Source organism: Nerophis ophidion, linkage group LG21, assembly GCF_033978795.1.
Source record: "Nerophis ophidion isolate RoL-2023_Sa linkage group LG21, RoL_Noph_v1.0, whole genome shotgun sequence".
Classification (NCBI taxonomy): Eukaryota; Metazoa; Chordata; class Actinopteri; order Syngnathiformes; family Syngnathidae; genus Nerophis; species Nerophis ophidion.
The window spans coordinates 1814651-1958829 of record NC_084631.1 but is presented as its reverse complement, the minus strand read 5'-3'; positions in this window follow the sequence as shown (position 1 = coordinate 1958829).

Here is a 144179-nt window from a genome sequence, read left to right as displayed (position 1 = left end):
TCCTGGTACGAAAGTCATTACCGGAATCCATGATCCAGGAACCAAATTACTTACTGTAAAATTGTCAACTTGCTTAAGTGTGGCTCCAGATTAGAGGACGGTTGTACAGAATCTTACAACATCCTAGGTGTCGTGGACCGACTGTGACAACTGGTATATCATCCTCTCTCTAACTCTAATCTTCTTGTTATGTTCCTGTTAATATCAGCTATGTTAGATCCACCATGGACTGGACTCTCACACTATTATGTTAGATCCACCATGGACTGGACTATCACACTATTATGTTAGATCCACTATGGACTGGACTCTCACACTATTAGCTAGATCCACTATGGACTGGACTATCACACTATTATGTTAGATCCACCATGGACTGGACTATCACACTATTATGTTAGATCCACTATGGACTGGACTCTCACACTTAACTAGATCCACTACGGACTGGACTCTCACACTATTAACTATATCTACTACAGACTGGACTTTCACACTATTAACTAGATCCACTAAGGACTGGACTCTCACACTATTAACTAGATCCACTATGGACTGGACTCTCACACTATTAGCTAGATCCACTACGGACTGGACTCTCACACTATTAACTAGATCCACTACGGACTGGACTCTCACACTATTATGTTAGATCCACTATGGACTGGGCTCTCACTGTTATGTTAGATCCACTATGGACTGGACTCTCACACTATTAGCTAGATCCACTATGGACTGGAATATCACACTATTATGTTAGATCCACCATGGACTGGACTATCACACTATTAGCTAGATCCACTACGGACTGGACTCTCACACTATTAACTAGATCTACTACAGACTGGACTTTCACACTATTAACCAGATCCACTATGGACTGGACTCTCACACTATTAACTAGATCCACTACGGACTGGACTCTCACACTATTATGTTAGATCCACTATGGACTGGACTCTCACACTATTAGCTAGATCCACTATGGACTGGAATATCACACTATTATGTTAGATCCACCATGGACTGGACTATCACACTATTAGCTAGATCCACTATGGACTGGACTCTCACACTTAACTAGATCCACTACGGACTGGACTCTCACACTATTAACTAGATCTACTACAGACTGGACTTTCACACTATTAACCAGATCCACTATGGACTGGACTCTCACACTATTAACTAGATCCACTATGGACTGGACTCTCACACTATTAACTAGATCCACTAAGGACTGGACTCTCACACTATTAACTAGATCTACTACAGACTGGACTTTCACACTATTAACTAGATCCACTATGGACTGGACTCTCACACTATTAACTAGATCCACTAAGGACTGGACCCTCACACTATTAACTAGATCCACTATGGACTGGACTCTCACACTATTAGCTAGATCCACTACGGACTGGACTCTCACACTATTACCTAGATCCACTACGGACTGGACTCCCACACTTTTAACTAGATCCACTACGGACTGGACTCTCACACTATTACCTAGATCCACTACGGACTCGACTCTCACACTATTAACTAGATCCACTACGGACTGGACTCTCACACTATTACCTAGATCCACTACGGACTGGACTCCCACACTTTTAACTAGATCCACTACGGACTGGACTTTCACACTATTACCTAGATCCACTACGGACTGGACTCTCACACTATTAACTAGATCCACTACGGACTGGACTCTCACACTATTAGCTAGATCCACTATGGACTGGACTCTCACACTATTAGCTAGATCCACTACGGACTGGACTCCCACACTTTTAACTAGATCCACTACGGACTGGACTCTCACACTATTACCTAGATCCACTACGGACTCGACTCTCACACTATTAACTAGATCCACTACGGACTGGACTCTCACACTATTACCTAGATCCACTACGGACTGGACTCCCACACTTTTAACTAGATCCACTACGGACTGGACTTTCACACTATTACCTAGATCCACTACGGACTGGACTCTCACACTATTAACTAGATCCACTACGGACTGGACTCTCACACTATTAGCTAGATCCACTATGGACTGGACTCTCACACTATTAGCTAGATCCACTATGGACTGGACTCCCACACTTTTAACTAGATCAGGGGTCGGCAACTTGCGGCTCTTTGATCATTGATGTGGGTCAGCAGCTTAATTGCCGACCCCAACGACTATTCCGTGAGGTTCCCGGATTTTAGTGCCTCTCTCAGAAATCACCTGGGGATAACATTCTCCAATTTTCACCTGGACTACAATACTGAGGGTGTGCAGCGATGACAATGTCTTCAACCTCCTCTACAACATGTCTTCAACCTCCTCTACAACATGTCTTCAACCTCCTCTACAACATGTCGCGCCCGCGTTTTACATCACGCGATCTGCGTGTCGAAATGTCATTTTATGTTCAGCCTGTGTCAACACACGAAAGTGACTGCAACACATACTTAGTCAAAAGCCATACAGGTCACACTGAGGGTTGTAAAATAAACAACTTTAACACACTTATTATGATGCGCCACACTGCAAACCCACACCAAACATGGACAAACACATTTTGGAAGAACATGGGTACTGTAACACAACATAAACACAAAAGAACAAATACCCAGAATTCCATGCATCCCTACTCTTCCGGGCTACATCAGCACCAAACCCCGCCCCCTCCAACCCTGCCCACCTCAACCGACGCACAGAGGGTGTGGCGGGATTTGGTGCTAGCGGGGTGTATAATGGAGCCTGGAGGAGTCTCCTGCCCAAAGACAAAACCTAGTAACTCACGTCTAGCTGATTTTGAGAAAACAAAGGAAAACCAATCTATCTTGATGCTGTCTTACAAAGATCTACAAAGTCATCAAACGTAAAGATGTTTTCTTCAGCTTTCATTTTCTTGCCGATTGAGCCATGGATTGAATCTGCTCTCATGTACGTGTGCCCTTTCTCCAGATATTTGATCACAATCCCGAGTGGGCCCCATTCTGCGTTGGCACATTGGGCAAGAGCCGTGTGCAACGTCCAGTTTTTATTTGGACCTCCACAGTTATCTGCCCAAAAGAGTATGCAAGGGGAAGAATGAAGAACGATACATTTAATGAAGGTGCTTGCCGATCTTCCAAATATCCCCTCCTGCCATAATATCACATAATCGAGCTTGACCGTCGGCCCCCATTCCTGCAAATGTCTCATTAAAGACAACAACATTCCTGCAAATGTCTCATTAAAGACAACAACATTCCTGCAAATGTCTCATTAAAGACAACAACATTCCTGCAAATGTCTCATTAAAGACAACAACATTCCTGCAAATGTCTCATTAAAGACAACAACATTCCTGCAAATGTCTCATTAAAGACAACAACATTCCTGCAAATGTCTCATTAAAGACAACAACATTCCTGCAAATGTCTCATTAAAGACAACAACATTCCTGCAAATGTCTCATTAAAGACAACAACATTCCTGCAAATGTCTCATTAAAGACAACAACATTCCTGCAAATGTCTCATTAAAGACAACAACATTCCTGCAATTCAAGTCTCATTAAAGACAACAACATTCCTGCAAATGTCTCATTAAAGACAACAACATTCCTGCAAATGTCTCATTAAAGACAACAACATTCCTGCAAATGTCTCATTAAAGACAACAACATTCCTGCAAATGTCTCATTAAAGACAACAACATTCCTGCAAATGTCTCATTAAAGACAACAACATTCCTGCAAATGTCTCATTAAAGACAACAACATTCCTGCAAATGTCTCATTAAAGACAACAACATTCCTGCAAATGTCTCATTAAAGACAACAACATTCCTGCAAATGTCTCATTAAAGACAACAACATTCCTGCAAATGTCTCATTAAAGACAACAACATTCCTGCAAATGTCTCATTAAAGACAACAACATTCCTGCAAATGTCTCATTAAAGACAACAACATTCCTGCAAATGTCTCATTAAAGACAACAACATTCCTGCAAATGTCTCATTAAAGACAACAACATTCCTGCAAATGTCTCATTAAAGACAACAACATTCCTGCAAATGTCTCATTAAAGACAACAACATTCCTGCAAATGTCTCATTAAAGACAACAACATTCCTGCAAATGTCTCATTAAAGACAAGAACATTCCTGCAAATGTCTCATTAAAGACAACATTCCTGCAAATGTCTCATTAAAGACAACAACATTCCTGCAAATGTCTCATTAAAGACAACAACATTCTTGCAAATGTCTCATTAAAGACAACAACATTCCTGCAAATGTCTCATTAAAGACAACAACATTCCTGCAAATGTCTCATTAAAGACAACAACATTCCTGCAAATGTCTCATTAAAGACAACAACATTCCTGCAAATGTCTCATTAAAGACAACAACATTCCTGCAAATGTCTCATTAAAGACAACAACATTCCTGCAAATGTCTCATTAAAGACAACAACATTCCTGCAAATGTCTCATTAAAGACAACAACATTCCTGCAAATGTCTCATTAAAGACAACAACATTCCTGCAAATGTCTCATTAAAGACAACAACATTCCTGCAAATGTCTCATTAGACAACAACATTCCTGCAAATGTCTCATTAAAGACAACAACATTCCTGCAAATGTCTCATTAAAGACAACAACATTCCTGCAAATGTCTCATTAAAGACAACAACATTCCTGCAAATGTCTCATTAAAGACAACAACATTCCTGCAAATGTCTCATTAAAGACAACAACATTCCTGCAAATGTCTCATTAAAGACAACAACATTCCTGCAAATGTCTCATTAAAGACAACAACATTCCTGCAAATGTCTCATTAAAGACAACAACATTCCTGCAAATGTCTCATTAAAGACAACAACATTCTTGCAAATGTCTCATTAAAGACAACAACATTCCTGCAAATGTCTCATTAAAGACAACAACATTCCTGCAAATGTCTCATTAAAGACAACAACATTCCTGCAAATGTCTCATTAAAGACAACAACATTCCTGCAAATGTCTCATTAAAGACAACAACATTCCTGCAAATGTCTCATTAAAGACAACAACATTCCTGCAAATGTCTCATTAAAGACAACAACATTCCTGCAAATGTCTCATTAAAGACAACAACATTCCTGCAAATGTCTCATTAAAGACAACAACATTCCTGCAAATGTCTCATTAAAGACAACAACATTCCTGCAAATGTCTCATTAAAGACAACAACATTCCTGCAAATGTCTCATTAAAGACAACAACATTCCTGCAAATGTCTCATTAAAGACAACAATATTCCTGCAAATGTCTCATTAGACAACAACATTCCTGCAAATGTCTCATTAAAGACAACAACATTCCTGCAAATGTCTCATTAAAGACAACAACATTCCTGCAAATGTCTCATTAGACAACAACATTCCTGCAAATGTCTCATTAAAGACAACAACATTCTTGCAAATGTCTCATTAAAGACAACAACATTCCTGCAAATGTCTCATTAAAGACAACAACATTCCTGCAAATGTCTCATTAAAGACAACAACATTCCTGCAAATGTCTCATTAAAGACAACAACATTCCTGCAAATGTCTCATTAAAGACAACAACATTCCTGCAAATGTCTCATTAAAGACAACAACATTCCTGCAAATGTCTCATTAAAGACAACAACATTCCTGCAAATGTCTCATTAAAGACAACAACATTCCTGCAAATGTCTCATTAAAGACAACAACATTCCTGCAAATGTCTCATTAAAGACAACAACATTCCTGCAAATGTCTCATTAAAGACAACAACATTCCTGCAAATGTCTCATTAAAGACAACAACATTCCTGCAAATGTCTCATTAAAGACAATAAGGCGACTGACAAAGAAGCTTCGATTAGTCCCTTGAGATACTAGGTTTTTCTGTTGTATCCACGCGGTTATGTGGTAGTTGCTAGGTCCTGCCATGCGCGTAACAGCTTACTTACGGAACAAATTACAATATCGCATACACTAATGTAAAGGATATCACCTAGGACAGGGGTCGGGAACCTTTTTGGCGGAGAGAGCCAAAAAGCCAAATATTTTGAAATATATTTCCGTAAGAGCCATATAATATTTTTTTTAACTGAACACAACTAAACACGTGCATTTTAAAGTAAAACCAACATTTCTAGAGTATAATAAGTATCTTATTCTTTGTAATAACATTGTTATTCTGAAGCTAACTGTGGAGGGGGCGTGGCATGCGGGCCTGCAGCAACAGGTGCGTAGATGGCCCAGCTGGGCCTTGTTATCTAATCACCTGTTGCTCTGTTATAAGCAGCAGCCAGGAGGAGAGACTGGGTTGGGGCTGGAAATACAATTGCTGGAAAACAGATATTTTTTGAAAAATAAAACAATATTTTAACCCTGAAACAGGCTCTCATGTCGGTTCTTGGTGGTCTGAAGAACCCCCAGGAGAGCAAGCCCCACACTAACCAATAATAAATAAATAACTTCTTACCATTGACGCAACTTCTTGAACAGGTGTGGTAGCAAAAAGGATGGACGGATTAAAAATGCAGGAGAATAATTTATATATTGAACATTATTTTTAACACTGTGATTACAAGTGGAATTATTCATTACTTATCGTGTTAAGCAATGTCAGCTCAGATTTATCAGAGAGCCAGATGCAGTCATCAAAAGAGCAACATCTGGCTCTAGAGCCATAGGTTCCCTACCCCTGACCTAGGAACTCCAAAATTATAATCAGCTCAGTTTTGACCAACATTGAGTTACTGGGTTTTGCCTTTGGGCAAGACGAGTGGGATGCATGGGATTCTGGGTATTTGTCATTTTGAGTTGATGTGTTACAGTGCCGATGTTCTTCCAAAATGTGTGCCGATGTTCTTCCAAAATGTGTTTGTCGTTCTTGTTTGGTGTGGGTTCACAGTGTGGTGCATATTAGCAAGAGTGTTAAAGTTGTTTATATCACAACCCTCAGTGTGACCTGTATGGCTGTAGAACAAGTATGCCTTGCAATCGTAGGTGTGTGTGTCAGCAGAAGCCTCATACAACATGTGACTAGGCTGGCAATCTGATTGGACGTGTTGTAGAGGGTGGCAAAGGCAGCACCTTCATAGGTCGCCCTTTTTTTATTGTTAATCGAGGGAAACTTAGCAAACATCCACGAGAATGGTTCGGTAGTCTCTCAGAATATTTGGGAGGGTTAGTACGTGTGATGCTGCATTCATAATAAACTTGAGGGCCCCACTATCATTCAATCTTCATATCAAGGTGTGTCGTGTGTCTGAGACCCCTGGTTTATACATAGTACAAAGTTAAAAAAAAAAGCTCTGAATGCAGTGTTATTTCATTTTAAATTTCCCAAGAGTTTTGTGGCTCCCGTTGTTTTCTTTATTTTGTGAAAACGGGTCAAGATGGCTTTTTGAGTGGTAAAGGTTGCGGGCCCCTGAACTAGATCCACTATGGACAATACCAGAATATTTGGACATCGGCAAAAAAGCCATTATCGGACATTTGTGGGCGGTTTAGCTCGGTTGGTATAGTGGCCGTGCCAGCAATTTGAGGGTTGCAGGTTCGATTCCCGCTTCTGCCAACATAGTCACTGCCGTTGTGTCCTTGGGCAAGACACTTTACCCACCTGCTCCCAGTGCCACCCACACTGGTTTAAATGTAACTTAGATATTGGGTTTCACTATGTAAAGCGCTTTGAGTCACTAGAGAAAAAGCGCTATATAAATATAATTCACTTCACTTCACATTTCTAAAGTGAATACCATCAATAGCATCCAGCAGAAGATTAAAATGGACACAAACAGGTAGATGACACACAGATTATATTCACACAATATAATATCATGCATCAGAGACAAAAGGTGTGTTCCTTCTCTCGCTTTGTGCAGTTTTGCCATAAAGTCCTTTGAGGCGAGGGTGGAACATTATATCAAACTCCAAAATAACCCCAGCGCACACAAGCACAAACCGGCAGGCAGGAAGTAAAGCCCACCGTAATGTAATTTTGTCTCGATTAAAATGGGGGGGAATTGGATCCGAGGTAAAAGGCCATGTCAAGTGAGAACAAATGGGAGCGGCGGCGTGTGGCGGAAGATGAACGACTGTCCGGGAGATTGAGAGCTGGGACGGAGAGGGAGCCAAATGATAGCAGGAGGGATATGGTTCTATATTAATCTGTTATGGAGCCTCTCGACGCAGGATGACCTCCTTGTGGGGAGGGGATGTCATTAGCCTTCCACGGCATCATTTACCAGCATTATATGTTGCTGCGACACTGCAGTCCACAACACATTTACACCTGTGCCCGCTTCAAACATTAAAGTTTTGTTGGGGTTATTGGCAAATACACTAAATCAGCCACCTGCCTCGACTCACATATGAACTTGAAGTGTCATCCCATTCCTAACCCACAGGGTTCAATATGATGTGGGTCCACCTTTTGCAGCTATTACAGCTTCAACTCCTCTGGGAAGGCTGTCCACAAGGTTGCAGAGTGTGTTTATAGGAATTGTCCACCATTCTTCCAAAAGTGCATTGGTGAGGTCACACACTGATGTTGGTCGAGAAAGCTTGGCTGTCAGTCTCCATTTTAATTCATCCCAAAGGTGTTCTATAGGGTTCAGGTCAGGACTCTGTGCAGGCCAGTCAAGTTCATCCACACCAGACTCTGTCATCCATGTCTTTGTGGACCTTGCTTTGTGCACTGGTGCACAGTCATGTTGGAAAAGGAAGGGGCCTGCTCCAAAATGTTCCCACAAGGTTGGGAGCATGGAATTGTCCAAAATGTTTTGGTATCCTGGAGCGTTCAAAGTTCCTTTCACTGAAACTAAGGGGCCAAGCCCAACTCCTGAAAAACAACCTCACACCATAATTTCTCCTCTACCAAATTTCACACAGTCTGAAATGTAGAGTTCTCCTGGCAACCTCCAAACCCAGACTGGTCCATCAGATTGCCAGGTGGAAAGGCGTGACTCATCAGTCCAAAGATGGCGTCTCCACTGCTCTATCAATCAATCAATCAATGTTTATTTATAAAGTCCTGTGGAGAGGCGGAGCGGCATGGCACGCTGGAGATGGCAGCAAGGAGGCGGAGAATGCGAGCGAGCGGCGAGGCGTGCCGGAAGCGACGCCACAGTCAAGTGCAGGTGCGTGGATCGCACACCTGTACACAATTAACATTTCTCCTCACGCTGTATAAAAGGGCAGGAGGAGGAGAGCCTGTAGCAGCGACCAAGGAGCGAAACAACAAAGAGCAGATGGCGACGATGGCGGCTAAAAAGCAACCGAGGAGCGAGCAGTGGAGAAGGAGCTGAAAAGTGACCCGACTGCAGACAAGCTGGTGATTGAAAATTAAACAAGAGTCAAACCTGCTCGAAAGCAATGTCCTTCCTTGATGGTCCGTGGAACCCGCACGACGACGGCAAGAGTCGTTCACAAGCCCTAAATCACAAGTGTCTCAAAGGGCTGCACATCCTCGGTTAAAGCCCACATAAGGGCAAGGAAAAACTCACCCCCAGTCCCTCCAGGGGACTGAAAGCAATGGATGTTGAGCGGGTCTCACATCATATTGTGAAAGTCTAATCCATAGTGGATCTAACATAAAGGTGAGAGTCCAGTCCAAAGTGGATCCAATATAGTAGCGAGAGTCCTGTCCATAGTGGAGCCAGCAGGAAACCATCCCAAGCGGAAGCGGATCAGCAGCGCAAAGATGTCCCCAACTGATACACAGGCGAGCGGTCCATCCTGGGTCCCTGGGTCCCGACTCTGGACGAGGGGTCCATCCTGGGTCCCGACTCTGGACGAGGGGTCCATCCTGGGTCCCGACTCTGGACGAGGGGTCCATCCTGGGTCCCGACTCTGGACGAGGGGTCCATCCTGGGTCCCGGCTCTGGACGAGGGGTCCATCCTGGGTCCCGGCTCTGGACGAGCGGTCCATCCTGGGTCCCGGCTCTGGACGAGCGGTCCATCCTGGGTCCCGGCTCTGGACGAGCGGTCCATCCTGGGTCCCGGCTCTGGGCGAGGGGTCCATCCTGGGTCCCGGCTCTGGGCGAGGGGTCCATCCTGGGTCCCGACTCTGGGCGAGGGGTCCATCCTGGGTCCCGACTCTGGGCGAGGGGTCCATCCTGGGTCCCGACTCTGGGCGAGGGGTCCATCCTGGGTCCCGACTCTGGGCGAGCGGTCCATCCTGGGTCCCGACTCTGGGCGAGCGGTCCATCCTGGGTCCCGACTCTGGGCGAGGGGTCCATCCTGGGTCCCGACTCTGGACGAGGGGTCCATCCTGGGTCCCGACTCTGGACGAGGGGTCCATCCTGGGTCCCGACTCTGGACGAGGGGTCCATCCTGGGTCCCGACTCTGGACGAGCGGTCCATCCTGGGTCCCGACTCTGGACGAGCGGTCCATCCTGGGTCCCGACTCTGGACAAGCGGTCCATCCTGGGTCCCGACTCTGGACGAGCGGTCCATCCTGGGTCCCGACTCTGGACGAGCGGTCCATCCTGGGTCCCGACTCTGGACGAGCGGTCCATCCTGGGTCCCGACTCTGGACGAGCGGTCCATCCTGGGTCCCGACTCTGGACGAGCGGTCCATCCTGGGTCCCGACTCTGGACGAGGGGTCCATCCTGGGTCCCGACTCTGGACGAGCGGTCCATCCTGGGTCCCGACTCTGGACGAGGGGTCCATCCTGGGTCCCGACTCTGGACGAGCGGTCCATCCTGGGTCCCGACTCTGGACGAGCGGTCCATCCTGGGTCCCGACTCTGGACGAGCGGTCCATCCTGGGTCCCGACTCTGGACGAGCGGTCCATCCTGGGTCCCGACTCTGGACGAGGGGTCCATCCTGGGTCCCGACTCTGGACGAGGGGTCCATCCTGGGTCCCGACTCTGGACGAGGGGTCCATCCTGGGTCCCGACTCTGGACGAGCGGTCCATCCTGGGTCCCGACTCTGGACGAGCGGTCCATCCTGGGTCCCGACTCTGGACGAGCGGTCCATCCTGGGTCCCGACTCTGGACGAGGGGTCCATCCTGGGTCCCGACTCTGGACGAGCGGTCCATCCTGGGTCCCGACTCTGGACGAGGGGTCCATCCTGTGTCCCGATTCTGGACGGCCAATACTTCATCCATGGGCCCCGCACCCCTACCTGTGGAGGGGGGCGGGGGTCTAGAGTCCAGTGGTGACCTCCTTTACACCACTGCATCCAACACTTTGCATTGGACTTGGTGATGCATGGCTTAGATGCAGCAGCTCGGCCATGGAAACCCATTCCATGAAGCTCTCTGCGTACTGTACGTGGGCTAAATGGAAGGTCACATGAAGTTTGGAGCTCTGTAGCAACTGAGCGTGCAGAAAGTCGGCGACTTCTTTGAACTATGCTGACTCCTCTCTGTCAGTTTACGTTGCCTACCACTTGGTGGCTGAGTTGCTGTTGTTCCCAAACTCTTCCATTTTCTTATAATAAAGCCCACAGTTGAATATGGAATATTTAGGAGCGATAAAATTTTACAACTGGATTTGTTGCACATTTGGCATCCTATGACAGTTCCATGCTGGAAATCACTGAGAGCGGCCTATTCTTTCACAAATGTTTGTAGAAACAGTCTCCATGCCTAAGTGCTGGATTTGATACACCTGGTCAAGTGATGGACACCTGATTCTCATCATTTGGATGGGTGGCCAAATACTTTTGGAAATATAGTGTACATCTGCTGTATTGTTCCTGTGTGTGTACATCATACAAACCCCGTTTCCATATGAGTTGGGAAATTGTGTTAGATGTAAATATAAACAGAATACAATGATTTGCAAATCATTTTCAAGCCATATTCAGTTGAATATGCTACAAAGACAACATATTTCATGTTCAAACTGACAAGACTATTTTTTTTTCTTTTTTTTTGCAAATAACTTTACAATTTGATGCTAGCAACACATGACAAAGAAGTTGGGAAAGGTAGCAATAAATACTGATAAAGTCGAGGAATGCTCATCAAACACTTATTAAAACATCCCACAGGTGTGCAGGCTAATTGGGAACAGGTGGGTGCCATGATTGGCTATAAAAACAGCTTCCCAAAAAATGCTCAGTCTTTCACAAGAAAGGATGGGGCGAGGTACACCCCTTTGTCCACAACTGCGTGAGCAAATAGTCAAACAGTTTAAGAACAACCTTTCTCAAAGTGACATTGCAAGAAATTTAGGGATTTCAACATCTACGCTCCATAATATCATCAAAAGGTTCAGAGAATCTGGAGAAATCACTCCACGTAAGCGGCATGGCCGGAAACCAACATTGAATGACTGTGACCTTCCATCCCTCAGACGGCACCGTTTAAAAAACGACATCTCTAAAGGATATCACAACATGGGCTCTGGAACACTTCAGAAAACCACTGTCACTAAATACAGTTGGTCGCTACATCTGTAAGTGCAAGTTAAAGCTTTGCTATGCAAAGCGAAAGCCATTTATCAACAACATCCAGAAACGCCGCCAGCTTCTCTGGGCCTGAGATCATCTAAGATGGACTGATGCAAAGTGGAAAACTGTTCTGTGGTCTGACGAGTCCACATTTCAAATTGCTTTTGGAAATATTCAACATTGTGTCATCCAGACCAAAGGGGAAGCGAACCATCCAGACTGTTATCGACGCAAAGTTCAAAAGCCAGCATGTGTGGTGGTATGGGGGTGCATTAGTGCCCAAGGCATGGGTAACTTACACATCTGTGAAGGCACCATTAATGCTGAAAGGTACATACAGGTTTTGGAACAACATATGCTGTCATCTTTTTCATGGACGCCCCTGCTTATTTCAGCAAGACAATGCCAAGCCACATTCAGCACGTGTTACAACAGCGTGGCTTCGTAAAAAAAAGCGTGCGGGTACTTTCCTGGCCCGCCTGCAGTCCAGACCTGTCTCTCATGGAAAATGTGTGGCGCATTATGAAGCGTAAAATACGACAGCGGAGACCCCGGACTGTTGAAGGACTGAAGCTCTACATAAAACAAGAATGGGAAAGAATTCAACTTTCAAAGCTTCAACAATTAGTTTCCTCAGTTCCCAAACGTTTATTGAGTGTTGTTAAAAGAAAAGGTGATGTAACACAGTGGTGAACATGCCCTTTCCCAACTACTTTGGCACGTGTTGCAGCCAATTCTAAGTTAATTAATATTTGCATCCATCCATCCATTTTCTACAGCTAATTCCCTTTTGGGATCGCGGGGGGCGCTGGCATCTATCAATTAATATTGAAAAAAAAAAAGAAAAAAGTTTATCAGTTTGAACATGAAATATGTTGTCTTTGTAGCATATTCAACTGAATATGGCTTGAAAAGGATTTGCAAATCATTGTATTCTGTTTATATTTACATCTAACACAATTTCCCAACTCATATGGAAACAGGGTTTGTATAACTAATGTGTGAACATGAACACTGCAGGCGAGAGAAAGTGTGAGGACTTTAAAGAGAAGTTTGTGTCTAAGGCAACTCAGCTCCTGCACCACAGGATTCATGAGCAGCTGCAGGCGTTCTGCTCACTGGCGGCTGTCTGGCATGTGGGGGCGGACGCTCACGCAGCGATACAGACATCATGTTGGCTTTGACCCGGTTTTAAGTTAGTGTGTGTCACCTTCTTGGCAGGGCATGCATGACTTGAAGTACACTGCTGGTCAAAAGTTGACATACACTTGTAAAGAACATAATGTCATGGCTGTCTTGACTTTCCAAACATTTCTACAACTTGTTTTTTTCCTGATAGAGTGATTGGAGCACATACTTGTTGGTCACAAAAAAACATTCATGAAGTTTGGTTCTTTTATGAATTTATTATTGGTCTACTGCAGGGGTGTCCAAACTTTTTCCACTGAGGGCCGCACACTGAAAAATCAAAGCAAGCGGGGGCCATTCAACCATTCATCCTAAAGGCCTACTGAAAGCCACTACTAGCGACCACGCAGTCTGATAGTTTATATATCAATGATGAAATATTAACATTGCAACACATGCCAATACGGCCGCTTTAGTTTACTAAATTGCAATTTTAAATTTCCTGCGAAATTTCTTGTTGAAAACATCGCGGAATGACGACGCGTGCGCGTGATGTCTCGGGTTGGAGCGGACATATTAGCTCAGCACCATCACACAGCTAAAAATCGTCTCTTTTCATCGCGTAATTACACATTAATTTGGACATCTGTGTTGCTGAATCTTTTGCAATTTGTTCAATTAATAATGGAGACGTCAAAGAAGAATGCTGTTGCTGGAGCCTATCTCAGCTGCATTCGGGCGGAAGGCGGGGTACACCCTGGACAAGTTGCCACCTCAGACAGACAGATATCTATCCACACACACATTCACACACTATGTAAGCAAATAGTAACATTGTTGTATGTATACTTCTGAACCAGCAACTTTGGTCCCTTGTCACACAGTCCAAAAGGGTCCCAAACCAAAAGGCGGAGAAAAAAAAACAAGCTCAAACTCTTGTTGACGAAGGCTCTTCTTTAGTAAATAGTATGACAAAAAGCCAAAAGAAAAGCGGAACAAATCCCCGTTGGACTGAGGTTTTCTGCAATATGCTGAGATTCATGACGAAATTCAACATTTTGCCCGACTTTAACTGCAGAATGTTTGTCTTTGGAAGCTCTACTACCGTATTTCCTAGAATTACTGCCGGGTATATAATATGCACCTGGCTAAAATTACTGCTGGGTCAAACTCGTTCTGCAAAATAATTAGCGCATGCTTAGCATTACCACCGGCTCAGGATTAACACCGGGTCAAACTCGTTTCGCAAAATAATTAGCATATGCCTAGAATTTCCGCCGGGTCAAACTCGTCACGTCACGAGTGACACTTCACCCGTCATCATTCTCAAAATGGAGGAGGCTGATTTCAATCATTTGAAATCGCATAAAGGGAAGAAGATTAAGAGCTATTCATTAGGATTTAAGGTCCAAGCTATTGAATATGCTAAAAAGAACAGTAAGCAGCTATGTTTTATTAATATACCGTAGCTGCGTGTGTCAAATATGAGTCATTAAATGACTCCCGCCTCCTGGTGGTAGAGGGCGCTAGTGATCCTTCTTGCGACTACTCGGCTGCAGAAGAAGTGACAACTAGCAGCGATCCTTTATTTTTTCCTCTCGCTTGCACTTTTAACATGGAGGATTACATATCTAAAATAAAACAGTTTTCTAAACTGGACTTTCAATCAAAGCAGGAGGTAATAAAGGAAGATCTCCATCGAGACAGAGAGACTTTTAAAACTGAAGAAAGATAAGGAAGACTTCTATAAACAAGTTATCGATGCTTTTGATCAGAAGGAGCTGGCATGGACTTCATTTATAAGTAAAGGTAAGACCATAATAATGTTTTTTTTAATTAAATGTGCTTTTCATGATAGTATCCTTACATCACACTCAAATTTATAAGCGCAGGCCTAAATTTACCGCATGCCTTTGGTAAGTGCCGGAGTGAGAAGAGGTTTTAAATTAATTCGCGCCCCGGCGGCAATTCCAGGAAATACAGTACGTTCAATTCGAAGTCGTTAGAAACTATTGTTTGAACATTGCTGCCAATGTAGTTTTTTCTCCTCCCTTCGCCAAGACAACATCAGACCCGTCCAGAACATTCAGTCTCCAAATGTCCTCCTGCTAAAAACACAAGCATACGAGCTCCTCAAAGGCTCCACCTGGAGTCAGAGCATACAGAATTCATTAGGAGCTAAATCTAACAATGCTCATGCAGTTCATGTTTTAGGACCTCCTTCTCATTGGAATCTATTACTGTGGAACATTTCACACAACATTTCCCTGGCAGCCATTGCTCAGATCTCTTTGTGTTCCTACCAAGAAGATAAACAACAGTATCGGCTTGGGGGATTCATCTAGTCTGCAACAACAACAATTGTTCAGAGTGTATCTCCAAGCAAGCCAGGACAGAACACGACAACATTGATTAGACCATCTTCAGTGTGTGTAACATTTACATATTGTGTGACCACTCTTTATGACAGTGTGTGTAACATTTACATACTGTGTGACCACTCTTTATGACAGTGTGTGTAACATTTACATATTGTGTGACCACTCTTTATGACAGTGTGTGTAACATTTACATATTGTGTGACCACTCTTTATGACAGTGTGTGTAACATTTACATATTGTGTTACCACTCTTTATGACAGTGTGTGTAACATTTACATACTGTGTGACCACTCTTTATGACAGTGTGTGTAACATTTACATATTGTGTGACCACTCTTTATGACAGTGTGTGTAACATTTACATATTGTGTGACCACTCTTTATGACAGTGTGTGTAACATTTACATACTGTGTGACCACTCTTTATGACAGTGTGTGTAACATTTACATATTGTGTTACCACTCTTTATGACAGTGTGTAACATTTACATACTGTGTGACCACTCTTTATGACAGTGTGTGTAACATTTACATATTGTGTGACCACTCTTTGCGACAGTGTGTGTAACATTTACATATTGTGTGACCACTCTTTATGACAGTGTGTGTAACATTTACATACTGTGTGACCACTCTTTATGACAGTGTGTGTAACATTTACATATTGTGTGACCACTCTTTATGACAGTGTGTGTAACATTTACATATTGTGTTACCACTCTTTATGACAGTGTGTAACATTTACATACTGTGTGACCACTCTTTATGACAGTGTGTGTAACATTTACATATTGTGTGACCACTCTTTATGACAGTGTGTGTAACATTTACATACTGTGTGACCACTCTTTATGACAGTGTGTGTAACATTTACATATTGTGTGACCACTCTTTATGACAGTGTGTGTAACATTTACATATTGTGTGACCACTCTTTATGACAGTGTGTGTAACATTTACATATTGTGTGACCACTCTTTATGACAGTGTGTGTAACATTTACATACTGTGTGACCACTCTTTATGACAGTGTGTGTAACATTTACATACTGTGTGACCACTCTTTATGACAGTGTGTGTAACATTTACATATTGTGTGACCACTCTTTATGACAGTGTGTGTAACATTTACATATTGTGTGACCACTCTTTATGACAGTGTGTGTAACATTTACATATTGTGTGACCACTCTTTATGACAGTGTGTGTAACATTTACATACTGTGTGACCACTCTTTATGACAGTGTGTGTAACATTTACATACTGTGTGACCACTCTTTATGACAGTGTGTGTAACATTTACATACTGTGTGACCACTCTTTATGACAGTGTGTAACATTTACATATTGTGTGACCACTCTTTATGACAGTGTGTGTAACATTTACATACTGTGTGACCACTCTTTATGACAGTGTGTGTAACATTTACATATTGTGTGACCACTCTTTATGACAGTGTGTGTAACATTTACATATTGTGTGACCACTCTTTATGACAGTGTGTGTAACATTTACATATTGTGTGACCACTCTTTATGACAGTGTGTGTAACATTTACATATTGTGTTACCACTCTTTATGACAGTGTGTAACATTTACATACTGTGTGACCACTCTTTATGACAGTGTGTGTAACATTTACATATTGTGTGACCACTCTTTATGACAGTGTGTGTAACATTTACATACTGTGTGACCACTCTTTATGACAGTGTGTGTAACATTTACATATTGTGTGACCACTCTTTATGACAGTGTGTGTAACATTTACATATTGTGTGACCACTCTTTATGACAGTGTGTGTAACATTTACATATTGTGTGACCACTCTTTATGACAGTGTGTGTAACATTTACATACTGTGTGACCACTCTTTATGACAGTGTGTGTAACATTTACATACTGTGTGACCACTCTTTATGACAGTGTGTGTAACATTTACATATTGTGTGACCACTCTTTATGACAGTGTGTGTAACATTTACATATTGTGTGACCACTCTTTATGACAGTGTGTGTAACATTTACATATTGTGTGACCACTCTTTATGACAGTGTGTGTAACATTTACATACTGTGTGACCACTCTTTATGACAGTGTGTGTAACATTTACATACTGTGTGACCACTCTTTATGACAGTGTGTGTAACATTTACATACTGTGTGACCACTCTTTATGACAGTGTGTAACATTTACATATTGTGTGACCACTCTTTATGACAGTGTGTGTAACATTTACATACTGTGTGACCACTCTTTATGACAGTGTGTGTAACATTTACATATTGTGTGACCACTCTTTATGACAGTGTGTGTAACATTTACATATTGTGTGACCACTCTTTATGACAGTGTGTGTAACATTTACATATTGTGTGACCACTCTTTATGACAGTGTGTGTAACATTTACATATTGTGTGACCACTCTTTATGACAGTGTGTGTAACATTTACATATTGTGTGACCACTCTTTATGACAGTGTGTGTAACATTTACATATTGTGTGACCACTCTTTATGACAGTGTTGTTGTCAGGGACAACCGCAGCTACTGCATGTGTTTCTGACACATTATAATATATGGAGATATATTAAGGAAACAAGTCCTCGTTCATCCATGTGGACTGGACACTGGCTGAGAGTTAGTGGGCGGCTGTGGGAAGAGTCTGGTTGCTTTGGTGGGTCTGCTCTGTCTCTGGCCATGGTGATTGAGCTGCCAGTTAAGGGTTTTTTTTGTCATAAAAAATATAGTTGCTGTTTTCACAATGTATTACTGTAAATGTAAAAAAAAAGTACTACAGATTTTTTTTTCTTACGGTAAGATTCTGAAGACCGATCTGTTTTAAAAAAATATACAATAAATTGCCAAAAGTATTTGGCCACCTTTACTCAAATATGAACTTGAAGAGCCATTCCATGGAATTGTCCAAAACGTTTTGGTATCCAGGAGCATTCAAAGTTACTTTCACTGGAACTAAGGGGCCAAGCCCAACTCCTGAAAACATGACAAAGAAATTGGGAAAGTTGGCCATAAATACTGATAAAGTTGAGGAATGCTCATCAAACACTTATTTGGAACATCCCACAGCTTTGCAGGCTAATTGGGAACAGGTGGGTGCCATGATTGGCTATAAAAACAGCTTCCATGAAATGCTAACTAATTCACAAACAAAGATGGGGTGAGGGTCACCACTTCGTCCACAACTGTGTGAGCAAATAGTCAAACAGTTTAAGAACAACCTTTCTCAAAGTGCAATTGCAAGAAATTTAGGGATTTCAACATCTACGCTCCATAATATCATCAAAAGCTTCAGAGAATCTGGAGAAATCACTCCACGTAAGCAGCATGGCCGGAAACCAACATTGAATTACCGTGACCTTCGATCCCTCAGACGGCACTGGATCAAAAACCAACATCAATCTCTAAAGGATATCACCACATGGGCTCAGGAACACTTCAGAAAACCACTGCCACCAAATACAGTTCGTCGCTACATCTGTAAGTGCAAGTTAAAGCTCTACTATGCAAAGCGAAAGCCATTTATCAACAACATCCAGAAACGCTGCCAGCTTCTCTGGGCCCGAGATCATCTAATATGGACTGATGCAAAGTGGAAAAGTGTTCTGTGGTCTGACGAGTCCACATTTCAAATTGTTTTTGGAATTATTAGACATTGTGTCATCCGGACCAAAGGGGAAGCGAACAATCCAGACTGTTATGGACGCAAAGTTCAAAAGCCAGCATGTGTGATGGTATGGGGGTGCATTAGTGCCCAAGGCATGGGTAACTTACACATGTGTGATGGTATGGGGGTGCATTAGTGCCCAAGGCATGGGTAACTTACACATCTGTGAAGGCACCATTAATGCTGGAAGGTACATACAGGTTTTGGAACAACATATGCTGCCATCTAAGCGCCGTCTTTTTTCATGGACGCCCCTGCTTATTTCATCAAGACAATGCCAAGCCACATTCAGCACGTGTTACAACAGCGTGGCTTCGTTAAAAAAGAGTTTAGGTACTTTCCCAGCCCGCCTGCAGTCCAGACCTGTCTACCATCGAAAATGTGTGGCGTATTATGAAGCGTAAAATAGGACAGCGGAGACCCCGGACTGTTGAAGGACTGAAGCTCTACATAAAACAAGAATGGGAAAGAATTCCACTTTCAACGCTTCAACAATTAGTTTCCTCAGTTCCCAAACGTTTATTGAGTGTTGTTAAAAGAAAAGATGATGTAACACAGTGGTGAACATGCCCTTTCCCAACTACTTTGGCACGTGTTGCAGCCATGAAATTCTAAGTTATTTATTATTTTAAAAAAAAACTAAGTTTATGAGTTTGAACATCAAATATGTTGTCTTTGTAGCATATTCAACTGAATATGGCTTGAAAAGGATTTGCAAATCATTGTATTCTGTTTATATTTACATCTAACAAAATATCCCAACTCATATAGAAACGGGGTTTGTGTAAGTCAACTTTTGACCACGACTGTCTCCAACACTGTCCTGTGTCACAAACAAAAATCCCATTTCAGAAATGCATCTCAGACAGAAGTGGTGGCTGAGATCAGATGTCCGGACAGTAGGCGCATGTTACTTGTAGCACTCAATCGATCTTTGATAGACTTTCAAGGATTATTTTCCCATTAATTCCTTTATGCCAGACAGGAGGAGCCTTATTGATTTCAAAGGACATCCAACTCAAAAAGGACAACGATAGCCAAGTCCAAATCTGTCCACAGTATATTCTTTTACAGCTCAATATGTCAGCCGGAGAATATTTAATGCTCAGGATACTGGAGCTGAGGTCAAACCTCTTTTCTTACATATTTCACATTTTCTCAGCGCTCTTCAGTTCAACTTTTCTTACTTTCCTCATGATCTTGTCTTTAGGGTTTTTTTGCAACGTACAATAAAACCTGCATCAATATTAACTGATTTATGCGTCAAGAATTTTTTTACGAAAACGGTATAACACAAAGTATTCATGATAACAGTACAAATAGTGGTACCTAAGCAAACAAGTTCATTTGAAATACTTGCTGTGGAGAGGCAGAGGTCTGACAGAGCGGCAGGACACGCTGGCGGCAAGGAGGCGGGGAATGCGAGCGAGCGGCGAGGCGGGGCGTGCCAGGAGCAACGCCACAAGCGAGATCAGGTGCGTGGATCGTGCACCTGGACACAATTTATGAATCCTTTTGCAGTGTTAAAAGGGGCGGCAGCTGTGAACGTGAGGAGGAGTGGTGGAGAAAGAAGGGAGAGAGAGACAGCGAGAGGCAGAGGCAAAAGACGTGGACGGCTGAAAAGCGACACGGAGGAGCGAGCAGTGAGAGCGCGGATGGCTGAAAAGCAACCCGCAAAAGACTTTTCTTGATTGAAAAATAAAGAAGTCTACACCTGCTCGCAAAGATGTCCCTGTTTGGAACCCACATGACAGCTTGAGTCCGTTACATTTGGCACCCAACGTGGGGCAAATGTTGTGCGGGTTCACTGGACCACTATGAATGAACACATTAAAATTTATGTACTTAAAAAAAAAAAAGTGAAATAACTGAAAACATGTTTTTAAAATAGCCACTCTTTGCTCTGATTACTGCTTTGCACACTCTTGGCATTCACTTGATAAGCTTCAAGCACACCTCCATCCATTTTCTACCGCTTATTCCCTTTGGGGTCGCGGGGGGCGCTGGCGCCTATCTCAGCTACAATCGGGCGGAAGGCGGGGTACACCCTGGACAAGTCGCCAACACAGATAGACAGACAACATTCACACTCACATTTAGTGTTGCCAATCAACCTATCCCCAGGTGCATGTCTTTGGAAGTGGGAGGAAGCCGGAGTACCCGGTGGGAACCCACGCAGTCACGGGGAGAACATGCAAACTCCACACAGAAAGATCCCGAGCCTGGATTTGAACCCAGGACTGCAGGAACTTCGTATTGTGAGGCAGACACACTAACCCCTCTGCCACCGTGAAGCCTCAAGCACACCTGTGAAGTGAAAACCATGTCAGGTGACTAAGTCTTGGAGCTACCACATACGGTCCGTAATATCATCAAAAGTTTTAAAGAATCTGGAGAAATCACTGCACGTAAGCGGTGATATCACGGACCTTCGATCCCTCAAGCGGTACCGCTTCAAAAAGTGACATCAATGTGTAAAGGATATCACCATATGGGTTCAGGAACACTTTGGGAAATCACTGTCAGTAACTACAGCTCATCGCTACAACTGTAAGTGCAAACTAAAACTTTATTATGCAAAACAACAGCCATTTATCAACAACACCCAGAAACACTGCCGGCTTTGCTGGGCCCGAGCTCATCTAAGATGGACTGATGCAAAGCGGAAAAGTGTTCTGTGGTCTGACGAGTACCTATTTCAAATTGTTTTTGGAAACTGTGGACGTCACATCCTCCGGACCAAATAGAAATAAACTATCCGGATTTTTATAGGCACAAAGTTCAAAAGCCAACATCTGTGATGGTATGGGGGTCTATTAGTTCCCAAAGCATTGGTAACTTGTGCAGGCACCAGTATTGCTGAAAGGTGCATACAGATTTTGGAGCTACATATGTTGCCATCCAAGCAAAGTTATCATTGACGCCCCTGCTTATTTCTGCAAGACAATGCCAAGCCATTTGTTACAACAGCGTGGCTTCGTAGTAAAAGACTGCAGGTAGTAGACTGGACTGCAGATTGAAAATGTGTGGCGAATTATGAAGCCTAAAATACCACAACGGAGACCCCGGACTGTTGAACAACTTAAGCTGTACATCAAGCAAGAATGAGAAAAAATTCCACCTGAAAAGCTTCAAAAATGGGTCTCCTCAGTTCCCAGTACTGAATGTTGTTAAAGGAGAACATTATCAGCAGACCTATGTAAGCGTCAATATATACCTTGATGGTGCAGAAAAAAGACCATCTATTTTTTTAACCGATTTCCGAACTCTAAATGGGTGAATTTTGGCGAATCAAACGCCTTTCTGTTTATCGCCCTGGAGGCGATGACGTCAGAATGTGACGTCGCCGAGGTAACACACCCACCATTTTCATTTTCAACACATTACAAACACCGGGTCTCAGCTCTGTTATTTTCCATTTTTTTGACTATTTTTTGGAACTTTGGAGACATCATGCCTGGTGGGTGTGTTGTCGGAGGGTGTAACAACACTAACAGGGAGGGATTCAAGTTGCACCACTGGCAAGAAATCTGCCGCCAGACCCCCATTGAATGTGCCAGAGTGTCTTCACATTTGACCGGCGATGCTAAGACAGACATGGCACAGAGATGTATGGATAACCTGCAGATGCATTTGCAACGAGTCAACAAAATCACAAAGGTGAGTTTTGTTGATGTTGACTGCCAGCTAATCGATGCTAACATGCTACGCTAATCGATGCCAACATGCTATTTACCGGCGGTGCTAAAGCAGACATGGCACAGAGATGTATGGATAACCTGCAGATGCATTTGCAACTATATTACGTTTCCTTCCACCCACATTTAATGCGAAACAAACACTTACTAATCGAAGGATTTAAGTTGCTCCAGTGTCAAATGATGCGAAAGTCCTGATCGTTTGGTCCGCACATTTTACCGGTGATGCTAACGCAGCTATTCGGCCATGCTATGGCTATGAATAGCGTCAATAGCTATTCGCTCATTAGCTTCAGTTTCTTTTTCAATACTCTCATACTCCAACCATCTGTTTCAATACATGCGTAATCTGTTGAATCGCTTAAGTCGCTGAAATCCGAGTTTGAATCCGAGCTAATGTCGCTATATCTTGCTGTGGTATTCCCATTGTTTGTTTACATTGGCAGCACTGTGTGACGTCACAGGGAAACGGATAGTGGTTTCGAAGATAGCGAAAATAAGGCACTTTAAAGCTTTATTTAGGGATATTCCGAGACGGTAACATTTTGAATAAAAACTTCAAAAAGTACAACAAGCCACTGGGAACTGATTTTTATTGTTTTTAAACCTTTTGAAATTGTGATAATGTTCCCCTTTAAGTCATATACCTCTAAAGTAGTGGTACTGCTCCTAAGTATTATTTTTTTTTACCAACAAACGCCCCCAAGAAAAGCCCAAGGATCTGGTGTAAGGCTGTGACACTGCTATTGTGATGTTTCATCATCCATATTGAACAATATGCTATTTTTCCAGACCCCGCAGTCTATTTCTAAGAAGAAGAAAAAAAAACCCTAAAGTGAAGCCTATGGCGACAGAGTCTAGCCAGGTTACCTGCAGGGTTAGTGAACTCAGCGGAAGGGGCATTAGGAGAACATTACAGAGACAATGGACACTGTGACAAGGAATCATTATTGTGTGTTTTGATGATAACACCATGAACAATGAAGCATCTCCTCCCCCGAGGGCTCTGCGGTGAGATAATAGGAGAAACTGCAGGACATGTTCTGATAACGTCCCTCGAGGTCGTGAGCGCCATGTCGGTCTGCTGCTGAAGACATTTCCACACACATTGTCTCCGGCCTCCTCACACATACACACTACGCATTTGGGAATTGAATCGATTCCTTAAAAGATGAAGATCAGGACTTGTTTGTGTCTAAAAGACACCCCAAACATCAAAACACTAAATCTACAGTGGGGCAAAAGTATTTAGTCAGCCAGCGATTGTGCAAGTTCTCCCACTTCAAATGTTGACAAAGGTCTGTCATTTTCATCATAGGTACACTTCAACTGGGAGAGACAGAATGTGGAAAAAAAATCACATTGTAGGAATTTTAAAGAATTTATTTGTAAATGATGGTGGAAAATAAGTATTTGGTCAAGCATTCAAAGCTCTCACTGATGGAAGGAGGTTTTGGCTCCAAATCTCAGGATACATGGCCCCATTCATTCTTTCCTTAACACGGATCAATCGTCCTGTCCCCTTAGCAGAAAAACAGCCCCAAAGCATGATGTTTCCACCCCCATGCTTCACAGTAGGTATGGTGTTCTTGGGATGCAACTCAGTATTCTTCTTCCTCCAAACACGACCAGTTGAGTTTATACCAAAATGGATACATGGATGATACAGCAGAGGATTGGGAGAATGTCATGTGGTCAGATGAAACCAAAATAGAACTTTTTGGTATAAACTCAACTCCTCGTGTTTGGAGGAAGAAGAATACTGAGTTGCATCCCAAGAACACCACACCTACTGTGAAGCATGGGGGTGGAAACATCATGCTTTGGGGCTGTTTTTCTGCTAAGGGGACAGGACGATTGATCCGTGTTAAGGAAAGAATGAATGGGGCCATGTATCCTGAGATTTGGAGCCAAAACCTCCTTCCATCAGTGAGAGCTTTGAATGCTTGACCAAATACTTATTTTCCACCATCATTTACAAATAAATTCTTTAAAATTCCTACAATGTGATTTTTGTTTCCGCATTCTGTCTCTCACAGTTGAAGTGTACCTATGATGAAAATGACAGACCTCTGTCATCATTTGAAGTGGGAGAACTTGCACAATCGCTGGCTGACTAAGTACTTTTTTGCCCCTCTGTATCTAGTTTCTATACTGACAAGCTGGAGGCAATCCCACCTGACTTTGGGTGAGACGCATGTAACACAATTAAAATTCACATTGTCCAATTGGCGCAACATGCGTCTTTAGGCTTTGTCTACAACATGGGTGTCAAACTCTGGCCGTAATTACACTTGGCCCTTGAGGCAATATCAAGTGAACATTAGAGTTGGCCCGCCGCTGTAACACCGCATTCACCGCTAATACTCTTACTTACCAACCCTCCTGATTTTCCCGGGAGACTCCCGAAGTTCAGTGCCCCTCCCGAATTTCATCCGGGACCACAATATTTGGGGTGGGCTTTAAAGGCACTGCCTTTGGCGTTCTCTACAACCTGTCGCCACGTTCGCTTTTCCTCAATACAAACAGCGTGCCGGCCCACTCACATAATATATGCTGCTTATACACACACGTGAATGCAATGCATACTTGGTCAACAGCCATACAGGTCACACTGAGGGTGGCCGTATAAACAACTAACACTGTTACAAATATGCGCCATATCCAAATATCCAAAACTTACATGGCGTGGTCAAAAAACGAACAGCAAGGCGTGAAGGTCGGTACATGAAACTGTGGTAAAAGGTCTCAGAAGGTAAGGTAGCTGGGTAAAGTCCAAAGTTGCCAGGACGAGGACAGAAACAGAATGGCTTAAATAGTGACTATGATGATGATGATGAGTAACAGGTGTGAGGGCTGAGGACAGGGGCGTGACTTGGAGACCAGGTGGAAACTAATGGGTTGGGATGGAGACGAAAACAAACCAGGAAGTGCAAAAACAGAACTGAATGTCCAAAAAACTTAACATAACATGACCAAACATGGCAAAAACAAAACATAATCCACAGGCGTGACAAATGCACTACAAAGACAAGATATTTGATGTTCAAACTCATAAACTTGTTTTTTTTTTGCAAATAATAATTAACTTAGAATTTCATGATTGCAACATGTGGCAAAGTAGTTGGGAAAGGGCATGTTCACCACTCTGTTACATCACCTTTTCTTTTAACAACACTCAATAAACGTTTGGGAACTGAGGAAACTAATTGTTGAAGCTTTGAAAGTGGAATTCTTTCCCATTCTTGTTTCATGTTGAGCTTCAGTCCTTCAACAGTCCGGGGTCTCCGCTGTCGTATTTTACACTTCATAATGCTCCACACATTTCCGATGGGAGACAGGTCTGGACTGCAGGCGGGCCAGGAAAGTACCTGCACTCTTTATTTTACGAAGCCACGCTGTTGTAACACTTGCTGAATGTGGCTTGGCATTGTCTTGCAAACATTTTTTATGAGTTTGAACATCAAATATGTTGTCTTTGTAGCATATTCAACTGAATATGGCTTGAAAAGGATTTACAAATCATTGTATTCTGTTTATATTTACATCTAACACCATTTCCCAACTCATATGGAAACGGGGTTTGTATGTACGGACCACTTAATTTTGAAACTTCAGGTTCCTCTGCACTTCTCGAATATGAGATACAGCAGGGGTAGGGAACCTATGGCTCTAGAGCCAGATGTGGCTCTTTTGATGACTGCATCTGGCTCTCAGATAAATCTTAGCTGACATTGCTTAACACGATAAGTAATTAATGATTCCGCTGGTAATAACGTTCAAAATTAAAAACATTCTCATGCATTTTATTCCATCAATCCAAGAAGTCGCATTAATGGTAAGAAGTATTTCATTTATTATTTGTTAGCTTCAGAATAACAATGTTATTAAAAAGAATAAGAGACTTATTAAATGTTGGTCTAACTTAAAAATGTGCACATTTAGTTGTATTCAGTGTTAAAAAATATTGGTAACACTTTAGAAACGGGAACATATTCTAAGTAACAAAGACTTAATTAAGAGTTATTTGGACACTAGGGAACCATATAAGGGTTAGGTGTACTAATAAGCAATAATTCTGAGGTTATTGAGGGAAGACTCTTAGTTAATGACTTACTGCTTGTAAAATGAGGCCATGCAGAAAAAAGCATTAATAACTACTTAAAAATGACTAATTAAGAGCCAATATGTTACAAATTTGCATGTTAATAAGCAACTAATTAATGGTGAGTATGTTCCCCACATCAAAGTGTTACCAAAATATAATATGACTCTCATGGAAATACGTTTTTAAAATATTTGGCTTTCATGGCTCAGTCAGCCAAAAAGGTTCCCGAGGCCTGAGATACAGTATCTCTGTATCTGTGTCTTTATTCATTAATAAATAACTTAGCAGCTTCTTGATTGCATTTCAATTCAGGAGTGCTGTGAAAAAATGTCTGTCCCCTGGAGGCGTCACAGAAAATAATTAAAAGCCACTGATCCATCTGTGATGATCTGAAGTATGATAGTTCTGCACTGTACTGACTGGAATGATATTTCTAAATGGACTCCTTTAAAGACCAAAGAAAGTATGAACTGTGACTTGCAGAGCGATGAGGACTCACGATGCTAAACTTTATAATAACGGGAACCTTCTTTCTCTCCTGTGTTTCATGCCAGTAGTTAATAAAGCTGACCCGTCTGTGAGCTAGAATGATATTTATGTGGCAGACAGACATCATTTACTAGAAGAAAAAAAATGTCATTTTACTAGCCATGAATAATAACCTGATTCATTCTCTCCTTTTTCAGCCGTAAAATAACCTGGCATTGACTCTCGCTTTTCTCTTGTACTTACAAAATCTATAAATTTCCCCCCTACAGAGCAGTCACCGACTCCATCTCCTTCTCTCCTGCTCAGGGCTGATTAACTCCGGGGACAAATTACAGCTTTGTATCTATTAGCGTCGTCCAGGTGCTTGGGACTATCAAGCAATCCCAACTGGGGAAAAAAAAAAAAAAAGGTCAACGCTGCTGATGAAGAGCTCGGATCGTACAAAGCACAAAATGATGGTTTATACAGCAGTGTTTTTCAACCACTGTGCCGCGGCACACTAGAGATATGATCTGGTGTGCCGTGGGAGATGATCTAATTTCACCTATTTGGGGTAAAAGATGTTTTTTGCAAACCAGTAATTGTAGTCTGCAAATGATGTGTTGTTGTGGAGTGTTGGTGCTGTCTAGTACGGTGGGTCTCAAGTGGGGGTACTTGAAGGGAGGCCAAGGGGTACGTGAGACTTTTAAAAAATATTCTAAAAATAGCAACAATTCAAAAATTCCTTTATAAATATATTTATGGAATAATAATTCAACAAAATATGAATGTAAGTTCATAAACTGTGAAAAGAAATGCAACAATGCAATATTCAGTGTTGACAGCTAGATTTTTTGTGGACATGTTCCATAAATATTGATGTTAAAAATGTCTTTTTTTGTGAAGAAATGTTTAGAAGTAAGTTGATGAATCCAGATGGATCTCTATTACAATCCCCAAAGAGGGCACTTTAAGTTGATGATTACTTCTATGTGGAGAAATCTGCATTTATAATTGAATCACTTGTTTATTTTTCAACAAGTCTTTTAGTATTTTTATATCTTTTTTTCCAAATAGTTCAAGAGAGACCACTACAAATGAGCAATACTTTGCACCGTTATACAATTTAATAAATCATAAACTGATGACATAGTGCTGTATTTTACTTCTTTATCTCTTTTTTTTAACCAAAAAGTTTTTGCTCTGATTAGGGGGTACTTGAATTCAAAAAATGTTCACAGGGGGTACATCACTGAAAAAAGGTTGAGAACCACTGGTCTAGACTAACCGTGTAATACTCTTCCATATCAGTAGGTGGCAGCTGGTAGCTAATTGCTTTGTAGATGTTGGAAACAGCGGGAGGCTGGGTGCAGGTAAAAAAGGTATTTAATGTTTAAACCAAAAAATAAACAAAAGGTGAGTACCCCTAAAAAAAGGCATGCGGAACAAAACTAAAACTGACCTACAAAATAAAACAAAAACAGAATGCTGGACGACAGCAAAGACTTACTGTGGAGCAAAGACGGCGTCCACAAAGTACATGACAATTAACAATGTCCCCAAAAAGAAGGATAATCCATCCATTTTCTACCGGTTATTCCCTTCAGGGTCACGGGGGGCGCTGAAGCCTCTCAGCTACAATCAGGCGGAAGGCGGTTTACACCCTGGACAAGTCGTCACCTCATCACAGGGTAAAAACAACAAAAATATTCTTGATTGCTAAAACAAAGTAGATGCGGGAAATATCGCTCAGAGGAAGAAATGAAACTGCTACAGGAAAATACTCCAAAAAATAGGAGAGCAAGACAAGAACAGAAACTACACACAGGAAAACAGCAAAAAAACTCCAAATAAGTCAGAGTGTGATGTGACAGGTGCTGATAGTACACCTACTGTACTTTAAGACAAGAGCAATAGTGATAGTTATGCTTTAAAGTCATAACCAACTATTGCCATGACGACTTTTTACTGTCAACTGAGTTTTGTTTTGTAGTGATTTCTGCTGGTGGTGTGCCTCCGCATTTTTCCAACGCAAAAAATGTGCCTTGGTTTAAAAAAAGGTTGAACAACACTTATACAGGATGTCTTTAAAGGCCTACTGAAAGCCACTACTAGCGACCACACAGTCTGATAGTTTATATATCAATGATGAAATATTAACATTGCAACACATGACAATACGGCCGCTTTAGTTTACTAAATTGCAATTTTAAATTTCACGCAAAGTATCCTGTTGAAAACGTCGGTATGATGACGTGTGTGCGTAACGTCTCGGATTCTAGCAGACATTTTTTTCCAGCCCGATCCCAGCTATAAGTAGTCTGCTCTGATTGCATAATTACACAGTATTCTGGACATCTGTGTTGCTGAATCCTTTGCAATTTGTTCAATTAATAAAGGAGACGTCAAAGAAGAAAGATGTAGGTGGGAAGCGGTGTATTGCAGCTGCCTTTAGCAACACAAACACAGCCGGCGGTTTCATTGTTTACATTCCCGAAGGTTGAGCTTTACTATGGAACAGAGCGCTCAAGCGAACATGGTTCCCGACCACTTGTCAACCGGCAGGTTTCGGTGAGAAAATTGTGGTAATAAGTCGGCTCTTACCATAGAAATGAGCAGAGCTTGCGTTGTTCATCGTGCACCTGTCAAAGAGGCAGCTGCGGACTTTCTTGCCTCCTCCGACCGGCCGCCCCCGAACGTGGAATACACTCACCGTGGAGGAGGGGTAAAAAAAACTCAGCCCGGCCCGACCGGCTGCCTCTGCTTCGCCTCGTCGAGAAACGTGGCTTCCCTCAGAGACACTGGCGGTCACCACACGCCTCCGACTTTCAGGTACCATATAATCTCACTACAACACTAGTAACACAATAAGCAGATAAGGGATTTTCCAGAATTATCCTAGTAAATGTGTCTAATATATTCTGAATCGCTCCCACTGCGTCTTTTTTTTTTCTTCTAGTCCTTCACTCTCACTATCCTCATCCACAAATCTTTCATCCTCGCTCAAATTAATGGGGAAAATCGTCACTTTCTCGGTTCGAATTGCTCTAGCTGCTGGTGGCCATGATTATAAACAATGTTTGGATGTGAGGATCATACAACCCGTGACATCACGCGCACATCGTCTGCTACTTCCGGTACAGGCAAGGCTTTTTTATCAGCAACCAAAAGTTGCCAACTTTATCGTGGATGTTCTCTACTAAATCCTTTCAGCAAAAATATGGCAATATCGGGAAATGATGAAGTATGACACATAGAATGGAGCTGCTATCCCCGTTTAAATAAGAACATCTCATTTCAGTAGGCCTTTAAGCTATCTGCTCTGCAGTCGACCCACAAGATTCTTAGTGGCTGCTGTTGCTGTCCTAAAATAAAGATGATGGCACACCAGGGGGTGTATTTAATTTGTGCAACATCGAGTCCCCAGTTAAATTAAACAGTATTTACTGTTTGGGCATTTACTGGCAATACGTGCGGAGCCGGCAACAAAACAAAAAAGACGGGGTGTCAAATTAATGAGACGTGAACACACATAAAAGATCACACAATGTGGTTTTATTCCATCTGCATATTAAAGGCCTACTGAAAGCCACTACTAGCCACCACGCAGTCTGATAGTTTATATATCAATGATGAAATATTAACATTGCAACACATGCCAATACGGCCACTTTTGTTTACTAAATTGCAATTTTAAATTTCCCGGGAGTTTCGTCTTGAAAACGTCGTGTAATGATGACGTGTACGCAAGACGTCACGCGTTTTTAGGAAGTATGAGCGCTGCACACACACACAGCTAAAATTCGTCTGCTTTAACCGCATAATTAAACTAAAGAGCAGAAATATAACCTTAGAGGAAAATCTAACTTAAAACATTTGTATGCACGTACAACACTTAAAACTTTTAGCATATCAGTATGTGGAATTAAATGATGGAATGGATTAAGTAAAGAAGTTAAACATTGTACTGAAATGATCCACTTTAAGAGGATGTTGAAATTAATAGTGCTTACAAAGTACAAAGAAGTATTATGAGAAACACTTTCAAACTTATTGAAAATAAGATATTCTTCATCTTAGTATGTTAATAATGACTGAAATAATTAAGTACATGTTAGAAAACTGCTGTGTTAATCACTCATGTCATTTTGCTATTTTGCTGTAAAGAAGGTCAGTGAATGAATGTATATATTTGTGGGCGCTCTGAAGTGGAAAAGGGCTAGGATTAAATAAGCTTTGTTTCTTCCTACTCCTTTTCGGACATGATGTATTGTGTATTGCCAAATGATGAAATGAACTGATGTATAATCTTGTATGTATGTCATGTTCCAAATAAACTAAGAAAAGAAGAAAGAAAGAAAGAATTACACAGTATTTTGGACATCTGTGTTGCTGAAACTTTTGCAATTTCTTCAATTAATATTGGAGAAGTCAAAGTAGAAAGATGGAGTTGGGAAGCTTTAGCCACACAAACACACGGTGATTCCTTGTTTAAAATTCCTGGAGATTAAACTTTACTATGGATCAGAGCCCTGTCAAGCCAACATGGATCCCTACCAAATGTCAACCGGCAGGTTTCGGTGAGAAAATTCTGGTAAAAAGTCGCTTCTTACCAGAGAAAAGCTGAGCTTGTGTTGTCTACTCCCCTGAGACATTGGCGTCAAGACACCCGTGGACGTACACCTCCGACTATCAGGTACTATTTAACTCACTAAAACACTAGCAACACAATAGAAATATAAGGGATTTCCCAGAATTATCCTAGTAAATGTGTCTAAAAACATCTGAATCCGTCCCAATGCAATCGCGTTTTTTTTAATCATTTTTCTTTTTTGTAGTCCGTCAATATCCTCAAACACAAAACTTTCATCCTCGCTCAAATTAATGGGGAAATTGTTGTTTTCTCGGTCCAAATAGCACTTTTTGTTGGAGGCTCCCTTTAAAATCAATGTGAATATGTGAGGAAACCTCCACACTTGTGACGTCATCGTCTGCAACTTCTGGTAGAGGCAGGGCTTTTCTCTTAGCACCGAAAGTTGCGAACTTTATCGTGGATGTTCAATCAATGTTTACTTATATAGCCCTAAAACACTAGTGTCTCAAATGGCTGCACAAACCACAACACAAACCACTACGACATTCTCTCTACTAAATCCTTTCAGCAAAAATATGGCAATATCGGGAATGATGAAGTATGACACATAGAATGGAGCTGCTATCCCCGTTTAAATAAGAACATCTCATTTCAGTAGGCCTTTAAGGAGCTCTACTGGCAAGCCATACTACTAATTACTAGGGGTATGGGGAAAAATTAATTCAAATTTGAATCGCGATTCCCACGTTGTGCGATTCAAAATCGATTCTCATTTTTAAAAAATCTTTTTTTTTTTCTATCAATCCAACAAACCACTACACAGCAATACCATAACAATGCAATCCAATTCCAAAACCAAAGCTGAGCCAGCAACACTCAGAACTGCAATAAACAGAGCAATTGAGAGGAGACACAAACACCACACAGAACAAAACAAAAGTAGTGAAACAAAAATGAATATCAACAACAGCATCAATATTAGTTATAATTTCAGCATAGCAGTGATTAAAAATCCCTCATTGACATTATCATTAGACATTTATAAAAATAATCAAAAAGAACAATAGTGTCACAGTGGCTTACACTTGCATGGCATCTCATAAGCTGGACAACACACTGTGTCCAATGTTTTCACAAAGATAAAATAAGTTATATTTTTGGTTCGTTTAATAGTTAAAACAAATTCACATTATTTTAATCAGTTGATAAAACATTGTCCTTTACAATTATAAAAGCTTTTTACAAAAATCTACTACTCTGCTAGCATATCAGCAGACTGGGGTAGATCCTGCTGAAATCTATGTATTGAATGAATACAGAATCTTTTTGAATCGGAAAAATATCGTTTCTGAATCGGGAATCGTGTTGAAATGAAAAAAAAAAAAGATTTATAATCGAATCATGACCCCAAGAATTGATATTGAATCGAATTGTGGGAGACCCGAAGATTCACAGCCCTACTAATTAGTGCTGTAATGATACCAATATTTTGGTAGAGGTACTAAAATTATTTAGGTACTTTTCGGTATTTTTCTAATTAAAGGGGACCACAAAAAAAATTGCATTTTTGCCTTTATTTTAACAAAAAATCTTAGGGTACATAAAACATAAGTTTCTTATTGCAGTGAAGTCCTTAAATAAAATAGTGAACATACTAGACAACTTGTCTTTTAGTAGTAAGTAAACAAACAAAGACTCCTAATTAGTCTGCTGACATATGCAGTAACATATTGTGTCATTTTACATTGTATTATTTTGTCAACATTATTAAGGACAAAAGGTAAAAAATGAATTAATAATCTACTTGTTCATTTACTGTTAATATCTGCTTACTTTCTATTTTAACATGTTTTATCTACACTTCTGTTAAAATGTAATAATCACTCCTTCTCTTGTTTGATACTTTACATTAGTTTTGATTGATACCACAAATTTGGGTATCAATTCGATATATTGGTCATATTCAAAGTCCTCATGTGTCCAGGGACATATTTACTCAGTTTAAAAACATAAAATACTTTTTAAAAAAACAAAGAGGTGATGGCAAAAAATATCAACGTAATCTTAGTAGTATTGACCAGATACGTGCCTGTACTTGGTATCATTACAGTGGATGTCAGGTGTAGATCCACCAGTGGTGTTTGTTTACATTTTGATGTCAGTGAGCTACGGTGTGTAGTGAAGCATGTTTAGCTATTCCTCGTCCTGCAGGGATGATACTGGTAAAAAACTTACTTTGTCGCCATGGAGGCGAGGATTAGTGATTTAGAAGTAGCTAAAACACTGCCGATGGACGTTAGCCGCTAGCTAGCTAGCCATGTCTTAAAGCACCTCTTCCTGAGGGCGTTTCAGTGTTATAACTTCACCTTAATCGTTAGTTTTTAAGCCAAAATGTGTCCGTTCTCCCTTTTCTGTCTACACACTGTGTCTGCTTGTAAGTACTCTGTGATTGTGCGCTGCCGAACATGCTCCTCTGCTCGTAAAACCAGCAATGTCATGACAGACGACGCACCTTCATGCCCGAGGACCGGTACTTTTCAAACAGAGGATAGTACCGTTCTTGATTCATTAGTACCGCGATACTATACCAATATCTGTACAACCCTATTACAAATGTCGTGGCAATTTGGTCTTGTCCACAAAAATAGCGTCCTCACTCATCAGCAACAATGGCTCGCCACTTCTGTCAGCTGTGGGCTCCTAAGTGTGCTTCAGCGTCTCAATCTAGACTGCCAAGTGTTCTTTGCGTCCACAAGAGTCACTACGCAGACAATCCTGCTCTATTCTCCAAAGAGATCCAATCCATCTCTCTTCTGCATGAAGAGGGATTTCATGTTTTTATTGTCGGCATAGATTGGTTCCAGGCAGATGTGCTGAAGTGTCTTTTGTGGAATATCGATAGTTTGTTGAGGTTTTTCTCTGTCATACAAAAATGGTTGATAGCGCACTGGTCGATAAGACCTTCTGGAGGAAAGTTCTGTGGTCAGATGAAACAAAAATTGAGCTGCTTGGCCACAATACCCAGCAAAATGTTTGGAGGAGAAAAGGTGAGGCCTTTAATCCCAGGAACACCATTCCAACCGTCAAGCATGTTGGTGGAAGTATTATGCTCTGGGCCTCTTTTGCTGCCAATGGAACTGGTGCTTTACAGAGAGTAATGAGACAATGAAAAAGGAGGATTAAGGTCCCAAGGGCAACTGTGCAGACAATTGTTTGCAAGCATAAAATGCATGGCACAGTTTTGTCACTGCCACGATCAGGTAGAAAACGCAAGCTATCACCTGCTGCTGAGAGAAAATTGGTCAGGATGAACAGAAGTCAACCGAGAACCACCAATAATCAGGTCTGCATATAATTGGAAGGTGCTGGAACACAGGTGTCAGCGTCCACAGTCAAGCATTATTTGCATCGCCATGGACAGAGGCTACCATGCAAGAAGGAAGCCCTTGATCCAGAAGCGACGCCTTAAGGCTCGTCTAAAGTGTGCTGCTGATCAAATGGACAAAGATAAAACCTTCTGGAGGAAAGTTCTGTGGTCAGATAAAACAAAAATTGAACTGTTTGGCCACAATACCCAGCAATATGTTTAGAGGCGTGATTCGAACCCGCTTCCCTCGTGCAACTAAGTGTCCCAGTTCCTCCTCAGGCTGCTTGCCTAGACACGCCCCCGCTCACGCTGAGCGCAGCACGCCCACGCAGCCCAGCCTCCAGACGATCGGCAATCTGCACACCTGGGACTGATGAGGGCGCGCTGGATAAAAGACCAGTGAACCCAATGATTCATGCAGAAACTTAGTCACCTGTTGGTGTACCGTAAGCCTTATGCTTTCTCACTGTTGTTTCTTTTACCTCCGTGATTCTTACGTCCGTGTTGCTCTCCCGCAGTGAGAGAGCATAAGGCTTACGGTACACCAAGAGGTAACTAAGTTCCCACAAGTATGTGCTCCAATCATTCTATCAGGAAAAAAATTTGAGTTGTAGAAATGATTGGAAACTCAAGACAGCCATGACATGATGTTCTTTACAAGTGTATGTAAACTTTTGACCACGACTCTATATTCTGCTCCTGGAAATGAATCTGGCAGTCATTTCCCAGGATCAATTAGTTAGAGCAGGGATGTAAAACTCAAGGCCCCGGGGGCCAGATCTGGCCCGCCACATCATTTTAAGTGGCCCATAGAGGCCTGGAAATAATATCCGTCAATAAAGTACTTCATCTTCAAGAAACCAAGAACTAGCCCTCCATCCTTCTACAGTTACAACGTCATTGGGCAGACATGCTAATTGTATTGTGGGAAAGCGGACGTGAAAACAGGCTGTCCTCACTCAGGTCCGCATGGAGCTGGAAAGGGCGTGGCCTCCAGCTGCGCCTGAATTTCGGGAGATTTTCAGGAGAAAATTTGTCCCGGGAAGTTTTCGGGAGAGGCGCTGAATTTCGGGAGTCTCCCGGAAAATCTGGGAGGGTGGGCAAGTATGTTTATAAGACCAGTCATTTTTAAAGGTTGATGAATCCAATTGGGCATTTGAATTTTCTCATACATCAAATAATATCCATCTATTTTCTACCGCTTAACCCTTTTGGGGTTGCTGGAGCCTATCTCAGCTGCATTCAGGCGGAAGGTGGGGCACAGCCTGGACAAGTCGCCATGGATGGGCATCCAATAAAACATGTGGATGTAGGCAAATTACTATATTTGTCGTTTTAGAGCTCTGACTTTTTTGTTCAATTCTCTAATAGTTATAAATACAACACATTTGCACTTGCTCCAAATTAAACTGACCCTTCTGTTCTGCACACACACACACACACACACACACACACACACACACACACACAAAATCAGTGTCCAGGGTCACCTAAATGAAATATAAATACAATGTTTCCCTGTGGGACGCAATAAATGGTGTCTGAAAATGTTCTATTAACCTTGCAAGGTAGCCGAGGCATCATGCCAAGCCCAAAGCTGCTTGTCCAAAAATAACTGGACCAATCAGCATAACTCTTGTGGAGAAAGGGCAGGCGGGGAGGTCAATCCAAAAGTGAGAGGTGACCAAGTATCTGAGCAATGGCAGCCCCTGAAGAGATTAGTGGGGATGCGATCATAGCAGCGCTTTAATCAGAACTTCACAATCTGTTATCATTAAAAGAAAAAAAGGTTTAGTAGGAGCAAAAGTACTGTTTGAAGCGGATAGCTGACCGCCTAGAGCAGGGGTAGGGAACCTATGGCTCTAGAGCCAGATGTGGCTCTTTTGATGACTGCATCTGGCTCTCTGATAAATCTGAGCTGACATTGCTTAACGCGATAATTATGAATAATTTTGCTGGTAATCACAGTGCTAAAAATAACGTGCAAAATACAAAAAACTCTCATGCATTTAAATCCACCCATCCGTTTTCTACCGCACCTGTTCAAGAAGTCGCATTAATGGTAAGAATTATTTTATATCACGCTGGGGGGTCGTTCTCCCAGGAAGGCAGACGGACTACACAGGACATGGCATTTAGGTAAAAACATGATTTAATTTATACTAAAAAAATACACAAACAAAAATGGCTCACAGCGGAGGCACAACTTGGGCTAAAGAACAAAGCTAACGCATAAACAGACTAAGAACATAAATCAAACAAAACTTACTTGGCATGGCATGAAGCACAAAACTATGGCAAGGCATGAAACAAGTCAGCACAGGGCGACTGACTGGCAAAGACGAGCTTAAATACTGCCTCTGATTAGTGCTCGGGAAGCAGGTGAGCGGGCGTTTTGTCCACCAGAGACAGGTGGACAAGATGAGTAACCAAGGAAACCAGACAAGGGAGTGGAAAAAAACAGGAACTTAAAGAGTCCAAAGGACAAACAGCACATGGCCAAACAAAAACATGATCAACAGACATGACATTTGATTTATTATTGGTTAGCTTCAGAATAACAATGTTATTAAAAAGAATAAGTGACTTATTATACTCTAAAAATGTTGGTCTTACTTAAAAATGCACACATTTAGTTGTATTCAGTGTTAAAAAATATGATATGGCTCTCACGGAAATACTTTTTGAAATATTTGGTTTTCATGACTCTCTCAGCCAAAAAGGTTCCCGACCCCTGGCCTAGAGGGCGCTCATACACTATATTGCCAAAAGTATTTTTGTCACCCATCCAAATGATCAGAATCAGGTGTCCTAATCACTTGGGCCTGCCACAGGTGTATAAAACCAAGGACTTAGGCATGGAGACTGTTTCTACAAACATTTGTGAAAGAATGGGCTGCTCTCAGGAGCTCAGTGAGTTCCAGCGTGCATTTGATTGATTGATTGATACTTTTATTATTAGATTGCACAGTACAGTACATATTCCGTACAATTGACCACTAAATGGTAACACCCCAATAAGTTTTTTAACTTGTTTAAGTCGGGGTCCACGTTAATCAATCCATGGTAAACTGTCATACGTCTCACTGGATTGGTTCGCAGCCGAGTGTGAAGCGACTGGGACAGGAATCAGCACCTCCAAGTCCGAGTCCGTGGTTCTTGCCCGTAAAAAGACAGAGTGCCATCTCCGGGTTGGAGAGGAGATCTTGCCCCAAGTGGAGGAGTTCAAGTACCTAGGAGTCTTGTTCACGAGTGAGGGAAGAGTGGATCGTGAGATCGACAGGCGGATCGGTGCGGCGTCTTCAGTAATGCGGACGCTGTATCGATCCGTTGTGGTGAAGAAGGAGCTTAGCCGGAAGGCAAAGCTCTCAATTTACCGGTCGATCTACGTTCCCATCCTCACCTATGGTCATGAGCTTTGGGTCATGACCGAAAGGACAAGATTATTAGTTTCCTTCGCCGGGTGGCGGCGCTATCCTTTAGAGATAGGGTGAGAAACTCTGCCATCCGGGAGGAGCTCCAAGTAAAACCGCTGCTCTTCCACATGGAGAGGAGCCAGATGAGGTGGTTCGGGCATCTGGTCAGGATGACACCCGAGTCCTCCCTAGGGAGGTGTTTAGGGCACGTCCGACCGGTAAGAGGCCACGGGAAGGACCCTGGACACGTTGGGAAGACTATGTCTAACGACTGGCCTGGGAACGCCTCGGGCTACCCGGGGAAGAGCTGGACAAAGTGGCTGGGGCCTCTCTGCTTTGGCTGCTGCCCCCATGACCCGACCTTGGATAAGCAGAAGAAGATGGATGGATAATCAAAACAGATTAGAGAAATTATTGCTATCCATGCACAGACACTGAATGATTCCATCCATCCATTTTCTACCGCTTATTCCCTTTCGGGGTCGCGGGGGGCGCTGGCGCCTATCTCAGCTACAATCGGGCGGAAGGCGGGGTACACCCTGGACAAGTCGCCACCTCATCACAGGGCCAACACAGATAGACAGACAACATTCACACACTAAGGACCATTTAGTGTTGCCAATCAACCTATCCCCAGTTGCATGTCTTTGGAGGTGGGAGGGGCCTATCCCCAGGTGCATGTCTTTGGAGGTGGGAGGAAGCCGGAGTACCTGTAGGGAACCCACGCATTCACGGGGAGAACATGCAAACTCCACACAGAAAGATCCCGAGCCTGGATTTGAACCCAGGACTGCAGGACCTTCGTATTGTGAGGCAGACGCACTAACCCCTCTGCCACCGTGAAGCCCCTGAATGATTCGCAGTTATTAATCTATGCAGTACTCTACAGTAACATCTTGTTTACTATTTTCCTAGTAAGACTAATCAATACTCAATGTTTCTAATCCCCTTACTTCTCGATCATGACAAATGGACTGCTTGTGCATAGAATATCATCACAAACCATAACATTATCGCTCCAATTCAGACAGTTAAAAGTAGTTTTGCTGCTAAGGATGTCAGGATAGTGAGTGAATGTTTCACACGTGTGTGGCAGATAGGACAAGTGCCAATCAATGACAACGATGTTGACAGGAAACAGGTTCGGGAGTGACAGAGCAAGGGCACGTTTCGGGCGCTTTGAGGGAGGTTTGGTCGACAGTCGGGATCGATGTTGCCACCCTGTGTTTATTTCTTGGTTGTAGTTGCGATCCACAGAGGTGTTGTGGGGAAGCCTGCCAACATCTACTAATGTGTGCCATGACAAGTTCATTTCACACAAAACAAAAAAAGATTCAACAAAAGTTGTCAGCAGTACACAAATAAACCACTTGCAGTAAAGCACCATATTGTATTATTCATGTTCTGGCAAAGATGTTAATAAAAGATAAATAGTGGTGTCCTGATACAAGTTTTTTAGTTCCGATACAATCCCAATATTGGAGTATTGGACAACACCAACATGAATCCAACACGATATCAGCACGAGTCATGCACTTTTATTATTTTGTTGCGTAGAATGTTAGAAAAGACAATCAAGTGAAATTAGTCAAACATTGAAAAGCGGCATGTTTGGAAAACACTAACCTATTTATCATTAGCCGTCTAGAATTTCTTTAAAGGGGAACATTATCACAATTTCAAAAGGGTTAAAAACAATAAAAATCAGTTCCCAGTGGCTTGTTTTATTTTTCGAATTTTTAATTTTTAATTTTTTTATTTTACGCCTCCTGGAATATCCCTAAAAAAAAGCTTTAAAGTTCTTGATTTTCGCTATTTGCGATGCGACTGTCCATTTCCCTGTGACGTCACACAGTGCTGCCAATACAAACAACATGGCGGTTACCACAACAAGATATAGCGACATTAGCTCGGATTCAGACTCGGATTTCAGCGATTTAAGCGATTCAACAGATTACGCATGTATTGAAACAGATGGTCGGAGTATGGAGGCAGATAGCGAAAACGAAATTGAAGAAGAAACTGAAGCTATTGAGCGAATAGCTATTGACGCTATTCGGCCATAGCATTGGTGTACCTAATGAAGTGGCCCATAGCATGGCTGCCTTATTAGCATCCCCGGTAAAATGTGCGGACCAAACAATCAGGACTTTCGCATCTTGTGACACTACAGCAACTTAAATCCGTCGATTGGTAAGTGTTTGTTTCGCATTAAATGTGGGTATCTAGTTTCAAATGTACATACAGCTAGCGTAAATAGCATGTTAGCATCGATTAGCGTAGCATGCTAGCATCAATTAGCTGGCAGTCATGCTGCGACCAAATATGTCTGATTAGCACATAAGTCAACAACATCAACAAAACTCACCTTTGTGATTTCGTTGACTTAGTCGTTGCAAATGCATCTGCAGGTTATCCATACATCTCTGTGCCATGTCTGTCTTAGCATCGCCGGTCAAATGTGGAGACACTCTGGTACATTCAATGGGGGTCTGGCGGCAGATTTCTTGCCAGTGGTGCAACTTGAATCCCTCCCTGTTAGTGTTGTTACACCCTCCGACAACACACCCACCAGGCATGATGTCTCCAAGGTTCCAAAAAATAGTCGAAAAAACGGAAAATAACAGAGCTGAGACCCGGTGTTTGTAATGTGTTGAAAATGAAAATGGCGGGTGTGTTACCTCGGTGACGTCACCTTCTGACATCGCTAAAAGACCGATAAACAGAAAGGCGTTTAATTTGCCAAAATTCACCCATTTAGAGTTCGGAAATCGGTTAAAAAAATACATGTTTTTTTTCTGCACCATCAAGGTATATATTGACGCTTACATAGGTCTGCTGATAATGTTCCCCTTTAAGTTAAAGGGGTGTGAAAATAGTTTTTAGCGACATGTACTCATCACAATAATCAACTGACAAACAGGTTGACACTTTGTTACTGGATATGTTTATGCCTTGGAGATTTTGTATGTGTAAGTAATATGCAACTATAATTTATATTGACAAATGTGGTGTTTTTATCCTGCAATATTCTTTAATTAAGGACAAATTTTCAGTGTGTTTAGCTTGTTGGATATTTTGTGCTCAGCTGTTGTGTCGCTGGTAGCTTTTAAGAGCCTATACGTTCCTGGGCAATTATTTTTATTTTGGGGGGGACAATTTTAGAGAGAAAATTGTGTCTGCGGGTCAGTATATCTGATTTTTAGAAACACTAATACAAAACCTCACAATAATGTCTGATTGAATGCTAAAAACGTTATGACAGACCGCCCTAAAAAACGGAATGGAATTTTACGTTTGTTTTTTTTACTGAATAAGAACTCCAGAATGTACACAAAAATAAAGAACGTGGGATTTACAATATCAACTATGAGCAATAAAACACTGAATATTGACAACATGAACGTCACACACCCTCTCGATGGACTTGTTTTACAATCAAGCAAAACGCAACAAAAATGCAACAAACTCAGCGAAAAAAAACACCTACAATCTGATACATCTGATATATCACTAAGCTTTAAAACTTTGCTGTAAAAATCTTCTTCCGCATTTCAGACCGACCGTTCCGGAACTGCTCCCCACCCACACTGCTTGGTGCCTTATCTGAGCTGCTGTGATTTAGATGACCACAGTAACTAATTAGATGACCATAGTAACTAATTAGATGACCATAGTAACTAATTAGATGACCATAGTAACTAATTAGATGACCATAGTAACTAATTAGATGACCACAGTAACTAATTAGATTACCACAGTAACTAATTAGATTACCACAGTAACTAATTAGATGACCACAGTAACTAAGTAGATGACTATAGTAACTAATTAGATGACCATAGTAACTAATTAGATGACCACAGTAACTAATTAGGTTACCACAGTAACTAATTAGACTACCACAGTAACTAATTAGATTACCATAGTAACTAATTAGATGACCACAGTAACTAATTAGATGACCACAGTAACTAATTAGATTACCACAGTAACTAATTCGATTACCACAGTAACTAATTAGATTACCATAGTAACTAATTAGATTACCATAGTAACTAATTAGATGACCATAGTAACTAATTAGATGACCATAGTAACTAATTAGATTACCATAGTAACTAATTAGATGACCACAGTAACTAATTAGATTACCATAGTAACTAATTAGATGACCACAGTAACTAATTAGATGACCACAGTAACTAATTAGATGACCACAGTAACTAATTAGATGACCACAGTAACTAATTAGATGACCATAGTAACTAATTAGATGACCACAGTAACTAATTAGATGACCATAGTAACTAATTAGATGACCATAGTAACTAATTAGATGACCACAGTAACTAATTAGATTACCACAGTAACTAATTAGATGACCACAGTAACTAATTAGATTACCATAGTAACTAATTAGATTACCATAGTAACTTATTAGATGACCACAGTAACTAATTAGACTACCACAGTAACTAATTAGATTACCATAGTAACTAATTAGATTACCATAGTAACTAATTAGATTACCATAGTAACTTATTAGATGACCACAGTAACTAATTAGACTACCACAGTAACTAATTAGATTACCATAGTAACTAATTAGATTACCATAGTAACTGTCACGTCTGTAAATCTGGTTTTATGTTTGATCATGTTTTGTTTTGTTTTCGGGACTCTTGTTCCATTTTGCACTTCCTGGTTTGCTTTTGTTACCATGTCAACGCATTAGTTCCCACCTTGTCACGCCCCTGCCCTCAGTCCCGCACCTGTTCCTGATTATCACAGCCAGTATTTAAGTCATTTTCTTTCTGTTCATCAGTCTGGGACTTTGCTTTCATTGCCTTTTATACTTCATGCCATGCTTTGATTCATCCACGCCAAGTACGTTTTTGTTTGTATTTATGCCTTTAATAGTATCTTTTGTTTGTTTGTAGATAGTATTGCCATTGTGCTGTTTTCGTTCTAAGTTTTAAATGATAAATGGGTTGTACTTGTATAGCGCTTTTCTACCTTCAAGGTACTCAAAGCGCTTTGACACTACTTCCACATTTACCCATTCACACACACATTCACACACTGATGGAGGGAGCTGCCATGCAAGGCTCCAACCAGCACCCATCAGGAGCAAGGGTGAAGTGTCTTGCTCAGGACACAACGGACGTGACGAGTTTGGTACTGGGTGGGATTTGAACCAGGGACCCTTGGGTTGCGTACGGCCACTCTCCCACTGCGCCACGCCGTCCCCGGTATAGATTATTATCCGCCATCGAGCACGCTTTTTGGTTTGCCTTTTTTTTGTATTTTGAGTATAAATAAAAACAAACATGTACCTGAATTCACGCCTGGCTCGTCCCGTAATGCCTCTGCGTCGAAGGAGCACAAACAATCCATGTCCAGGTCTGACAGTAACTAATTAGATTACTATAGTAACTAAACTAGAATATCGAGCAAAAGTGCATATTCAAACCAGTGTAATACTTATTGTAATTTATAAACATCACTGCACGTCTTAATGGCAGCTACAATATCGGGCAAAGTGTTCAGGTGGCATCCTGACCAGATGCCCGAACCACCTCATCTGGCTCCTCTCCATGTGGAGGAGCAGCGGTTTTACTTTGAGTTCCTCCCGGATGACAGAGCTTCTCACCCTATCTCTAAGGGAGAGACCCAAGCTTCTCACCCTATCTCTAAGGGAGAGACCCAAGCTTCTCACCCTATCTCTAAGGGAGAGACCCGCCACACGGCGAAGGAAACTCATTTGTACCCGTGATCTTGTCCTTTCGGTCATAACCCAAAGCTCATGACCATAGGTGAGGATGGGAACGTAGATCGACCGGTAAATTGAGAGCTTTGCCTTCCGGCTCAGCTCCTTCTTCACCACAACAGATCGATGCAACGTCCGCATTACTGAAGACGCCGCACCGATCCGCCTGTCGATCTCACGATCCACTCTTCCCTCACTCGTGAACAAGACTCTGAGGTACTTGAACTCCTCCAATTATGGCAGGGTCTCCTCCCCACCCTTTTCTGGGCGAGAACCATGGACTCGGACTTGGAGTGGTGATTCTCATCCCAGTCACTTCACACTCGGCTGCAAACCGATCCAGTGAGAGCTGAAGATCCTGGCCAGATGAAGCCATCAGGACCACATCATCTGCAAAAAGCAGAGACCTAATCCTGCAGTCACCAAACCAGAACCCCTCAACGCCTTGACTGCGCCTAGAAATTCTGTCCATAAAAGTTCTGAACAGAATGGGTGACAAAGGACCCTCACTGGAAATGTGTTCGACTTACTGCCAGCAATGTGGACCAAGTTCTGACACTGATCATACAGGGAGTGGACCGCCACAATCAGACAGTCCGATACCCCATACTCTGAACCAGGGGTCGGGAACCTTTTTGGCTCAGAGAGCCATGAAAGCCAAATATTTTAAAATGTATTTCCATGAGAGCCATATCATATTTTCTAACACTGAATACAATAAAAAAGTGTGCATTTTTAAGTACGACCAACATCTTTAGAGTATTTTGTTCTTTTTGATAACATTGTTATTCTGAAGGTAACCGATAATAAAAATAAAACTTCTTACCATGAATACTTCTTATCATGAATGGGACTTCTAGAAAACGGATGAATGGATTAAAATGCATGAGAATGTTTTATATTTGGAACGTTGATTGATTGATTGAAACTTTTATTGGTAGATTGCACAGTACAGTACATATTCTGTACATTTGACCACTAAATGGTTTTCAACCTGTTTAAGTCGGGGTCAATGTTAATGAATTCATCAATGAATTTGTTATTTTTAACACTGTGAATGCAGCCGAGATAGGCACCAGCATCCCCCGCAACCCGAACGGGACAAGCGGTAGAAATTGGATGGATGGATTACCAGTGGAAATATTAATTACTTATTGTGTTAAGCAATGTCAGCTAAGATTTATCCGAGAGCCAAATGCAGTCATCAAAAGAGCCACATCTGGCTGGAGAACCATAGGTTCCCTACCCCTGCTCTGAACACTCATTATTTTGCCAAACGAGTTTGACCCTGCGGAAATTCTAGACATGCGCTAATAAATATAATATTTTGCGAATCCTGAGCCGGCGGTAATGCTAAGCATGCGCTAATTATTTTGCCAAACGAGTTCGACCCGGCAGTAATTCTAGGCAGGTGCATACTATATACCCGGCTGCAATTCAAGGAAATACGGTAACTATATTCTGAGCTATTATTTTGCTCCAGGGCCCCCCCTGCAGTTGTAAAGTGTAATTTCAGTAACAATTGTAAAGATTGTACAGTGTCTCAAAACAGTACACATGCATTGAACAATAGAAAGTTCAGAGGCTACAAAATTTAACTTAAATTGGAGGCAAATCTCACAGAAGCGAATACACTCCCTCACATCTTGAAAATACTATCAAAATGAAGCATGGATATATTTTAGAGTAGTCAGTGTACAGATTGCATAGCATTATACATTCACTATCCACTGAGAATATGTCAACACAAAGCAACTATTGTCGAAATAGTTGGCAACACAAGTGAGTCCTGATATAATTGTGTATTTGCCAAGTCAAGCATGTTGGTATCAGTTTAAAAAAATGGGCTGTGTGATGGATGGATGTGCAGAATGATCAACCACCAGTATCTGACTTCTGTAAAAAAGTATGTGATCAGCCATTGCCTTTCAATGCCAATTACATTTGTGTTAACATAAATCCATCCATTTTACTACCGCTTATTCCCTTTTTGGGGTGGCGGGGGGCGCTGGCGCCTATCTCAGCTACAATCGGGCGGAAGGCGGGGTACACCCTGGACAAGTCGCCACCTCATCGCAGGGCCAACACAGATAGTCAGACAACATTCACACTCACATTCACACCATCCATCCATCCATTTTCTACCGCTTATTCCCTTTCGGGGTCGCGGGGGGCGCTGGCGCCTATCTCAGCTACAATCGGGCGGAAGGCGGTGTACACCCTGGACAAGTCGCCCCCTCATCGCAGGGCCAACACAGATAGACAGACAACATTCACACTCACATTCACACACTAGGGCCAATTTAGTGTTGCCAATCAACCTATCCCCAGGTGCATGTCTTTGGAGGTGGGAGGAAGCCGGAGTACCCGGAGGGAACCCACGCATTCACGTGGAGAACATGCAAACTCCACACAGAAAGATCCCGAGCCTGGATTTGAACCCAGGACTGCAGGACCTTCGTATTGTGAGGCAGACGCACTAACCCCTCTGCCACCGTTAACATAAATATGTTTAATAATCACATTCTCCTCTATGTGGACACTCTTTAAATCAAAAACTATATTTGGTAAATGGTCTGTATTTACGTAGCGCTTTTCTATACCTGCAACGATACCCAGAACACTTTACATTCACACACAGATGCCGGAAGCTGCCATGCAAGGCGCTAACCATGACCCATCAGGAGCAAGGGTGACGTGTCTGGCTTTAGGACACAATGACGGAAGATAGAATCGAACCTGGAACCTTCAAGTTGCTGGCATGGTCGCTCTACCAGCGGCTCTCCACAACGTCCCCGTGATTACCGTATTTTTCGGACTGTAAGGCGCACTTAAAATTCTTTCATTTTCTCAAAACTGCACAGTGCGCCTTATAACCCGGTGCGGCTAATGTACGGAATCATTTTACTTGTGCTTACCGACTATTTCAGGGTTTCCCACACATTCATTTATTTGTGGCGGCCCGCCACGAAAGAATTACAGCCGCCACAAAAAATATTTAAAAAAATAAATAAATGTTTATTTTTCCCGGCTTTTGACTCGCTCGACCACTCAGAAAAGCAAAGGGACTCTGTCTGTGAATGGAGCTTTTGGTTACATATTATATTAATATGTATATAAATATGTACATAAAGTGTTGTAATTATATTCCAATTGCGCGTTCTTCTTGGTCATCGCCGCCACTTTGTCCATGTGATGTCATTCTGATATTTGGCCACACATGACTTCTATATGTACATTTATATACTCTTCAACCTGCTCATGTTTGCAGCTAGTGACCATGGACAGCCTTGTCTGTTATCCATCTGTCACTTTTGCTCGTCATCCCGCATCAATGCTTAATGTGTCACATCCAATAATAAAGCAGTCATACCCCTAAATATTATATGAGATGATGGAAAGACGAAAGATGAGATCAAGTTGAAAATAATGTATAAATCCAAAACAGCACAAGCCATGAAGATTTTTTTTTTTTACCCTGACACACTCGTGTACAGCAGGGGTCACCGACCTTTTAGAAAGCAAGAGCTACTTCTTGAGTACTGATTAATGCCAAGGGCTACCAGTTTGATACACACTTCAATAAATTGCCAGAAATAGGCAATTTTCTCAATTTACCTTTAGTAAAAAAATCTATATATATATAAAAAAATCGCCCTGCAATGAGGTGGCGACTTGTCCAGGGTGTACCCCGCCTTCCGCCCGATTGTAGCTGAGATAGGCGCCAGCGCCCCCCGCGACCCCAAAAGGGAATAAGCGGTTGAAAATGGATGGATGGATATATTTAAAAAATGGGTATTTCTGTCTGTCATTCCGTCGTACATTTTTATTTCCTTTTAGGGAGGGTTTTTTGTAGAGAATAAATGATGAAAAAAACACTTAATTGAACGGTTTAAAAGAGAAAACAGGAAAAAAAAAATTTATAAAATTTTGAAACCAAGTTTATTTTCAATTTCAACTCTTTAAAATTCTAAATTCAACCGAAAAAAAGAAGAGAAAAACTAGCTAATTCAAATATTTTTGAAAAAAATTTAAAAAAGAATTTATGGAACATCATTTGTCATTTTTCCTGATTAAGATTCATTTTAGAATTTTGATGACATGTTTTAAATAAGTAAAAATCCAATCTGCACTTTGTTAGAATATATAACAAACTGGACCAAGCTATATTTCTAACAAAGACAAATCATTATTTCTTCTAGATTTTCCAGAACAAAAATGTGCTAAGAAATTCAAAAGACTTTGAAATAAGATTTCAATTTGATTCTACTAATTGTTTAGATTTGCCAGAATCATTTTTTTTTTATTTTAATCATAAGTTTGAAGAAATATTTCACAAATATTCTTTGTCGACAAAACAAAAGCTAAAATGAAGAAATAAATTTAAATGTATGTATTATTCTTTACAATAAAAAAAATTAATTTACTTAAACATTGATTTAAATTGTCAGGAAAGAAGAGGAAGGAATTTAAAAGGTAAAAAGGTATATGTGTTTAAAAATCCTAAAATCATTTTTAAGGTTGTATTTTTCTCTAAAATGTTTTTTCTGAAAGTTATAAGAAGCAAAGTAAAAAAAAATAATAATAATTTAAACAAGTGAAGACCAAGTCTTTAAAATATTTTCTTGCATTTTCAAATTCTATTTGAGTTTTGTCTCTCCTAAAATTAAAAATGTCGAGCAAAGCGAGACCAGCTAGCTAGTAAATAAATACAATTTAAAAAATAGAGGCAGCTCACTGGTAAGTGCTGCTATTTGAGCTATTTTTAGAACAGGCCAGCGGGCGACTCATCTGGTCCTTACGGGCGACCTGGTGCCCGCGGGCACCGCGTTGGTGACCCCTGCTGTACAGTAAGTATCCACAAAGGCTGGTGCAGTTCTTTCATTATTAATACACGCAGACAACCTTCCTAACTGCAGATCTATTTCAGGGGACACAATGATCTTCAAATCATCTGCCAGTGAGCCATTCTCTCCCTCCACTCATCACTCTCATCTTTTTTCCCTCCCTCTGCACAGCACCCCCCTTTTTTTTTTTTTATCCCTGAGTGAAGGAGGGAAGGTTGGGGATGGAGGGGGCTGACTGCAGCCAGGACCGGACAGGATGGAGACATTGGAGACGGAGGCAGACAAATAGAGAGAATACTGAGCTCATGTTAGATGCAGGCGATGGAGGCACTGGGAAGTCACACAGCGACCTCTATAGGTCACTAAGCAAACTGTACACTGTTATAAACGGGTCATAGAGGTCATAAAGGGGACATAAAGTGTACATCACATTCAGATGTACATGAATTATAATCTGGTATGAACTATCTTCATGTGGACAGCAGTTTACAATTCACGCTTGCATGCACTGTAGAAAATCAATCTCAATTACTGTATTTCCTTGAATTGCCGCCGGGTATATAGTATGTACCTGCCTAGAATTACTGCCGGGTCAAACTCGTTTGGCTAAATATTATTTTTATTAGCGCATGTCTAGAATTTGCGCCGGGTCAAACTTGTTCCGCAAAACAATTAGCTTATGCCAAGAATTTCCACCGGGTCAAACTCGTCACGTCACGAGTGACACTTCACCTGTCATCATTTTCAAAATGGAGGAGGTTGATTTCAATCATTTGAAATCGCATAAAGGGAAGAAGATTAAGAGCTATTCAGTAGGATTTAAGGTCCAAGCTATTGAATATGCTAAAAAGAACAGTAAGCAGCTATGTTTTATTAATATACCGTAGCTGCGTGTGTCAAATATGAGTCATTATATGACTCCCGCCTCCTGGTGGTAGAGGGCGCTAGTGATCCTTCTTGCGACTACTCGGCTGCAGAAGAAGTGACAACAAGCAGCGATCGTTTATTCTTTCCTCTCGCTTGCACTTTTAACATGGAGGATTACATATCTGAAATAAAACAGTTTTCTAAACTGGACTTTCAATGGAAGCAGGAGGTAATAAAGGAAGATCTCCATCGAGACAGAGAGACTTTTAAAACTGAAGAAAGATAAGGAAGACTTCTATAAACAAGTTATCGATGCTTTTGATCAGAAGGAGCTGCACATGGACTTCATTTATAAGGAAAGTTAAGACCATAACATTTTTTTTATTAAATGTGCTTTTCATGATTTTCAAATTTTTAAGCGCAGGCCTAAATTTACCACATGCTTTTGGTAAGCGCCGAAGTGGGAAGTGGTTTTGAAATAATTAGCGCCCCGGCGGCAATTCAAGCAAATACGGTATAAATACGATTTTAATAACTTGGGTGATGTTTGGGTCCAGGGTGTACCCTGCCTTCCGCCCGATTGTAGCTGAGATAGGCGCCAACACCCCCCGCGACCCCAAAAGGGAATAAGCGGTAGAAAATGGATGGATGTTTGGCCCGTTGGCTGCTGATTGAAAGCCCCTAGTGGTAGGCACAGTGAAGCCATTTAGTGGTACAAGATGGCCTGAATATAAAATGCTCCCTATAAAAATGTAAAAATGTCAGTATATCTCTTGGGTCCTGGTATTTAAAAAACTTTTTTTCAGCATTGTGAGGAGCAGTACTTGGTACAATAGTCCTTCCTTTTCATTTCAACTGCTAACCAAGCGTGGTATTAAATACAATATGCATGTGCTGTAGTGTGTGGTCTTTCAAGTTCTTATTTTGGACCAGTATTTCTTTATCCTCAGAGTATTGTGTTGCAGAGCTACAGTGCATGTTTGTTTATGTACAAGTCTGTGTGTGTGCATGTGTGTGTGTGTGTGTGTGTGTGTGTGTGTCACCCACACACTTTGACTTTAGTTCCTGCCAGGGCTCCCTGCAGGTATCGCTGCACTCCTATTTCATTACTCAGCGCATCATGACTCCTAGCTCTCGTCTTCCTATCACACACACGCCTCATAAGTGTTAAGCTGCCTCCCACTGAATCTTGCACAATGAAAATCTCCTGTGGTGTGGCGAGCACGAACATATAAAATAAAAATAACTTCATGAGAAAAGCGTGTGATCGCCTCTCGACCGTGCTTTCACTCTGTTTATCCTCCTTTGGTTTGGGAAATTACAGTTATTCCACCATGCGCTATATTTCGCCGTTTAAAGAAAAAAAAAAAAAAGATACAGGTGACGCTCGTTTTGTGGTGACGACGTACTCATGAATTATAACAATAATATTGTACAAAAAGAAATAGAAGGACAAGTGTGTGGCCGGAAAAAAACAAAAAAATCTATACATACATACATATACATATATATATATATATATATATATATATATATATATATATATATACATATTGGATTATCCAGAGAATAGTGCTCGATACCGTGGTAGAGCGCAATATGTAGGTGTGGGAAAAAATCGCAAGACTACTTCATCTCTACAGAACTGTTTCATGAGGGGTTCCCTCAATCATCAGATTTTATATATATATATATATATATATATATATATATATATATATAAAAACACAGATATACACACATATACATATATATATATATATATATGTATATACACACATATATATATATACACACATTATATAAATATACATACATATGTATACATATATACACACACATAAATACACAAACAAATATACATGTAGTGGTGCGGTTGGGAGAGCGGCCGTGCCAGCAACCTGGGGGTTCCCGGTTCAATCCCCACCTTCTACCAACCTCGTCACATCCGTTGTGTCCTTGAGCAAGACACCTCACCCTTGTGTGGTTAGGGCCTTGAATGGCAGCTCCCGCCATCAGCGTATGAATGTATGTGTGAATGGGTGAATGTGGAAGTAGTGTCAAAGCGCTTTGAGTACCTTGAAGGTAGAAAAGCGCTATACAAGTACAACCCATTTACCATTTCCACATATACGTATATACATATATATATATACGTATATATATATATATATACGTATATATATATATATATATATATATATACGTATATATATATACATACACACACACACACACACACACACACACATATATATATATACATATATGTATATACACATATAGACATACATACATACAAACTATATGTGTGTGGGAAAAATCACAAGACTACATCTCTACAGAACTGTTTCATGAGGGGTTCCCTCAATCATCAGATTTCTGATGATTGAGGGAACCCCTCATGAAACAGTTCTGTAGAGATGAAGTAGTCTTGTGATTTTCCCCACACATATATATTACGCTCTACCACGGTATCGAGCACTATTCTCTGGATAATCCAATACATATATATATATATATATATATATATATATATATATATATATATACATATACACACTGTATATATACATACATACATACACACACACACACACACACACACACACACATACATATACAGTCGTGGTCAAAAGTTGACATACACTTGTAAAGAACATAATGTCATGGCTGTCTGGATTTTCCAATCATTTTTACAACTCTTATTCTTTTGTGATGTAGTGATTGGAGCACATACTTGTTGGTCACAAAAAACATTCATGAAGTTTGGTTCTTTTATGAATTTATTATGGGTCTACTGAAAATGTGAGCAAATTATTTCTTTAAACGGGGATAGCAGGTCCATTCTATGTGTCATACTTCATCATTTCACCATATTGCCATATTTTTGCTGAAAGGATTTAGTAGAGAACATCCACGATAAAGTTTGCAACTTTTAGTCACTAATAAAAAAGCCTTGCCTGTACCGGAAGTAGCAGACGATGTGCGTGGGACGTCACGGGTTGTGGAGCTCCTCACATCTGAACATTGTTTATAATGTGAGCCACCAGCAGTTAGAGTAATTCGGACCGAGAAAGCGACAATTTCCCCATTAATTTGAGCGAAGATGAAAGATTTGTGGATGAGGAAATTGATAGTGAAGGACTAGAAAAAAATAAAATAAAATAAAATAAAAAGCGACAGCTCCGGGCGGCGGCAGTGTGAGCATTTCAGATGTAATTAGACACATTTACTAGGGTAATTCTGGAAGATCCCTTATCTGCTTATTGTTTTAATAGTGTTTTAGTGAGATTGTAAAAACATACCTGAAAGTCGGATGGCTACGGTGAACACGCCAGTGTCTCAGAGAGAAGCCGAGCTCACAGCTGCCTTTTTCGACAGCTAGTGCAGGAGGATGCATAATCCACTGATGTCTCCGGTAAGATATATATATCACACTTTTTCTATCCAAAAACATGCTGGTTGACGTAGAGAACATGTTCGCTTGACCGCTCTGTGTTAAAGCTTCACAACAAACAAACACCATAATCCACTCAAGTCTCCAGTAAGAGCTGACTTATCACAATTTTCCCATCCAAAAACATGCTGGTTGACGTAGAGAAACATGTTCGCTTGACCGCTCTGTTCCATAGTAAAGCTTCACAACCAACAAAGAAACACCGGCTGTGTCTCGGTGCTAAAGACAGCTGCAATTCACCGCTTTCCACCAACAGCATTCTTCTTTGACGTCTCCATTATTAATTGAACAAATTGCAAAAGATTCAGCAACACAGATACCCAAATTACTGTGTAATTATGCGATGAAAATAGATGACTTTTAGCCGTAAGTGGTGCTGGGCTAATATGTCCCCTCCAACCAATAACGTCACAAACACACGTCATCATTCTGCGACGTTTTCAACAAGAAACTCCGCGGGAAATTTAAAATTGCAATTTAGTAAAGTAAAGCGGCCGTATTGGCATGTGTTGCAATGTTAATATTTCATCATTGATATATAAACTATCAGACTGCGTGGTCGCTAGTAGTGGCTTTCAGTAGGACTTTAAGCATCCAGTTGCAAAGGGGGGTTTATGTTGGAATATGTCGATTAGTTTGAGTAATAGTTGCAGCCTTATAGTTTCCAAAACCAAAATGTAAATCGGGTATGTGTAAGAATGCAAAACAGTTCCATCTGCAGGGCCACCACACACCCACAACATAGAGCAATGAATGTTACAATCCATATCTACTTCCTGCATTAAAGTCAACAATACAATCAAAGTTGCAGCTAATCTACATACACAAACTTTACAAGAAAGGATAGGTCGACAAGACAAACTTTACACCGCCAGCCCCAATGATGAATTCCAGGTGCTGCAATTCTTGTGGCTTTAAATTGTTACCTCACATACTGTATTTGATGTTTTGTTTGGTTTTCCTCAGGAAACTGGTGTTAAAGTCGTAAAGCACGGCAGAATTAAAATGAAAGTGTTCAGGCTCTATTGAGTCACATCATATCATTGAAGATTATGTCGCACCCCAAATTGAAAAACATGCATTAGAAATTTCCCTGCCGCATAAAACACATCAGTCTCAGTTGGAAAGGTACTCATCTGTATTCCGTTACAGAGGAAAACAAAGCATTTTGTTCGCCACACACATCATGAATATAAAACAGGTGCATCAGGATAGAGGCTTACCAGATTGTCTTCTTTCTAAACAGAGTTTTTAATGCATTTTAAATGTGTTAAAAATGATGTTTAAGGTTCTGCAGATGTAAACTGATGACTGACCAGTTGGGTTTACAAGGCAATTCAGGAGCAAAGTCACTATTATGCAAAGTATTTCATAACCTTTACCAAGAAAGTTTGGGCAGGGTTTACTTGCTTGTCTTCTAAAAACATACAGCCACTCTAGACTATAGACATGAGTTGATAATACTAGATCTAATCAATTTGATACATTTCTCAACGCAAAAATGTTCAATGCCACTGCAGACAATTGACTTTCATTTGTTTGGCATTTGCTGCTAAACAGATTGTAATGCATGTTATCACTACATGCAGGACTGGACTGAAGCAGTACTGTAACATTCCCAGTAGGGCTGGGCGATATATCGATATACACAATATATCACGGGTTTGTCTCTGTGCGATATAAAAAATGACTATATCGTAATATTCGAGTATACATTCTCACACAGTTGCTTTTAGCTGCGGGCATTAAACTACAGCAGGGGTAGGGAACCTATGGCTCTAGAGCCAGATGTGGCTCTGTCACCTCATACGTCACATACTGTCACCTCACACGTCACATACTGTCACCTCACACGTCACATACTATCACCTCACACATCACATACTGTCACCTCACACGTCACATACTGTCACCTCACACGTCACATACTGTCACCTCACACGTCACATACTATCACCTCATACGTCACATACTGTCACCTCACACGTCACATACTGTCACCTCACACGTCACATACTGTCACCTCACACGTCACATACTGTCACCTCACACGTCACATACTGTCACCTCACACGTCACATACTGTCACCTCACACGTCACATACTGTCACCTCATACGTCACATACTGTCACCTCACACGTCACATACTGTCACCTCACACGTCACATACTGTCACCTCACACGTCACATACTGTCACCTCATACGTCACATACTGTCACCTCATACGTCACATACTGTCACCTCACATGTCACATACTGTCACCTCATACGTCACATACTGTCACCTCACACGTCACATACTGTCACCTCACACGTCACATACTGTCACCTCACACGTCACATACTGTCACCTCATACGTCACATACTGTCACCTCATACGTCACATACTGTCACCTCACATGTCACATACTGTCACCTCATACGTCACATACTGTCACCTCACACGTCACATACTGTCACCTCACACGTCACATAGTCACCTCACACGTCACATACTTTCACCTCACACGTCACATACTGTCACCTCACACGTCACATACTGTCACCTCACACGTCACATACTGTCACCTCATACGTCACATACTGTCACCTCACACGTCACATACTGTCACCTCACACGTCGCATACTGTCACCTCACACGTCGCATACTGTCACCTCATACGTCGCATACTGTCACCTCATACGTCACATACTGTCACCTCATACGTCACATACTGTCACCTCATACGTCACATACTGTCACCTCACATGTCACATACTGTCACCTCATACGTCACATACTGTCACCTCACACGTCACAGTCACCTCACACGTCACATACTGTCACCTCACACGTCACATACTGTCACCTCACACGTCACATACTGTCACCTCACACGTCACATACTGTCACCTCATACGTCACATACTGTCACCTCACACGTCACATACTGTCACCTCACACGTCACATACTGTCACCTCACACGTCACATACTGTCACCTCACACGTCACATACTGTCACCTCACACGTCACATACTGTCACCTCACACGTCACACACTGTCACGTCACATACTGTCACCTCATACATCACATACTGTCACCTCACACGTCACATACTGTCACCTCACACGTCACATACTGTCACCTCACACGTCACATACTGTCACCTCACACGTCACATACTGTCACCTCACACGTCACATACTGTCACCTCACACGTCACATACTGTCACCTCATACGTCACATACTGTCACCTCACACGTCACATACTGTCACCTCACACGTCACATACTGTCACCTCACACGTCACATACTGTCACCTCATACGTCACATACTGTCACCTCATACGTCACATACTGTCACCTCAGTCACATACTGTCACCTCATACGTCACATACTGTCACCTCACACGTCACATACTGTCACCTCACACGTCACATAGTCACCTCACACGTCACATACTGTCACCTCACACGTCACATACTGTCACCTCACACGTCACATACTGTCACCTCACATGTCACATACTGTCACCTCACACGTCACATACTGTCACCTCACACGTCACATACTATCACCTCACACGTCACATACTGTCACCTCACACGTCACATACTGTCACCTCACACGTCACATACTGTCACCTCACACGTCACATACTATCACCTCATACGTCACATACTGTCACCTCACACGTCACATACTGTCACCTCACACGTCACATACTATCACCTCATACGTCACATACTGTCACCTCACACGTCACATACTGTCACCTCACACGTCACATACTGTCACCTCACACGTCACATACTGTCACCTCACACGTCACATACTGTCACCTCACACGTCACATACTGTCACCTCACACGTCACATACTGTCACCTCATACGTCACATACTGTCACCTCACACGTCACATACTGTCACCTCACACGTCACATACTGTCACCTCACACGTCACATACTGTCACCTCACACGTCACATACTGTCACCTCACACGTCACATACTGTCACCTCATACGTCACATACTGTCACCTCACATGTCACATACTGTCACCTCATACGTCACATACTGTCACCTCACACGTCACATACTGTCACCTCACACGTCACATAGTCACCTCACACGTCACATACTTTCACCTCACACACTGTCACCTCACACGTCACATACTGTCACCTCACACGTCACATACTGTCACCTCACACGTCACATAGTCACCTCACACGTCACATACTTTCACCTCACACACTGTCACCTCACACGTCACATACTGTCACCTCACACGTCACATACTGTCACCTCATACGTCACATACTGTCACCTCACACGTCACATACTGTCACCTCACACGTCACATACTGTCACCTCACACGTCGCATACTGTCACCTCATACGTCGCATACTGTCACCTCATACGTCACATACTGTCACCTCATACGTCACATACTGTCACCTCATACGTCACATACTGTCACCTCATATGTCACATACTGTCACCTCATACGTCACATACTGTCACCTCACACGTCACATAGTCACCTCACACGTCACATACTGTCACCTCACACGTCACATACTGTCACCTCACACGTCACATACTGTCACCTCACACGTCACATACTGTCACCTCATACGTCACATACTGTCACCTCACACGTCACATACTGTCACCTCACACGTCACATACTGTCACCTCACACGTCACATACTGTCACCTCACATGTCACATACTGTCACCTCACACGTCACATACTGTCACCTCACACGTCACATACTGTCACCTCACACGTCACACACTGTCACGTCACATACTGTCACCTCATACGTCACATACTGTCACCTCACACGTCACATACTGTCACCTCACACGTCACATACTGTCACCTCACACGTCACATACTGTCACCTCACACGTCACATACTGTCACCTCACACGTCACATACTGTCACCTCACACGTCACATACTGTCACCTCACACGTCACATACTGTCACCTCACACGTCACATACTGTCACCTCACACGTCACATACTGTCACCTCACACGTCACATACTGTCACCTCACACGTCACATACTGTCACCTCACACGTCACATACTGTCACCTCATACGTCACATACTGTCACCTCACACGTCACATACTGTCACCTCACACGTCACATAGTCACCTCACACGTCACATACTGTCACCTCACACGTCACATACTGTCACCTCACACGTCACATACTGTCACCTCACACGTCATATACTGTCACCTCATACGTCACATACTGTCACCTCACACGTCACATACTGTCACCTCACACGTCGCATACTGTCACCTCACACGTCGCATACTGTCACCTCATACGTCGCATACTGTCATCTCATACGTCACATACTGTCACCTCATACGTCACATACTGTCACCTCATACGTCACATACTGTCACCTCACATGTCACATACTGTCACCTCATACGTCACATACTGTCACCTCACACGTCACATAGTCACCTCACACGTCACATACTGTCACCTCACACGTCACATACTGTCACCTCACACGTCACATACTGTCACCTCACACGTCACATACTGTCACCTCACACGTCACATACTGTCACCTCACACGTCACATACTGTCACCTCACACGTCACATACTGTCACCTCACACGTCACATACTGTCACCTCACACGTCACACACTGTCACGTCACATACTGTCACCTCATACATCACATACTGTCACCTCATACGTCACATACTGTCACCTCACACGTCACATACTGTCACCTCATACGTCACATACTGTCACCTCACACGTCACATACTGTCACCTCATACGTCACATACTGTCACCTCATACGTCACATACTGTCACCTCACACGTCACATACTGTCACCTCACACGTCACATACTATCACCTCACACATCACATACTGTCACCTCACACGTCACATACTGTCACCTCACACGTCACATACTGTCACCTCATACGTCACATACTGTCACCTCATACGTCACATACTGTCACCTCACACGTCACATACTGTCACCTCACACGTCACATACTGTCACCTCACACGTCACATACTGTCACCTCATACGTCACATACTGTCACCTCACACGTCACATACTGTCACCTCACACGTCACATACTGTCACCTCATACATCACACACTGTCACCTCACACGTCACATACTGTCACCTCATACGTCACATACTGTCACCTCACACGTCACATACTGTCACCTCATACGTCACATACTGTCACCTCACACGTCACATACTGTCACCTCACACGTCACATACTGTCACCTCATACGTCACATACTGTCACCTCATACATCACACACTGTCACCTCACACCTCACATACTGTCACCTCATATGTCACATACGTATACGCCCTCGCCCAGCAGAGAGGTAGCAGCGTGGCTAACGTTAGCTGTGATGCTAGCGGAGTGTTGCGAGGGATAAAACAAGAGAAAGAAGGTGCAAATCTGGTAACAAATGAAGGAAGAATTAATTCCCAAGAAAAACAGCAGGGGGTCCATCGTCTGGCGGTGGTTGGGCTTCAAGTGGGAATATGTGGAATAGACAACTTTAATTTGTCAAGTGTCGGGCACAAGTGTTGCTACCAAAAGTAGCATTACTGCTAATATGTAGCATCATTTGAAAAGTCACCTGCTAATAACAGTGTAATAAACACAGTTTTGGTACATTGACTGAGTTGAAATGTCCTTTAAAGTACATAAATTAATGCAGTATGAATGTCCTTTAAATGTCCTTTAAAGTACATAAATTAATGCAGTATGAGGAAGAATGTTTTGATGTCGACACACAGAATCATCATACTGCTGTGATTATATGTATCAAGTGTTCAATCAAGGCCAAGGCAAAATACCGAGATATATATCGCCAGAGGTGGGTAGTAACGCGCTACATTTACTTGAGTAACTTTTATGATAAATTGTACTTCTACGAGTAGTTTTTATGCAACATACTTTTACTTTTACTTGAGTATATTTATAGAGAAGAAACGCTACTTTTGCTCCGTTCCATTTATCTACATTCAGCTCGCTACTTTTTTTTATCAATCTATTAATGTTTGTTTTGGTTAATGACAGAGCTTCAAAGTAGAATATACACATGCCTGCGTTTCACCAATCACATGCAGTCACTGGTGACGTTGGACCAATCAAACAGAGCCAGGTGGTCACATGACCGTCACACGTCGAATCCGACCTAAAAAAGTTGAAAAACTTATTGGGGTGTTAGCATTTAGTGGTCAATTGTACAGAATATGTACTGTACTGTGCAATCTACTAATAATCAATCAATCAATCAATGTTTATTTATATAGCCCAAAATCACAAATGTCTCAAAGGACTGCACAAATCATTACGACTACAACATCCTCGGAAGAACCCACAAAAGGGCAAGGAAAACTCACACCCAGTGGGCAGGGAGAATTCACATCCAGTGGGACGCCAGTGACAATGCTGACTATGAGAAACCTTGGAGAGGACCTCAGATGTGGGCAACCCCCCCCCTCTAGGGGACCAAAAGCAATGGATGTCGAGCGGGTCTAACATGATACTGTGAAAGTTCAATCCATAGTGGCTCCAAGACAGCAGCGAGAGTCCCGTCCACAGGAAACCATCTCAAGCGGATCAGCAGCGTAGAGATGTCCCCAACCGATACAGGCGAGCGGTCCATCCTGGGTCCCGACGAGCGGTCCATCCTGGGTCCCGACGAGCGGTCCATCCTGGGTCTCGACTCTGGACAGCCAGTACTTCATCCATGGTTATCGGACCGGACCCCCTCCACAAGGGAGGGGGGGACATAGGAGAAAGAAAAGCGGCAGATCAACTGGTCTAAAAAGGAGGTCTATTTAAAGGCTAGAGTATACAGATGAGTTTTAAGGTGAGACTTAAATAAAAGTTTCGATCAATCAATCAATCAAATCAATGAATGCCTACTGAGCCTATGGTGCTGTTAAGTTATTGTGGCTCAATGTGACATTTTGTTTTATTTTTTATGTACTATTATTTAATATATTTAATGTTTTAGTTGCTTAAGAGATATTTCTGGCTCTGAATTTGCTCATTGCTATTTTTATGTTTTTGTGCATTATTTGTTGCCGTAATCAGGTTCCTCATCAGTTACTCAGTACTTGAGTAGTTTTTTCACAACATACTTTTTACTTTTACTCAAGTAAATATTTGGGTGACTACTCCTTACTTTTACTTGAGTAATAAATCTCTAAAGTAACAGAACTCTTACTTGAGTACAATTTCTGGCTACTCTACCCACCTCTGGTTATCGCGATATGGCCTAAAAATATCGCGATATTACAAAAAGGCCGTATCGCCCAGCCCTAATTCCCAGTAATCCTTATGTAAAGTGTTTTGCAGCAGGAAGAGCAATTATGTTATGCGCTTTCGATGTCTTGATAAATAATCAAGTAACCCTAACTTTCCACATGATTTATTTTGTTCAATTTCACGAAGGAATATTTAGTCATTTTATTCATTTTCAAAAACGTTTTTTTTCTTTTTCTATGCTTTTTCTATCTTAAAGGGGTTGCCCACATATGCGGTCCTCTCCAAGGTTTCTCATAGTCCTCATTGTCACTGTCACTGACAATCAGAAGAATCTTATCAATTTCCATCCCCACCCAAGCAGAACTCAGCAGACACTTAGTCAAACTCTAAGTAATAATGTTACAATGTTCCAACAGTATGCCTGATAGAAAACGCTCAAAGGTAAAAAAAAAAAAAAAGGCTGTCACGCCAAATTTCTTCCTCCCTACAAAAACCTTCCCCCTGGAAGAAACTACTTGAAGGACCCCAATGAGGGTGGAAGGACCTTAAAGCAGCCCACACAGCTGCCTGTTTTAAAAGCATTATAATTGGCTGATTGTCATAGTTGAAAAATAACAGTGAGGAAAAAATATTACAATTCCAGCATGCTAACCTTCCAAGCTATTTTTGTTTCGCTAATTTTGCAGCTGTAACCCTTAACGGTGAGGAAAAAATATTAGCATTTCAGCATGCTAACCTTTCAAGCTTTTTTTGCTTTGCTAATTTTGCAGCTATAACCCTTAAGAGTCATATCAATCAATGTCAATCAATGTTTATTTATATAGCCCCAAATCACAAATGTCTCAAAGGACTGCACAAATCATTACGACTACAACATCCTCGGAAGAACCCACATATAACTTGGTATTGTCACGCCCTCATTGGGGTCCTTCAGGCATTGGAGGGGCTGTCACGCCAAATTTCTTCCGGGGGGAAGGTTTTTGTAGGGGGGGACGAAATTTGGCGTGACAGCTCCAAAACGCCCTGGCTCAATGCTAAATTTTTATTGACTTTGCCATATGGGCGGTGTGGATCTGATAGTGAAGCTGGTTTGCAGGTTCAAACCTTGCTTCTGCCATCCTAGTCACTGCTGTTGTGTCCTTGGGCAAGATACTTTAGCCACCTGCTCCCAGAGTCACCCACACTGCTTTAAATGCAACTTAGGTAATGGTTTAACTACGTAAAGCGATTTGAGTAGAGAAAGGCACGATATAAATATTATTCATGCTACTGATTAGCATTAGCGATTTTGTATGGAATTTTACAAATTTGTAAACTGTCACCTCAAACATCACATACTGTCACCTCACACGTCACATACTGTCACCTCACACGTCACATACTGTCACCTCACATGTCACATACTGTCACCTCACACGTCACATACTGTCACCTCACACGTCACATACTGTCACCTCACACGTCACACACTGTCACGTCACATACTGTCACCTCATACGTCACATACTGTCACCTCACACGTCACATACTGTCACCTCACACGTCACATACTGTCACCTCACACGTCACATACTGTCACCTCACACGTCACATACTGTCACCTCACACGTCACATACTGTCACCTCACACGTCACATACTGTCACCTCACACGTCACATACTGTCACCTCACACGTCACATACTGTCACCTCACACGTCACATACTGTCACCTCACACGTCACATACTGTCACCTCACACGTCACATACTGTCACCTCACACGTCACATACTGTCACCTCATACGTCACATACTGTCACCTCACACGTCACATACTGTCACCTCACACGTCACATAGTCACCTCACACGTCACATACTGTCACCTCACACGTCACATACTGTCACCTCACACGTCACATACTGTCACCTCACACGTCATATACTGTCACCTCATACGTCACATACTGTCACCTCACACGTCACATACTGTCACCTCACACGTCGCATACTGTCACCTCACACGTCGCATACTGTCACCTCATACGTCGCATACTGTCATCTCATACGTCACATACTGTCACCTCATACGTCACATACTGTCACCTCATACGTCACATACTGTCACCTCACATGTCACATACTGTCACCTCATACGTCACATACTGTCACCTCACACGTCACATAGTCACCTCACACGTCACATACTGTCACCTCACACGTCACATACTGTCACCTCACACGTCACATACTGTCACCTCACACGTCACATACTGTCACCTCACACGTCACATACTGTCACCTCACACGTCACATACTGTCACCTCACACGTCACATACTGTCACCTCACACGTCACATACTGTCACCTCACACGTCACACACTGTCACGTCACATACTGTCACCTCATACATCACATACTGTCACCTCATACGTCACATACTGTCACCTCACACGTCACATACTGTCACCTCATACGTCACATACTGTCACCTCACACGTCACATACTGTCACCTCATACGTCACATACTGTCACCTCATACGTCACATACTGTCACCTCACACGTCACATACTGTCACCTCACACGTCACATACTATCACCTCACACATCACATACTGTCACCTCACACGTCACATACTGTCACCTCACACGTCACATACTGTCACCTCATACGTCACATACTGTCACCTCATACGTCACATACTGTCACCTCACACGTCACATACTGTCACCTCACACGTCACATACTGTCACCTCACACGTCACATACTGTCACCTCATACGTCACATACTGTCACCTCACACGTCACATACTGTCACCTCACACGTCACATACTGTCACCTCATACATCACACACTGTCACCTCACACGTCACATACTGTCACCTCATACGTCACATACTGTCACCTCACACGTCACATACTGTCACCTCATACGTCACATACTGTCACCTCACACGTCACATACTGTCACCTCACACGTCACATACTGTCACCTCATACGTCACATACTGTCACCTCATACATCACACACTGTCACCTCACACCTCACATACTGTCACCTCATATGTCACATACGTATACGCCCTCGCCCAGCAGAGAGGTAGCAGCGTGGCTAACGTTAGCTGTGATGCTAGCGGAGTGTTGCGAGGGATAAAACAAGAGAAAGAAGGTGCAAATCTGGTAACAAATGAAGGAAGAATTAATTCCCAAGAAAAACAGCAGGGGGTCCATCGTCTGGCGGTGGTTGGGCTTCAAGTGGGAATATGTGGAATAGACAACTTTAATTTGTCAAGTGTCGGGCACAAGTGTTGCTACCAAAAGTAGCATTACTGCTAATATGTAGCATCATTTGAAAAGTCACCTGCTAATAACAGTGTAATAAACACAGTTTTGGTACATTGACTGAGTTGAAATGTCCTTTAAAGTACATAAATTAATGCAGTATGAATGTCCTTTAAATGTCCTTTAAAGTACATAAATTAATGCAGTATGAGGAAGAATGTTTTGATGTCGACACACAGAATCATCATACTGCTGTGATTATATGTATCAAGTGTTCAATCAAGGCCAAGGCAAAATACCGAGATATATATCGCCAGAGGTGGGTAGTAACGCGCTACATTTACTTGAGTAACTTTTATGATAAATTGTACTTCTACGAGTAGTTTTTATGCAACATACTTTTACTTTTACTTGAGTATATTTATAGAGAAGAAACGCTACTTTTGCTCCGTTCCATTTATCTACATTCAGCTCGCTACTTTTTTTTATCAATCTATTAATGTTTGTTTTGGTTAATGACAGAGCTTCAAAGTAGAATATACGCATGCCTGCGTTTCACCAATCACATGCAGTCACTGGTGACGTTGGACCAATCAAACAGAGCCAGGTGGTCACATGACCGTCACACGTCGAATCCGACCTAAAAAAGTTGAAAAACTTATTGGGGTGTTAGCATTTAGTGGTCAATTGTACAGAATATGTACTGTACTGTGCAATCTACTAATAATCAATCAATCAATCAATGTTTATTTATATAGCCCAAAATCACAAATGTCTCAAAGGACTGCACAAATCATTACGACTACAACATCCTCGGAAGAACCCACAAAAGGGCAAGGAAAACTCACACCCAGTGGGCAGGGAGAATTCACATCCAGTGGGACGCCAGTGACAATGCTGACTATGAGAAACCTTGGAGAGGACCTCAGATGTGGGCAACCCCCCCCCTCTAGGGGACCAAAAGCAATGGATGTCGAGCGGGTCTAACATGATACTGTGAAAGTTCAATCCATAGTGGCTCCAAGACAGCAGCGAGAGTCCCGTCCACAGGAAACCATCTCAAGCGGATCAGCAGCGTAGAGATGTCCCCAACCGATACAGGCGAGCGGTCCATCCTGGGTCCCGACGAGCGGTCCATCCTGGGTCCCGACGAGCGGTCCATCCTGGGTCTCGACTCTGGACAGCCAGTACTTCATCCATGGTTATCGGACCGGACCCCCTCCACAAGGGAGGGGGGGACATAGGAGAAAGAAAAGCGGCAGATCAACTGGTCTAAAAAGGAGGTCTATTTAAAGGCTAGAGTATACAGATGAGTTTTAAGGTGAGACTTAAATAAAAGTTTCGATCAATCAATCAATCAAATCAATGAATGCCTACTGAGCCTATGGTGCTGTTAAGTTATTGTGGCTCAATGTGACATTTTGTTTTATTTTTTATGTACTATTATTTAATATATTTAATGTTTTAGTTGCTTAAGAGATATTTCTGGCTCTGAATTTGCTCATTGCTATTTTTATGTTTTTGTGCATTATTTGTTGCCGTAATCAGGTTCCTCATCAGTTACTCAGTACTTGAGTAGTTTTTTCACAACATACTTTTTACTTTTACTCAAGTAAATATTTGGGTGACTACTCCTTACTTTTACTTGAGTAATAAATCTCTAAAGTAACAGAACTCTTACTTGAGTACAATTTCTGGCTACTCTACCCACCTCTGGTTATCGCGATATGGCCTAAAAATATCGCGATATTACAAAAAGGCCGTATCGCCCAGCCCTAATTCCCAGTAATCCTTATGTAAAGTGTTTTGCAGCAGGAAGAGCAATTATGTTATGCGCTTTCGATGTCTTGATAAATAATCAAGTAACCCTAACTTTCCACATGATTTATTTTGTTCAATTTCACGAAGGAATATTTAGTCATTTTATTCATTTTCAAAAACGTTTTTTTTCTTTTTCTATGCTTTTTCTATCTTAAAGGGGTTGCCCACATATGCGGTCCTCTCCAAGGTTTCTCATAGTCCTCATTGTCACTGTCACTGACAATCAGAAGAATCTTATCAATTTCCATCCCCACCCAAGCAGAACTCAGCAGACACTTAGTCAAACTCTAAGTAATAATGTTACAATGTTCCAACAGTATGCCTGATAGAAAACGCTCAAAGGTAAAAAAAAAAAAAAAGGCTGTCACGCCAAATTTCTTCCTCCCTACAAAAACCTTCCCCCTGGAAGAAACTACTTGAAGGACCCCAATGAGGGTGGAAGGACCTTAAAGCAGCCCACACAGCTGCCTGTTTTAAAAGCATTATAATTGGCTGATTGTCATAGTTGAAAAATAACAGTGAGGAAAAAATATTACAATTCCAGCATGCTAACCTTCCAAGCTATTTTTGTTTCGCTAATTTTGCAGCTGTAACCCTTAACGGTGAGGAAAAAATATTAGCATTTCAGCATGCTAACCTTTCAAGCTTTTTTTGCTTTGCTAATTTTGCAGCTATAACCCTTAAGAGTCATATCAATCAATGTCAATCAATGTTTATTTATATAGCCCCAAATCACAAATGTCTCAAAGGACTGCACAAATCATTACGACTACAACATCCTCGGAAGAACCCACATATAACTTGGTATTGTCACGCCCTCATTGGGGTCCTTCAGGCATTGGAGGGGCTGTCACGCCAAATTTCTTCCGGGGGGAAGGTTTTTGTAGGGGGGGACGAAATTTGGCGTGACAGCTCCAAAACGCCCTGGCTCAATGCTAAATTTTTATTGACTTTGCCATATGGGCGGTGTGGATCTGATAGTGAAGCTGGTTTGCAGGTTCAAACCTTGCTTCTGCCATCCTAGTCACTGCTGTTGTGTCCTTGGGCAAGATACTTTAGCCACCTGCTCCCAGAGTCACCCACACTGCTTTAAATGCAACTTAGGTAATGGTTTAACTACGTAAAGCGATTTGAGTAGAGAAAGGCACGATATAAATATTATTCATGCTACTGATTAGCATTAGCGATTTTGTATGGAATTTTACAAATTTGTAAACTGTCACCTCAAACATCACATACTGTCACCTCATACGTCACATACTGTCACCTCATACGTCACATACTGTCACCTCACACGTCACATACTGTCACCTCACACGTCACATACTGTCACCTCACACGTCACATACTGTCACCTCACACGTCACATACTGTCACCTCACACGTCACATACTGTCACCTCACACGTCACATACTGTCACCTCATACGTCACATACTGTCACCTCATACGTCACATACTGTCACCTCACACGTCACATACTGTCACCTCACACGTCACATACTGTCACCTCACACGTCACATACTGTCACCTCACACGTCACATACTGTCACCTCACACGTCACATACTGTCACCTCACACGTCACATACTGTCACCTCACACGTCACATACTGTCACCTCACACGTCACATACTGTCACCTCACACGTCACATACTGTCACCTGACACGTCACATACTGTCACCTCACACGTCACATACTGTCACCTCACACGTCACATACTGTCACCTCACACGTCACATACTGTCACCTCACACGTCACATACTGTCACCTCACACGTCACACACTGTCACGTCACATACTGTCACCTCATACGTCACATACTGTCACCTCATACGTCACATACTGTCACCTCATACGTCACATACTGTCACCTCATACGTCACATACTGTCACCTCACACGTCACATACTGTCACCTCACACGTCACATACTGTCACCTCACACGTCACATACTGTCACCTCACACGTCACATACTGTCACCTCACACGTCACACACTGTCACGTCACATACTGTCACCTCATACATCACATACTGTCACCTCATACGTCACATACTGTCACCTCATACGTCACATACTGTCACCTCACACGTCACATACTGTCACCTCATACGTCACATACTGTCACCTCACACGTCACATACTGTCACCTCATACGTCACATACTGTCACCTCATACGTCACATACTGTCACCTCATACGTCACATACTGTCACCTCACACGTCACATACTGTCACCTCACACGTCACATACTGTCACCTCATACGTCACATACTGTCACCTCACACGTCACATACTGTCACCTCACACGTCACATACTGTCACCTCATACGTCACATACTGTCACCTCACACGTCACATACTGTCACCTCATACATCACACACTGTCACCTCACACCTCACATACTGTCACCTCATATGTCACATACTGTCACCTCACACGTCACATACTGTCACCTCATACGTCACATACTGTCACCTCACACGTCACATACTGTCACCTCATACGTCACATACTGTCACCTCATACGTCACATACTGTCACCTCATACGTCACATACTGTCACCTCACACGTCACATACTGTCACCTCACACGTCACATACTGTCACCTCATACGTCACATACTGTCACCTCACACGTCACATACTGTCACCTCACACGTCACATACTGTCACCTCATACGTCACATACTGTCACCTCACACGTCACATACTGTCACCTCACACGTCACATACTGTCACCTCACACGTCACATACTGTCACCTCATACATCACACACTGTCACCTCACACCTCACATACTGTCACCTCATATGTCACATACGTATACGCCCTCGCCCAGCAGAGAGGTAGCAGCGTGGCTAGGGTTAGCTGTGATGCTAGCGGAGTGTTGCGAGGGATAAAACAAGAGAAAGAAGGTGCAAATCTGATAACAAATGAAGGAAGAATTAATTCCCAAGAAAAACAGCAGGGGGTCCATGGTCTGGCGGTGGTTGGGCTTCAAGCGGGAATATGTGGAATAGACAACTTTAATTTGTCAAGTGTCGGGCACAAGTGTTGCTACCAAAAGTAGCATTACTGCTAATATGTAGCATCATTTGAAAAGTCACCTGCTAATAACAGTTTAATTAACACAGTTTTGGTACATTGACTGAGTTGAAATGTCCTTTAAAGTAGCATAAATTAATGCAGTATGAAGAAGAATGTTTTGATGTCGACACACAGAATCATCATACTGCTGTGATTATATGCATCAAGTGTTCATTCAAGGCTAGGGCAAAATACCGAGATATATATCGCCAGAGGTGGGTAGTAACGCGCTACATTTACTTGAGTAACTTTTATGATCAATTGTACTTCTACGAGTGGTTTTTATGCAACATACTTTTACTTTTACTTGAGTATATTTATAGAGAAGAAACGCTACTTTTGCTCCGTTCCATTTATCTACATTTAGCTCGCTACTTTTTTTTAATCAATCTATTAATGTTTGTTTTGGTTAATGACAGAGCTTCAAAGTAGAATATACACATGCCTGCGTTTCACCAATCACATGCAGTCACTGGTGACGTTGGACCAATCAAACAAAACCAGGCGGTCACATGACCGTCACACGTCGAATCCGACTTAAACAAGTTGAAAAACTTATTGGGGTGTTACCATTTAGTGGTCAATTGTGCAGAATATGTACTGTACTGTGCAATCTACTAATAAAAGTTTCAATCAATCAATCAAATCAATGAATGCCTACTGAGCCTATGGTGCTGTTAAGTTATTGTGGCTCAATGTGACATTTTTTTTTTTTTTTTAATGTACTATTATTTAATATATATTATTGTTTTAGTTGCTTAAGAGATATTTCTGGCTCTGAATTTGCTTATTGCTATTTTTATGTTTTTGTGCATTATTTGTTGTCATAATCAGGTTCCTCATCAGTTACTCAGTACTTGAGTAGTTTTTTCACAACATACTTTTTACTTTTACTCAAGTAAATATTTGGGTGACTACTCCTTACTTTTACTTGAGTAATAAATCTCTAAAGTAACAGAACTCTTACTTGAGTACAATTTCTGGCTACTCTACCCACCTCTGGTTATCGCGATATGGCCTAAAAATATCGCGATATTACAAAAAGGCCGTATCGCCCAGCCCTAATTCCCAGTAATCCTTATGTAAAGTGTTTTGCAGCAGGAAGAGCAATTATGTTATGCGCTTTCGATGTCTTGATAAATAATCAAGTAACCCTAACTTTCCACATGATTTATTTTGTTCAATTCCACGAAGGAATATTTAGTCATTTTATTCATTTTCAAAAACGTTTTTTTTCTTTTTCTATGCTTTTTCTATCTTAAAGGGGTTGCCCACATATGCGGTCCTTTCCAAGGTTTCTCATAGTCCTCATTGTCACTGTCACTGACAATCAGAAGAATCTTATCAATTTCCATCCCCACCCAAACAGAACTCAGCAGACACTTAGTCAAACTCTAAGTAATAATGTTACAATGTTCCAACAGTATGCCTGATAGAAAACGCTCAAAGGTATAAAAAAAAAAAAAAAAGGCTGTCACGCCAAATTTCTTCCCCCCTACAAAAACCTTCCCCCTGGAAGAAACTACTTGAAGGACCCCAATGAGGGTGGAAGGACCTTAAAGCAGCCCACACAGCTGCCTGTTTTAAAAGCATTATAATTGGCTGATTGTCATAGGTGAAAAATAACGGTGAGGAAAAAATATTAGCATTCCAGCATGCTAACCTTCCAAGCTATTTTTGTTTCGCTAATTTTGCAGCTGTAACCCTTAACGGTGAGGAAAAAATATTAGCATTTCAACATGCTAACCTTTCAAGCTTTTTTTGCTTTGCTAATTTTGCAGCTATAACCCTTAAGAGTCATATAACTTGGTATTGTCACGCCCTCATTGGGGTCCTTCAGGTATTGGAGGGGCTGTCACGCCAAATTTCTTCCGGGGGGAAGGTTTTTGTAGGGGGGGAAGAAATTTGGCATGACAGCTCCAAAACGCCCTGGCTCAATGCTAAATTTTTATTGACTTTGCCATATGGGCGGTGTGGATCTGATAGTGAAGCTGGTCTGCAGGTTCAAACCTTGCTTCTGCCATCCTAGTCATTGCCGTTGTGTCCTTGGGCAAGATACTTTACCCACCTGCTCCCAGTGGCACCCACACTGCTTTAAATGCAACTTAGGTAATGGTTTAACTACGTAAAGCGATTTGTGTAGAGAAAGGCACGATATAAATATTATTCACTTCACCATATTCATGCTACTGATTAGCATTAGCGATTTTGTATGGAGTTTTACAAATTTGGTAATGAAACTCCAAAGACTATGCACGTTACATTCAATAGGTACAATACTTAGCGTATAATCTCTTTGTAGGTCTCAACATAAAACTAAACTGGCCCATTCATGTTAAAAGATTAATCCCTGCCTAGGCAACACACTGCAGCCTATACACTACTGCCATCTTGCTTCTTCAAATTGCAAATGCATGCAAAGTTTACAATATAATACTTGCAAATGAGACTCAAAAGTGTATAAAACAAGATAAAACTGTCACGATTGGGGAGTCGCAGCTTACTGCGGGGGTTGTTCCCCCGGGATGCAGACGGACAACCCCAGACAAGGTGTGCAGGTAGGAACATGATTTGTTCCTCAAAATTAAAGACATACCAAAAACAAGGAGAAGGAAAAGCGTGGCGTACGCACGGGAAGCTAAGGTTACCACTAAGCACAGGAAGCATAGACTAAGAGACAATAAATACTAAGGTAGCAGGTTATGTGTAGCAAGCAATGAAGCCAGACTTAGCGTGGCGAGCAAGGTGAATAAACAGCTCTCTGATTAGTGGTCGGCAGCAGCTGAGCATAACGACCACTAACCAGAGGCAGGTGATCCCAATTAATCCCCATGGAAACTAAAACAAACCCAGAGGTGCACAAACAGGAACTAAGGGAGTCCAAAAATAACATAACATAACAAAACATGATCCGGGCCACGGATTATTATAGTCATTGACAAATGAGACATTTTATTATTAAAGAATAACATTTTTAACAAATGAACACACAAAAGTTACCATTGATTCCAAGGTACTGGGAATTGACAAATGTGAAATAAACATGCGTCTGTTGAGGTGGGCGGGGTTGGGTTGGTGTTAGCTTTGTTTATAATAGAACCCAGAAGAGACAGGATACATGGGATTCTGGATATTTGTTCTGTTGTGTTATAGTGCGGATGTTCTCCTGAAATGTGTTTGTCATTCTTATTTGGTGTGGGTTCACAGTGTGGCACATATTAGTAGTGAAGTGAATTATATTTATATAGCGCTTTTCTCAAAGTGACTCAAAGCGCTTTACATAGTGAAACCCAATCTAATTTTTACATTTAAAGCAGTGTGGGTGCCACTGGGAGCAGGTGGGTTAAGTGTCTTGCCCAAGGACACAATGGCAGTGACTAGGATGGCAGAAGCGGGGAACGAACCTGCAACCCTCAAGTTGCTGGCACAGCCGCTCTACCAACCGAGCTAAACCGCCCCAAGAGTGTTAAAGTTGTTTATATCACAACCCTCAGTGTAACCTGCATGGCTGTTGAACAAGTATGCCTTGCAGTTTGCGTATGCGTTCAGAAAGAGGTCGCATCCAAAATGTGACCAGGCGGCCGGCACGCAGCTAGCGATGACATGTAGAAAAGGTGTAAGAGGCATTGTCATCACGGCACGCCGTCAACGTTGATGTCTGGATGAAAATCCAAAAATGTTTACCCGGGAGGATTTTGATAGAGATGTTAAAATTGGAAATCTACCGGACTTCTCCGGGTGGTCGGCAAGTATGCGGCTGAGCCACATCAGAGTGGCTTGCCGACCCCTAACAAGTCCAAAACAAAACAAAAAGGTTTTATGGAAAAAAAAGCTCTCTCCTTGTGGCTCTACTGCGTTTAACATGGCTTCCATGCAGACTTTGTTCAGGCAGGTAAAAACCATCACCTGCATAACAATGCAAGAGCAGTCAATATTCATCTACAACTCTGAGCGTACTTTTGCTTGTTAAAATGAGAGAGCGGTGTTGGCAACCTCCTCATCATCCGCTTCCACTCCACTTCCTTGCCATCCAACCTGATTACCAGGAAATTGCTCATTTCAGGGATACATATTGCAGGCCGTGATTAGACCCTTCAAGACAAACAAGGGCACATCACACTGAGACCAAATATGACATCAATTGCTTCTGCATGGCTGCCTGTGGCGCTTTTTTTTTCTTTTTTTATAAGAGCTCCTGTGATATTACACCCTAGTTTCACGAGGGCAAGAGAGCTGCAACGTAGCTTAGCTCCGTACAAGGTGAGTACACAACCCCATCTAAAAGGACACTGCAGGGCAACAACAAAACAGAGTGAGAGGAGTGGGAAATAACATGAAGACGGGGGAGCAAGTATATACCAAAGGAGAAACAATGCTGAGGTGCTCAAAAGACAGCGACAAAATAGTTCCCCCCCTTGAAGCCTCTTCCTCAGACACGACTAATCCATCACCCTGAGCCCATCAATCACAAGACTCAAACCATCGATCCACAAGCCTCTGCATCTTTGGAGGAACACAGAGTAGATCCGGCACATAACTACCATCAGGTATGTATGAGACTCATGTGGGGAGAACCCAGGGCAACACAATATTATATAAACATACTGCTGCAACAATATATCACTGCTTTCTTTTCCTCACTTTACATATCTCACAATCCATTCAATGCGTCCGTCTTCGTGTACATGCAGACTATATGTACCGTATTTCCTTGAATTGCTGCCAGGGCGCTAATTCATTTAAAATCTCTTCTCACTCCGGCGCTTACCAAAGGCATGCGGTAAATTTAGGCCTGGGCTTATACATTTGAGTGTGATGTAAGGATACCATCATGAAAAGCACATTTAATAAAAATAAAAAAACTCTATTATGGTCTTACCTTTACTTATAAATGAAGTCCATGCACAGCTCCTTCTGATCAAAAGCATCGATAACTTCTTTATAGAAGTCTTCCTTATCTTTCTTCATTTTTAAAATCTCTCTGTCTCGATGGAGATCTTCCTTTATTACCTCCTGCTTCAATCAAAAGTCCAGTTTAGAAAACAGTTTTATTTTAGATATGTAATCCTCCATGTTAAAAGTGCAAGCGAGAGGAAAAAATAAAGGATCGCTGCTCACTCTTGCTGCTTGTTGTCACTTCTTCTGCAGCCGAGTAGTCGCAAGAAGGATCACTAGCGCCCTCTACCACCAGGAGGCGGGAGTCATTTAATGACTCATATTTGACACACGCAGCTACGGTATATTAATAAAACATAGCTGCTTACTGTTCTTTTTAGCATATTCAATAGCTTGGACCTTAAATCCTACTGAATAGCTCTAAATCTTCTTCCCTTTATGCAATTTCAAATGATTGAAATCAGCCTCCTCCATTTTGAAATTGATGACAGGTGAAGTGTCACTCGTGACGTCATGAGTTTGACCCGGCGGAAATTCTAGGTATATGGCAATTATTTATTTATTAAGCGCCGGAATAAGAAGAGGTTTTAAAATAAATAGCGCATGCTTGCCTTTACCGCGTGCCTTTGGTAAGCGCCGGAGTGAGAAAAGGTTTTAAAATAATTAGCTCCCCGGCGGCAATTCAAGGAAATACGGCAGTCTGTTTAGTAATATCATTTTATAGCTGCTTAATGACTGAAAGTGCTGATTAAAACTATTTCAATTGAATAGATTTTGGTCTATTTTAAATTATTATTAATATTATCATATCTCATATGTGGAAAAAAAGAGTGCAGTCAAATGATTATTTTGTTTCAACAGATGAATCACTGTTGAGTTTGGATTGATACAAAAGCTTTGGTTAACTTATCCATGGTACGTTTGTTGGTATACTCCACCACCACTGTTGGTTGACAATGTGTGAGTAGCATCGTTGTTGCCAGTGGCGTTCTAAGAGATTTCACAGCTGCAATGTGATCAGTGCCGTTTGCTTGTGGTAAATCTTAAAAATTGACCAACAAACTAAGTTTTTAACTCTAAATATGATATTACAGATATTAAAATGTGCATTAGCCTACCTCGGGAAAAAAAATGATTGTACCCTATGGAAAAGATGACGCCCTGAGCAACAATAGTGACATTTTTAGCATAGAATTAGCACACACGAAATATAGCTACATGATATTTACAGTTGGGCAAAAAAGTATTTAGTCAGCCAGCGATTGTGCAAGTTCTCCCACTTCAAATGATGACAGAGGTCTGTCATTTTCATCATAGGTACACTTCAACTGGGAGAGACAGAATGTGAAAAAAAATCCAGAAATTCACATTGTAGGAAATGTAAAGAATTTATTTATAAATTCAACAAAAGACCAGACCTGCACATTCAATTAATGGCAAAGACTACTTCCTAACCACGGCAACACACCTACTTGCACATAAGGCTCTGCAGTCTTAGAAACCAAGATAGAACATTTAGACAGCACGGTTATCGTTATCAGCTCAGTGATATTAAAATTTTAAAACATAACTAGTAAACTTACAATTATTACTATATGAAAATATCGAAAATTGGCATCGTGAGTACCGGTATCGTTTCCCAGGTATTGGGAATTGGCACGGTCGCGATAGGAAAGTAAAAAATACCCATTCCTAAATGTGTTAGAAGACAAAAGTGTTTTCCCCCTCAAAGGGTGGTTGCTTTAGATACTTCCATCATGGTCGATATTTCCTCATTTGTAAAGTCCCTCCTAACAGAGGAAAACTTTTTGAACCTTGAACCTCAGTTTCCTTCAGGACATTCGTTGGGAAATTGCTATTTTCCCTGCACCAAAGCAGGGGAGACACATTTAATGCCTTGAGGCTTTTTCAAATGCCTTCAACTCAACAGCGGCAAATGTTGTGAATAACATTGGAAAATCAATTTTTTGAGTGACAGACATTCCGAAGCTAATCAACTTCAACAATTAAACTGCGGTGACAAGTGAACTCGCGGGAATGGAACCATGCAGCTCTACTTCCCTTGGCCGCTCATTCCGTAAAACACACACACAGTTGGCATTTAATTGAAATTTTACAGAAGCAGCAAACTAAATACATGTGCGCGTGTTTACAGGAGATAAATGTACACATCCGTGCATCGCTGATTTTTTGTTGTTTTTTTAATTCTGCCAAAGGAAACAAAATGTCTCTGCTTCAGGGACAGCTTGGGCTCGTCATTCCTCTTTAAAAAGAGACACTGTCCCAACACGTGGTCACTAAGTCAAATGGCTGCTGGGCGAAGGTGAGAAGGAGAAGAATGACATAGTTTGACAATACAAAAGAACCCAGGAATAAAGTTTTTTGAAGACAAAAGCAAACCTCTACTTTCTTTGGAATTTTGCCCATCATTTACACTCCTTATGTGGGACAAAACCACACGGCTTTCCCTTTTCTGTGCATACGAAATAGTGAAAAACTGCTAGTAAGAGGCGGCTAACAATACAGGTAATGGGGATAACATCTTATCCGCCTACAAGGCTCTTTAAAAAACATCCAAAAGCCTCCAACACTGTTTAATAAACATGCTGTAAGAATGTGTGTAAAATACAGTAGTAGCAGGCACAGTCATGATAACATGTAATATTTACAGTATTTTTTGGACCATAAACTGCACTTAAAATCCTTTTAATTTTCTCACAAAATCGACAGTACGCCTTATAAACCGGTGCGCCTAATATACGGCATAAGTCTGGTTGTGCTTACCGACCTTGAAGCAATTTTATTTGGTACTTGGTGTAATAAGTGTGACCAATAGATGGCAGTCTTACATGAAAAGCTACATGTAAACTACAAGATGACGCCAGTAAACACCAAAACTTTAAATGTCCCATTGAGTATTAATTTGCAGACATTACCTGCCAACTTTTCTTACCTTCTGGTACATGCTGATGTGTATTTAGGATCTGCATAGGTCCTTTTGTCACAAATTGATTAACGTGGACCCCGACTTAAACAAGTTGAAAAACTTATTCAGGTGTTACCATTTAGTGGTCAATTGTACGGAATATGTACTGTACTGTGCAATCTACTGATAAAAGTTTCAATCAATCAATGAAAATGAGAGCGAGTCCGCCACTTTAGTCCGTGGTGACGCCTGACATAAAGGCCTACTGAAATGAGATGTTCTTATTTAAACGGGGATAGCAGGTCCATTCTATGTGTCATACTTCATCATTTCCCCATATTGCCATATTTTTGTTGAAAGGATTTAGTAGAGAACATCCACGATAAAGTTCGCAACTTTTGGTCGCTAATAAAAAAAGCCTTGCCTGTACCGGAAGTAGCAGACGATGTGCGCGTGATGTCACGGGTTGTGGAGCTCCTCGCATCTGAACATTGTTTACAATCATGGCCACCAGCAGCAAGTGCAATTGGGACAGAGAAAGCGACGAGTTCCCCATTAATTTGAGCGAGGATGAAAGATTTGTGGATGAGGAAAGTGAGAGTGAAGCACAAAAATAAGAAAGAAAAAAGGCGACGGCTCCAGGCGACGGCAGTGTGAGTGATTCAGATGTTATTAGACACATTTACTAGGATAATTCTGGAAAATCCTTTATCTACTCATTGTGTTAATAGTATTTTAGTGAGATTATAAAGTCATGCCTGAAAGTCGGAGGGCTGCAGTGAACGCCAGTGTCTCTGAGAGAAGCCAATTGAGGAGCCAAGATCACAGCTGCCTTTTTGAGCTGCAGGACGAGGTTGCATAATCCACTCAAGTCTCCAGTAAGAGCTGACTTAATATCACAATTTTCTCTTCAAAAACTTGGTGGTTGACATAGAGAAACATGTTCGCTTGACCGCTCTGTGTTAAAGCTTCACAACAAACAAAGAATCACCAGCTGTGTTTCGGTTGCTAAAGGCAGCTGCAATCCACCGCTTTCCACCAACAGCATTCTTCTTTGACGTCTCCATTATTAATTGAACAAATTGCAAAAGATTCAGCAACACAGATGTCCAAATTACTGTGTAATTAAGCGATGAAAAGAGACGACTTTTAGCCATGTGATGGTGCTGAGCTAGTATGTCCCCTCCAACCAATAACGTGACAAACACTCGTCAATATTCCACGACGTTTTCAACAAAAACTCAGCGAGAAATTTAAAATTGTAATTTAGTAAAGTAAAGCGGCCGTATTGGCATGTGTTGCAATGTTAATATTTCATCATTGATATATAAACTATCAGACTGCGTGGTCGCTAGTAGTGGCTTTCAGTAGGGTTTTAAACATGTGGACAATGCCGAAGAAACAAGTCAGTTTCAGAAAACCAACAAATTTAGCTGAACTGCACCAATTTTGTCAAGAGGAGTGGTCAAAAATTCAACCAAAAGCTGGTGGATGGCTGCTAATAGCGCTTTTTATTGCAGTGAAACTTGCCAAGGGACATGTAAGCAAATATCAACATTGCTGTATGTATACTTTTGACCCTCACATTTTGAGTAGAACCATAATAAATTCATAAGGGAAACAAACTTCATGAACTGGCGACCCGCAGGCCACATTCGGCCCGCCAAAGCTTTTGATTTGGCCCGATGAACATCACCCAAATAGGCTTGAAGAAACCATTAAATCTAGTAGTGTAGTGCTGAATTTGGCCAGTAGAGGGCGACAAAGCTAATGTTTTATGTGTAAAAGTCCTGTAATTTATATTTGTGTAAACATTTGTAGTTAATTGCGTGACTATCCATCCATCCATCAATTTTCTACTGTTTGTCCCTTTCGGGGTCGCGGGGGTGCTGGGGCATAACCCAGGTGCATTCGGGCGGAAGGCGGCGTACACCCTGGACAAGTCGCCATCTCCTCGCAGGGCCAACACAGATAATATTCACACTCACATTGACACAACATAGCCAATTTAACGTTGCCAATCAACCTATGGCGTTAACGCACTTTTTATGTTTAATTTGATGCCAGCAACACGTGACAAAGAAGTTTGGAAAGGTGGCAATAAATACTGAATAAGTTGAGGAATGCTCATCAAACACTTATATGAAACATCGCACAGGTGTGCAGGCTAGTTGGGAACAGGTGGGTGCCATGATTGGGTATAAAAGCAGCTTCCATGAAATGCTAAGTCATTCACAAACAAGGATGGGGCGAGGGTCACCACTTTGTAAGAAAATTGTCGAATGAGCTATTGCAAGGAATTTAGGGATTTTACCATCTACAATCTGTAAAATCATCAAAAAGTTCAGAGTATCTGGAGAAATCACTGCACGTAAGCGATGATATTACGGACTTTTGATCCCTCAGGCGGTACTGCATCAAAAACCGACATCAGTGTGTAAAGGATATCACCACATGGGCTCAGGAACACTTCATAAAACCACTGTCAGTAACTACAGTAGGTTGCTACATCTGTAAGTGCAAGTTAAAACTCTACTATGCAAAGCAAAACCCATTTATCAACAATATCCGGGAATGCCGCCGGCTTGGCTGGGCCTGAGCTCACCAAACGAACCAGACGAAGCAGCGACTTCAACGAAGATAAGACAACGCGCAAAGGAAGCGGGGACAAGGTGAAATCACAAGGCCCCCAGCCCATTTCGTGATGTCATTCCATCCATCCATCCATCATCTTCCGCTTATCCGAGGTCGGGTCGCGGGGGCAACAGCCTAAGCAGGGAAACCCAGACTTCCCTCTCCCCAGCCACTTCGTCTAGCTCTTCCCGGGGGATCCCGAGGCGTTCCCAGGCCAGCCTGGTGACATAGTCTTCCCAACGTGTCCTGGGTCTTCCCCGTGGCCTCCTACCGGTTGGACGTGCCCTAAACACCTCCCTAGGGAGGCGTTCGGGTGGCATCCTGACCAGATGCCCGAACCACCTCATCTAGCTCCTCTCCATGTGGAGGAGCAGCGGCTTTACTTTGAGTTCCTCCCGGATGGCAGAGCTTCTTACCCTATCTCTAAGGGAGAGACCCACCACACGGCGAAGGAAACTCATTTCGGCCGCTTGTACCCGTGATCTTGTCCTTTCGGTCATGACCCAAAGCTCATGACCATAGGTGAGGATGGGAACGTAGATCGACCAGTAAATTGAGAGCTTTGCCTTCCGGCTCAGCTCCTTCTTCACAACAACGGATCGATACAACGTCCACAATACTGAAGACGCCGCACCGATCCGCCTGTCGATCTCACCATCCACTCTTCCCTCACTCGTGAACAAGACTCCTAGGTACTTGAACTCCTCCACTTGGGGCAGGGTCTCCTCCCCAACCCGGAGATGGCACTCCACCCTTTTCCAGAAGAGAACCATGGACTCGGACTTGGAGGTGCTGATTCTCATTCCGGTCGCTTCACACTCGGCTGCGAACCGATCCAGTGAGAGCTGAAGATCCGTGATGTTGACTATGGAACTCTGAATAAAAAGAGGGACGCAGGAACTGTGAGTAAGTGTTCAGTGCCATGCGTTCTCCTCATGAGCTATATTGAACTCTGTCCCTGCTTGGTTCCTTGCTTCTTGTCTGATTAATAAATGTCATCAGTGTTTGAACCTGATTTGGATTTGTTCCACAGGTGGCATCCTATGACAGTTCCATGCTGGAAATCATCGAGAGCGGCACATTCTTTCACTAATGTTTGTAGAAACAGTCTCCATGCCTAAGTGCTTGATGGCATACACCTGTGATTGGGACACCTGATTCTGATCATTTGGATGAGTGGCCAAATACTTTTGACAATATAGTGTATCTTGGCAGTTTTTCATTCTCACTCGTGGCGTGACGATAAAAGGACAGTAAAATTTGGCCTGTCAGTTAGTTTTCATACAAAAACTAATGATTGGTGATCATGAGTCATACCAGGGAAATATTGTACATCCAAACTCAAAGGTGGAGCAAAACTGTGCTGAGCTTTTGGTAAGTGTGCTTCATCCTCTGCTGGAAGAGGTGGATGACACCACAACATGAGGAATAGACTTCCCTGAAATGTATTCCTTAACCTCACTCACTCCTTTCCCCATCTCCTAATTAAATCCACCCCACACCTCCTTTTTTTCTTTTCTTACCTCATTCTTTTCATTCCTCTTTGTATCTTTCACTCCAGCTCTCAATCTTCCTGCAGGCTCTGCGGCCGCTGCTGATTGATGACGAGACAAATCTCTCAAGGACGGACACCTTGTTAGGAGACCGACCAGCTTGTTCTATACGGGGGACACAAGTAAGACGTAGGGGTTAAGTTAAGCCTGACTACAGTCAAAATACATGCAGGATAAGATAACGAGGCTTGCGAACTGGCGGACATTTCAAGAATATTCAAGGTTGGAAAAAGTTTGAAATATTCAACACTATCAGAATAAAATATTTGGATTGGGGGACAACATGTAAAGCAGGGGTCACCAACGCGGTGTCCGCAGGCACCAGGTAGCCCGTAAGGACCAGATGAGTAGCCCGCTGGCCTGTCCTAAAAATAGCTCAAATAGCAGCTGTGACAGATGGCGACAAGGAGGCGGTGATGGCGATCAAGCGGCGAGGCATGCCGGGAGCGACGCCACAAACAAGATCAGGTGTGTGGGCCACACACCTGTAGACGATTAACGTTTCTTCTCTCGCTGTATAAAAGGAGAGGAGGAGAGAACGGGGCTGGTGATGGTGCGGAGCGAGAAAAACACATACAACGACGGAGACAAGAAGAGGCGGACTGAAGTGCGTGCTGCAGAAAAGCAGACGGCGGAGCGAACAGCAGAGGGAGACGGGAGACGCAGCAGAAGAGCAACCCGACAGCAGACAAGCTTGTGTGGGAAAATAAAGCAAGTCAAACCTGCTCAAAGTCATGTCCTTCCTTGGTGGTCCATGGAACCCGCAAGACGACGGCGTGAGTCCGTCACAGCAGCACTTACCAGTGAGCTGCCTCTTTTTTTTTTTTTTTTTATGTATATATTTACTAGCAAGCTGGTCTCGCTTTGCCTGACATTTTTAATTCTAAGAGAGGCAAAACTCAAATAGAATTTGAAAATCCAAGAAAATATTTTAAAGACTTGGTTTTCACTTCTTTAAATAAATTATTTTTTTTTTTTTACTTTGCTTCTAATAACTTTCAGAAAAACAATTTTAGAGAAAAAATACAACCTTAAAATTGATTTTAGGATTTTTAAACACATATACCTTTTTACCTTTCAAATTCCTTCGTCTTATTTCCTGACAATTTAAATCAATGTTCAAGTAAAAACCTTTTTATTGTAAAGAATAATAATCTTTAATTTAATTATTCATTTTAGCTTCTGTTTTTTCGATGAAGAATATTTGTGAAATATTTCTTTAAACTTATGATTAAAATTCAAATAAATTATTCTGGCAAATCTAGAAAATCTATAGAATCAAATTTAATTCTTATTTCAAAGTTTTCTGAATTTGTTAAAAAATTTTGTTCTGGAAAATCTAGAAGAAATAATGATTTCTCTGTTAAAAATATAGCTTGGTCCAATTTGTTATATATTCTAACAAAGTGCAGATTGGATTTTAACCTATTTAAAACATGTCATCAAAATGCTAAAATTGATCTTAATTAGGAAAAATTACGAATGAATTTTTTAAATGTTTTCAAAAAGATTCGAATTAGCTAGTTTTCCTCTTCTTTTTTTCGGTAGAATTTTGAATTTTAAAAGAGTTGAAATTGAAAATAAACTATCTTTCAAAATTAAATTCCTTTTTTTCGTGTTTTCTCCTCTTTTAAACTGTTCAATTAAGTGTTTTTTTCATCAGTTATTCTCTACAAAAAAACTTCCGTAAAAGGACAAAAAATTTACGACGGAATGACTGACAGAAATACAATTTATTTAAGTGCGTATCAAACTGGTAGCCCTTCGCATTAATCAGTACCCAATAATGTCATGAGATATAAATTGAATTAAGAGGACTTAAAGGAAACTAAATGAGCTCAAATATAGCTACAAATGAGGCATAATGATGCATTATGTACTTACAGCTAGCCTAAATAGCATGTTAGCATCGATTAGCTTGCAGTCATGCAGTGACCACATATGTCTGATTAGCACTCCACATAAGTTAATAACATCAACAAAACTCACCTTTGTGCATTCATGCACAACATTATAAATTTGTTGGACAAAATGAGAGAAAAAGAAGTGGCATAAATCACGTCCTAGAAAGTCGGAGAAAGTTATACATGTAAACAAACCTCGGTGAGTTCAAGGACCGCCAAAATGAGTAGGACAAAACGGCGCTGGCCAAATACTCGAATCAGTGAAGCATGTTTAATATAAACAGTGTGCTTTATAGCAATTAGGGAGGTTTGTGTCATGTTTGTCCTCCTACAGAAACCAAATTAAAACAAAAAATATGTTTTTTCCCCTCATCATTTCCATTTTTCATATATTTTTGAAAAAGCTCCAGAGAGCCACTAGGGCGGCGCTACATGCGGCTCCAGAGCCGCGGGTTGCCGACCCCTGATCTAAGGGGAAGCTCTCAGCTCGTGTGGGAGTGCATTCCACCATTTAGGGACAACTGACTGAAAAGGCTCTATGACGTTTACTTTTTAACTTTGTACGCGGTCAGCAGACCAGAGTGACCTAACAGGACAATAAAAGGCAAGCAAGTGTTTGGCGATGGAGGAATAGTGTATTGTGTCCTGAACTTGTCAGGGAGCCAATGCAAGGACGTTAAAGTGGGAGTAATATGACTGAACTATATGATCTTGACAAGAGCCTAATGGCTGTGTTTTGATTATTGCAAGCACATCTATCGACGTTGTGTTGAGACATGTGAAGAGTGAATTGCAATAGTCAAGACTTGAGGAATAAGGTGTTAGAGATCAGTATGTTTCTGAGGTGGAAAAAGCCGGAGCAGGTTATACTTTTCATGTGCTCATCAAAAAGCATGGAGTTGTTAAATGTGACCGCAGGATTTCTGTAAGAGTGGCCCACATTTAAACCAAGGGACTCCAAGCGGCTGGCTACTTTTGAAGTTGCAGCGTCAGGGGCAATAACACCCGAGTTTTGGCAGCATTCAAGTGAAGAGTATTACTAGCCATGCAGTCTCTCACTTAAGTGAGACATTCATTTAGCGTACTCATTTCATGTGTTTCATGAAATATTTATTTCGGACATCTTAAAAAAGAAAAAGAAGAAACCCAAATCAAAACAAAACAATGACGATTAAAAGGAAATACAAACAGTGATTTTTCGAACTGGTTTATGTCAGGTTCAAACCCCGATGACATCTATTAAACAGACAAGAAGCAAGGAATTAAATAGAGACAGAATTCAATTTAGCTCATTGAGGAGAAACGTCTAGGCTGTACTCTGTGTACAGTCTTCCACCACGCTCTGACAAAAGGATTACACGCCTCCTCTTTTATTTGGACTTTCCCTGATTACATGGCAACAGCAGTTTCTAAAGGGAGAGGGGTCATAAACAGCCGTCGCCCTTGGTCACAAAAAAGTTCAAAGAAAAGATGCCTGGAGCTTTCTGGGTCCTGCTTCCTCTCCGCTTTGTAGATCTCGGGTCAAGACAAGATCTTTAGATTACAATAGATCAAAGAAACTGAACCCCTCCTGCCTCCTCCCATTGTACACCGTGGAACTTTACAACCCTTCTGCTTAGTAAGATCAAAGACAGCTTTTGTCCTCTCGCCGGGAACTCATGGCAACACAAAGTTTTGTGATAACTTAGATACAATTATTCTGACTGTTTACAGTTTCACAATCCAACATGTTCAAGGAAACAGAGCTTATTTAATCTTACCCCTTTTCTGTCTGAAAATCCTTTCTGACGCAAGTGTTTACTTATCTTTTCGTTCTTAAACGCAACAACAATAAATGAATGTGAATATCAATACCAGATTAAACGAGAAATATAACTGAAGGTCATTTGCGTTCAGGGTAGTTTGAGATACCTTGAAAATTCCTAATGACTTACCTGAGTGGAAGCCTTTAAAAGGGATAGGGCCCAAAACTGAACCCTGGGGCTCGACAAAATGAGAGGCATGGACTCTGACTTAAACTAGAGATGGCCGATAATATCGGACTCCTATAATTATTGGCCGATAAATGCTTTAAAAATTGTAATATCGGAAACTATCGGTATAGTTTTCAAAAAGCTAAATTTATGAGTTTTTAAAACGCCGCTGTATGCAAGATATACTTGGTCAACAGCCATACATGTCACACTGAGGGAGGACGTAAAAACAACTTTAACACAGTTAAAAATATGCGCCACACTGTGAACCCACAACAAACAAGAATGAAAAAAAACACATTTTGGGAGAACATCCGCACCGTAACACAATATAAACAACCGAACAAATACCTAGAACCCCTTGCAGCTCTAACTCTTCCGGGACGCTACAATATACAACCACCGCTACCTCCTATCCCCCCCACCTTAAACCCGCCCACCTCAACCTCCTCAGGCTCTCTCAGGGAAAGCTTGTCCCAAATTCCAAGCTGCTGTTATGAGGCACGTTAAAAAAATAATGCACTTTGTGACTTCAATAAAAAATATGGCAGTGCCATGTTGGCGTTTTTTTCATAACTTGAGTCGATTTATTTTGGAAAACATTGTTTAATGCATCTAGGGGGCATCACATAAAACTAGGCATAATGTGTTAATTTCACGACTGTATATGTCGGAATCGGTAATTAAGAGTTGGACAATATCGGGATATCGGAAAAAAAAACATTATCGGACATCTCTAATTTAAACCATTGAAGAGCTATACCTAAAAAGTCCTCTTAAACGACCATTGTGTGTGGACACATAAGGCTAGGTGGGATTTACCCTAGATTACCTTTTTGGCTGAGAGAGCCATGAAAGCCAAATATTTTAAAATGTATTTCCGTGAGAGCTATATCATATTTTTTAACACTGAATACAACTAAATGCGTGCATTTTTTTTAAGTAAGACCAACATTTTTAGAGTATATAAAGTCTTTAATTCTTTTTAATAACATTGTTATTTCTTGAACAGGTGCGGTAGAAAACAGATGGATGGATTAAAATGCATGAAAATGGTTTATATTTTGAACGTTATTTTTAACATCGTGATTACCAGCGAAATTATTGATTATCGTGTTAAGCAATGTCAGCTAAGATTTATCTGAGAGCCAGATGCAGTCATCAAAAGGGCCACATCTGGCTCTAGAGCCATAGGTTCCCTACCCCCGCCCTAGATAGTGTAAACGGGGCCTAAGTCTAAGTAGAGAAGAAAGAGATGAACGGTGGTATAATATTGGCCTTAAACTGACAACTTTGGTTAGAAAAAACATCAAAAAGAAATATCTGCACTCCTTATCCGAGGACACAGGTGGATGTCAAATGATAAGAGGGTTTCACTTATTGGAGGTCAGAAGATGTGCAAAATACCAGGTCTGCGGACACATAGCTACAAAATTGAATTCAACTAACAGGTCTTACAGTAAATGGCAAGTTTGGTTGACTTCCACATGAGCTCATCTCAACATTTGCGACAAATACCGCCGGGATTAGCAATAAGATTGTAGGAGGCTTTAGAGGAGCAATCTCATCAAGAATTACAGAGCAGTGGAATTTGAAATGTCCATTTTTATTATTCTCTCACTGGACCTGGCATGGAGAGGACAACTGTCGTGGGTAAAGACGAGAGAAGGAGAAAAGAGGAAGAGCAGGGATGGGCTGTCCGTGGTGACCCCCCAGGGAGGGGGACTGAGTCGTTTGGACAGGAAGTGGGAAGCTGTGGTCTGATTAATGACAGGGAAGTCATTGCATTTATCACTGCTTCAAAGACAGGGACTGTTTGAGGCAAAGAATTGTGGTTATTCGGCTTGCAGATTATTGTTTTCAGAAGTTAAAATGACAGATGACTAATACAACCTAATCAGCTCCCACAGAATGACAAATAAATGTTATTTAATGGAAAATCTTGATGTCGGGTGGACTTTTACTTTGACCGATAACCATCACTTTCTGCCCTTGTATTCTACTACTAGCCAGTTGTAGAAAGATGACAGTCAGTGGTTGAAGGTTGCCAGATGTAAGATAATGCTTTGGAGCATTCACACACATGGTTTAAAACACCAAAATTCATCTATTTATTATCAGTATTACTACTATTATTAAAGGCCTACTGAAATGAGATGTTCTTATTCAAACGGGGATAGCAGCTCCATTCTATGTGTCATACTTCATCATTTCGCCATATTGCCATATTTTGGCTGAAAGGATTTAGTAGAGAACATCCACGATAAAGTTGGCAACTCTTGATCGCTAATAAAAAAGCCTTGCCTGTACCGGAAGTAGCAGGATTTAGTAGAGAACATCCATGATAAAGTTCACAACTTTTGGTCGCTAATAAAAAAGCCTTGCCTGTAGCGGAAGTAGCAGACGATGTGTGCGTGACATCACGGGTTGTGGAGCTCCTCACATCTGAACATTGTTTATAATGTGAGCCTCCAGCAGCAAGAGCTACTGTATTCGGACCGAGAAAGCGACAATTTCCCCATTGATTTGAGCGAGGATGAAAGATTCGTGGGTGAGGAAATTTAGAGTGAAGGACTAGAAGAAAAAAAAAAAAAAGACAGGGCAGTGGTGGGAGAGATTCAGATGTTATTAGACACATTTACTAGGATAATGCTTATTGTGTTACGAGTGTTGTAGTGAGAATATACTATCGGAGGGATGTGGCCACGGGTGTGGTGACCGCCAGTGTCTCTGAGGGAAGCCACGTTTCTCGACGAGGCGTAGGCAGCCGGTCGGGCCGGGCTGAGCCTACAACGACCACGCAGTCTGATAGTTTATACATCAATGATGAAATATTAACATTGCAACACAACTTACTAAATTGCGATTTAAAATTTTGCGCGGAAGTATCATGCTAAAACGTTGCGGTATGATGACGCATGAGCGTTACGTCACGCATTGTAGAGGACATTTTGTTCCAGCACCGTTCCCAACTATAAGTCGTCTGTTTTCGGCGCATAATTACACAGTATTCTGGACATCTGTGTTGCTGAATCGTTTGCAATTTGTTCAATGAATAATGGAGACATCAAAGAAAAAAGCTGTAGGTGGGAAGCGGTGTATTGCGGCCGCCTTTAGCAACACAAACACAGCCGGTGTTTCATTGTTTACATTCCCGAAAGATGACGGTGAAGCTTTACTATGGAACAGAGCGGTCAAGCGAACACGGTTGGATTGGACCACACACACAAAGTACAGTGTATTATGCAGCTATCATTTCGAAAGATTGTGTTTCGAAGAGGGTCCCTTGCGAAGGGCAGAGATGGGCATCGCCACCACCCGTCGACTGGTGCTGAAGAAAGGTGCGGGGCCGACCTTCAGGTTGTACAGGTACGACCATAAAATGTCACTAAAACACTAGTAACACAATAAGCAGATAAGGGATTTTCCAGAATGATCCTAGTAAATTTGTCTAATAACATCCGAATCGCTCACACTGTATAGTCTTTTTATTTTTTTTTTCCTAGTCCTTCACTCTCACTTTCCTCATCCACAAATCTTTCATCCTCGCTGAAATTAATGGGGAAATCATCGCTTTCTCGCTCTCGCTGCAGGTGGCCATGATTGTAAACAATGTTCAGATGTGAGGAGCTCCACAACCCGTGACATCACGCGCACATCGTCTGCTACTTCCGGTACAGGCAAGGCTTTTTTATTAGTGACCAAAAGTTGTGAACTTCATCATCAATGTTCTCTACTAAATCCTTTCAGCAAAAAGATGGCAATATCGGGAAATGATGAAGTATGACACATAGAATGGAGCTGCTATCCCCGTTTAAATAAGAACATTTCAGTAGGCCTTTAAGTTCAACTTCAGCATTAAGAGCATTCACACGCAATTCCTTCAGGACCTGCCTCTTCTACTTATTAGTATTTGTCTGATAATGTCACCCTCTGTATGATGTCCACTATTTGTTTATTTCAAAATGTAAAACATCGTAAGCAATTTTGACTAAAACAGATTCTGTTAAAAATCGGATATGTATGATAATTTTCCTCAAAACAAAATAATTTTAAGCTTGTATGATAATTTTCCATCTGGCAAAACACGTTTGGACTTGTTTCTAATTGTTTCGATGAGTCCAAGGAAGTATGGCACTGACAAGAAGACAACAAATATAAAGCTGTGTGTATAAGAAAATACACAACAGTACCAAATAAATTACGTCGATTTTATTGACTAAATAGGACTTTGCTGCTTTGAAAACATCCAGGCAAAGATCACGGCTCCCGCAGCTTCTGCATTATTGTAAGTTGTATTCATTATGCACGTTATTATGTTTCATTATGCACAGTTGATCGCCTGTCCAGTAAAATTGACTTTTAAAAACTCAAAGGCTGCTGTGGTAGACCTCTTCGGGGCCGGCGACACCAAATTAAATGTGACAGCGTAAGAGATGACAATTTGAGAAGCCATTTGTATCGTTTGAAACTAAGACGGAGACAAAATGTGTGGATTTGGACACCGAAATGTCCCACTGAGTAAAAAAAAAATAATAAATAAATAAAATGTGACTTTCAGTGAACTATAATGTATTTTTAATAACATTAAACATGGATGTTTTTGGTTTACTTTAAAACAGTCATTCTACATGTAAAACTATATTTATTGATAAAATGTGTTTTGGATTCATATTTTTGGGAAATTAACCCAGCTGGATTAATTAACTGGATTTGCATTATTCTTTACAGGTAAAATTGTTTCGATTTCTGTGAGATTTGGTCTTCACCAAAATGTTCATGTCTTTTGTTTCACGTCACAACGCTTGGCCAAAAGCACACGGTTTGTTCCATGAAATCGCAACATTTCTATCACGCAGTTGTTATTCAGGTGTTTTTTTTGTTGTTTTTTTATCATGCTACGTTTAGGTCAGACGTGGGCAAATTAAGGCCCGTTAAACTTTTCAATCTGGCCCGCCGGACATTACCAAATATATTTTTTTAAATTGTTAAGATGGAAAGTGTAGCTGCCATTATGATGTGCAGGGATGTTTTCAAAAGAGCGCAAGTGTTGAACTATACAAAATATTTCAATGGTTGGAATCGGGGCTTTTGCATGATATACTAGTTACTATTAATCTAATTAGGTACTATGGTCATTTAAGTCACAGCAGCTGAGATGAGGCACCAAGCAGTGTGGGTGGGGAGCGTTTCCACAGAGTGTCAGCCTGAAATGTGGGAGTCAGGGACAAACGCGGAAGGTGATTTTTACAACAATGTTCCAAAGCTTAGTGATACATCAGATATATCAGACTGTAGGTGGGGTTTATTTTTTTTACTTTTTTCATTCATATTTTGCTGTGTTCGTTGCAGTTTCACTTGATTGAATAATATGTCGATGGAGGGGATGTGACGTTCAAATGTCAATATTCAGTGTTTTATCGTTCATAGTTAATAATGTAAATCCCACATTATTTTCATGTACATTCTGGGTGTCTCATTCAGTATAAAAAAAATGAATTTTGTGGGTTCTTCCGAGGATGTTGTAGTCGTAATGATTTGTGCAGTCCTTTGAGACATTTGTGATTTGGGGCTATATAAATAAACATTGATTGATTGATTGATAATTCCATTCCTTTTTTTTTAAGGCAGTCTGTCATAACGTTTTAGCAATCAATCAGGCATTATTGTGAGGTTTTGTACTAATGTTCCTAAAAATAGGAGCCAACACACATACTGTACAGCAGATTTTCCCAGCTTACATATATATGTATTCATAGATAGATATAGGGGCCCCTAGACAATTTTTTTCTCAAAAACTGACCCCCAGGTCAAAATAATTGCCCAGGCCTGGTTTAGGTTATTTCACAGCATTTGTTTCATCTTGTTTGTATGATTTCACAAACTACACTTAATATGGAAGTGATTTTATTCATTCATACGGTATGACTTTCATGTTATTTTCTTCACGCAAAACTATAATTATTCTTTGTAAAAAGTGTTTTGGATTTATAATTTTCGGAAAAAAATCTGTCTGGAACGACTCAACTGTCCGTCCATCCATTCTCTACCGCTTGTCCCTTTTGGATCATGTCTGTGTTTCCCCAAAAAAGTATTCACCAAATATACAAGTGATTTCATTTGTTCTTTATATGTATTTCATAATGTTTTCAGCAAGTCAAATTATAATTATTCTATTTGGATTCATATTTCTGGGCAATGCTGTACATGGGACAACCTGTACAGTATAATTAGCTTATTTCTTATTGAAAAAAATTGCTTCAGTTTTTCTAAGACTGTGTCTCTGTCAGACATTTTGGAGTGGAAACAGAGTTTAATCGTGAAAAACAGCCAGAACAAAAACAAGCAACAAAGAAAAAGGCACGGTCATGGTCAAAAGTTGACATACACTCGTAAAGAACATAATGTCATGGCTGTCTTGAGTTTCCAATATTTGTTTTTGTGATAAAGTGATTGGAGCACATACTTGTTGGTCACAAAAAAACATTCATGAAGTTTGGTTTTTTTATAAATGTATTATGGGTCTACTGAAAATGTGACCAAACAGATCAATTTTTGTTTCATCTGACATCAACGTGGATAAAGATAAGACCTTCTGGAGGAAAGTTCTGTGGTCAGATGAAACAAAAATTGAGCTGTTTGGTCACAAAACCCAGCAATATGTTTGGAGGACAAAAAGGTGAGGAATTCAATCCCAGGAAAACCATTCCTACCGTCAAGCATGGTGGTGGTAGTATTAAGCTGTGGGCCTCTTTTGCTGCCAATGGAACTGGTGCTTTACAGATAGGGAAATGGAACAATGAAAAAGGATGATTACCTCCAAATTCTTCAGGACAAACTAAAATCATCAGCCCGGAGGTTGGGTGATGGGTGCAGTTGGGTGTTCCAACAGGACAATGACCCCAAACACATCAAAAGTGGTAAACGAATGGCTCAATCAGGCTAGAATTAAGGTTTTAGAATGTCCTTCTCAAAGTCCTGACTTAAACGTCTGTACAATGCTAAAGAAACAAGTCCTGCACCAATTTTGTCAAGAGGAGTGGTCAACAATTCAAGCAGAAGCTTGTGAATGGCTACCAAAAGTGCCTTATTGCAGTGAAACTTGCCAAGGGACATGTCAGCAAATATTAAAATTGCTGTATGTATACTTTTGACCCAGCAAATATGGTCACATTTTCAGTAGACCCATAAAAGAACCAAAACTTCATGAATGTTTTTTGTGACCAACAAGTACAGTATGTGCTCCAATCACTACATCACAAAAAAATAAGAGTTGTAGAAAAGATTGGAAACTCAAGACAGCCATGACATGTTCTTTACAAGTGTATGTCAACTTTTGACCACGACTGTATGTTATTCTTCACGTCTTCTGTGACACAACACAGAAAAAAACTTCATATTTTACAATATGAAGAAGCAAGCCATTTATGTAGATACAATTATATTGCATTTCTATCGTGTCGTTTTTTAGGTGTGTGTGCGTGTGTTTTCCTTGTTATTTGCAGAATTGTTAACTTGCCTTTTTTTTTTCGTTACATTAGTGTGTTTTGTAGTGTTAAGTTGTAAGCATGTCACAACTACAAGATCCACATTGTTTTTGTAGTGTTTTATTCAGAATAATTACACGTGGAGTGAAAATCCAGTCTTAAAGACTCATGATCCAAACAATATCCAGCATGAAGGAGACAAGTAGACTATAACTGTAACTAGAGATGTCCGATATCGGATTTCTGATATTATCCGCCGATAAATGCTTTAAATTTTAATATGGGAAATTATTTGTATCTGTTTCAAAAAGTTACATTTCTGACTTTTTAAAACACCGCTGTACTGAGTGGTACACGGACGTAGGGAGAAGTACAAAGTGCCAAAAATACCTTAAAGGCACTGCCTTAGCGTGCCAGCCCAGTCACATAATATCTACGGCTTTTCACACACACAAGTGAATGCCAGGCATATTTGGTCAACAGCCATACAGGTCACACTGAGGGTGGCCATATAAACAACTTCAACACTGTTACAGATATGCGCCAAAATGTGAAGCCACGCCAAACAAGAATGACAAACCCATTTCGGGAGACCATCCACACCGTAACACAACAGAACAAATACTCAGAATCCCTTGCAGCACTAACTTTTCAAGGACGCTACAATATACACCCCCGCAACTCAACCTTACCCCCCTCCAACGCTGCCCACCTTAATCTCCTCATGCTCTCCCTGTCCCAAATTCCAAGCGGCTGTTTTGAGGCATATTAAAAAAAAAAAAAATGCACTATATGACTTTAATAATAAATATAGCAGTGCCATGTTGACATTTTTTTCAGAACTTGAGTTGATTTATTTTGGAAAACCTTGTTACATTGTTTAATGCAGGGGTCACCAACGCGGTGCCCGTGGGCACCAGGTCGCCCGTAAGGACCAGATGAGTGGCCTGTTCTAAAAATAGCTCAAATAGGAGCACTTTGCTCGACATTTTTAATTCTAAGAGAGACAAAACTAAATAGAATTTGAAAATCCAAGAAAATATTTTTAAAGACTTGGTATTCACTTTTTTAAATAAATTTATTATTTTACTTTGCTTCTTGTAACTTTCAGAAAAACAATTTTAGAGAAAAAATACAACCTTAAAAATGATTTTAGGATTTTTAAACACTTATACCTTTTTACCTTTTAAATTCCTTCCTCCTCTTTCCTGACAATTTAAATCAATGTTCTAGTAAATTATTTTTTTATCGTAAAGAATAATAAATTCTGGCAAATCTAGACAATCTGTAGAATCAAATTTAAATCTTATTTCAAAGTCTTTTGAATTTCTTTTAAAATTTTTGTTCTGGAAAATCTAGAAGAAATAATGATTTGTCTGTTAGAAATATAGCTTGGTCCAATTTGTTGTCTATTCTAACGAAGAGCAGATTGGATTTTAACCTATTTAAAACATGTCATCAAAAATATATATTTATTGTGAGGAATCATTAAGATGATCAGTGTTTCCACAAAGATAAATATCCTTAATTATTAATAATAGAGTTAAACGTAAATTGAGCAAATTGGCTATTTCTGGCCATTTATTTAAGTGTGTATCAAACTGATAGCCCTTGGCATTAATCAGTACCCAAGAAGTAGTTTTTGGTTTCAAAAAGGTTGGTGACCCCCGTTTAATGCATCCAGCAGAACATCATAACACAATTAGGCATAGTATTGTGTTAATTCCACTACTGTAAACGTTGGTTGATATCAGAATAGGTAATTAAGAGTTGGACAAAATCGGAATATTGGCAAAAAAGCCATTATCGGACATCTAATTGGGACTTAAACACATCTTAAAACCAGTAAACAGGACAGTGGCGGCCTGAAAGCTGGAGGAACGAGAAGAATCACATCTGCATTCACAAAACAAGCCTCCTTGTCCAAACAGATGATTTCTCATTGCTTTCCACTTGCAGACGGAATAAAAAAAAGGAGCACTCAGTCGCAGGCCATGAGTACCTGAACAAATTGTGATAAATTGGTGTCCCTCGCAGTCAAATCAAGAGAGCTTGTTCTGAAATCAGCCAGCCACTCACAAATGGAGATTAATGTAAATCGCTTTGTTTTAATGCAACCTATTGAGAACTCTGCCAGCCTGATCACCAGCAAATCATGGTCATTCAAGGCCAGTCCTGACTGCACTAAACATTTCTCACACCCCCGCACTCACAGCAACATTCCTTAGGACTGAACGTGATCTAAATTCAAAACTCCCGAGATTTGGATTTTTTTTTGCTTTTTTTGTGAATGTTGCAGCCTAAAACTCTTGATTTCGCTGCAAAGTGCTGCAAAAGTCGCGATAGTTTCAACATGGTTTGAATGGTTCATTTTGAGCCATGCAAACAAAACAAAAGAATGACGTAAAATACAAAAGAAATGTATATATATACATTATTTTTACACCTACATTGAAAACATTACATGTGACTAATCTTTTGTAGATGTCAAGATTGGCTGAAAAGGGAGTGGGAAGAAGTAAGCATCACGCAATCCTCAATTACCTTCTGGCGTGGCAATCAGAATTGTATTCTATATTTGACCCTATGAATCAAAATTACTATTGAGAAAAATATATAATATTTATCCATTTACTACAGTCACAATCAAAAGTTTACATACACGTGTAAAGAACATAATGTCATGGCTGTCTTGAGTTTACAGTCATTTCTACTTTTTGTGATAGAGATTGGAGCACATACTTGTTGGTCACAAAAAATATTCATGCAGTTTAGTTCTTTTATGAAATTATGGGTCTACTGAAAATGTGAGGGTCAAAAGTATACATACAACAATGTTAATATTTGCTTACATGTCCCTTGGCAAGTTTCACTGCAATAAGATGCTTTTGGTAGCCATCCACAAGCTTCTGGTGGAATTGTTGACCACTCCTCTTGACAAAATTGGTGCAGTTAAGCTAAATGTGTTGGTTTTCTGACATGGACTTGTTTCTTCAGCATTGTCCACACATATGTCAGGACTTTAGGAAAGTCATTCTAAAACCTTAATTCCAGTCTGATTTAGCCATTCCTTCACCACTTTTGGCGTGTGTTTGGGGTCATGGTCCTGTTGGAACACCCAACTGCACCCAAGACCCAACCTCCACCCTGATGATTTTAGGTTGCCCTGAAGAATTTGGAGGTTAATCCTCCTTTTTCATTGTCCCATTTACTCTCTGTAAAGCAGCAGTTCCATTGGCAGCAAAACAGGCCCAGAACATAATACTACCACCACCATGCTTGACGGTAGGTTAGTGTTCCTGGGATTAAAAGCCTCACCTTTCCAAAAGTGTTCCTGGGTGTGACAGTTTGACCCCACACTGTCACTGTTTCAACTTTGGCTTCCTCTCAAACATGCACTTTTTTTTTAGTCAGTGGAAAGCATGCTCAACAAACGAATTGTAAGCTGTCACTCACCATGCCTCTGCATGTCTGGCTAAAAGAGTTTTGGTCATCATACATTAAACAACTGAGGTGATTATTTTGATGATGAAATTATGTTGTGTTGTATCCGATTAAATTATTTTTGTTGATTGTTAATTTATTTTGCTAAATCTGTTTTGTCATTCAATTTTTTACTTTGATATATTTGATGTTTGACCTTTTGATTGTAAATATGTATTTTGATATAATGGAGGATTTATATTTTGATTAATTTTAATATGCTTATTTTGATTAATTTTATATAGGCCTATTTAACGCACGCAACTTTGAAATATATTTAAAATATAAATATAGTATATATAATATACAATACTAAATGATAAATGTGTTGTACTTGTATAGCGCTTTTCTACCTTCAAGGTACTCAAAGCGCTTTGACACTACTTCCACATTTACCCATTCACACACACATTCACACACTAATGGAGGGAGCTGCCATGCAAGGCGCCAACCAGCAACCATCAGGAGCAAGGGTGAAGTGTCTTACTCAGGACACAACGGACGTGACGAGGTTGGTTCTAGGTGGGATTTGAACCAGTGACCCTCGGGTTGCGCACGGCCACTCTTCCACTGCGCCACGCCGTCCCTAATATACCAATATTGCCTTTATTTATAACTGTTACAGATTGTTGGTGCTTTGTCTTCCTGTTTTGTTCACCTTTTGACACTTTATGGGATTTAAATAAATGTTTGTAAACTGTTGCCAACTGTGTGACTTGCCATCCTTGATTTGAAGTCTGGTTTACAAAAGGTTACATTACCTTCACCCGAGGCGGGGTGTGACACTGGGGTTGAAAGCCTCACCTTTCAAGAAATATTGCTGGTTATTGTGGTCAAACAGCTCAATTTTTGTTTCATCTGACATCACATGGACAAAGACAAGACCTTCTGGAGGAAAGTTCTGTGGTCGGATGAAACACAAATTGAGCTCTTTGGCCGCAATACCCAGCAATATTTTTGGAGGAGAAAAGGTGAGGCCTTTAACCCCAGGATCACCATGCCCACCGTCAAGCATGGTGGTAGTAGTATTATGTTCTGGGCCTGTTTTGCTGCCAATGGAATTGGTGCTTTACAGAGTGAATGGGACAATGAAAAAGGAGGATTACCTCCAAATTCTTCAGCATATGACCCCAAACACACGTCAAAAGTGGTAAAGGAATGGCTAAATCTGGCTAGAATTAAGGCTTTAGAATTGCCTTCCTAAAGTCCCGACTTAAAAGTGTGGACAATGCTGAAGAAACAAGTCCATGTCAGAAAACCAACACATTTAGCGGAACTGCACCAATTGTATCAAGAGGAGTGGTCAAAAATTCAACCAGAAGCTTGTGGATGGTAACCAAAAGTGCCTTGTTGCAGTGAAACTTGCCAAGGGACATGTAAGCAAATAACATTCGTCCATCTACACGCACATTCACGGTACAAACATACACATACTGTACATATACATTTACTGTACAAACATACATACACATACTGTACATATACATTTACTGTACAAACATACATACATATACTGTACATATACATTCACTGTACAAACATACACGTACTGTACATATACATTCACTGTACAAACATACATACATATACTGTACATATACATTCACTGTACAAACATACATACATATACTGTACATATACATTCACTGTACAAACATACATACATATATACTGTACATATACATTCACTGTACAAACATACATACATATACTGTACATATACATTCACTGTACAAACATACATACACATACTGTACATATACATTTACTGTACAAACATACATACACATACTGTACATATACATTTACTGTACAAACATACATACATATACTGTACATATACATTCACTGTACAAACATACACGTACTGTACATATACATTCACTGTACAAACATACATACATATACTGTACATATACATTCACTGTACGAACATACATACATATACTGTACATATACATTTACTGTACAAACATACATACATATACTGTACATATACATTTACTGTACAAACATACATACACATACTGTACATATACATTTACTGTACAAACATACATACATATACTGTACATATACATTTACTGTACAAACATACACGTACTGTACATATACATTCACTGTACAAACATACACGTACTGTACATATACATTCACTGTACAAACATACATACATATACTGTACATATACATTCACTGTACAAACATACATACATATACTGTACATATACATTCACTGTACAAACATACATACATATATACTGTACATATACATTCACTGTACAAACATACATACATATATACTGTACATATACATTCACTGTACAAACATACATACATATATACTGTACATATACATTCACTGTACAAACATACATACATATACTGTACATATACATTCACTGTACAAACATACATACATATATACTGTACATATACATTCACTGTACAAACATACATACATATATACTGTACATATACATTCACTGTACAAACATACATACATATATACTGTACATATACATTCACTGTACAAACATACACGTACTGTACATATACATTCACTGTACAAACATACATACATATATACTGTACATATACATTCACTGTACAAACATACATACATATACTGTACATATACATTCACTGTACAAACATACATACATATACTGTACATATACATTTACTGTACAAACATACATACACATACTGTACATATACATTTACTGTACAAACATACATACATATACTGTACATATACATTTACTGTACAAACATACATATACTGTACATATACATTCACTGTACAAACATACACGTACTGTACATATACATTCACTGTACAAACATACATACATATACTGTACATATACATTCACTGTACAAACATACACATACTGTACATATACATTCACTGTACAAACATACATACATATACTGTACATATACATTCACTGTACAAACATACATACATATATACTGTACATATACATTCACTGTACAAACATACACATACTGTACATATACATTCACTGTACAAACATACATACATATACTGTACATATACATTCACTGTACAAACATACATACATATATACTGTACATATACATTTACTGTACAAACATACATACATATATACTGTACATATACATTCACTGTACAAACATACATATACTGTACATATACATTTACTGTACAAACATACATACACATACTGTACATATACATTTACTGTACAAACATACATACATATACTGTACATATACATTTACTGTACAAACATACATATACTGTACATATACATTCACTGTACAAACATACACGTACTGTACATATACATTCACTGTACAAACATACATACATATACTGTACATATACATTCACTGTACAAACATACACATACTGTACATATACATTCACTGTACAAACATACATACATATACTGTACATATACATTCACTGTACAAACATACATACATATATACTGTACATATACATTCACTGTACAAACATACACATACTGTACATATACATTCACTGTACAAACATACATACATATACTGTACATATACATTCACTGTACAAACATACATACATATATACTGTACATATACATTTACTGTACAAACATACATACATATATACTGTACATATACATTCACTGTACAAACATACATATCCACATTATGTTCATATACAAATACATATACATACATACACATGCACATAATCACGTTTCATCAAACATATATCAACATTGTTGCCCTAGGGTAAACTGGGTAACACGTGGCATATTGACAAAGCTTAACCTATTGTTACTATAACAATCTACAAGATTAATATAGGTTGCCTCTCTTTTCCCCTTCATCTTTCGGTATTCCTTTTTTTATATATTTTTTTTTATTTATCTTTTCTAGTTATGTATACGTATTGTTGCATTTGAACAAATGTATTGTTGATAATAGAGGTAAACTATTGGTATTGTTCATGATCAATAGCGCTTTTTCTATTGGTATTTGTATTGCTCCAGTTGTAGTGTAAAAATGCTCATTGTCATTACTATATTATTTATTTCACTAACTGCTTCTTTGCTATCACTTTTACGATCGTATTTGTACATATCGTATATGCTGGTCTCGTTCTATTGTTGCTGTTTTTGCTGTTGTTGTCTTTCTGTCTATTCCACCTCTTATCCCCATAATTTCCCCCTCTGTCTTCTTTTTTTCTCTTTCTATCCCCTCCAGCTCCGGCCCGGCTGCACCAAATGATATGAATATATTTAATAAGGCAACAAGAGAAGTATCCTACACTCCTCTTTTGTAAAGTAAATCTGAAGAGCCGATATGGGCATCTACATCATATATATGATTTGCCTGAGAAGCTGGACAGGACAAAAAAAATACAAAAAAATTTAAAAAAAATTTACATAAAAAAAACATTGCTGTATGTATACTTTTGACTGAGCAGATTTGCTCACATTTTCAGTAGACACGTAATAACTTCATAAAAGAACCAAACTACATGAATGTTATATTGTGACCAACAAGTATGTGCGCCAATCGCTCCATCACAAAAAAATAAGAGTTGTAGAAATGATTGGAAACTCCAGATTATGTTCTTTACACGTGTATGACCATGACTGTAGATAGTTTGCATCATGTCTCCTGGACAGTAACCATGTTGCTTTGGGGACTTGGTACATTTGCGTGAATTCAATGCTAATTTCTGAAGGATCTGCCTTTTTATGAAAAAAAAATGTGAGATTCATGTATGAAGCAATGTTTTTTTCAAGCAGTGAAGCCAACATCATTAAGTAGTCTTTTTCCTCATGCTACACTCGGCCATCAGCACAAACTCAAGCAAACAAACACAAAGTGAATATTTTAGACGGTGTACAGATGAGCTTGCGGTTTTACACATTTAAATTTGTATTCTTTTTTTTTTTCCTAGTGCAACCATCCAAACATCTCATTTTCGTCTCCTGTTTTTCTCTTCCTCCTCTCCTGGAGCGACTCATTCAACATTTATGGCTGTCTGGAGCATACGCAGGAGGAAAAAATGGAAGGGCATATACAGTCATCTTATCTTAACCTAACACCGGCAACTAACACAGACTATCTGGCATCTGACTGTGGGTGCCTTTCTCTTCCAGCGCTGTATTACATCTATTCTCCAGTGACATCTCACTGCTGAGAACTTTCACTGGGGCAAACAGTATCAGGAGTCCATGACCAATATTCCCTGCGGGGGCGTCGTCCTAATCTTGTCAATTCCACCTGTCATCCAAATGGAAATCGCAAGAATCCATGTCTGGGTTGAATGTCTAATGCAGTGCAGGGTGCAGGACAGACGACTTAGAACAGTGTTTTTCAACCACTGTGCACAGTCTGGTGTGCCGTGGGAGATTGTCAAATTTCACCTGTTTGGATGAAAAATATTTTTTGCAAACCAGTAATTATAGTCTGCAAATAATGTGTTGTTGAGTGTCGCTGCTGTCTAGAGCTCGGCAGAGTAACCGTGTAATACTCTTACATATCAGTAGGTGGCAGCCGGTAGCTAATTGCTTTGTAGATGTTGGAAAGAGCGGGAGGCAGCATGCAGGTAAAAGGTGTCTAATGCTTAAACCAGAAATAAACAAAAAGGTGAGATCCCTTAAAGGCCTGCTGAAATGACATTTTCCTATTTTAAACGAGGATAGCAGGTCCATTCTATGTGTCATACTTCATCATTTCGCGATATTGCCATATTTTTGCTGAAAGGATTTAGTAGAGAACATCCACAATAAAGTTCGCAACTTTTGGTCGCTAATAAAAAAGCCTTGCCTGTACCGGAAGTAGCAGACGATGTGCGCGTGACGTCACGGGTTGTGGAGATCCTCACATCTGAACATTGTTTATAATCATGGCCACCAGCAGCGAGAGCTATTCAGACCGAGAAAGCACCGATTTCCCCATTAATTTGAGCGAGGATGAAATATTCCTGGATGAGGAACTTTAGAGTGAAGGACTAGGAAAAAAATGCGATTGCAGTGAGAGCGATTCAGATGTTTTTGGACACATTTACTAGGATAATTCTGGGAAATCCCTTATCTGCCTATTGTCTTGCTATTGTTTTAGTGAGTTAAATAGTACCTGATAGTCGGAGGGGTGTGGCCACTGGTGTGTTGAGGGAAGTCACGAAGCTTCAGCAGGACAGAAGCAACTTATTACCACAGACAGAGGCAACTTATTACCACAATTTTGTCACGGAAAACTGCCGGTTGACATGCAGTCGGGATCCACGTTCTCTTGACCGCTCTGTTCCATAGTAAAGCTTCACCTCCGGGAATTTTAAACAAGGAAACACCGTGTGTTTGTGTGGCTAAAGGCTAAAAGCTTCCCATCTCCATCTTTCTACTTAGACTTCTCCATTATTAATTGAACAAATTGCAAAAGATTCAGAAACACAGATGTCCAAAATACCGGGTAATTGCGCGATGAAAAGAAACGACTATTAGCCCTAAGTAATGCTGGGCTAATATGTCCCCTCCAACCAGGAACCTCACAAACACGCGTCATCATTTCGCGACGTTTTCAAAAAGGAAACTCCGCGGGAAATTTAAAATTGTAATTTAGTAAACTAAAAAGGCCGTATTGGCATGTGTTGCAATGTTAATATTTCATCATTGATATATAAACTATCAGACTGCTTTCAGTAGGCCTTTAAGAAAAGGCATTGACGCTTAAGGAAGGCTATGCAAAACAAAACTAAACCTGAACTGGTTACAAAGTAAACAAAAACAGAATGCTGGACGACAGCAAAGACTTACTGTGGAGCAAAGATGGCGTCCACAATATACGTACAAACATGACATGACAATCAACAATGTCCCCACAAAGGATGAAAACAATTGAAATATTCTGGATTGCTAAAACACAGTAGATGCGGGGGAATATCGCTCAAAAGAAGACATGACCTATCTATGAAACTGCTACAGGAAAATACCAAAAAAGAGGAAAAGCCACCAAAATAGGAGGGCAGGACAAGAACTAAAACACTACACACAGGAAAACAGCAAAAAACTCCAAATAAGTCAGGGTGTGACATGACAGGTGGTGACAGTACACCTACTTTGAGACAAGAGCAATATTGATACATGCTTGGTTATTAGGGGTGTGGGGGGAAAATCCATTCAAATTTGAATTGCGATTCTCACGTTGTGCGATTCAGAATTGATTCTCTTTTTTTTTTTTTTAAATCGATTTTTTTTCCCTTTTTTATCAATCTAACAAATACACAGCAATACCATAACAATGCAATCCAATTCCAAAAGCAAAGCTGAGCCAGCAACACTCAGAACTGCAATAAACAGAACAATTGAGAGGAGACACAAACACCACACAGAACAAAACAAAAGTAATGAAACAAAAATGAATATTATCAACAACAGTATCAATATTAGTTATAATTTCAGCATAGCAGTGATTAAAAATCCCTCATTGACATTATCATTAGACATTTATAAATCAAAAAGAACAATAGTGTCACAGTGGCTTACACTTGCATGGCATCTCATAAGCTGGACAACACACTGTGTCCAATGTTTTCACAAAGATAAAATAAGTTATATTTTTGCTTCCTTTAATAGTTCAAACAAATTTACATTATTGCAATCAGTTGATAAAACATTGTCCTTTACAATTATAAAAGCTTTTTACAAAAATCTACTACTCTGCTAGCATGTCAGCAGACTGGGGTAGATCCTGCTGAAATCTATGTATTGAATGAATACACAATCCTTTTAAATCGTGAATCGCGTTGAATTGAAAATCGATTTTGAATCGAATCATGACCCCAAGAATCGATATTGAATCGAATCATGGGAGACCCAAAGATTCGCAGCCCTACTGGTTATGCTTTAAAGTCATATCCAACAATTGCGACAAAGACTTTTTACTGTCAACTGAGTTTAGTTTTTTAATGATTTCTGCTGGTGGTGTGCCTCAGGATTTTTTTCAACGTACAAAATGTGCCTCGGCTCAAAAAAAGGTTTAAAAACACTGACTTAGAAAACGTGCAATTGCTGCAATTTACCAGATTACACCTTTTTTTTTTTTTTTTTTTTTATGAAAAAGAGGGCAATCCATTTTTTTGCTAAAATTGTTCTCACTTCTGCACCACTTGCATTTTTTTCCTCTGCGTTCTGTTGCTTTAAGGACATCATTTCAAAAAGATCTGCTTGGTAGTGAAGCTAATCCATGACCAGTCTGCTTTAAATGGAAAGAGTTAGGAATCAGAAAATGAAAGAGGTTAAGAAGAGGTTTGAATTATTGATACACTCGCTGGCCACTTTAATGTCAAATGCTAGGCTGAGCTAATCAGAGACTCTCAATTATGTTGTGTCTGTTCTGCATGTACACAGCTACATTTTCAAAAAGTACCTTATTTTCATGCACAAGAGAAGAACTGAAAAAAAAAGTGGTTTATTATGGAAACTGACAATCAAAGAGAGTGAAAGTCTTATATTATAATTATCGTATGATTCCGGAGCATGGGGGCACCGGATTAAAAGGCAGATGAGTGGGTCTATTCAGGTTAAATATGCATATTATCACATTTAGACTGGAAACTAAGACAAAAGTGTGAATTATTTTGAGAGTTTTACCAAGCAAATGGCACTGATTCAGTGCAAAAATCCTTGTACATTTAGGATGATTTAAGGGTCATTTGTGTTGTTCTGGTCCATGGACACCAAAGTTCCTAGGGATTGCAAGCCTTTAAAGAGAACTGCACTTCAATTTGCCCATCATTTACAAACCCACCTAAGAAAAACTTTTTTTATGCATTTTAATTCGTAAATAAACATTGAAAGTCAGCCATCAATGGAGTCAATGGCGGTCGCTCTCTTCTGCCTATATAGCCTTCTAAAAACACCATCTTGTTTTATATACACGCTGTAAGTATACATGTAATGTAGTAACAGGCTCGTTCAGAACATGGAATATTTGCATTTATTGCTCATTTTAACCATACAGGGGCGCATTAATTTCACAGACGCGTCACAATGTTTGCTTTTCCCTTCGACAACTACTACCACTAATTTATGTGACAATAAAAATAAAACAATCCCTTACTGTACAATGTCTGCTCTCACTGGGATGACAACTCATGAGATGTTTGTATCTTCCTTTTAAATGATTTATAATCCTTGCAAAAAGTTAAAAAAAAAATTGTGGGCGCAAACAAGGGTCTTTTAGTGTCTTTCTTGCCATCTGTCCAGGTCGGCTGTTAAAGTTGACTAATTTCTTGACTTGTGACCACAACCTTCTACTACCCAAGTGAGGAGCATGATTTAGAATCTTGAGTCAACTTTGACCAACTAAGGCTGTCTACACTAAGCCTGACATATGAGGCTTCGCTGGCATCGTGGTGTTGGTTAGTTCTCTCAAATTATGCAGTCGGACGTGAAGGTAAGAAAGGATGATTTATTTATGCTAACAAAACAGACAAGGAACAAAAACACCTGCACAAGGCACTAAAGACAAAACAAACAAAACTAGCATGGGAGCTAGAAGGAACTAAAGGCACTAGCATGTGAGCTAGGGAAATAATCAGAGGAATAGCGTGGAAGCTAACGAGTACAAAAAGTCTTTACCACAATAGGGGATCAGCGACGTCACCTGTTGCATAGAACAGAAACTAGACTGTGAGACTGAGTAACGGAAAAGGCAGGCTTATGTAAAGACAGTAATTAGGAGGCAGGTGTGCGTCAAAATAAAAAGGCAGGTGACACAAATACAAAACTATGACAACAGAACAAAACAGGAAGTGCCACCAGGAACTAAGGAAGACAAAGTACTAACAAGATCCATTCATCCATCCATCTTCTTCCGCTTATCCGAGGTCGGGTCGCGGGGGCAGCAGCCTAAGCAGGGAAGCCCAGACTTCCCTCTCCCCAGCCACTTGGTCTAGCTCTTCCCGGGGGATCCCGAGGCGTTCCCAGGCCAGCCGGGAGACATAGTCTTCCCAACGTGTCCTGGGTCTTCCCCGTGGCCTCCTACCGGTTGGACGTGCCCTAAACACCTCCCTCAGGAGGCGTTCGGGCTAACAAGATACGATACAGAAACAAACCAGAACATGACATGATCCAAGTAGCGGATCATGGGTGTCAAACTCGGGCCCGCAGGCCAAATTTTGCCCGCCATGTCATTTCATTTGGCCTTTGAGGCAATTTCCAATTAACATTAGAGCTGGCCCACCGGTATTATACAGCACCGCTAATACTCATACTTGCCAACCCTCCCAATTTTCCCAGGAGACTCCCGAATTTCAGTGCCCCTCCCGGAAATTTCTTAGGGCAACAATTCTCCCAAAGTTCTCCCGATTTCTACCCAGACAACAATATTGGGGGCGTGCCTTAAAGCATCCGCCTTTAGCGTCCCCTATAACCTGTCGTCACGTCCACTTTTCCTCCTTACAAACAGCGTGCCTGCCCAGTCACATAATATACACACATAAGTGAATGCAAGGCATACTTGGTCAACAGCCATACAGGTCACACTGAGGGTGGCCAAATAAACAACTTTAACACTGTTACAAATATGCGCTACACTTTGAACCCACACCAAACAAGAATGACAAACACATTTTCGGGAGAACAGCCACACCATAACACAACATAAAAACAGAACAAATACCCAGAACCCCTTGCAGCACTAACTCTTCTGGGACGCTACAATATACACCCCTTGCTACCAACAACCGTGCGTCGCAAACAAGAGCAGTATAAAGGCCTGAATGGTTGATTCATTGTTACTTTATTTTCAAATGTATTCGCCTGTGGAAAAAGTCAATGTTGATATTTACCTCAGAAGGCTGCAAATAGAAAAGAGGCATTCAATTTTTATTTAAATTTATTTCATATGTCATTGACATTTTTTACCTCCAAAGACATGCACCTGGGGATAGGTTGATTGGCAACACTAAATTGGCCTTAGTGTGTGAATGTGAGTGTGAATGTTGTCTGTCTATCTGTGTTGGCCCTGCGATGAGGTGGCAACTTGTCCAGGGTGTACCCCGCCTTCCGCCCGATTGTAGCTGAGATAGGCGCCAGCGCCCCCCTCGACCCCGAAAGGGAATAAGCGGTAGAAAATGGATGGGATGGATGGATATTATTATTTGAACCTGGATTTTGCATGTCACTATAAAGTTATATAAGCCTTGCTTGTTTAATATTCAATGCAAAACTTGTTTGGGTCTCTATTAAAAGGTTCATTTGTTCAACCTTGGCCCGCGGCTTTGTTCAGTTTTCAATTTTGGCCCACTCTGTATTTGAGTTTGACACCCCTGCCTTAAAGGAATAATTATTTAGCCTAAGCTCTGTTTCAGCCCCACTAAACCAGCATTTAAAGTCCACCTCCTCAGACAAATCTTTCCATGGGTAAGTGCACCGTGTATTTCTTGAATCTCTTAGCTTTGTATGGACTCATTGATCGTTTACAGAGTTCGGAGAGGAAGTGACGCCAGAAATACCACGCCCCACACAGGAAGTGACATCAGAAAGTACACGCCACAGCCAGCTTCAGCATAAAGCGGTTTTGTGACTCGGAGGTAAACACTGGAAACATGGAGGAGAGTCCTCCAGACATGCCTGTGTTTCTCCTTCCGTCTGTACAGATGCTTGTGGACATCACACATGAATACCTTAAGACGGTGGTTCTCAACTGGGGGTACGCGTACACCTGGGGGTACTTAAGGTATGCCAAAGGGTACGTGAGATTTTTCAAAAATATTCTAAAAATAGCAATAATTCAAAAACCCTTAATAAATATATTTATTGAATCATATTTAAAAAAAATATGAATGTAAGTTCATAAACTAAAAAAAAAAAAAAATGCAACAATGCAATATTCAGTGTTGACAGCTAGATTTTTTGTGGACATGTTCCATAAATATTGATGTTAAAGATTTCTTTTTTTGTGAAGAAATGTTTATAAGTAAGTTGATGAATCCAGATGGATCTCTATTACAATCCCCAAAGAGGGCACTTTAAGTTGATGATTACTTCTATGTGGCGAAATCTTTATTTATAATTGAATCACTTGTTTATTTTTCAACAAGTTTTTAGTTATTTTTATATATTTTTTTCCAAATAGTTGAAGAAAGACCACTACAAATGAGCAATATTTTGCACTGTTATACAATTTAATAAATCAGAAACTGATGACATAGTGCTGTATTTTACTTCTTTATCTCTTTTTTTCAACTAACAATGCTTTGCTCTGATTAGGGGGTACTTGAATTAAAAACATGTTTACAGGGGGTACATCACTGAAAAAAGGTTGAGAACCACTGCCTTAAGAGAAAGCGATCGCAGCTATTTGGGATACACCACTTTTAGACAGCAAGAGAACTTTCCAATGTCCAGGTCAGCTGTGATTCTACTTAGTGAAAAACATTGTCCATTTGTCGAAGGAGAGTCAATGAGAATGCGGGCTCCAGTGGATGTGATTAAAAAAAAGGTAGCGTGTGCTTTGTATCACCTGGCCAACAAGGGAAGACGAACTACATGAAACGGCGAATGCTTTTGGGCTGGCAAAGCAGATAGTATCAGTTATTGTCCGCCATGTATGTCGCGGACTCAACGTCGAGGTCCAGAGTATATGAAGTCACCAAAAAGGAATGAACAATGAAGGTGAAGGCAAAGGAGTGAGGAGTGTCCTGACCAGATATCTACATCCCTAATGGTCTGTATCACATTGTTTACTTTCACCTGTCCATTAAAGATTTGATTAACTTATGTCTCAGGTGAGATTCACTACAATAGTGCCCCACAGCACACTGGATTTCAGTTACCGTATTTTTCGGATTATAAATTGCTCCGGAGTATATGTTGCACCGTCCGAAAATGCATAATAAAGAAGGAAAAAAACATATACGTCGCACTGAAGTATAAGTCGCATTTTTGGGGGAAATTCATTTGATCAAATCCAACACCAAGAATAGACATTTGAAAGGCAATTTAAAATAGATAAAGAATAGTGAAGAACAGGCTGAATAAGTGTAGGTTATATGAGGCATAAATTAGCAACTGCTATGTTAACCTAACATATTATGGTAAGAGTCATTCAAATAACTATAACATATAGAACATGCTATACCTTTACCAAACTATCTCTCACTCCTAATCCATAAATCCCATGAAATCTTCTTCCTGGATGTGGCTTCTAAACAACTCTGCCAACTCCAAAGGTATGCGCCGCTTCCTCTTGTCCTTTTCTGCTGCATATTTCACTACATCCAGCTTGTAATCTGCACTACATGATCTCCTTTCCGAGAAAATTTTTGTTTAGCCCTTCTCAGTTTTTATAAGTTACCGCCAACGATGAAATGATCCATTTTAATAGCTGCGGCAGTAGCATATAGCAGTGGTTCTCAAATGGGGGTACGCGTACCCCTGGAGGTACTTGAAGGTATGCCAAGGGGTACGTGAGATTTTTTTTTAAATATTCTTAAAAATAGCAACAATTCCAAAATCCTTTGTAGATATATTTATGGAATAATACTTCAACAAAATATGAATGTAAGTTAATAAAGTGTGAAAAGAAATGCAACAATGCAATATTCAGTGTTGACAGCTAGATTTTTTGTGGACATGTCCCATAAATATTGATGTTAAATATTTCTTTTTTTGTGAAGAAATGTTTAGAAGTAAGTTGATGAATCCAGATGGATCTCTATTACAATCCCCAAAGAGGGCACTTTAAGTTGATGATTACTTCTATGTGGAGAAATCTGCATTTAGAATTTAGTCACTTGTTTATTTTTCAAATTAGTATATATTTATTTTTATACATTTTTTTCCAAATAGTTCAAGTAAGACCACTACAAACGAGCAATTTTGCACTGTTATACAATTTAATAAATCAGAAACTGATGACATAGTGCTGTATTTTACTTCTTAACCTTCGTGTAAACGGGGCCTAAGAGGCCTGGAGTAGCCCCCCAGCTCATGTCAATAACAAGCATAGTTTCCTCTCTGTGACGAATGCACCGCTAAAGAAAGGTCATTAACATTCGCGCTAGTAATGGCAATATCCCTAAAATGTATTAATTTTCAGGACAGAAAATGTAAATGGAATATTTTTGGCAGTTTTTGACAGTAATTTAGAGGGATTTGTAGGCAGAATAGAGGAACTCCCATTGACTCCATTGCAGTGGTTCTTAACCTTGTTGGAGGTACCGAACCCCACCAGTGTCATATGCACATTCACCGAACAATACTTCAGTGAAGAATAAAACGTTTTTTTTTCAAATTCAAGAAAAAGTCATATTTTTTACTTGTGCACAAAATGAACCATGCATGAACATCACCTTGTTTAAATAACAAAACCAACACAGTGCATGAACGCACAACAAATTACACACCTTACACACATTACCACGAATTGATCCACTTGGACCCTGACTTAAACAAGTTGAAAAACTTATTGGGGTGTTACCATTTAGTGGTCAACTGTACGGACTATGTACTGTGCTGTGTAAACTGTACTGTTTCATATAATGTATTCTCTTCCTTTGCAACATGCTAGTAAAAGTTTCAATCAATTAATCAAAAAACCTGCAAATCAGATGGAAAATTAGAGGGAACATTGTTTGGGGGTATCCATAATACGCTGATAGGGTTAAGTTTTTATTTACACGATAAGTCCGATGTGTCTTTACCTACGTGGCGGAGACTCCGCCGAACCTCTAGAGTTCGATTGAACCCAGGTTAAGAACCACTGCTCCATTGTTTGTTGACCTTTATTTACGATTGAAAATGCATAGGAAAAAAAAGGTTTGGTCTTACAAAAGGGATTGTGAATGATAGGCAACATTCCTCCTAAAAAATCTGATTTACTTTAAGTAACAGTCAGAGGTGGGTAGAGTAGCCATATATTGTACTCAAGTAAGAGTACTGTTACTTTAGAGATGTATTACTCAAGTAAAAGTAAGGAGTAGTCACCCAAATATTTACTTGAGTAAAAGTAAAAAGTATGCTGTGAAAAAACTACTCAAGTACTGAGTAACTGATGAGTAACCTGTTTGTTTAATGATGACGGCAACAAGTAATGCACAAAAACATAAAAATAGCAATGAACCCATTCAGAGCCAGGAATATCTTTTAAGCAACTAAAACAATAATATATATTAAATATGTATTCGGTTTTACACTGTATTGAAAAAATATGTTAAAATAAATTTTACCTTTGCAACCTCATTATACTTTTGGCTAAGTTTTATATTCATAAATGTAAGTTTCTCAATACCCGACCTGTTTTTTGTGCCTTTAAAAAAGATTTAGAACTCTACATTAAAACACTCTACTTCTAACAACCAAAAATCTGTGAAAACGATGATGCTGTGTTCCAAATTTAAGTTATTTACTGAGATTGAGTGAGCCTATGGCTTTGCACTTTGTTGATTTTTATATTTTTTATTTTTTTTTGCATTCTATTTTAGTTACTTTGAATTTACAATCCCCGGCGCTGTTTTGTACGTTTTTTATACTGTTTTGTACTTAATTTGATTATTATTTTCAATTGTTTGTAAATGTTGAAATTTATAAATAAAGGTTTATAAAAAAAAAAGAAAGAAATAAATCATGTGACCGCCTGGCTGTTTGATTGGTGAAACTGACTCAAACCAGTGACTGCATTTGATTGGTGAAACTGACTCAAACATCACCAGTGACTGCATTTGATTGGTGTAAGGAGTCAAACATCACCAGTGACTGCATTTGATTGGTGTAAGGAGTCAAACGTCACCAGTGACTGCATTTGATTGGTGTAAGGAGTCAAACATCACCAGTGACTGCATTTGATTGGTGTAAGGAGTCAAACGTCGCCAGTGACTGCATTTGATTGGTAAAACGCAGGAATGTGATAAAACCTACTTTGAAGGTATGTGTCAAACCAAAACAAAGCATGCATTAACAAATCGATAAAAATCAGTAGCAAGTAGCGAGCTGAATGTAAATAAATGGAGTGGAGTTAAAGTAGCGTTTCTTCTCTATAAATATACTCAAGTAAAAGTATGTTGCATTAAAACTACTTTTAGAAGTACAATTTATCCCAAAAGTTACTCAAGTAGATGTAACGTAGTAAATGTAGCGCATTACTACCCACCTCTGGTAACAGTGCCTATGAGAAAAGTGCTATATGTAAGGAATGTATTAGATTTCGGTGCGATACGGTGAGAATGGTATCGTCACCTTTCACAACATGCACTTTATTGGCTTTAACCTTCTTTTTATGAGACTTAATGGCCAAGCATTGACATGCTAAGCACATTGCTCGCACCGAAATAGGAGATTCAGCGGTTCATTTTCAGAGGTCCTTTGATATCCTGCCTTGCCGGCGTGGCCATTACCTGCCATCATGTGTGTTAATAATGAAATAGGTGGTCGTCTTTTGTTGCTCATCTTCCTTATTTGCCATTCAGCCACTAAGGGCAATTTCACTAGATCTTGGTGTTTGACGACTTGGCCCAATGGGCATTAAAATTAGATGAAATGGGATTATAATAATGTGAGAACCCTCAAAGGAGGCAAAGCACTCACAGTTCTCTTCTCTCAGGCTCTGCCGCAATCACTGCGGGGGAATATTAATTACTGTCAAAGCAGTATGAATGTTATTAGGATTTCTCATTATGCATCTTGCAAGTTGCTGCTAAGGCTAAAAACATGGAGGAGCCACTTCTAATCAAATTTACAATGATTGCTTTTTATAAAATCTCTAATTTATTCAGATTAAAAAAATACAATAGAAAATAATAAAAATGTAATTAATTAATTACAACTTTTGCCACCGTAAAACCATTAAGTGTGAAGGCGATGTGTTTTTTTTTTAATGCAAGTAAAAAGACAAGTACACTGTGTGAAATAAAACTACTATGATGTAGCAAAGTGGATGCAACATGGATTATGATTTTTAATATCTCTAAAACATAATTTAACAAAATCAGAAGACTTATTTTGAATCATTATGGTATAATCGTGAGGTAAAGAATGAGCTACAGTCGTGGTCAAAAGTTGACATACACTTGTAAAGAACATAATGTCATGGCTCTGTTGAATTTCCAATAACTTCAACTCTTATTTTTTGTGATAATGATTGGAGCACATGTTTGTCACAAAAAACATTCATGAAGTTTGGTTCTTTTATGAATTTATTATGAGTCTACTGAAAATGTGAGCACATCTGCTGGGTCAAAAGTATACATACAGCAATGTTTATATTTGCTTACATGTCCCTTGGCAAGTTTCACTGCAATAAGGCGCTTTTGGTAGCCATCCACAAGCTTTTGGTTGAATTTTTGACCACTCCTATTGACAAAATTGATGCAGTTGAGCTAAATTTGTTGGTTTTCTGACATGGACTTGTTTCTTCGGCATTGTCCACACGTTTATGTCAGGACTCAAATTTTTGTTTCGTCTGACATCACGTGGACAAAGATAAGACCTTCTGGAGGAAAGGTCTGTGGTCAGATGAAACAAAAATGTAACTGTTTGGCCACAATACCCAGCAAAGTTTGGAGGAGAAAAGGTCAGGCCTTTAATCCCAGGAACACCAATCCTACCGTCAAGCATAGTGGTGGTAGTATTATGCTCTGGGCCTGTTTTGCTGCCACTGGAACTGATGCTTTACAGAGAATAAATGGGACAATGAAAAAGGAAGATCACCTCCAAATTCTTCAGGATAACCTAAAATCATCAGCTCGGAAGATGGGTGTTTGGCGCAGTTTGGTGTTCCAACAGGACAATGACCCCAAACACACGTCAAAAGTGGTAAAGGAATGGCTAAACCAGGCTATGATTAAGGTTTAAGAATGGCCTTATCAAAGACCTGACCTAAACGTTTGGACAATGCTAAAGAAACAAGTCCATGTCAGAAAAAACAACAAATTTAGCTGAAGTGCACCAATTTTGTCAAGAGGAGTGGTCAACAATCCAAGCAGAATCTTGTGGATGGCTACCAAAAGCGCCTTATTGCAGTGAAACTTGCCAAGGGACATGTAAGCAAATATTAACATTGCTGTATGTATACTTTTGACCTGCACATTTTCAGTAGAGCCATAATAAATTCATCAAAGAACCAAACTTCATGAATGTTTTTTGTGACCAACAAGTATGTGCTCCAATCACTCTCACAAAAAAATAAGAGTTGTATGAAATTACAACTCTCAAGACAGCCATGACATTATGTTCTTTACAAGTGTATGTCAACTTTTGACTGTACATCAGGCAGTGTTTGTTCACATCACTTGCTTTGGTTGCCTCAATAGTACGTAATGTTTATAATGGCTGTAAAGAGAAATATTTTTTAGGAAGGTATTTGTGCCATTGTTAGAATTAAAAAAAACAAATCAAAACAACATTAAAAAAGTCAACAGGAGTTCAAATATTGAGTTGAAGTCGAATGAGATTATTTTGTGCACTGAGTTCCCTTTGTGATGTTTTACTGTAGTCTAAATTAGAGCTTTTTATTCATTAATTGAGAATCACGTTATTTGGATCAGCCTAAGAGCAAGGTCAGAAGATCGTATCCAATCAAAGTGCTCTGACGCCTCTTCCAATTAATCAATTTAATCTTGGCGACTGCATCCCTCAGCACAATTTGGACTTTTCTGGCTCAACTATTTTTGATTTAGTTTTTTACACTTGCTCTTTTCTGCTCTCTTAGCTTTTTGTGAAACTTTCTTCTTTTTCCTCCGTCAACCTCCGCCTTCCTCCCACCCTCCATCTACCTGTCTCTTTCTCCCTCCCACAGGCACAGTGGATCAAAGCTTTTTCAGGTGATAAATACCTTGGACCAAGGGCTCACCAGCCAGCGATTCCTGCCACTTTACTGTGTCACATTGTGGCCGAGGCCTCATTAAAAAGGCATTAGCCTCCTCTTGGTCCCATGATGGCCATGTCTGGTTCAGTCCCTGCCGCGGGGATTTATTTAAAAGTGGCGGCTGGAATGGATAAGGACAGGAGAGTTAGTGGAAGAGAGAGAAAGTGAGAAGGAGGGAGAGCGGGAGATGTAACGAAAGGAAAATTTGGTTCCGTGTCTGATGATAAACCCAAAGTCCGGTGGTCCAGGGAGGCGAAAGGAGTAGAAGTCCCACAAGAGTTCATGTGCTTCCCGCTCTAATTGATGCCGGCCAATTAAAGACACCCGGGTCCCACCTTGACGGGGTCAGGGGGTTGGGAGGAGGATGAAGGGGATGCTGCTGGGGGATGAGGGTATGGGAGAGGTGAAAAGACGAGGTGGAGGGACCGGAATAAAAAACACACGGGTAAGCATTTGCTGCACATCATTAGTAAATAAGCAGTCTGGAGGGGAAGGAGTGAAGACGTGGAGGAAGGAAGGAGAGGATGTGCCTGCAATACGGAAACTGTGGAAACCTATAAATCATTTAATTAGGAACCCTCGCGGTAAAATTTTAGCATTAGTATAATGTTTTGATGTTAAGTTTAAGTACCACACACACACACCAAGTGTGGTAAAATGATTCTCTGCATTTGACCCATCACCCTTGATCAACCCCGGGGAGGTGAGGAGAGCAGTGAGCAGCAGCGGTGGCCGCGCCCTGGAATCATTTTGGTTATTTAACCCCTAATTCCAACTGTTGATGCTGAGTGTCAAGCAGGGAGGTAATGGGTCCCATTTTTAAAGTCTTTGGTATGACTCGGCCGGGGTTTGAACTCACGACCTACTGATCTCAGGGCGGACACTAACCACAAGGCCACGGGAGTAAAAAAATAAATAGATAAACATTACATTTATCGTATTTTTCCGACTCTAGGGCACACCGGATTATAAGGCGCATTGCCGATGAGTGGGTCTATTTTCAAACAAAAGGCACACCGGATTATAAGGCGCATTAAAGGGGTGATATGATATTTTTCTAAAGTTCAAACACTTTATTGTGGTCTACATAACAGGTAATGGTGGTTCTTTGGTGAAAGTGTTGCATAGATTATGTTTGACAGACCATTTGAAGAAGCTTAAGACCACGTTGTCGCCACAGACTACAATGGCGGACGCGCGTGCATTTTCAGGACTTATGCACACCTCAAAAGCAGTAGTATTTTGCTCTTCAATAACGAGATATAAGTTAGAACTTGACGCGACTTTATCTTACAAATGGCAACAGCAGAGGGTGAATGTCCAATAACAAGAAGATAGTGAAAAAGAAGAAGCTGATCGACTACGGCAGTGGTCCCCAACCTTTTTGTATCCGCGGACCGGTCAACGCTTAATAATTTGTCCCGGGGAATCTTTTTTTTTTTTTCTTTCTTTGTCATGAAAAAGGGACGTTTTTGTCATGAAAAAGGGAGGTTTTTGTTGTTGGTGCACTAATTGTAAGTGTGTATTGGATTTTTTCTGTTGATTTAATTAATTTATTTTTTTTAAATAAAAATTAATAAAAAATTCTTCTGCGGTCCGGTACCAATCGGGCCACGGCCCGGTAACCGGTGGTTGGGGACCACTGGACTACGGCATCGGCCCAGACTATAATGGCGGTCGTACGCACATTTTCAGGATTTATGCAGATCCCAAATACACATCAGCAGGTACCAGAAGGTAAGAAAAGTTGGCATTGCATAATATGACCACGTGGTCGGCACAGACTACAATGGCACAGACTACAATGGCGGACGCGCGTGCATTTTCAGGACTTATGCACACCTCAAAAGCAGTAGTTTTTAGCTCTTCTATAGCGAGCTATAAGTTAGAACTTTACGCGACTTTATCTTACAAATGGCAACAGCAGAGGGTGAATGTCCCATAAGAAGATAGTGAAAAAAAAGAAGCTGATCGACTACGGCATCGGCACAGACTAATGGCGGTCGTACGCACATTTTCAGGATTTATGCAGATCCCAAATACACATCAGCAGGTACCAGAAGGTAAGAAAAGTTGGCATTGCATAATATGACCACAGACTACAATGGCGGACGTGCGTGCATTTTCAGGACTTATGCACACCTCAAAAGCAGTAGTTTTTAGCTCTTCTATAGCGAGATATAATAAATGATAAATGGGTTGTACTTGTATAGCGCTTTTCTACCTTCAAGGTACTCAAAGCGCTTTGACACTACTTCCACATTTACCCATTCACACACACATTCACACACTGATGGAGGGAGCTGCCATGCAAGGCGCCAACCAGCACCCATCAGGAGCAAGGGGTAAGTGTCTTGCTCAGGACACAACAGACGTGACGAGGTTGGTACTAGGTGGGATTTGAACCAGGGACCCTCGGGTTGCGCACGGCCACTCTTCCACTGCGCCACGCCGTCCCGTCGCGTAAAGTTAGAACTTTACGCGACTTTATCTTACAAATGGCAACAGCAGAGGGTGAATGTCCCATAACAAGAAGATAGTGAAAAAGAAGAAGCTGATCGACTACGGCATCGGCACAGACTATAATGGCGGTTGTACGCACATTTTCAGGATTTATGCAGATCTCAAATTCACATCAGCAGGTACCAGAAAGTAAGAAAAATTGGTTTTGCATAATATTGCTTTACAGAGACCATGAGAAGAAGCTTATGACTACGGTGTCAGAACAGACTACAATGGCGCATTTTCAATTATTATATATTTATATTAGGGATGTCCTGATCCGATATTGATATCGGAAATCAGTCCGATATTAGCCAAAAAAGTGAATACCGGATTTTAGCGGACTGAATCCAAAAGCTCCGATATAAGCTGTCCATTCACCGCTTCGATATAAGCGCTCCGATATACTGTAAGCTGTCCATTTACCGCTGCAGCACTTCTATAATAGGTGACTCTGGTTTGATCACTCTAACACAGTAGGTTGTGGCAATGCCCCTTAACTAACGTTGGTGCCGGCTGTGGAAGAAGAGCGTCTCTGATCCAGCATGCACATCCCACGTGATCACAACAACGACAACACGTGTGCTTGCAGCAAAGTGTAGTGATGTCGGCTGTGTGGAAGTATTTTAATATAAACTCGGACAAAGACGTTGCCGCTAAATGTCAGGCGCAAGTGTCCCGTGGAGGGACAGAACCGGGAAGGTTCAATACAAGCAACCTCACCGCACATTAAAAAACACCACAAAAAAGAACATGAGGATTTTCGCGAGAGCAGCAAGGCGAAGCAACAAACCTCTGGCTGACTTCAGCAACCCACGCTGGCCGAAAGCTTTGCAAGACGTGACAAACTACCACGGGACAGCAAAAAGGCAATGGCCATAACAGAAAAGATAGCCCCGTTTATTGTGCTTGATGACCAGCCCCTGTCGGTGGTGAGTAATGTCGGGTTTAAACGCTTAATGGAGCACCTCCAACCTCGCTACATTATTCCTAGCCGCCACTACATTGTAGATAAAACTATACCCCAGCTGCACGAAGAGGTTAAAAAGTGTAGTTTTGTTGTTTTTGTCCCTGCCCACAGTTGTTTCCAACATATGCTGACAGTAAAAAAAATAACTGTAGTGAACTTGAATTGTTTGCACTTAAAAACTTTTATTTATTTTTTTTTTAATTGGATTCATTTAGGTTATTTTTCAGGGTCTTCTAAAGTATTTTTAATGTATTCTATTCAATTGTATAATTATGTTGGTATTAGTGGTTATTTTGCACTTTAAAAATAACATGCTTTTATTGGATTTGTTGAGATAATACTCTTATGTTGAAGGTTAAAATGTATGTAAACCAATAGGTTAATAATAAATTGGTCAGTTTTTCCTATACCTACTCTTGCTGACTATTGTTTTCTGTTTTAACACTACAACATTAGTAACATCACTTTATCAAGCCTTTTCTAACATTCCACACAACAAAATAAGGAATAAATATATGTAAGATTCGTGCCTATATCGTATCGTATTGATATCGGTATCGGCCAATACTCAAGGCTACAATATCGGTATCGTATCAGAAGTGAAAAAGTTGAATCAGGACATCCCTAATATATATATATATATATATATATATATATATATATATATATATATATTGATGTGCGGTCAGGGGAGGGAGTGCCTCACCTGTGATCATGCAAAGAAATAAAATATATAATGATAAAATAATTGTAATTGTTAGCTTTTAATTTTCATTTAACTTCACCAAATTAGATCATTTTTTCTTCAAAATCGCTGAATTTTCGCAATCCCTCGTAAACTTCTGTCTGCCGTGCGGCCGGAGCTCGTTCTTGCCCGGTGTGTTGCTGAGCGTTCAAAACGGCAGAGAAAAAAGTCAGAGGTGAGGCAAACAGTTCTCGTGTCTCACGATTCGGGCGCTCGTGATCAGAGACATACGGTGGCGTAAGTGAGTCAAGTGACGCAGCAAGTAACATGTTTTGTGTGTTGGGTGAGCCATCGAAACGGCAGAGAAAAAAGTCTGAGGTGAGGCAAACAGTTTTCGTGCCTCACGATCCCAGACATACGGTGGCCTCAGCGAGTAAGTGCCGCAGCGACTTATTTTTTCCGTCTCGTGCACCCCAACTTTCAACATGGATGACTACATTTCCGCACTTAAACGGTTTTCTAAAGTGGACTTTCAAGCGAAGCAGGAGATAATTACTAAAGAAAGACCGACGCCGGAGCTTAATGGTTTGTTACAATCAGCAGGACGGAAAGTTACTCGCTCTTTGCAAACGGAGCGGTGTATGTGAAAAGACTGGCTTTGTGATGTTCTGTAAGAAACCGCCTTTTCTGCTTTCCTTGCCTTCTTTTTTCAACCTGTGGAACTGTGTGGACTCAAATGGGATTTTATGACCTAAAGAGTTTGCAAAGAAGCCTCACCCAACATGAGCGGTCGGCCGCTCATATTCAAAGCTAGTTTGCGCTAAAAACGTTTGGGATGACGAGGATAGACTTGGCTTTGGATGAATAGCGGCGACTCAACATCAGTGTCCACAATGCTTTGGGAAAAGAGAACCGAGAGATTTTAAAAGATGTCATCAATGCGACCTGCTTCCTCGCCAAACAGCTCGCATTTCGTGGAAATGAGAGTATGAGCTCTGCTAATTGCGGCAACTATGTTGAACTCTTACAAGACTTTTAAAATTGAAGGAAGTGAAGGAGGACTTTTACCAGAAAGTGACGGCTATTTTTATCCAGAAGGACCGACGCATGGACTTTATTTATAAGTAAAGGTAAGATGGCGATAACTATTTTTGTTTTGTTTTAATGAAATGCACATTTTGTGGAATGCAGAAATTAAAGATAACCCGTAAACTGCTGCCAATCAAATGGCAAATAATCTGCGCAGAGCGCATACTGTATACCGTATTTCCCTGAATTGCCGCCGGGTATATAGTATGCACCTGCCTAGAATTAGTGCCGGGTCAAACTCGTTTCGCAAAATAATTAGCACATGCTGAGCATTACCGCCGGCTCAGGATTAACGCCGGGTCAAACTGGTTTCGCAAAATATTCTTTTTATTAGCGCATGTCTAGAATTTCCGCTGGGTCAAACTCGTTTTGCCAAACAATTAGCATATGTCTAGAATTTCCGCCGGGTCAAACTGGTCACGTCACGAGTGACACTTCACCGGTCATCATTTTCAAAATGGAGGAGGCTGATTTCAATCATTTTAAATCGCATAAAGGGAAGAAGATTAAGAACTATTCAGTAGGATTTAAGGTACAAGCTATTGAATATGCTAAAAAGAACAGTAAGCAGCTCTGTTTTATTAATATACCGTAGCTGGGTGTGTCAAAAATAAGTCATGGTAGAGGGCGCTAATGTTCCTTCTTGCGACTACTCGGCTGCAGAAGAAGTGACAACAAGCAGCAAGAGTGAGCAGCCATCGTTTATTTTTTCCTCTCGCTTGCACTTTTAACATGGAGGATTACACATCTAAAATAAAACAGTTTTCTAAACTGGACTTTCGATCGAAGCAGGAGGTAATAAAGGAAGATCTCCATCGAGACAGAGACTTTTAAAACTGAAGAAAGATAAGGAAGACTTCTATAAACAAGTTATCGATGCTTTTGATCAGAAGGAGCTGCGCATGGACTTCATTTATAAGTAAAGGTAAGACCATAATAATGTTTTTTTGTTAATTAAATGTGCTTTTCATGATGGTATCCTTACATCACACTTAAATTTATAAGCGCAGGCCTAAATTTACCACGCCTTTGGTAAGCGCTGGAGTGACAAGAGGTTTTAAATTAAGTAGCGCCCTGGCGGCAATTCAAGGAAATACGTTTTTTGTAAATCTGATTCTGATTACGTCAGTGTCTCAACAGATATAAACGTCACCGCAAGTCACTGATATATATTATTAGGGTAGAACTGGTGTCGATTTGCACTTGCTTTCCCTTACAGGTGTTAGTACTTTGCCCCATTAATGTACCTCAATGATATATCATTCCACTCGGTCCTGTTGTTTACAGCGGGTGTATACTTTTATATGGAGTGTGTAGGTTCACACTCCGGTTGGACAAACCTGTCGTGGAATAAATGTGGGACTGAAAGATGCAGGGATAAAGTCAAGAAAACATGAAATACTGCGACAAGCAGATAAGCGTTACGTGTTGCAGCAGCAGCCTTCAGGTGGGCCTGAGAGAGATACAAGACGACAGACTATTTATCTAAAGCCCCCATTCAAATGATGCTGCCCTCTGCCCTCCTCCCTGTGATGGATGGATGTAAAATAATTGTGTGGTTGGCTGTCAACGCCGACGCATGTGTTTCCGTCCAACCATTGACAGGCGGAGGAAATAAAGCACGGGTGTGGGCAGCTCAAACGCAGGACGGGGTCAGACAGTTGAGCATTAGTCAGGTGCTGAGGAGTCGGGTGTTGGTGGTAAAATAGCTGCAGACAGACAGATGGGCTGTCAGTTGTCAGACAGTCTTCAGTCCTCACGCTTGGTAGTTCAGAGATCAGATAGGAATGACTGAGGGGATCTTGTGTAACCAATGCAGATCAGAAGGATAAGGTCACCCAGACAAGGAGGTCTCAGGTGGAAGAGAGTTAATTAGCTAGTTTCCTTTCATTGCACACTTCTACACAAGAAGTTTGAACAGGAGAGACTTTGTGAGTTTCAACTTGTGTGACTTCCTAGAGACTTTGCCTTCATTCAGTCACTATGGTTTAAAAAAAAAATGTATGGTATAAAAATGTTTGATAGATGCCAGCTAGGACGGCTTTTGACTGATTGCTGGGCACTGCTGCACTCCACTTTCATTTAGTGGGGATTTGTAGAACCCGGTCGGAGACCCAACGCTTGCAGGGAGAGACTGTACGGATGGCCACTCATATGTTAGCACAACATCGCGTTACACATGGAGTTGCACTCTAAATTCAATAATAAATATCATGAAGTCAGGCTGCAGAGATTTGTCCGTGTGTACAAAAATCGAAAACAAAATTACCATTTTTTTCCAGACCATAAGGGGCACCGGATTATAAGGCCCACTGCATATGAATGGTCCGTTTTCGTTGTAGCGGTGTAGCGTGCAAGGACGAGGGTGGGAAAAGTGTCAGAAGATGGAGTTAACTGTTTTAATGACATTCAGACTTTACTTAAATCAATAACGGAGCAGCATCTTCTCATCCCGAAACAACAACAGGGCCGGAAATGTGTCTCGTGAAAAAACGTCCGACCAGAACTCTCTGATAACTAAAGTTCCTTGGGTGAATAAAATCACTACACCGGTATGTTTTAGCGTTTTCATGGTGAGTTTACTGACAGATATTAGTAAGAAGTTTACAATACTTTATATTAAAAATGGCAACAGCATAGGGTGAATGTCCTGTAACAAGAAGATAGAGAAACAGAAGCTTAGACTATGGCGACCCCACGGACTACAACGGCAGACGCGCACAATTTTTCAGGATTTATGCAAATCCCAAATACAGATCAGCAGGTACCAGAAAGTAAGAACAGTTGCTTATGCATAATATTCTGAAACAAAATGTCAGATAATACATCTTACCTTATACACACACCAAAATAATACTCGTATGTTTAATGTGCCCACAATCTATCCAGCAGTGTGGCTTCATAGCTTACCAAAGTCGTACTGAAATATTTTGTTAGATTTTTGAGCGCTGTGTGTAATGTTCTATATTCTCAATGGAACACATAAAATGTTGGTGTTGTTTACTTGAGTCATATTGCCATCATACTGCAGTCTACACGTATCTTTTATGTATGACTGCAAACTACTGGTCCACCTTATTACACCATCCATCCTAAAAAAATGCTTGGTGGTCGGTAAGCACAACTACAATTACTCCGTACATAAGGGTCACTGGGTTATAAGGCGCACTGTCGAGTTTTAAGAAGAAAAAAAAAGATTTAAGAGCGTCTTATAATCCGGAAAATACAGTAGTCAACAGCAAATTCAGTACGCCACCAGTACACTGCTTTGTTTACTTCTGTCCATTTACTAGCAGCAGATCCTTTCAGATGCTCAACAACACCATATGTTGATTTCCACACTTTCATCATTTTACGATATTTAATTCCATTTCAGTTTTCTTTTCTTTGACCCGCAGCCATCATCAGGGTCTAACTCACGCTTTGGAGACAAACAGTTCACACACAAAAACAAAAGAGACTATTTTGCCAAGGTGTATACCTCGTAGTTCTCTATTTTATGAGTTTCTCAAACTGCTAGAATCCTGCTATAAGGCACTAAGTCTATTTTCTTCTTCACTATACAATACAGAATGTGTGCACAGTTTCTCCCTCTTGTATCAAAACAAATCACAACTGTTGTTTACCCTACAGCATTAGCACAATGAGGCAATAAAAAAGTGGTACTCCAGAACTGCAGAGCTTAAGACCATTTTAAGCATTCAGGACATCATTGCAATGGTTCCCACCTAATTAACATTAGCGATTCTTGCAAGGAAAACATCGACTGCAACCACAGCATGTTAAACCCTCTGCTGTCTAGTACGCACATTTATGATGCATCAGACTACAGTTTATTTATTACTCCATCCATATCATACACTATATTGCCAAAAGTATTTGGCCACCCATCCAAATGATCAGAATCAGGTGTCGTAATCACTGGCCCGGCCACAGGTGTATAAAATCAAGCACTTAGGCATGGAGACTGTTTCGACAAACATTAATGAAAGAATGGGCCGCTCATAAATATTCCAAAGTCAACTGTTGGCTTTATTATAAGAAAATCGAAGAGTTTGGGAACAACAGCAACTCAGCCATCAAGTGGTAGGCTACTTAAACTGACAGAGAGGGGTCAGCGGATGCTGAAGCGTATAGTGCAAAGACTTTCTGCACGCTCAGTTGCTACAGAGCTCCAAACTTCATGTGACCTTCCAATTAGCCCACGTACAGTACGCAGAGAGCTTCATAAAATGGGTTTCCATGGCCGAGCAGCTGTATCTAAGCCATACATCACCAAGGTTAATGCAAAATGTCGGATGCAGTGGTGTAAAGCAGGTCACCACTGGACGCTAGAGCAGTGGAGACGCCTTCTCTGGACTGATGAGTTATACTTTTCCATCTGGCAATCTGATGGATGAGTCTGGGTTTGGAGATTGCCAGAAGAACGCTACATTTCGGACTGCATTGTGCAGAATGTGAAATTTGGTGGAGGAAGAATTATGACGTGGGATAGTTAGTAACAAGTTGGGCTTGGCCCCTTAGTTTCAGTGAAAGAAACTTTGAATGCTCCAGGATACCAAAACATTTTGGATAATTGAAGTGAAGTGAATTATATTCATATAGCGCTTTTTCTCTAGTGACTCAAAGCGCTTTACATAGTGAAACCCAATATCTAATATTTACATTTAAACCAGTGTGGGTGGTACTGGGAGCAGGTGGGTAAAGTGTCTTACCCAAGGACACAACGGCAGGGACTAGGATGGCGGAAGCGGGGATCGAACCTGCAACCCTCAAGTTGCTGGCACGGCCGCTCTACCAACCAAGCTATACCGCCCCATGCTCCCAACCCTGGCCCCTTCCTTTTCCAACATGAGTGTGCACCAGTGAACAAAGCAAGGTCCATAAAGACATGGGCGACAGAGTCAGGTGTGGATGAACTTGACTGGCCTGCACAGAGTCTTGACTTAAACCCAATAGAACACCTTTGGGATGAAATAGAACAGAGACTGAGAGCCAGGCCTTCTCTATCGGTGTGACCTCACCTAATGCGCTTTTGGAAGAATGGTGGACAATTCCTATAAAGACACTCTGCAACCTTGTGGACAGCCTTCCCAGAAGAGTTGAAGCTGTAATAGCTGCAAAAGGTGGACCCACATCATATTGAATCCTATGGGTTAGGAATGGGATGGCACTTCAAGTTCATATGTGAGTCAAGGCAGGTGGCCAAATACTTTTACCAATATAATATATTTCTTTGGTAAAATTTCAATCACTAATCTGGCATTTGTCCAATCTGGTCCCTTGCTGCAATGGAGTGAAATCTCTATGTATCAAAAGTGCCTCTGTGAAAAAAAGTTTGGACACCCCTGCTTGAGACGGGCAGTACAATATTGTATTAATTAATCTGAATAAACTTTTCAACATTCATATCAACATTTAATGTTCGTCACAAGAGACGCGTAGGTTTTAATCAGCACTCTTCGCAGGCAGTCTCTTCAGACCGACTTGCAAATTCATAACTTCTCCTTGTTTACGTGCAACATCTTTTTAATAATCTCGCCGAGCGCGGCACGGAGCGCGGGACGCCGAGGATGCTGCGGAAATAGCTGGACAGTAATGAGACGACGGGACGTTTTTGCTGACGCCTCTGGGATTCTCCAAAGTAATTAATAATAAAATTCCTTACATCCTCCTACTATTACTTAATTCCTGCTCAGAGGGCACGGCGCTCCCATGAGGATCGCCCTCCCAAAAACTAAAAGGTCAAAGAAAGTTGAAAGGCAATCAGTCGCCAACCTTATTCCGTCACAGGTGATTTACTTGCTCTGTTTGCACGCAGCGTTTACCCCAGGGACTCGGCTGAGGTGAGTCGGGACACTTTCATGACACTATGGTCAGGTGGCCTGTTTATCAAAATAATTAATTAGCCTCGTATCGGGGTTAATGATTAATGGAAAGTGTGTGCAGAACCTGAACTGATAGGTAGCAGTTATTACAAATGTCCACATCTCACCACAACAAGCCTGCATGCAATTATTGCTGCTCAAGCTAATTGAGCTCTTATCTTCTTTTAAAATGCTCACTGGGTATTAAAACTGCATTGAATAAGCATTACAACGGTAATTGAAAAGGTATTGTTAGTTGCAGCGTTATCAATAGATTTGTTTGCATCTTTTTAACACCAACTCCACTGTGCATATATTTGTTATTGTCACACCGCGGTGAGGGATGTCTTGTTTTATTTTTGTTTGTCTTATGGTTTTAATCTGAAAAGTAACTCTCCTCTGGTTTCAGGTCACTTGCCCTTCCTTTTGTGTCATCAGTCTGACGTCATCCCTGTTCTCTGATTGTTTCCAGCTGTTCTCTATTACCTTCATGTGTTTATAAGCTCACTCCTTCCTTTGTTCTGTGCCAGATTGTCTGGTTTATTGGTGCTCTCTAGCGTCCATGTCTTTGTCCATGCCTTGCCTTGTCTTGTGCTTATGTCCCTTGATCCTGAAACCCTTTATGAATATTTGGAGTTTTCCTTTCTTCCTCCTCAGCAGAGTGATTTTGATTATTTAGTTATTCAGCCGCAGTGGTAAGTTTCAGTTAAAAGTTTTTCATTCATTCCTCAACTTTTTGAGTGACTATTTTTGTTAAATACTTTATTAGATTACGTAGTGTAGATATTTTCATAGATGTTTTGGTCCTCCTGTTGGAGCGTTTTTTGTTAAATACTGTTTATAGTTCGTCTTTACTTTTGTGTTTTCCTCCGTTCGGAGTGATTTTCGGTTGTTCCTTCTTTTTCTGGAACCTTTTCGCCGAGTAGTTATTTTTGTGATTATAGATAATGCTTTTTCTTGACTTGGGAGGTAAAAGGAAATTGTCAAAATAAAAGCCTGTCTAAAGTCCCTACTCTGCATCTGAGTCCAATCCTTTTATCAAAGCGTGACAGTTATGGCATATTTCATTATTCACAATAAGCTAAAAAAAAAAAAAAGCAACAACTAAAATATATGGAGTGTTTTGGGAATTTCGCCTGTCGTTCACAATCGTTATGAAAGACAGATGGATTTTCTTAATGCATTCTAAATATTAAATGTGATCAAAAGTCCGCTTACAATGGAGGCTACAAATTCTGCCTACAATGCCCCTAAAAAAAATCATGCCAACACCTCCATTAAGGTTTGATATAAATGATGTAAGTATATACAGTTGTGGTCAAAAGTTTACATACACTTGTAAAGTGTCAGGCTTGCCACTGACAGTTTGTTTGCCTTTTAGTTTCTCCTCTGTGTGTTTAGTATTTCCTGTCCTTAGTTCCTGTCAGCACTCTTATTCTGGTTCAGCTTCCCGTTTGTCTCCTTGAGTGCTTTTTTTCCCCTCCGCTACGGCTGATTGACACCTGGCCACACCTGGTGTCAATCAGCCCACTCCTTTTTGTACCTGCTTTGTCTTCCAGTCAGTGCTGGATTGTTGTTTTGTCGATGTCGCGTGTGTATTGTCGCTCCTGTCGTATCGTTTCATGTCACAGCAGCGTAGCGTTAAGCTATCTTTCGGTATCTGTTTGTAGCTTACTGTCTTTTGTTCCCTGCTTCCGTTTTATTTTCATTCTACAAGTAACGACTTCTGTTTGCCTGTTCGCTACCCGCTAGCTTCCACGCTAGGCCCCTTTTTGTTTGTTGCTAGCTTCCATGTTCAGCTCCTTTTATTTTCTAGCTCCCATGCTAGCTCCATTAGTTTATCGTCCGCATTGTGCGCGCTTTTGTGTTTGTACCCTGAGCTGTTTGGCCACAATAACGTTTGCTTTTTTTTTTTTCTTCAACTGTTTTCTGCTCACTGCAGACTTTAATAGAGCCGACAAACATAAAACATCACTTACTGTATAAGGTCCGCTTTTCATTAGCATGCAGACTGCTCGGATGTTCATATATTCCTGTATGAAGATGAAAAATGTCTCAAGAAAGTGCTTTTTGTGTCGTTCTACGCCAGTTCCGGATCCTAAATAGCTATCATTGTGTCCCAACTTGTCGGGTTACATCTTCAGTCATCTACTTTTCAGATGAGAGGCATGATTTATTGATCTACAGTAAATTAACAGAGAGCAGGGAAACGAGGAAGCAACTGATCAGTCGATGATGTAAACATCGGCACACAGGAAGTAATCACGGTGCAGCTATAAATAGTTTGTCTGTGTTAGTGCTTGTATTACCAATATCACTAATACTTGGTTTATATTCAAGTCGCTTTTTGAAAGGTTATTTGATTTTATGGGCGGAATACTGGAGCTGCCTAGACTTATTTATTCATTTGTTTAATATTTAAAATACATTAAAAAAAATACATCCGTTTACATCTGTCTTGCCTTTCTCTCTAGTAACTCTCTAATAACTAAAGTTAATTGGGTGAATAATGTAAACTTTTAGCACTTTCATGGTGAGTTTACTGACAGATATAAGAACTTTACACTACTTTATATTAGAAATGGCAACAGCGGAGGATTTATGTCACATAAGAAGATAGAGATAAAGAAGCTTATAGACTACGGTGTCGGCACGGACTACAAAGACAAATGCGAACAATTTGTCAGGACTTATGCAGATCCCTAATACAGATCAGCAGGCAACAGAAGGTAAGAAAAATTGCTTTTGCATAATATTGCGAAACAAAACGCCAGATAATGTCTTACCTTAAACACACACCATAATAATACCTGTATGTTGAAGCACAGTACAATCCATCAAGCGGTGCAGCTTCATAGCTTACCAAAGTCGTACTAAAACATTTAGAAGATTTTTGAGCGCCGTGAGTAATGTTCTATATTTTCAATGGAACATAAAATGTTGGTGTTTACTTGTCATATTGCAGTTTACACATATCTTGTTTGACTGCCATCTACTGGTCACACTTATCATTACACCATTTACCAAATAAAATAGCTTTGAGGTCTGTAAGCAAAACCAGAATTATTCCGTACATTGGGCGCACCGGGTTATAAAAGGTGCACTGTCAAATTTTGAGAAATTTTTTTTTTCATATGTGCCCTTTAGTCCGGAAACTTTTACCACAATTTTTAGTTTGTTTTGGTTTGATTTTTTTACATTAATTTACTCACAAAGCTGTTTTAAGCAAGTTGTAAGCCAACGACACATTTTACAACACTACCACTTTTAGGTAAGGGATGTAATTTGGGAATGAGGGTAAGGGGGACATGTCCCCTGCACTGTTTGCAGTCCAAAATAATGCAAAGCTATACAGAACAGTGGAAGCTCTATTTACGAACTCCTTATACAAACTCATCATTTACGCGCCACCGGCCAAAAACAAATATGCCTTTTTGTATGAACCTTGTCTCAGTGTTTAATTTACCTATTATTCAATCATCAACAGAGGGTCTATTACCCCCAGGGGGTCCACAGAGGTACGGCAGGGGAGTCATGAAATGTTTGGTTGATTAGACTACATTTAAAAAATGTCTTTATACTTCATTGCAATTTTTTTCACATTAATACACATTACAATTCATCTAATACACTTAAAGGCCAACTGAAATGAGATGTTCTTATTTAAACGGGGATAGCAGGTCCATTCTATGTCTCATACTTCATCATTTCGCCATATTGCCATATTTTTGCTGAAAGGATTTAGTAGAGAACATCCACGATGAAGTTGGCAACTTTGGGTCCTAAGAGAAATGCCCTGCCTGTACCAGAAGTCGCAGACGATGAGGTCACATGTTGACATCTTCACATTGTTTTTAATGGGAGCCTCCAACAAAAAGTGCTATTCGGACCGAGAAAACAACAATTTCCCCATTAATTTGAGCGAGGATGAAAGATTCGTGCTTGAGGATATTGATAGCAACGGACTAGAAAAAAATAAATAAATAAAGTAACAAAAAAAAACGCGATTGCATTGGGATGGATTCCGATGTTTTTAAGACACATTTACTGGGTTAATTCTGAGAAATCCCTTATCTTTCTATTATGTTGATAGTGTTTTAGTGAGTTAAATAGTACCTGATAGTCGGAAGGGTGTCTCCACAGGTGTCTTGACGCGCAGTGTCTCAGGGGAGTCGACAGCAGCTATGGACAACACAAGCTCAGTTTTTCTCCGGTAAGATACGACTTTTTAACCACAAGTTTCTCACCAAAACCTGCTGGTTGACATTTGGTCTGGATTCATGTTGGCTTGACCGGGCTCTGATCCATAGGAAAGTTTCATCTCCAGGAATTTTAAACAAGGAATCAGTGTGTTTTTGTGGCTAAAGGCTAAAGCTTCCCAACTCCATCTTTCTACTGTGACTTCTCCATTATTAATTGATCAAATTGCAAAGGATTCAGCAACACAGATGTCCAAAATACTGTGTAATTATGCGGTCAGGCAGAACAAAATCTGACTCAGGGAACTGGACGCCCCTGCTATGCTTAGTCCCCCGATATGTCTGCCAACAAGGGGACTCTCATGGCTAATTGGATTTGGGTCGCAAGATCATCCTGTAGCTGGCCGCCTGTGGAGAGGGTGTATACTGTATGCCCCTATGTGCCCCCACTATATCCCTTGTGGAGGGGGTCCGGTCCGATCCGGTGGCCATGTACTGCTTGCCTGTGTATCGGCTGGGGACATCTCTGCGGTGCTGATCCGCCTCCGCTTGGGATGGTTTCCTGCTGGTTCGGCTGTGGACGGGACTCTCACTGCTGTGTTGGATTCGCTTTGGACTGGACTCTTGCAACTGTGTTGGATCCATTATGGATTGAACTTTCACAGTATCATGTTAGACCCGCTCGACATCCATTGCTTTCGTCCTCTCCAAGGTTCTCATAGTCATTTTTTTTTTTTTTTCCCAAGATGGTGCTGCTGTAGTGGCTGCTGTAGGCAGGAGCTCTGTGCTCTTGTATCATCCTTTTGTGTTTCCCTCTTGTTTTCATGTCTTATTATATTTTTTTGCATTTTGGTCCGGGACCCTTTGGGACTGTGTGACAAGGGGTGGCACTTTCGTGACCTCTGTGGTGCTTTTTTAGTGGACTTTTGGATCTGCCTCCCGGGAGCCTTTTGGCCATGGAGACCAGCTGCTGGGTCTCTGCCACACCAGAGTCTGTTTGGATGTACTGGAGGAGATGCGGATGAGGGGACAGGGCTGCGGAGCTAGCACTGAGCTACTGGGACGGAGAGGCTTCGCGGTGTCTTGATTGGGTGTCGGACACCTCAGTCACCTTGGACGTATCCTCGCTCATCCATGCGGACTGGACACTGGCCGAGAGTGGAGTCGGCTGTCTTGGTTACTTTGTTGGGTCTGCTTCTGTCTCTGGCCATGCTCCCTCCACCCCAGCAGACGATGGCGTGGAACACCGCAGAGGCCACCACAGTGGATATGTTTATTTTACTTTTTATTCATAGCTGTATGTAGAAGTGTCTGGTTGTATCTGCTGCTTTAATGTCTTTAATGTCCTCTGTGTTCTTTGATGTTTGATGTTTCCCTCTTACACACATGTAAGAGGGATATGTACTATGGCTATGAGTTGTTTTTTTGTTTTTTTTCTTTTTTGTTTTTTCCCTTGGCCTCAGTCTGCACCCCCACTCCAGGGCCTAGGCTAAGACCGATTTTTTTATTTTATTTTAATCTTCTATTTTTTTCCCCCTCCCCCCACCCCCCTTGTTTACCTGTATGTCATCTTTTTTGTAAGGGGCGCTGGAAGCCGGCAGACCCGTCAGCGATCCTGTTCTGTCTCCCTGTAATGTTTGTCTGATCTTGAATGGGATTGTGCTGAAAATTGTAATTTTCCTGAAGGAACTCTCCTGACGGAATAAATAAAGTACTATCCATCTATCTATCATTGTCACGGACGTCCCACTGGGTGTGAGTTTTCCTTGCCCTTATGGGCCTACCGAGGATGTCGTAGTGGTTTGTGATGTGGTTTGTGCAGCCCTTTGAGACACCAGTGATTTAGGGCTATATAAGTAAACATTGATTGATTGTGTTAAAGGCCGAAACCCCCAGTGACCCAGAGGAACACTACTGATGATGCGCACCCGTAAATTATTTTATCCTTCAGGTCTTCCGTTCACGTTCACTGTTCACCTACAAGGCCACCAAGTGTATGTGCTCACAAAGGATGCAAACACCTCATTCTGTTTTTAATTGGTTTTAGGAGTCTTTTTAGGAGTATTTTTATGTGTTTTAGGAGTCTTTATGTGTTTTAGGAGTAATTTACGTTTTAGATGTCACTGTGCATCTCTTCGGAGTCATTTCATGTGTTTTAAGGTCGTTTTTAATGTTTTAGAAGTTGATTGTTGTGTTTTTAAATGTTTTACTAGTCATTTTAATGTGTTAAGTCATTTTATACATTTGTGTTTCCCACAAGAGGTAGACCATCTCACTCTGTGTTTTCTGGAATATGCCGTTAAAGCAGACGACTTTTAGCTGTGTGTGTGCGCAGTGCTCATACTTCCTAAAAACCCGTGACGTCTTGCGTACACGTCACCATTACACGACGTTTCCAAGACGAAACTCCCGGGAAATTTAAAATTGTAATTTAGTAAGCTGAAAAGGCCGTATTGGCATGTGTTGCAATTAGGGATGCACCGATTAATCGGTAACCGAATATATTCGGCCGAATATGGCAAAAAAAGCCACATTCGGCCTTCGGTGGAATGAGTTAAAAACAAGGGCGAATAGTGGCGTGTGACGCAATTTTTAGATGCGGTGACGCAATCAACCAACGTGCAGTGACGTGGTGATGTTGTGTACCTGTATAAGTGTATGAGGTTACAAGCACACACTTATTGAGATTTAGTGGGGCCTCTGTTTACATTATTAGCCTGTTGTGTAGGCTACCTGTATAAGTGTATGAGGTTACAAGCACACACTTAATTGAGATTTACTTGAGCCTTCTGTTTACATTATTAGCCTGTTGTGTAGGCTACCTGTATAAGTGTATGAGGTTACAAGCACACACTTATTGAGATTTAGTGGGGCCTCTGTTTACATTATTAGCCTGTTGTGTAGGCTACCTGTATAAGTGTATGAGGTTACAAGCACACACTTATTGAGATTTAGTGGGGCCTCTGTTTACATTATTAGCATATCTACTGTGGCTAAGCAGACTTTTGCCAAAAGGACAATAATTCATTTGTTGTGGGTTTATCCACTTTAATGCACTTTATTTTTTTTTGGAATGCATGTTTTGTTTGAAGGCCTAATATAAATGAAAAACTGTGCTTTTTTTGAAAAGCAAAGACTACTGGAATATTAAAAAAATGTCAATATTCAATAAAAAAATACTTTATTTGAAAAACATGTCTAAATATTTATTCTAGGCTATTTATGCAATATTTAAAAAATTGTGAAAAACAGCATTTATTATTCGGTATTCGGCCAAGCGTTTAAATTTTATTCGGCTTCGGCCACAAATTTTCATTTCAGTGCATCCCTAGTTGCAATGTTAATATTTCATCATTGATATATAAACTATCAGACTGCGTGGTGGGTAGTAGTGGCTTTCAGTAGGCCTTTAAGAGTAGTTTAAAAATGGCAGTGGCGTGGTCACCTGACTCACTGTACCTTGTCTTAAAATAAAAACTGTTTTCTACACTCATGTTAACATTTAAGATATCTCGTGATTAGTGCTCTAATAACCAGCTAGCGATCAGGGCGCCAGGTGCAGGTTAGCTATTAGCTGAATTATACTGTATTATTTGAATATTTTAGTATTGCACAATAACAAGATACCATTCAATATCAGTCACACCTTTATACAGGATATATACACGCAAGTTGGGGATCTACGCGCCGTCTCTCCCATAGTTTGATGGTCCTAGACCAGGAAAATGTTTAAGACCCTGTGGGCTCAGAACCGAGGATGTCGTTGTAGCTTGTGGAGCCCTTTGAGACACTTGTGATTCAGGGCTATATAAATAAAGATTGATTGACTGATTGACCCAAAATGGTTGTAAAATTGCTGTCTTCTTAAATCTATTGCTTGTCATTTATTTTACATAAGACGTGTCACTAAACTGAGCGATCAAAACATCACAGAAGTGATGAATTAGCTCAAGTGATTTATTATATCCCCGCAAAGATTACCATCTTTAATCTCCTGGCATGGGTGACATTGATCGCATTTAAACATTATTAATAAGCGACCAAAGCCCAGGTGTGGGTTTATTCATCCAGGAAAACAGAGAAAATCAATATTTGTAGCAGATGATTAGTTTGTAATGAGATCTGCGCCTTTGTTCCTCTTTTGTCTGTTAAAATGCTGTATTAGGTGGATTTATCCATGCAAACTCAAAGAGGATCATGTCTGTCATTTACTATATCGCCAAAAGTATTTGGCCACCTGCCTCGACTCACATATGAACTTGACGTGCCATCGCATTCCTAACCCACAGGGTTCAAATATAATGTCAGTCCACCTTTTGCATCTATTACAGCTTCAACTCTTCTGGGAAGGCTGTCCACAAGGTTGCGGAGTGTGTTTATACCAATTTTTGACCATTCTTACAAAATGGTGAGGTCACACACAGATGTTGGTTGAGAAGGCCTGGCTCTCAGTGTCCATTCTAGTTCATCCCAAAGGCGTTCTATCAGGTTCAGGTCAGGACTCTGTGCAGGCCAGTCAAGTTCATCCACACCAGACTGTCATCTATGTCTTTACGGACCAGTAATGTTGGAAAAGGAAAGGGGCCACTCCAAACTGTTCCCACGAGATTGGGAGCATGGAATTGTCTAAAATGTTTTGGTATCCTGGAGCATTCAAAGTTCTTTTCAACTCCTGAAGAACAACCCCACACCATAATTCCTCCTCCACCAAATTTCAAACTCTGCACAAGGCAGTCCAAAATGTACCATTCTCCTGGCAACATCCAAACCCAGACTCATCCATCGGATTGCCAGATGGTGAAGCCTGATTCATCACTTCAGAAAATGAGTCTCCACTGCTCTAGAGTCCAGTGGCAACGTGCTTCACACCACTGCATCCCACGCTTTGCATTGGACTTGGTGGTGGCTGGCTTAGATGCTGCGAGGATACTGATGAGAGTGCGGAAACACGACCACATCACACCAACTCTCAAATCCCTTCACTGGCTTCCTGTTCCACTCAGGATTGAATTCAAAATCTCACTACTCACTCACCAGTGCCTCCATGGAAATGCCCCCCTCTACCTCAAAGAACTGATCACCCCCCAAATCCTCCACACGACACCTCCGCTCCAAACAGGCTAACCTCCTCCAACCTCAACGGGCAAAGCTACGTACTATGGGAGACCGGGCTTTCTGCTCCGCTGCTCCCAGTCTGTGGAACGCTCTCCCTGACCACCTGAGGGCACCTCAGACTGTGGATGCTTTTTAAAAAAGGCTTAAACACACATCTTTTAAAAAAATACTTTTTATAGACATACATGCTGGTTCTAACTATTGGGCTGTTTCTAGTTTTATATTTGATATATTTTTATTATCTTTTTATTACTATTATTAGTATTATTATTACTATTTTTTTTACACTGTCACTTCAAAGTTGTTCGCTCAATGTAAAGTGCTTGTTTACAAATAAAATCTATTATTATCATTATTATTAGATGGAGCTGCTCGGCCATAGAAACCCATTCCATGAAGCTCTCTGCGTACTGTACGTGGGCTAATTGGAAGGTCACATGAAGTTTGGAGCTATGTAGCAACTGACTGTGCAGAAGGTTGCAACCTCTTTGCACTATGCGCTTCAGCATCCGCTGACCCCTCTCTGTCAGTTTACGTTGCCAACCACTTCGTGGCTGAGTTGCTGTTGTTCTCAAACCCTTCACTTTTCTTATAATAAAGCAGACGGTTGACTTTGGAATATTTGAGAAAATTTCACGACTGAATTTGTTGCACAGGTGGCATCCTGTGACAGTTCCACGCTGGAAATCACTGAGAGCGGCCCATTCTTTCTCAAATGTTTGTAGAAGCAGTCTCCGTGCCTAAGTGCTTGATTTCATACACCTGTGATTAGGACACCTGATTCCGATCATTTGGATGGGTGGCCAAATACTTTCGGCAATATAGTGTATCTATATAGAATATTGTTGCATCTTGTGTAAAGAAGTCCGTCAAATTGGTTATTGCACCCTTGTCTTTGTAAATGGCAACTGAACCGCTGAAAAAGTACACTCTCGTTAAACTACGCAACCGACTCTCCTGACATTTACAAGCGCTCCAGAATATCATGTGAGCTTCCAATCCCCACACTAAACCACCTCTAAGATGGAACAGACTGCTTATAGCGGCTCAAGTTTGCAAGCACTTTAACGCCACACTTCTGAGTTTTCGAGGAGCTTTCAGTCAGGTCATGCGGCCCCAGGTGAGTTTCAGCTTGAGTGACAGACGGTGAACAAGAGGAGGTCAAAGGTGACTGCCTTCTCAGGCCGAACATTAAACTTAACCACTCCGAATTCAGAGCTTTGCTAGAATGGAAGAAACCCGGACTGTGGACTCTGACAAGGGCTGATAGCCTCGTATTAAATCACTCTACAGTCCCATGTTCTCTGCTTGGATGGTCAGAATGGAGAATATCAGCAGCATGGGTGAATTAATAGTTAAAGTCCTACTGAAAGCCACTACTAGCGACCACGCAGTCTGATACTTTATATATCAATGATGAAATATTAACATTGCAACACATGCCATGCAATTTTAAATTTCACGCGAAGTATCCTGTTGAAAACGTTGCGGTATGATGATGCGTGCGCGTGACGTCACGGATTGTAGCGGACATTTTGATCCAGCACCGATCCTAGCTATAAGTCGTCTGCTTTCATCGCATAATTACACAGTATTCTGGACATCTGTGTTGCTGAATCTTTTGCAATTTGTTCAATTAATAATGGAGACGTCAAAGAAGAAAGATGTAGGTGATAAGCCGTGTATTGAGGCTGTCTTTAGCAACACAAACACAGCCGGTGTTTCCTTGTTTACATTCCCGAAAGATAATAAATAAATGATAAATGGGTTGTACTTGTATAGCGCTTTTCTACCTTCAAGGTACTCAAAGCACTTTGACACTACTTCCACATTTACCCATTCACACACACATTCACACACTGATGGAGGGATCTGCCATGCAAGGCGCCAACCAGCACCCATCAGGAGCAAGGGTGAAGTGTCTTGCTCAGGACATAACGGACGTGACGAGGTTGGTCAGGACACAACGGACGTGACGAGGTTGGTACTAGGTGGGAATTGAACCAGGGACCCTCGGGTTGCGCACGGCCACTCTCCCACTGCGCCACGAATTGTTTGATGTAAGCAGAGCAGACGACCAGCGTTGCATGCAAGGAAATTAGGGGGTAGACCAGAGAGGAAACCTAACAAGAACTCAAATAAATGTCATGTCAGATATCAGAATATATTTGCGGAGAATTATTGACAAGGAGGACATATTTATTTTTAAATGAATTTAAAAAAATACTACAGCAAAAAGGTAACTTTTTAATGCAGGGGAAACGGGCTGGTGCTTGAGCAGTGGTTAGTAGTATCTACTTCACTAAATATAAATTGTTTTCAAATAGGCAATATTGCTGTCATGTGTGTGTGTGTGTGAATGTCATATCTGCTGGTGTAAAAATTTAAAAAGAACTATACCGAAATATAAGGCAGAGTCCAATATATTTATTGCTATTGAAAGAATTGCATTGTATATTTTGTATATTAACTCACAGATTGTTCCATACTGTATTGAAATGTGGGGTAGTGCCTGTAAAACATATTTTAAATCCAATCTTTCTTTCTAAGAAAGTAACCGTAAGAATCCTTACTGGAAACGCTTTGTGCGCTTTTTAAGGCAAACTTGGAAATCTTTTCATCTCACAACCTTTACTATGCTTTACTATGGAACAGAGCGGTCAAGCGAACATGGTTCCCGACCACATGTCAACCGGCAGGTTTCAGTGAGAAAATTGTGGTAATAGGTCGGCTCTTACCGTAGACATGAGCGGATAGCTTGCGTTGTTCCTCCTGCAGCTGCGGACTCTCTTGCCTCCTCCCAACGGCCGCCCCCGACCGTCGGATGCTTACACCGTGGAGGGGGGGGGGGGGGGGGATCTCAGCTCGGCTGCCTTGTCTCGTCGAGAAAGGTGGGTTCCCTCGGAGACACTGCCGGTCACCACACAGCCTCCGACTCTCAGGTTGTACAGGTACGACCATATAATCTCACTAAAAAACTAGTAACACAATAAGCAGATAAGGGATTTTCCAGAATTATCCTAGTAAATGTGTCTAATATCTGAATTGCTCCCACTGCCCTCGTCTTTTTTTTTTTTTCCTCTAGTCCTTCACTCTCACTTTCCTCATCCACGAATCTATCATTCTCGCTCAAATAATGGGGAAATCGTCGCTTTCTAGGTCCGAATCTCTCTCGCTGCTGGTGGCCATGATTATAAACAATGTTCAGATGTGAGGAGCTCCACAACCCGTGACGTCACGTGCACATCGTCTGCTACTTCCGGGACAGGCAAGGCTTTTTTATTAGCAACCAAAGTTGCGAACTTTATCGTGGATGTTCTCTACTAAATCCTTTCAGCAAAAATATGGCAATATGGTGAAATGATGAAGTATGACACATAGAATGGACCTGCTATCCCCGTTTAAAAAAGAACATCTCATTTCAGTAGGCCTTTAAATATATAATTTGTTCAAAATATAAGCATGTTTTTAGACAAATTTTGCTGAACGATATCTATCCCCAAAAATGATTGCAGACAAACGATATTGTCAACATTTTGATTAATTTAGCACTACTTATAATACTATATTTTTCAGACTATAAAGCGCAATCCTTTCCTTCCTCAAAAATCGACAATGTAACCTGACACACATATACATATATATATAACCCGACAGTGCGCCTATTGTACGAAATTCTGGTTGTGCTTACAGACCTCGAAGCCATTTTATTTGGTACAAGCTGTAATAAGTGTGACCAATACATGGCAGTTACACATTTGAGATACATGTAGACTGCAATATGACGCCAGTAAACACCTAAACTTAAAATGTTCCATTGAAAATAAAGAACATTGCACACGGCAAACAAAAATCTGTGAAAATGTTTTAGTATGACTTTGAAGCTGCACCGCTTGATGGATTGTCGGCCCATTACGGCCACCGTATTCAGAGCTACAAGTATTACTATGGTGTGTGTGTATAAGGACCGCAAAATGGCCCCAATTAGCAGACATGTCTGGCATTTTGGTTCACAATATTATGCAAAACCAACTTTTACCTTCTGGTACCTGCTGATGTGTATTTGAGATCTGCAAAAGTCCTGAAAATTTGCGAACTTCTGCCTCTGTAGTCCGTGCCGATTCTGTAATCGATAAGCTTCTTTTTCACTATCGAATATAAAGTACTGTAAAGTCTTAACTTACAGTGTATATCTAGCTATGGTAGCGCTAAAAACTACCCGCGTAGTGGGTTTACAAAATTCACCCACGGAACCTTAGTTATTAGAGAGTTCCAGTCGAATGGTTTTTCGCGGTACACATTTCCGGTGTTGTTGTACTAGTGAGCCACGGATCAGAAGATGCTGCTCCGTTATTAATTGAAGTAAAGTCTGAATGTCATTAAAACAGTTAGCTCCATCTTTTAACACTTCTTCCAACTCCGTCCTTGCACGCTACACCGCTACAACAAAGATGACGGGGAGAAGACGCTGTCGAAAGTGAGCCACGTAAATAAGATCGCCTACAAAACGGCGCATACTGAGGCAACGGTCAGAAAGCGAGTTGAAAATGATCTGTAAAACAATCAAAGCAACATTTTGACCAAAGAACTAACATCACGTTTTGTAGACCACAAGGACGTGTTTTCCATTTAGAAAAAATATATAATATGACCCCTTTAATGCGCCCTATAATACGGTGCACCCTTTGTATGAAAATAGACCTGAATAGACACGCTCATTAGCAGTGCGCCTTTTAATTCAGTGTGCCCTATGGTCCGGAAACTATGTTAATAAAAAAAATAATGAAAGTACCCCTTTAAAAAACTAACTTATTTCTCATTAGTATTCAAACACAAAGATTGTGGATGACTGACAAGAGGTTTACGCTGATTTAATTCTGCTATTAAATAAAAGCGTTCAGGTTCTGTGAGTGATGCACAGACTGACCCTTTTGCATCCTGTTTGAAAGCGAGAGATTAGGGAAAAACAGCAATTTATCGACGCACAGAAAGTTTGAATTCATTTTCATTTATCATTCGATTAATCTGTTTTTGTTTTATATCATATTGTCCCAGGCCTACATGTTGGTAATATGTTTTACAACTTTTTTCCACCAAAGGCTACAAACACAAAATAAAATCTCGATAAACTAAATTTTGTATTAAAAAATAAATTACTTTATGATGAATAATAGTTTTAGTTTTGCAACATTCTCCATTCAAAACCCCATAATTTAACGCGACCTATTTACAACTGTAATTTATTTTTTTTATTTTTTAACAACACCCGTATTATTTACGTTTATATCGTAGCCAAACATTTTTTTCTATTTTTTTTAATCACAAACCATAGTTTATTTATTTTTCCCCCAAAAGGTACACTGACACAGAAAATAGTTTATGTTTCATCTCATTTGTTATGCTGTGGTTACTTCCTTGACTGACAACCAATTGGTATAGTTATTTTAAATTGGCTTTAAAAACAGTACATGAATTGATTAATGTGGACCCCGACTTAAAAAAGTTGAAAAACTTATCCGGGTGTTATTACTTAGTGGTCAATTGTACGGAATATGTACTGTACTGTGCAATCTACTAATAAAAGTCCCAATCAATCAATATAATGAACCTGTTACTAAAAATGTATGAAAGTAAAAACCTTAATCTGATTACAGCCAGGCTTCAAAGCTAATTGGATACAATTGCGATAGAGTGGTTGGATTAAGAGGCCGGCCCAAGGACAAAATGCACGACTGATACTAACTTGTGATAGAATATTCCTTCAATGATGTACAACTTTCTCATACCTTTATTTAAAAATCAGTTTAACATTTAAATAACTGAAGTTACAAAAGTTGCACATATACTGTCCAATAATAATAATGAAAATTATTATAGTCATTGGACCCTTAATCGACAAGTTTTTAATCTCACCCACATTCTATCAATTCTCAATCTCTTGCTCCCAAAAAGTAACCAACTCATTGACCAGGTTGCTGAATTATGTCAAATTCTAATCGATCCACCTCCATGTGCACACACACACACACACACACACACAGACACAGACACAGACACAGACACAGACACAGACACAGAAAACTATACCTGAATTATTTGCAATGGGGTAATCCTTTAGTACAGGGGTCGGGAACCTTTTTGGCTGAGAGAGCCAAAAAGCCAAATATTTCAAAATGTATTTCTGTAAGAGCCACATAATATTTTTTTTAACACTGAAAACAACTAAACCCGTGCATTTTTAAGTAAGACCAACATTTCTAGGGTATAAGAGGTCTATTATTCTTTGTAATAACATTGTTATTCTGAAGCTAACTGCGGAGGGGGCGTGGCCTGCAGCGAACTGGGGTGTGCCAGGACAGGCCTCGAAATCAGCGACAGGTGCGTATATGGTCCACCTGGGCCTTGATATCTAATCACCTGTCGCTCTCTTATAAGCAGCAGCCAGGAGGACTGGAGCCAGAGCGCGAGCGAGAACGAAAGAGAAAAATATAATTGCTGGAAAGCAACTGAGAGACTTATTGAAAAATAAAACAATATTGTAACCCTGAAACAGGCTCTCATTTCGGTGCTTGGTGGTCTAAAGAACCACCAGAGGGGCAAGCCCCACACTAACTAGTAATAAATAAATAACTTCTTACCATTACGCAACTTCTTGAACAGGTGCGGTAGAAAACGGATGGAATAAAAATGCATGAGAATGTTTTATATTTTGAACGTTATTTTTAACACTGATTACAAGCAGAATCATTCATTACTTATCCTGTTAAGCAATGTCAGCTAAGATTTATCTGAGAGCCAGATGTAGTCATCAAAAGAGCCACATCTGGCTCTAGAGCCATAGGTTCCCTACCCCTGCTTTAGTATAACGTATTCCATTCCACGAGCCCTTCAAATAGGTTGTCGATTACACAAACGATCATGCTCTTATATTTGCCTTTAATATGTGCGCCATATCGAGCCAACTTAAAGAAAAGGCGTTCAAACCCTTTTACAACGCCATTGGAAGTAATAACCTTTTTCATTAGGGTCTCATCACTGACGCTGCACTTTGTGAATAAACCAGAGAGATAATGGTAGTCATTACAACTCTGTCAGTGCATTTTATCCCCGCGGATGATAAAATGGAGGCTGCAGTAAAATTAAATCAATTGAACAATCTATTAAACATTTTTTATATTTGTTTTATATACACAGTATGTGCAATGTAAGAAGAGTTTTATTGCCATGTTCATTCATTTGGCATCCAAAGCAACACTGAGAGGAAATAGAATGAGTGGGCAGATCTGGCCAAATATAAATTATATCA